The 144,179-nt window shown below is 38.6% G+C and overlaps 1 long non-coding RNA gene across 2 annotated transcripts; it reads right to left on the bottom strand.

Moving 5' to 3' along the window:
* Positions 1–805: 805 nt before the first annotated feature.
* On the bottom strand, positions 806–87,781 carry LOC122812175. 2 transcript variants are annotated; one of them, XR_006366349.1, is made up of 3 exons: positions 87,449–87,781; positions 14,097–14,221; positions 806–1,006 (listed from the first exon to the last, which is right to left on the bottom strand). It is a non-coding gene; the product is annotated as an uncharacterized LOC122812175 (long non-coding RNA). The 2 variants fall into 2 exon arrangements; XR_006366348.1 differs by having other exon boundaries at positions 806–3,262; positions 87,449–87,777.
* Between the last annotated feature and the right edge of the window lie 56,398 nt (positions 87,782–144,179).

A 144,179-nucleotide genomic window follows, 5' to 3' on the forward strand; every position in this document is an offset into this window, starting at 1 on the left:
CTTTCATGTCTTTTGTCTTGCCATAGTTTCATATGGTAGTTGCAATCAGCAAAGGTTGGCTTAGTGTTGCAAAGATTGTCAGAACTGTCATTATGAAACTGAAGTCTTAGCAGCAGGAATGTTTTCTTCCAAATACAATAAAAATGGTAATACAATAAAATATAAAGGGTGAAAGGGATTTCTTCCTGCATGAGGGATGTGGAAAGTAATAATATGTGAAGTACTCTAAAAAGCTTTGCAGATTGAAATATATGTCATTTCAACAAATCAGCTGTGATGAAATGCTACCTATCTAAAGTGTCGTCCGTTGGTCATACTATATTTGTTTCATATGTAATGGGTACCATTTTAGGTGGCTACATTTTAAAACCAACATGTTGTCTAATGTTAACAACAATGTTATAATCATGCTTTTTTACTATTTATTATAGTTTGATACACTACATATTTATTATTGCTTATACATTTAATTGCATAGTAACTATAAATACTGCTAATGTACTAGAAGCAGCCAGGAAACCAATTAAACCAACTGATGACCAGAGTCATCCAAGCTACAGAACTAAGCTCCATGGGTTATATTTAGCAAACCCATGGAATTCAGTTCTCAAAGCTGGGACAACACACTTCCTTTCAAAAATGCATGCAGTAATTTGGAATTATATGTATTTCTCTTCATCTTACTTTTATTTGGTGCTACTCACTGTTTACTATATACTGGAATTCAGAAAAAGGGAAAAAATATTCATCACTATATTTTCACTTCTGTTGATTAGAGGCAGATATATAATGTGTAAAAATATTTCCTTTAAGATGCAAAACAACATTTAGAACTGAACATAAAACACAAGAACTGTATCATTCATGACTCATTCATGAGGTGTTTTAAAGGAACAAATACCTGTACAGTAAAAATATTTTAAAAGTCCAGCAATTACAGTTTTACAACTCCAGTGCTTTTATTTTTCAGTTTTCTTTTAAGAAGAAAGTAAGTGCTGTTTTCTTCCTGTGAAACAAATAAACCATGCTATTATACTGAATTTGATAATAACAATATCCTTTCAGAATGAGAAAATATAGTTATTAAAGTTAAATGTCTTACATTTCACATTTTAAGATAATAATACAGTGACACTGAGCATGGAATGCAAATTAAAGAAACATGGATAAGGCAAGTTGTACCAATAAAGTCATTCACATTGCCCTGGAGTCCCATGAAAGTGGGGTGATAATCATCTCTGGTTTGCAAAATAAATTGTCAAACTGTACAGACTGTGGGATGGTTTGTTCATGTGGTTTACTGAAGTAATGTCTGCAGTGAAATGTAAAAACTAGAGATATAGTTGTGAAGTTTTATTGGCAAAATTAAATACAGTGTTCATCACTGTAATGGCTCAATTATTTTTGCTAAAATTTCTGTAAATATATTTATTGATCTACTTCACAAACATTGAATAAACATGTAATTTCATGCTTGTAAGATACATTTACTTGGTAAGTGTAAAATCTTGAGGTGCAAAAATGTATGAATTGGGAAAATAACATCACAATCAAATGCTACAGTACAAATACTGAAAATAACGTTATGGCACTGTTTCCTTGAAATAAGTGTAGGCACATGACTTTGGAGATTTAAAGATTTTTCTTTTAATTTTCACTGGACTATTCCTTGAGATTCTGCCTTAAAAATATGAATACTAAATGTTAGTGTACTACTAACTTAAAAGAGCAGTCCTAATTCAGTGAATATACCCAGCATAGTTTCTCCTAGCAGGCAGGAGGAGACTAACTCAGCCAGTACACATTACCAGAAGAAATAGTTTCTGCCAAAATATAATTTCAGAGTTATTTCCAAAGTTTCCGATGATTCTGTGACTAGTATCAGTTCTGTGCGATGGCTTGGGATAAAAATGAAAAGCCATTCTCTCTATCAGGAAAATAAGAAATTAGCTTAGTGACATGTTCATCTCATACTGATGTCTATCATGTAGTCTTTTGGAAGTAGCAGTACATCCACTACCTTGTTTGAGATGGCAAGCATGCTTTTATCTTAGCTTACTTTTCATTTTGATTTAACTTATTGTATTAATTGGGAAACTTCTGGGAAGCTCTGTTTTAAGAAAAGTCCTAGAAAGCCTTTAGAAAAGAAAAAATGCAGTTAATTACAGAACAAGTTATCAAACACAGATAAGCAGCAAAGAACATTTGATAAATTAGCAGATATTATAAACAAAAAAATGGTCAAAACAGAGTCAACAAGATCTCGATACTCTTGTGGTCATGAAATGGGTAGCTAAAGGAACATCAATTGTACTGAATCCAAACAGCAGAAACAATCAAAAGAAGATGGTCAGTAAAATGACAGAAACAAATAGATATGTATCTTGTCTGTGGCAAAGTATGCTGCCAGTTTTAAAGTCTATATAGTAAGTAGGGGATGATAGTAAGGTTAGGAAGCAATCTGAAGAGGTCAAATTGATTACAACAACCCTTTATATAATGCAGCAGTTAAAAATCCAGTTACGTCACAAGTGGTTTCTCAGTAATGATTTGAAGCAATTTTTATTGGTAATATATTAACAAATTATAGGAGAGTTTGTTCTATAATTTATACACAGCAACACCATACTTGGAGTCATCAAATTTGCTTTCAGATTCTGAAACAGCATCTGGTCTCCTGACAGCCAAAGTTCATGAGGACTCTTTATGATATAAGCTCCATATAAAGAGGGTTAGTTTGAAGACTGTAAAAGCCTACAGGATATAAGTCTTGGAATATATAAGATATGTATGCCTTCTACTACTTTTTAGTTTTCCCTAGAATATATAAGAAAGCATACATGTCATCTATTGCCATTTAGTTTTTTTATCTTTCTTTTAATTTGTGTCCTCTTCCCGTGCACTTGCACTCTGCTAACCACCATTAGCAGACAATATGTCATTATCCTTGTTTGCATAATCTTCAGATGTGTTTGGGCTATTGTAGTCTTTCTTATAGAAATGTTTTGTTTTATTTTTTGCAGATCCCTTGTATTGTAACACCCACGATGTTTCAATATTTTACATGTATGTTGGAACATTTCAGGAACGAGGCTATCAGTCTGAAATAATCAATGCACTTGAAACAGTACTGGATCTAAATAGTTTTACTGTTCCTTCTGGCAACAATAAAAGCTATGTGTATGTGTGCTTAGTCACAAGTCCCAGAGACCTTCACATGGATTGGAGTTTCCAAATGCTCCCAACATTCCAAATCTGTTACCTGAAAAAAAAAACTGGTAAAATGAATCTGTGGTTCATAGAACTGTTAATAGTAATATGTTTCAGAACCACAATGGTTAACTTATTGGGCATCCACTAAAACAGTGTTAAAATGCAAGTTTGATACATTGACTGTATGAAATGCACAGCATAAGACAAATTCATTCACCCACACACACAAATTATTAATATTTAAACAATAACCCATGCCTGGGTGTGGGTAATGCTGGATTTACCCATGATTGGTGTGGTTTGGTCACAAGGCGAAGCCCGAGTGACCAAACAAAGACAACCATGGGTAAATCCAACACTACCCACACCCAGAAGTGGGTTATTGCTATTATACAATGACATTATTTAAGGAAAAAAAACGTACTTTTCTTAAATAATGTCCTTGTATAATGGCGCCATGCTGTCCTTCCGCTGCTGGACAGCTCAGCTTTTCCATTGCTGATGTACTGTGCATGCATTTGGAACTTGCATTCCCACACATAGCCAGTACATCAGTGCTCGGGAAAGTAAGCAACGGAGAAAAGAAGATCTCTGTTGCTATGCTTTTTTTTTTTTTTTTTTTAAACCCTTAAAATTAAGGAATATATCAACGGAAAAAAGTCCGGGTGACCGGACCTTTTTCTGTTGTATATTCTCAACGGGCACACTGGTTGGGCTGGCCAATCAGCATATTCGTTTTACGATGTTACCGGCCAGTCGTATAATTGTAAATAAAACATGATTCTGAGTGTGATCTTTCTGAGGAGCAATAGAAGAGGGAAGTATTCATTTTAAATGATATGAGTGCTACTGCTTAATCAAATGAAATGTTAGAAATGCAATGTATACAGTACAAGAGAAAGTTAAAAGGAGAGGTAAGTGTTTTATAAGCTTGTTGGAGTAATGTTTGAAGACTCGAGTTTAATGTCTGTGTATCTCCACTCCATGAAAATTTAGAAAATAAATAGAAACTGCATTTGAGGGGGCATTGTATTTACGTCTGTTAAGGTTAAGAGTACAGTGGTAAGATGACCTCTTTGGATCTTGAAGTTATTCCCTTGGAAATTAACTGGACCAGGCAGAAGGATTTCCTGACTTTGGTAGAAGCACTACAATGAAATGAAAGAGAGTTGCTTGCATAATTAGCCAGGCTTCTTTTGACCAAATCTGTTTGAAAAGGAATGTCACTGATAAGATATGAGGTGGGAACAGCTTTTTTGCCAGTGCCACTGTGTTGCACTTTTTTGGTATTTAGTTTGAGACTGTTTTCAGTACACCGGTTATGTGCATATTACAGCCTCTTTTGGAGTCATTTCATGTCAGAGGAAAAACACATAACAGTGCCCAGCCTGCAGTCATCAACAAACTTGCTTAACCATACTTCAGTAATATTGGCCTTGGATGTCTGCAAAATAAATGCCAAACAGAAGAGGGCCCAGTACTGATTCCTGTGGTACCCTACTAGTTACAATTTCATGTTCAGAGAAGATACTAGCAACTGTCACTACTTAGCATCTGTTGGATAGTCAGTTTGAAATCCAGTGGACAGTGTAGGGCTTTACATTAAGTTTATCTGACTTTTCAATAATACCAGAATGGGGATAGTGTCAAAGGCTTTCCCAGGTCAAGATCATTAGTGCACACAGATTGACCAGTGTGCACAGTGCCTGTAACCTTTTCAGAGAAGTTTTCTTGGTATAGGAGACAGGACCTGTCCTTCACAAAACCAAATTAAGTGTGGTCTAAATCAGTTAAGTTGTCTATATCTGCACAGATGAGTTCTGTTTTTATACATTTCATTGCTTTGCACAGAAGGCTGGTAAAGCCAATGGGCCTAAAATTAGCTGGGTCTGTAGAAAGGCCATCTTGTGTAGAAAGTCACAGTGGCTGATCTCTAGAAATCAGGGACAGACCATATAGATAAGCTGAGGGTAAATAGTTTAAGCAGAAGCTCAAACTGTCCATACTTGGCATTGATGAAAATGCAACCTGTTATGTTATTTGGTCTTATAGAAATGTATTAGCCTTCCACAGGGATTATATGACTTGTTCCATGGTGACTATAGGGGAAACTAAATTTTCAGGGATAGTGGTCACAACAGTGTCGGTAGTTATCATAAAGTTAGCACTAATTTGTTTGCTAATATATTGGCTATATTCTTAGGACTGGAATGTGTGATATTATGGATGAGCTCAGTGCATTGTTGAACATTATTCCTTAATTTCCCAACATAACTGATGAAAGATTTGTAGCTTTCTTGGGTAGCTGTAGTGACCAGAGAATCATACTCTGCTTTACATTTTCTAATGGTGCTCTTAACTTTCTTGCCGACATGTCTCAATGTGGTCTTGAGGTAGGGGGATGATTTCTTATAACCTTTCAGTATTTTCCATCTTTCATTTTCATACAGTGATTTAAAATTGTTGTTCCACTATAGAGGTTTATTCCTGAATTTACCATTATATTTTGGGCTGACAAGTGCACACTTTTCTGTGAAGGCGTTTAGATGCTGGTAAAAACTGGAAGGGAATATGACAACTCTTGGGTCCATTTGTGGGAGATTGCTGGGGATTTTGAGTTGGTATTCTATAAGATGAAGTATGGTTGCACTGGTGAAGTCCCTAAAGATGATTTCATTGGGTGGTGGGGTGATACCATTAAGCCTGGCAGAGACAGTAACTGATGTAGAAATGCATGGTTGGGTACAGACAGAAGCTAAGTTGGTAAGGACCAGGTAAAGGATATAAGACTCTCTAGCAGGTAGTTTCTAGTTTTACAATGTGCTCCAGTGCATCAGTATTAACAAAGTTTAGGAAATGCTGAGCATATCCACTTTTAGAGGTGTGCCAGTCAATGCTTGGTAACTGAAGCCCCCTAGTAAGGTGTTTGGTTTGATATTTTACCCACTCCCCATGACATTAAAGTAATGTTATTATCTTTGGTGGACATTGAAATAATAGTTGGATTGGTTAAGGGGGATTTGCATCTCCAGGAGCTTCAAGTTAGGATTGTGGGTAATTTCATGTGATTGATAGTGTTTTTGACAGAGACACTCCCTCAAAATTACTCATGGGCTTGAAGGCATGGCAGGTGCTAAACCCTGGAAGTGCTATCATTGCACTGAAACCATGTATCTGTAAATACACAGATATAAATGTGTTTGAGTTGCATTTTTCTATTTAGACTCCTAACACAGAGCAGTGCCATCATGATGTTTTCCAAATTTGAGTTTGAATTTGCTGCATAGGAATGTCTAATAAGGAGACTTTGCCTAAAAAGGCACTGTAGGGGCAGCAAAGGCTTTAACTGGTATGTGGACGCCGCCTACCACTTAGCCAATTGTTACGGCCAATTATTTTGCCCTGGCATCTAGGCATCATACTTGGTGAAGGCCAGATACTACTCAAGACCAGTGTCTATCTTGCCTCTAACACATGCATAGTATGTTCCCTCATGTCTGTCAGAGCTAACGTATAGATTAGCATGATTAGTGCTACAGTAGTACATATGACCAACATGGTAGATATCACAGCTAAGACCTAGTCAATGCATGCTCACGCATTCTCACACATGTAGTGTAGTGATGTGCAACTGCAGCTCGCACCCAGCCAACACAAGTAGGGCAGCACAGCTGAGCAAAGTGGCCAAGAGAAAGACCACTGTAGGTGTGCAAAGCATGGTAACTTCCCCGATCAGCATATAGACGGGGAACAACTGGAGTAAATAGGAAAGAGGGAAAGGGAAAAAAGCAAGCCAGGTAAATACAGAAGCATGGACAAAATGTGTGAAAGGTGAGGAAAGAAGAGTCATTTCTGTGTCCGAAAACAGTCTGAGATGAAGGGTAGTTACAGATGTCTAAGGATGGGATAGAGGGAGAAGAGAAAGTATTGGGGACAGAGAAATAGAGGTGGTATATACACACAAAAAAGTGGGATCAAAGTAGATGGATGCTTACAGAATGAATATGAGTTGTGATGGGGTGGGACAGACAATGAACAAGCAATGGGGAATGACATATAAGGAAGGGAGAACAAAAGACTGGTGATGGGGGGGGGCTGGTATGGTTGGCTAGCAGGCCAGCCTAAAGGGAAATAAACATCCACAACACTCCTCTGGTATAGACCAGTTACTCTGCTGGAGGCCTAATAGCCAGGGACTGACAGTTGTGCTACTCAAATTGTCATGCCAGAAGATGTCTGATGCTTCTGATGCAGGTATATAGCTGCCAGTGCACCTCTGCAGCAACTAACTTCCACACTTCATGCTGAACAATCCCCCTGTCCACTTAAAGAAGAGCAGCCATGACTCTCATCCTGAGGCCCAGAAAAAGATGGCAGAAGTGACTCCTTAAGTTCACCTCCAGCTGAGAAGTCTTCACCACCATCTTAAGATCACTGTTTGACCCAGCACTTGACGGAATAGTTGGTGGAGACCAAGCTGGTCATAGCAATTCTTCCTCCTCTTCTTTCTCCTACACCACTGAGCATGTAGAATGATGACAGACTGGGAAAAGATAACTAGATACACTCATGAGAATAACACCAATGCAGATGTAAACTGAATGGCCACACAGCACATACAGACCCTACTGCCTGGAAAGGTGTTCCCATATTCTGCAGCAGCCAGCTATGTTCAGTTAACATTCATCCACAGCTGGAAAACAAAAGTACATATTGTTAAGTATATGTATGCAACAGTTAAGGTAGTAGAAGACAATAGTACTGAAAACATTGCTTATAGAGCATTTCTAGCTCCCTCTTCTGAACCTCTGCCCCCCACTGGTGAACAGATCAGGGTGACACCACTTCAGGTAAGTGTACTGATGCCGGCATTGCTCATTGGAATGGGGGATGCTACTGACATTGATTAGTGTGGATGCCATTACATGCCAGGCATCTACTTTCTCAGTGGGTCATCACAACTGCCAAGTGGCCAATATCTGATGTCCCTGTGCAAGAAGAACAGGAAAATCATGATGTCTGTGGCATGCGAAGTAAATAAAAGTTTAAGCTCCAATCACCACACTCCAGCAGTGTCAAAACGATCCTTTATTTCCAAGTTCCACACATAAGTAGTACTGAAAAGTACTTAAAAACATGAAGACAGGCAAATAGATGATACTTATAAATTGTGTTAAGCGCTTTTTGTCCGGATTTTATCCAGACGTCTTCAGACAATCAAAATACATTTGAATAACAGCTTAAGTACCTTCGTCATGTAGTGTAGACCTATCAGGTCCTTGCTGTTGTAACACTACAAGTTTAAAGGTATATTACCTTACCACTCATTTGAGCATAACTTAAAGTTAATATTGTCTTTGTTAAGATAAAAATAAAGATGAAAATACTAAAATGGATGTCAACCTTGAACCCCATACTGTTTCACTGGGTATATTGTTTAACATCTAGTACTATAATCTGTTTTTCTTTTTATTTTATGCTATGCATTTTCAGTTAGATCATGTGTTGTGTTTTGTTATACTATGTTATACAATTTGTGTTGTACTAAGGTCGATGCCACTGACCTAAATGTACTATGTACATCTAGACAAGTTTTTTAAACAAGTTTTTTGACTCTGTAACCAGTCTACCTCTCTTATAGTTAATATCAAATGGGTACATGAATAAAATACCATATGTCTTAAATATCTGACATAAGTGAACAATATACAGTAAATAAAACTTCTGTAGTTTGTCAATATTAATAACTATTTGCTATACATACATAAAATATTGCACAATGTTAAAAGCGATAAAAAACATACTACCAATTCTTAAAAAGTCATTAAATAATCATTTAAACTTTTATGGAGTTTTTTCTAAAATTTAAATACAAATTTAACATTCTTTAAATTTTTTTTAAATTTTATTAAATTTCTTATATGGTTTTTATTTAAAAAACGTGTTTTTAGTAATGTTTTAAAACTAATGTTTATTAATAAATGTTCTTTAAGTAGTGTTCTTTTACTGCATCCCTCAGCGTCTTTGAACCAATGTTTTTGTCTGTATATATAGTCTTGTTACTATTTCTAACTTAAAGGAGAACCTAGATGACAGACCTAGAAGTTGTCATTTTCACCTAAATAAACTCGAGTTTCAATATACACGAAATAGAATATGTTTCGTTGATTCCTGGTTCACTACAAGCATCTAGTCATAGTTTCCAGTTGAGTTCACTTCTTTTTAATAACAGTTTAATCAGGCTATCATCTATGTGTTTGTTGTTCACGTCTTGGGTTATGTGGGAAATAACTTTAAACTTAAAACTATGGTCAGTGTTAAAGTCACAATGTTTAGCTAGAGCATTATCTGACTTTTTTCTTTCTAATAGCATATATATGCTCGTAGATCCTGTCCCTCAATCGATGGTCAGTTTTACTGACATAGAACGCCGGACATTGTTGACACTGGGCTAAATACACAACAGATCTGGTGTTACAATTGTATTTATCTCTAATGTGGAAATTCTCCTTTCTAATGACAAAACACTTTTCACTGTCTATATATTTACAAAACTTACATGTACCACATCTGTGTGTACCCGCATTATTCCTGTTTGGTTTGTAAGGTGTTTCTAGTATATTTTTCAAATTGAAACCACGCCTAAAGGTAATAATAGGAAATTCACCTATTTTGTTAAACAAGTCTTTATCTATTGACAGGTAGTACCAGTATTTTCTTACTGTTCTTTGAATATCTAGAGCTACTGGACTGTAGGTTAGAATGAATGAAAGGGGAAAGCTTTTACTAGTATCTATAGATTAATCAAAAGCTACTTAAGTCTCCCTCACTTCTTGTACTGTATGTACTTCTACAGTTAAACTACTTGTTAGTGTGACAATATGGTTGTCCAGAATCGGTTTGTACACACCTATACTTCTTTTCACCTTTACTTCGTGAAAAATATTTGATAAAAACTGGTTCGGGTACCCTCTGTGTGAACATCTCATGTAGTAACCTACGTTCTTCACTAAAGTCCTCTTCCATGCTTATCATTGTAGCTGCACGTACCAGTTGCCCCTTTACAACTGAATTTTTCTGGTGTAGGGGATGTGAACTGGAAAAGTGCAGAAATGAGTTCGAGTAAGAACTTTTCCTGTACATTTTTGCAATGTATCTGCCTTCCTGTCTATTTTTGCACAGTTCCACATCTGAGAAGTGGATCTTGTGTTCTTGATAGTCTTTAGTGAACTTCAAGAAGGCCCCTGTTGTGTTGAAGAATTCCACTAAGTTGTCGGCTGTGGAACTATCCCCATTAATTATAAGAAAAATGTCATCCAGGAACCTTGTGTAAAAAAATATTCTTTCCTTCCATTGGCTTGTAAATACAAAGTTAGTTCCCCAGTATGCCATCACTAAATTGGAGAAGCTTGCCCCACATGGGGACCCCATAGTTACTCCAATTTTTTGAAGGAACAGGCTATTGTTAAATGAAATGTAGTTATTTTTCAAAATAATATCCAAAAGTTGTTCTGTCAATCTAAGGTCATTATCAGTTGCCCCTTTGTTCTTCATAAATTCAGTCACCCATTCTATGCCTAGATCTTAAGGTATGGATGAGTATAAGTCACATACATCAACTATAAGAACATTTAGTTCTTCTCTAAATACCAAGGTGTTTATTTGTTCCAAAAAGGACCAAGAGTCTTTACAAATCTGTTTTTCTTTACTCACATATCTCTTAGGTATTGTCCACAACTTTTGCACAAGGGTATGTAATGGACTATCTAGCATCCACTAGTGCTCTTAAAGGTGGATCAGTTAGTCCTTTGTGGATTTTAGGTATACCAAATACTTGTGGTAATTTAGGAGATAACATAGTTAAGTAGCGGCTTAAGTTACATCAATTAACCCATCAATAAATAGGTCATTAAACATTCTGATTCTATTATATGCTGTGTTTAGCTGGTTTATACTAACTTCCTCATAGGTTTCGTTTTCTAAATCTGAAACCATTTCCTATTGTAGTGTCTAACTACTAGGCCTCCTCCCTTATCTGGTTTCATAAATCTGATAGGAAGGCTCCGAATGTCCGGCGTTCTACGTCGGTAAAACTGACCGTCGATTGAGGGACAGGATCTACGAGCATATATATGCTATTAGAAAGAAAAAAATCAGATAATGCTCTAGCTAGACATTGTGACTTTAACACTGACCATAGTTTTAAGTTTAAAGTTATTTCCCATATAACCCAAGAAGTGAACAACAAACACATAGATGATAGCCTGATTAAACTGTTATTAGAAAGAAGTGAACTCAACTGGCAATTATGACTAGATGCTTGTAGCGAACCAGGACTCAACGAAACATATTCTATTTCATGTATATTGAAACTCAAGAGTTTATTTAGGTGAAAATGACAACTTCTAGGTCTGTCATCTAGGTTCTCATTTAAGTTAGAAATAGTAACAAGACTATATATATACAGACAAAAACATTGGTTCACAGACGCTGAGGGATGCAGTAAAAGAACACTACTTAAAGTTCATTTATTAATAAACATTAGTTTTAAAACATTACTAAAAACATGATTTTTAAATAAAAACCATATAAGAAATTTAATAAAATTTAAAAAAATGTTAAAGAATGTTAAATTTGTATTTAAATTTTAGAAAAAACTCCATAAGAGTTTAAACAATTATTTAATGACTTTTTAAGAATTGGTAGTATGTTTTTTATCGCTTTGAACATTGTGCAATATTTTATGTATGTATAGCAAATAGTTATTAATATTGACAAACTACAGAAGTTTTATTGACTGTATATTATTCACTTATGTAAGATATTTAAGATATTTAAGACATATGGTATTTTATTCATTTACCCATTTGATATTAACTCTAAGAGAGGTAGACTGGTTGCCGAGTCAAAAAACTTGTTTAAAAAACTTGTTTAGATGTACATAGTACATTTAGGTCAGTGGCATCGACCTTGGTACAACACAAATTGTATAACATAGTATAACAAAACACAACACATGTTCTAACTGAACATGCATAGTATAAAATAAAAAGAAAAACAGATTATAGTACTAGATGTTAAACAATATACCCAGTGAAACAGTACGAGGTTCAAGGTTGACATCCATTTTAGTATTTTTATCTTTATTTTTATCTTAACAAAGACAATATTAACTTTAAGTTACGCTCAAATGAGCGGTAAGGTAATATACCTTTAAACTTGTAGTGTTACAACAGCAAGGGACCTGATAGGTCTACACTACACGACAAAAGTACTTAAGCTGTTATTCAAATGTATTTTGATTGTCTGAAGAAGTCTGGATAAAATCCAGACGTAAAGCACTTAACACAATTTATAAGTATCATCTATTTGCCTGCCTTCGTGTTTTTAAGTACTTTTCAGTACTACTTATGTGTGGAACTTGGAAATAAAGGATTGTTTTAACACCGCTGGAGTGTGGTGAATGGTGCTTAAACTTTTATTTACTTTATCTGCAGTTGGCTTTTTGGTTTTGTCTGTGGCATGCAAAGCTAGGGCTCTACAGTCAACACTTCCTGAAGTATCCATGACCTCTCAATCAGGGCTGCTTCAGGAAGAAAATGGTAGCTGTGTGCACACGTTTCACAGTGTAGCTCTGGATTGTAGTGCCAGGACATGGGCATAGGGCATACACAAGTCATATGCATGAGCATACAGATCATATCTTCATGTTCACAGTGACCGAAGTTACATGTGCTGTTCATAGTGACACCTATGGATAGCACAATTTGCACCAGCAATGATTCACAGACAGTGACATTAATTGGCTTTATTAGCACAAGCACTGTACTAACTGGTTCTTGTTAACACAAAGAACTGCAACACAGACATGATGTAATAAAGCTACTGACTCCTGATAAAGGGCTCCTGCAAGTTTGAAAGCTTCAGTAATTACAAAATCTGTGTTGGGCCAGCTAAAGTTATTACATCTCATCTGTGTTTCAGCATCTCTGTGTTTCTGTTAGAAAACCAACACAGTGTTTCTTATTTTTTTCTGGCTCTTGTTAGTGTAATATAAAGCATCAACACCATTAAGTGCAATACATCATACAGCCCTAAAACTTCAAAATAGAATAATTTTAGTAAAGCTTTTGTAGACATGGCTCTTCCAAAGGTAAGGTAGGAATCATGCCTGATAAAGCACCTCAATTACAAAAAAAAACTATGGTGGATGCCAAGAATGAGGCAGATGTAAAGGTGTATCTGTAGCTATAACTCATGACACTGTCATGGTACTGTATTGTACTGTGTGCTTGAATACCCACAGTTGGAGAGAGGTTCAAAATATGAATATACGAAATAATGAGAATAGAATGCCATAAGGGGTGTGATGTTCCAGAACTATATGCTATTACAGTATGTAAATGGGGGTTGAAACTGTGCATAGCATGAATTGCAGCTAATAACTAGGTGACAAAGGGAGGAGACTGTGGCTACAGCTATGTGCATCTTGCAGTGTGTCACATACACCCACTGACTGACATGTTGAATACATGGCATACATCTCCTGCTCAAACATGCCACAAACCAGACTTATTGGGACCAAAGCTTGAAGGGAGTGGTGCATGATGTAAATGTTAAGGGTCACCATAATAGATTTCTACAAAGGATGCAACAAAGGCTTACTAATCTGAAACTGAATGCAAATGAAAAGGTATGGAACATTGTGACAATCACATTTACCACAGGAGGTGCACTGTCAACCCTTAAGTGGCTTAGTATGTTGAGGAGTTTTTGATGTCTCTTGTCAGTGGTGAAAAGTGACCTCTTATACCTGTAGCCAGTCCTTCACTTCAAACATGCAGTGGAGTGTTCTATAGTGCACATTATTGTACATTACTAACCTGGAGGTTCTTCTAATGACACATGTACATTTGATGCCAGCCTAGCTCCCACATCTGAGCCATCTACAGGTAGGAGAGGTCACTCTTCTGCTGTTCAGTTGTGTTGGGTCTTCCACCAGTGGAACCTGTGAAAACATGAACACACATGATACTATTTTCAATCCAAACATGTATAACTCTATAACCCCCTGTGACATGCATACTGATACACATGACTATACTGGTATAGCATATATTGATAGATATACCTTCTCATGCCAGTTGTTGTAACTGAAAACCAGGAGTGCCTGTAAAGACAGATATGGCTGGTTGGCCTTCAGCTAACACTAGCAGGGCACCCGTGTCTGACAATGATGGCAACATACACATAACATAGTTTGATGACACAGTGGTATAGTTTGCTGCCCTACAGGGGAGGTCTCACCACCATTCACAGCTATAGAAGCCCTGTAGAGGTACATGCTGCATACATAGCCTCATTAGTGCATGGCAGTCATCCTGAACCTGTGAATTCCTCATAGGCTCCACCTATATCACCAACCCATACAACATCTGACATAAACTTGGCTAATGAGGTAGACATACCTGCCATGGGAGTAGATGCAGGAGGTATAATGCTACCATGACTGTAGAAATGCACCTAATATGGCTATACCAATTAGAATTAATCACCAATTGTGCAGGTCAGTGATGCAGGCACAAATGACTGCTTTTAACTGCATTTTGGAGACAGTGAGTATGCTCTGTGACTTGTGAGACCATGTTCAACATCCGCACATTGATGTGGAGTATAGGAACAGGGAACACACTGAGCTGCAAAGGTTGCTGGTGGCAAATTCTGTCTCCATGTATCTTCTGTGAGACATATTGTGATTCCTTTCTGGTTTCTGATTTCACAGGTCATGCAGTCTATGGTTGGTGGAGTGTCAGATGCAAGGTAGTTGAGCACAGACCATCCTAAGTCAGACTACATAGGTCACTGGAAACGGCATCACTGTCACCTGTGGACACAGACTGAGTCACCCCTACTTATGAGTATCATCCAGCTCATGGGCAACAGTGCCTCTGCCTCAACAGTGAGGTGCCTCATTAGGCTGCACATGCATGGGCTGTTATTCTACTCTTTCCCTGCTTACACTGTCCATGATATGGGTGACACTTTATTTATTTATCTTGTGTTGACCGGGTTAGTCCACTAAGCTAGTGGCCTTTTTCAAGGGTGACCCAAGGTAGTTTTTATACTACTTGAGGACATTTTGGACAGGGCATTTGGGAACTTCCCCTACTGTTTGAAGATATTGGATGGTGTCAGGGGACTCCTACAGCAGCAAGGAAGAGACCTAAAGAGAAGCAGCATCAGCATAGAGGAGGAGAGAAAAGCTACGGAGAGGTTGGAGGTGGAATGTGAGAATCTGTAGAAAAATGTGTTTAATATGGAGCTTCAGAATGTAAACAAAGATTCCTGCGTGGTGAATGCTACAAATGAACAGAGTGGTGAAGGCAGTAAGTCAGTATGTTGAAGTGGTGCAGATAACAGAACTGACATCAGGAAGGCCTGCAGATGATGTTCTATTAAAAATAATCAAGCAGAATGATCCAGGTGACAGTTCTGCTGTTTCTTGGGGTTAAATGGCAGATAACATTTTCGGAAGTGTTGAGGATGGTAATGTGAAAAAGGAACCAGATGATGAGACAGCAGAGAATGCAGCAGTTAAAATTTATGCAGCAGTGACAAAAAGTAAGAGCAAAGCAGCAGCAAACAGAGAGGGTGTCTGATTTTGTGGCAGCAGATAAAGCAGTAATTAAAACATGCAGCACTGACAGCAGGCAAAAAAAGAAGAGCAGCGGCAAACTGAAAGTAAAACTGTTTTTTTTTTGAAGAAGAGAAAATTAGCAGTGAGAATAATAAGAAAAAAATAACACTTCAATAAAAAGATATGTATGGGATAATTTTGTAACTGTTCTAGGTTTAAAGCTGAAGAAATTCAGTCTTTTATACATACTGGGATAGTGACGTTTTGTGACTTTATATTTAAAACTGATGGACTGATAAAATTTCTGGAACTGTGTAACAAAAAGGAGGGCATCTATCTGTGGAACAATTATTTATTTTCTGGTAGAAACTTAAATGTTGAAAATGCTACTTTGCAGTTCAGAACTGATTAACTGGAAGATTATGTTAAAAATGTATTCGGGGACTGTGTGAATCTGTTGATAATACGTACAGTGAAGTTTAAAGATGAGAAAAACTTATGGATTGGAAGGTGGAGCATGGAAGCTGTTTTGAAATGTAAAAAAAGAAAACACAGTGAAACACTTGACAAGTGTTATTTTTGTGGCTGGTCATAGAGGGACACTGAGATACATTTTATTTTCAGTTTGTTGTCATCTTGCTCTTGGAGGTACAGGAAAATGTCAAGTGCTTTTGGCTGACCAAGTTAACAGATGACTGCAAATTGGGAGCTATCATATATTCCCTTTTGACACAAACATCTTACAAGAGGGTCTAACACAAACAAATGACTGGTGCCAAAATCACAGATTAAAACTCAATGCCAAGAAATTCATTATAGTACCTTTTGGGAAAACTGCCACCCATGGTATTTACCCCATCGATAAGACACCCGTATGATTTGACCGGGAAGACAGATATCTGGGAACATAGGTAGACAGTAAGGTGACCTTTACCAACATGTGGCCAAGGTAGTAAGAAATTGATTCTATTTTGCCCAACTTATAAGTAAGGGCATGGCATTCAGGTCCATGACGTCATAGTGTCACTTTACTCGGCCGGTATCAGACCCATCATTGAGTATAATGCCCCATTTGGCAGGCACCAGACCAAACATATGCAACAGTTATAATGCCCATAAAGTTTCCTTACCAGAAGAACACATAGTATAAATATATTGTCCTATATGGCTCACATTAAACCCCTATCTCTGTAGTCTGTCTCCTACAGGTTACTGAGAGGCACACTATACATGGGAGAATTTTGTTTTTTAAAGTGTGATGTAATTTTTCTGTAAACTAATTCTGAAGAAGTCCTTTGAAAAGACAGGATGAAAGCTAAGTTTATGTTCAATAAAGATCCAGGATTTAAGCTGGTGTTGTGTTTAATGCCATATCTTACACTGTTTGTTTTAGTCTTGCATTGGATGTGTTTTACATATCAACCCACTGCTTTATTACCTTCTCAAACATCACTGTTAAGACCCATACAAATATTGTAGTGCCTGCATTCCTAAACAGTGTTAGCTAAAATTAGCCATATCATGGATCCCCATTATTGTTTGGTAACCCAACCGCAGATGCCTCAGAAAGTGACTTTGGGAGGTCCCCACTGATGAGTCCTTCTTCAATCAGAAATTGCAAGACTGCACCATGTTCTAGCCCCACCATTTTATAAATATTATTATTAAACTTATCCAGCCCTGCAACTGTACCTTCTTGCACATATTAGATACCTTGTGCTGGCTTCTAAAATACTGACTTCCTTACCATACTTTGTCCCATACTTATTTTTAAATGGCATTCCATTCTAGCACCAGCAACCACCTACCAGCCACCTCTACTTTATACATTTCCTTTAAATGAAACTATGTAATAGTCACCTTTCATGTTAAACTATAAAGATAAGTTATAGTCCATATATACAGCTAACAGCTTTGATAGGAGATTAGTTCACAAAAAATATAAGGGATTAGACAATGTGTTTTAAGGAATTTGGGATTGTTATGGAATGTCTGTGGTACTAATAAATAGTTCTTATGGTCAGATGCTGTTACAATGGCAAGTAGAGGCAATGATATTTCTTTACAGGTCTCCCAGTCTTTCCATGAACATTGAGAACCCATCCCTTATTGAACCATTAATTTGCCTACTTCCTGCCATCAAAGATCAATGGACATAGGTGGTGGTAGTTGAGGATAATGGGTTGTCATTGTGCATTGAGCCAGAGGATTCTTCTCTGGCTCCTAATCTCTCCATCCTTGGCCTTGCAGGTGGGTTGCAATGCTTGCTATGCTAGGATCCATTCAGGTGTGTGTATGTGTGTGTGTGTGTGTGTGTGCGTGTGTGTGTGTGTGTGTGTGTGTGTGTGTGTATGCTTCCACACACCCTCTCTGCATATTTAGACAGCACACACCTACTATGCTTACTAAGAGAGTAATATTCTCCTTTACAGGTTCATGTTCTTGTCTTCTGCCCTTACTGCAAAATGTATAAGGCTGGTGTCTGATTTACAGTTGTTTCTCATGCAGATAGTTCCTAACCCTCCCTCCAGGATGGTGGGATATTATGAATGTTACCTCTCAGATGGATTTCATTGTACTTCAGTGGGAATGCAAACAGTTCTGCTTTATAGTATATCTTGTCAGTGAAAGTATTAGCTCCGTGAAGCTAATAATCCAGTTTGGTAGTAGTGCAAAACCAGGTGAATGGTACATGGTAAATCTGATGATTCGTAAAGGTGCAGCCTAACTTCTGCTTGCATTAAGTTGTGAAGGAAGTCCACCTCTGGAAATCCCGACAGCTCAAAGAAGGAATGCGTGGTGATAGGCATTGTGGGCTACCTTACATTTATCTGATACTATCTAATCTCACTATAATCTGGGGTTCAGCTTTCTAAAGTTTAATGTATTAGGCAATGCTCATAGTCTGTGTACATGCAGACATATATTACCAACTGATGGATTAGAAATGTTATACCACAAGGTGGAAACCCTCAGATTACAGATGAAGAACATCATCAGAGGCAAACAGACTGGCAATTGCATTAAGTACATTCATGAGAAATTGGCTCCATTGACCTGTGTGTGGCATTAATGAGTCTATGATGTTGTCTATAAATGTAGGCTGCGCTCTTTAGTGGAAACATTCAGACAAGAATCATATATCTGTCAGTGTTGTGCTACATTTTTTTAAATATGCGTTTTAGAGTGACATATAGTAGCCATTATTCTGTAAAATGTTTTCACCCAATTGGACTTTCCTAGTAAAAAAGGCAATTAGTAGATAAATAAATAAATAATGCATTAAATAAATAATGTATAGTGGAGCAGTCACTGTTTTCTGTGTAATGTTTATTGTAATGCAGAGCAGTGTAATGATTTTTTTCAGTACGGCGTTCATAGTAATGTGTAGGTGATTTCTCATTTTTTTCAGTATGATGTTTACAGTAACATGATGGAGTACTTTTTCAGTACGACGTTTATAGTAAAGTAAGGCAGAGTAGTCATGTATTTGTTTCAATATGATGTGTATAGTAACATGTAACAGGGTAGTCATTTTTTCAGGATTGTGTTGATGGTACTATATAACAGAGCCGTAATATTTTTCTTCTTTGCTAATATGATTGTATTAATACATAATGGAATAATCATGTTTTTTCAGTATGTATAGCAAAGGAGTAATGTAGCCATTTTTTTCAATATGTTTATACTAATGTTTTGTTTATCCTAACATAAACTGGGGTATTCTTTTTTCAGTATGATGTTTACAGTAAAGAAGTATTTTTATGGTATTATGTTTACATTAATGTACAGTGTAGTAGTATTTTTTTCAGTATGATGTTTACAATACTGTTCAGTGAACTAGTAATTTTTAGCATGATGTTTACAGTAGTCATTTTTTTTCGGTATAATGTTTTTCTTCAATTAGAAAAACAGCCTGATGGTCCTTCTACCTACACCTAATTGACTCATCCATTCTATGCGGTGAACCGGGCATGCCTTGGTTAGACGAGAGCTCTATAGCTAATTTGTTCCTGCCATGGTAGTCCATTTGGTCCCCCAAAGTCAAGAGTCAGGTGATAGGCATCAGGACAGCTTGCTGATTCTGTGGAGTGGCTTACCCCTTCCTAGTGTAGCACCTTCCTCCCTCACAGTGGTTATCTGAGCTCTTCTGCCTGCTGCAGGGAGCATGTCACTGCAGTCTCACTCAATAGATGTATGTGTTTGTGTGTGTGTGTGTGTGTGTGTGTGTGTGTGTGTGTGTGTGCGTGTGTGCGTGTGTGTGTGTGTGTGTATGTACAGTGGCAGCATATGCAAACAGCCTCAAGCAACACTGGTGCAACATCTAGTGCTCCCATGAGGTGTCACCAAGGTGGCAAGCCAAAGCCACCTCCCTTCCCCAAGATGGATGAGTCTGCAGCAGTCACATGCTCCCCAGCCATCTCTATCAGATGTCCAAACTACCAACTGAACTCAGTTCTCCTGGTCCATAATCAAGGCTGTGTCCCTTTACACCACCACAGTTGGCATTTTTCGAAGGATAGTCATAGTAAGGTATATAGCAGAGAACTCAATGTTTCTAGTATGATCTTTGCAGTAATGTATAGAGGAATAGTCCTGTTTTTTCTGTATGATAGTTATAGAAAAAGTATAGAGAGTAGCCATTTTAATATGACATTTTCAGCAATGTAATGCAGAGAAGTCAATTTTTTTCAGCATGATATTTGTTAGTGAAGTATAAAGGAGTAGTCATGTTTTATGATGTTTATTAATAAAGTACAGGTGAGTGGTCATTTTTTTAGCATGTTGATTACAGTATTAAAAAGCAGATTAGCCATGAACATCTGATCTGCTTAGTACAGCACAGCAAAGTAGGTGTTTCCATACTACTGATACAGTGATGCTGATGTCAATGGCACCTGTACATGGGACATGTGCCTCCTATAGGTAGCTTACATAAAAGAAAGTAGGACAAGGGATCCAATGTGGCTACTGCTCATAACTGACATCTTGTCTGTAGTGTCAAATAAGTTTGCATGTGCAGCTATGAGCCTTAGGCATGTGACATTTAGTAATGTTTTTCCTACGTATCACAAAACAGATTGAGTAGTCATACATCAGTAGCCAATGCGTATAATGGTTACTTGCTCATATTTTGAAGATAACTGCAACCCTTCGAAAAGTGAAATCGAAAGTGCAGAAATGGGGAAGTATATACTAAGTCTGACACTGCAGTATCTGACTATATATAAGTAGCATGGGGGGTTGTAGGAGGTACAACCTCCCATGTTGGGTGATGCATGGGAGGAAAGCACCCTGAAAACATGCTTTAAATCTATAGTAACAAGTTTGGAATCTGTTGCTATCTATTTGAAATGTGTTTTATTTTCCAAAGTGTCAGGACTCATAAAACTGGTCTTGCACTTCTGATAGAGAGCTATGTACAACACCATGTGCAGATGAACATGTTGTGCCATACTTCTATGGTCAGTGTCCAGAACTGAATGTGTTATTTATCATGAGTATTAAACGGAGCATCCATATGGCAGTGCTACTGCTACAGTTTTTATAGTTCAGTAGCAGGTCTGTATTTATTAACTGCAGTGTACATTTCATACATATGACGCACTAGCATTGTACTGTGTGTGTGTGTGTGTGTGTGTGTGTGTGTGTGTGTGTGTGTGTGTGTGCACGCACAAGCGTGCGTGCTTAAGAGAAGAAGACAGAGACAGTAAAAGGCAGACAGATCTATGACAGGGGACTTTTCTGTGCAATGCAAAAGAGCTACAGCTGCATATCAGGTTGGGACCTGTATATGTGCTCATCATGCAGTCCACTGTTGATGTCTCTTATAATGGCTGTGCGTTCAGGAAACAATACCTTTTTCCTGTGCATGTTGTGCACGCAGTAGTGTGGTGTAAAGTACTGAAACAGCTGATACATCAAGCACTACATTCGCCACCATCTCAGTGATTCTTGTCATAGTGTATTGTCACATGACCTACTCTCAACATGCTCTGGGCAGTGTTGTCTATTTCTACATCCTGAGTCATGAAATATGTCCATAGTGATCATTAAAAATATATTACAAGCAAGTCACATGTAAGAATGAGCTAGACAAATGTATTCTCATGCATACAAATATGGATTCCTGCATTCATCATGCACCATATCAGCTGATTATGAACTATGCAGTCTCAGTACCCTTTCTGTGTAGCACTTCCTTGTTGATCAGATACAGCAGCGGTAACCAGATCTGAATAGTACATGTACAACAATCTCTGTCTCATACATTCCTGCATTTTGACATTATCACTGGCTGTGTGTTACTGTACATATACATTACTGGTTTCTCTGACTCTTACAGTGATCAATCAGTCTGAATACACAATCATTGATCAGAGAAATGATGTAACTTGTGACCGATATCTCAATGTATTAAGATTTTTTCTTATTCACAGCTGTGTTTTTAATCATAATTAGTGGTTATTATAAAAGTGCCACCATATCCCCTCCATATCCGCTGTAGCCCACAAGGCATATCTAAACAATTTGATGTCCCTTCCTAGCGAACCTAACACTGTTCTCTTGGGAGACTTCAGTTATCCTTCCATTAACTGGAAAGCCTACATCACCACAAATACGTATGCACAAAGATTCCTGGACTTCAATCATTCCAACTCTTTAGCCCGACTAATTCAAGTCCCAGCTAAGGCTTCAAAATCTTTATTCTGGTTTTCACCACTATAGTTCTCTATGCCAGATCTGACCATCATTCAGTAACATTCAATTTGAGGGTAAAACCTGATTTACCACTTAACCTGTCTGCCCTTAAAGACTGTTTTAAGGGAAACCTACTCCTGCTAACTGATGACCTGATGAAATGTATGCACTCTCCTCACTTCAATAACCCCATCTCACAAGCAGACACATATGTGGATAATTTCTATGTCCACCTCAAAGTATGCATTGAAGTATTGATCCCCATAAGACACAAATACAATGCCAAGTTCAGGAATAATCCCAAATGGTGGAACATTATAGGTTCATAGGTTCATAGGTTCATAGGTAAGTACTAGACTATCTACCCAAGGGCATTTATAAGCCTAGCCAGAATGTAATGGCTTTCGCCACCCCCTTAGATTAGTTCCCTGTGCCTCTGTCCAGCAGAGCCATTAGTTCCCTGTGCCACTGTCCAGCAGAGCCACTGCAGTGATCCCGGGGTAAATTTTCTGTTTCCCATCCACCCGTCAAGGATTCTCTTGAAGAGTATTAGTGAGGGGCTCTGCCTGATGTATATTGGAATCCTGTTCCAAAGCATGGGGAGTCTCTGGGATAGGAATCTATCCCTCCAGCATGTCCTATTTATCATTGTGGAGAGGTTTATATCTCTAGAGCGTGTGGCTCTCCGGGATTTGTTTTTTTTTTTAGGTGGAGCATGTCCATCAATTCTGGTTTGGACATGGCCTTGTATGTCAGGCAGAGATCATCTCTGAGTAAGCAGTATGCAACCGAGTACAGCTGGAGTTTCTTGAGTCGGGCTGCATAGGGCATCTGTTTGCGGCCAGTAATCCTCTTGGTGAGGTACTTTTGTGGTCTTTCCAGCTGTTGCAGGTGTCTTGTAAGGTACATCCCAAATGGGGTGTTGTATTCTATGATGGGTCTAATGAGTGATGACTAGAGGGGCACAATAACCTCTTTTCTTCTAGATGCGAACCCTTTTGTGATTAGGTGGGCCACATAGAAGGATTTTCTAACCACCTTGGCAATATGATTATCAAAGGAGAGACTACTATCTACATGGGTCCCCAGATCCCTTATTACATTTTCTGTGTTTAGGGGATTACCACCTATGTGGTAGTTCACTGGTACTTTGTTTTTTCCAAAGGGGTGACTATGCACTTTTTGGCATTTAGCTTGAAGCCATGATTTTGACACCAGGTATCCATCTCAGTGAGACCCATCTGGAGGGTGTCTGTATCAGCAGGAGAATCAATTATGGCCCCTAGTTTGCAGTCGTCTGTGAACTTGGACAGCCAGAGTCCTCCTATGCTTGCCTGTACCTCTGAGAAGTATATACCGAACAGGAGGGGTCCCAGGACTGAGCCCTGGGGGATGCCACTTGTAACCAGTTTAGAGTCGGACATAGAGCCTGCAACTCTCACCATGTGGGTTCTATCCATGAGCCAGTTGGCAACCCATCTCGTGATGTAGGGGTTTATGTTCAAGCTGGTGAGCTTGTCTATAATACTAGAATGGGGAATGGTGTTGAAAGCCTTTGCAAGGTCTAGGTAGGCTGTGTGGACCACCTTTCCCTCATCTAATGCCTTGGTAACCATCTCAAAGAAGTCCAACAGGTTTAGGAGGCATGATCTGCCCTTAACAAAGCCAAAGTTTGGAGGTTCCCAATGTCTCTGTTAATGCATTCCATAGCCTTGCAGACCAGGCTAGTCAGGCTTATAGGGCAATAGTTCCCGGGTTCCGTTGTGGCTCCACCTTTGTGGAGTGGGATAACTGTTGCTGTGCACCACTCTGTGGGTACATAGCCTGTAGAGAGGCTGAGTTTGAACAGTGTGTTTAGGTGAGGAGTTAGTTTATTTTGGAGCTCTTGTAAGACACAGCCTGGGACACCGTCCGGTCCCATTGAAGCTGTGTTTTTGGCTTTGGATAGGGCTGTTTTAACATATGTGTCAGTGATTGACGGGGCTCTACATTCTTCTGGTATGGTTAAGGGGCCCTTTAGGGGATGAGAGGGGGGGTGAAGTTTGCACTAAACCTGTCTACCAGAATGTTGGCAATATCAGTCGGTGCAGTGTATTGTGTGCCATTCTGCATTAACTCAGAGCAGATCTGACAGTTTCCACTTAGGTTCTTGACATAGCTAAAGAACGCTTTCTGGTTATCTTTGGAGTCATTGGCAATTTTTCATTCTAAACTACCTTTGGATGATTTAATAAGGGATCGTAGTTTCTTGCTGATACTGATCAGGGATGTCTTTCCTTCTTGGGATTTTACTCTTTTAACAGTCCACAAAACAACAGAACAGGAAAGCGTATGCACAACAGCAACTACACCAGAATATCTCAACACGCTGGAAAGGAAGTACGGAGGCTGCTCTGCGGTTCCAACACTTTATTCACAAAATATCCAACACATTAAGTGCTTTCATCCACAGATAATGTGGACTTCCTCAGAATGTTAACAACATCTAATCCATACCCTTAAGTACTTAAAAAGGCACAAAAAAACACATTAAACAATTACTTAATTGGCATATCATCACTTATAACTGTAAAATCTGTTGTGAAACTATAAAAGTTATAGACAGTTGTAGAATTAAAAAGTTATACATAGTTAATAATATTAAACTTTGCATATTTGATATAATAACATGATATATTCCTATGTGTCTCTAATACATCTCATTTAGGGCTATTCCATTCACTTAAAGAGTACTCAATTAATGCATTTATCAAAATTAAACATTTGCATTTCATATATGTGGGTTAAAACAATCATTCAACTTGATAGTAAAACAGGTTTAATAGTAATATATTCATTTAAACCAGGCACATTGGATGCATCAGTGTACATTTGCCAGAACACTTCCCTTTTGCTTAGTAATACCTTTCTATTACCCCCTCGTGGACCTATTTCAACCTGTTCAATAATAGCAAATTTAAATACATGTGTCGCTCCACAATGGACAATGTTTCTATAAAGGGCATTATTATTGTCTTTTTTCCTTATATCATATATATGATTATATATTCGCTTTCTAAAACATCTCTCGGTTTTCCCGATGTAGAACCCTGGACATGTCATACATTTGGCCATGTATATGATGTATTTTGTGTTACAGCTACCATTGTGAACAGAACCAGAGTGTATTTTAAGAATGGTAGCTGTAACAAAATACATCATCATGTCCAGGGTTCTACATCGGGAAAACTGAGAGATGTTTTAGAAAGCAGATGGGACCTCAGTTTAATGTTTTATCTGAAGGATGACACAATTAGGAGTGCAGCACCCCCCCCCCATGCACACCACAGTGTCATTCGATCTTTACGGTGTAGGAAGAGAACCCACAGTCTTCTGCACCAAAGGCAAGTGTGCTGCCTGTTGCATTTTTGTAACTCGGATGCAGAGTGGAATTGTCAAATATGTAAAAACATGCTCCAACATGACTTGTAAAGACGGGTCATAACAAAATTGTACTGCACTCAGTAAATGTAACTATGCAAAACAAATAGGCATGTTGTAACCTTATATTTCTTTGTTACATCACCTGCTTAAAATATATTAATATCCAGATATGCTCAGTGATTCCTTCCTGCCCCACAGCATACATTTGGCTTCTATATCTATATCTATCTCTGTCTCTTTCTATCAATCTCTATAGATCAATAGAAAGAGATATAGATATATATTTTTGTTTGTTCTCAGAGGACAGACCGTCATTGCAGCTACTCACAACTGTATGAACATAACAAGCCTCTAATGGAACAATTTACTTATGTTAAGCACTTTCATTTCATTAAATTTTACATAATCTTCCAGAGAACATCATGTTCATTTCAGATCACATTTAACTTACTAACTTCTGCAATTTTCATGCAAATATCTTCCACTCACAGTATGGTAACATGTATTAATTTATCATTGACATAACATCACTTTCTCAGGAAATAAACTCGGGTGATTCATATTCAATAATAATTTGCTAATGCAGTTCACATCTCCATTAAAAATCATTCCTTCATGGTGTCCATGCTCACTTTTTCAAACATACAAAAATAGTTTTTTTTTACCTACTATAGGACACACTATTTTAAATAAAGCATTATGTATACCTGTTTGATTACATAATAGTAATCATGTATGTGCTGCAACAACTTCCACATGGTATTCATGTCTACACAGAAGTTAATACAGCCTGAGCACATAGTTGTGTAAGAAGACCTATAATATTGCAATTATAGTATCACAATTATAGGTTCATAGGTGTGTACTAGGCTAATGGCCCTGGAGCCTTTACAAGCCTAGCCCATGGGATTACCCTGGCATTGTGCCACCCAACCTTAGTTCCCAGTGCCTCTGTCGAGTAGAGCCACTAGAGTGATCACCGGGGTGAATTTTCTATTTCCCATCCACTCATCAAGATTTCTCTTGAAGAGGGCCAGTGAGATGCTCTGTTTGACATGTATGGGAAGTCTATTCCATAGCATGGGCAGTCTCTAGGTTATGAACCTGTCCTTCCAGCTTGTTCTGTTGATTGTGGTAATGAGGTTGAGGTCTCTGAAGTGTGTGGTGTGGAGGGACTGGGATTTCTTTAGATGTAGCATTTCTAACAGAACTGGGTCAGACATGGCTTTGTAAGTCAAGCAGAGATCACCTCTAAGTAGGCAATATGAGACAGAATAGTTGGAGTTTTTGAGTCTGTCCATATAGGACAAGTGTTTAAGGCCTAGGATCCTCTTTGTGAGGTACTTTTGTGGCCTCTCCAGTTGTTGCAGGTGTCTAGTGAGGTACATGCCAAATGGGGCATTGTACTCGATGATTGGCCTAATGAGGGAAGAGTAGAGAGACAATGACCTCTTTCTTCCTGGATACAAAACCCTTAGTAATAAGATGTGCCACATAGAAGGACTTTCTGACCCAGTGGCAATGTAGTGGTCAAAAGAGAGGTTGCTGTCAACCTGTGTTCCGAGATCTCTTATAATTCCTTCTGTGTTCAGTGGCCTACCATCAATGTGGTAATTCATGGGAACCAGGTTTTCCCCAAAGGGGATGAAGACACATTTTTTGGCATTGAGCTTAAGGCCATAGTTCTGACACCAGTCGTTGGTCTCAGTGAGGCCTTTCTGTTAGGATGTCAACATCACTTGGGGAGTTAATAATAGCTCCCAACTTGCAATCATCTGTGAACTTTGTCAGCCAGAGTCCCTTCGTGGACTTCAGAGAAGTAGATACCAAACAGGAGAGGACCCAAGACCTAACCCTGTGGGACTCCATTTGTGACAGGTAGGCAGTCTGACTCGGAGTCAGCTACTTTCACACTGTGGGTTCTATCTGTGAGCCAGTTTGCAACCCACCTAGTGATATAAGGGCTGATGCCTAGCTTAGTGAGTTTTTCTATGATTCCTGAGTGGGGAATTGTATCAAAGGCCTTGGCCAGATCAAGGTGGGCTGTATGAACCACCTTGCCTTCATCCACAGCTCTGGTGACTGACTGATAGAAGTCAACCAGGTTGAGCAGGCATGATCTACCCTTCACAAAACCAAACTGTGTGGGGTCCAGAGTTTGGAGATTCCCTATATCCTTGTTTATTAGGTCCATGATGATGCGTTCCATAGTTTTGCATATCAGACTCATCAGACTAATGGGGCAGTAGCTCCCAGGGTCTGTAGTCATTACTCCTTTGTGGAGAGGGATGACTGTAGCAGTGCGCCATTCGGTAGGGACAAAGCCTGAGGTGAGGCTGTGATTGAACAGGGCACACAGCTGTGGTACCAGTTCACTCTTTAGTTCATGTAGTACACACCCAGGGATATTGTCAGGCCCCATAGAAGCTGTATTCTTGGCCTTAGACAGTGCTGTTTTAACCTGTGCAGCAGTAATACTGGGTGCCTGGTAATCTACTGGTATTGTGATTGGTCCTTTAGTGGGTAGAGAGGGGTAAAATTGGCACTGAATCTGTCGGCCAGTATATTGTCAATATCTGTTGGCTTGGTATAGAGGTACCATTGTGCAGTAGTTCGGAGCAAATCTGGGTATTGCCGTGGAGATTATTTACATAACTATAGAAGGCCTTGTGGTTGTCTTTACTATCTGCTGCAATTCTGTTTTCATAGCTAGTTTTAGAGGATTTGATGAGGGATCTCAAATTTTGTTGAGGCTGATAAGGGAGTTTTCCAGTCTTGGGACTTCACCTTATTCCACATCAATTTCCTCCTTCTGTTGTAGAGTTTGTTTATGACAGGGGACTACCAGATTGGTTTCCTTTTTTGGAGGAGAGCATCTTGGCTGTATTGGGTATGGCAAGATCCATGCATTTGTGTACTTGTTCGTAAAGTGCATTGGTGTATGATTTGGCAGGCATGCAACTATTCTCCATTTGCATGGGTGCCGTGAAGTTAGCCACCTCTGTTTTTAGGAGCCCAAAGTTAGCTTTGGAGACGTTTTTCATGGTAGTTACCTTTGGGGGGTGTGTGTGGATTTCCAAGGTGATTAGTTTGTGGTCGGATCTAACCAGGGAGGAGTTGACTATTGCTGTAGAGCAACGGTCGCCCATGTTAGTAATGACCAGGTCAAGAATGTTGCCACCTCTAGTGGGGGTAAGAATGAGCTGGTCCAGGGCATTGGAATTAATGAATTCCAGGAAATGGGCAATTGTATTGGTACATAAGTATTTTCCCAGTTAATGGAGGGGTAGTTGAAGTTGCCCAGTATGAGAGCGTTAGGTTGGACCCTAATATTCTCCAGGGTGCTTAGGAATGTAGAGTGTGAGTCTTGGGACATGGTTGGGGACCTGTAGCAGGAAACGACCTGAATCGCTGTCTTACCCAATGTTAGCTGCACCTGAAGTATCTCTGATGTGTTATGTTGGGCTACCAGTCTAGAGGTGTGTGCATCCTTTATGAATATGGAAACACCACTGCCTTTGGAGCTTCGGTCCAAGTTCTGGGGCTGAAAGGTGTGGAATGAGTTATAGCCTGATAGTGCAGGGGTGCTTTCTGCTGCCTTGAACCAGGTCTCTGTTACAGCACAAATGTCGATGTTCTCCATTTTAAGGAGTGCATCGAGCAAGTGCATTTTGAGATTTAGACTTCTAGCATTGAGCAGCATGACCCTCAGACTGCATTTGTCTGTAGCAGTTACGGTGGTAATTTGGTCTTTGGAACACCACCTAAAAAAGGCAGTATAGGGGTGGCAAGAGCCTTGGCCAGTATCCAGAAGCCCAGGGGTGACAGATGCAGGCCATCTCTGGCAAAGCATCGAGGTCTGTCAATCATGTCATCCCAGGCAGACGGATACTGGATCCCCTTAGAATGACACCATAGACTTAGCCAATTGTTGAAATCAATTATTTTCTGCTTGTACTGTGGTATCGTTCTGGGTGATGGTAGGAGGCTGCTCAGGGTTAGGGTCATAGAACACTGTTCTTTTATTTCAGTGACCCTTGCTATATGTGCTAAAACATATGTCCCTTTACACTCAAACATGCAGTGGGAATAAATTCCATGCTTGTAGGTTCTTGTAGGTGTGCTTGTCTCTGCTTGGTCTTACTGACACTTTTGAGATCATGTTGTAAAATTGACTACAGATACATACATACATATATACAAATATTTCACGCATGAGCAATAATGCCCTCCTAAAACAGTTATTCACATAAGTGTCCATTTTGTTCTTAAAAATATCTGAACTAGTTGCTGTAATGTCATTTGCTAATCTATTCCATACATCATCTACACTTCTTATTCCTACATAATCTTCTGCACAGATTGTCAGATAATTGGCTGTCTCCCTGATGACCTTAGCGACCATCTACTAACCTGTATCATAAAACATAAGGCAGGAAACCCCCACCAGACCAAATATAAAACACTTAGAAACAGGAAAAACTTTAACGCTATTTTCCTAAACGAACTAAAAGCAGTTGACTGGTCAAATCCAAACACTCTACCATTAGAAGAGGCTACAGCTCACTTTAACAATAAATGCCTAAGTATCCTTGACTCCCATGCCCCAGCACGTACAATAAAATCTAGATCAAACACAGCACCATGGCTCACAAATGATACCAAATCAAAAATAAAAACTAGAAACAGAGCCTGGGCCAGCTGGAGATTGACCAAAGCCCCACTTGACAATTTAAAATATCGTCTACTCAGGAATGAAACAAAAAAATCTATTCTACTAGATAAAAAAGCTTCTACCAGAATCTCCTATAAAAATACCAAAACAACCCTCAAAAGTACTGGGCAGGCTTAAATCAACTTCTTCATCCAGGTCATTCTACCAGCCCAACCCTGGCTAACCACACCCATAGTTCCCCAGAGACCATAGCTGGCACTTATAATAACTTTTTCACTGAAACAATCCAATCCCCTAGCAAATCAACTAACCCCCACAAACTTAAACCCCACCCCTAATCTACCCACTAATCACCCCCAATTTACCTTCCAACCCATATCCACTAGTTTTATCAAAACACATATAAAAAACTGAAACTTACCACCCTCTCTGTGGACCACCTCACTGCAGAGTACCTACAAATAGCTGCAGATGCCATTGCATATCCCATATCTATCCTGGTCAACAGAACCTTATCCAAAAACACTATCCCCTCCCTCTGGAAAATATCCCACGTCATCCCACTCCATAGAGGATGAAGTTCTACAGAACTATCCATCTATAGACCCACTGCCATTCTTTCCCCACTAACCAAAATAATGGAGAAATGTGTACACAAGCAACTAATGTAATACCTTACACAGAATAACTTACTATCCAACTCCCAACATGGTTTTAGGCCACACCACAGCACCACCTCGGCCCTCCTTTAATTTACTAATGCCGCAAACCAAAACAGGAATGACAATAGGTTATCCTCCACCCTCTTTCTTGACCTATCAAAAGTCTTTGACATGGTCAACCATGAACTTCTCATTCTTTCTCTAAAGTCAATTTCCCTCAATAAGCACACAATCCAGTGGTTCCAGTCCTACCTGACTGGTAGACAACAGGCGGTACTATGGCAGGGCAAACTCTCCAGCCAGCTACCTCTCACACTTGGTGTCCCTCAAGGGTCCATACTACGTCCACTACTCTTTTTATCAGCATCCTTCACACTGCTATCCCTAAAGCTACCTGCATTCAATATGCAGATGATTCCACTCTGATCTGCTCAGCCACCTTCCCATCCGAATTGCAAATCTTAACCCAAAATACGTTTAATACTATTGAAAACTGGCTCACCAACCAACGCCTACTGCTGAACCCCAATAAAACTAAACTTCTACTCTTCACCCCCCCCACACTAGTAGATCCACCACACTTTCATTCTCTGTCACATCAAATAATGGTACCACTATCTCCCCAGATACCCACACCAAGCTTCTAGGGGTTATCATAGATAATAATCTTAAATTTGACCTACAGGTCAACAAAACCATACAGACCATCAATAAGAAGCTTCGATCACTGTATAGAAATAAGACATTTTTAACCCCACTGGCTAGAACTGCTATCGCCCGGTCACACCTACTCTCTACTCTTATATATAACTCGCCTGTACTCTCAAACCTCAACAAATCTGAACTAAGTAAACTCTCCCATAGCTACAACCATATTGCCAGATTCGCCACTGGCTCAACCTATAGAACCCATCACTGCCAGAACCTGAAACAACTAGAGTGGCTAGAACTGCCCAGCTTAATTCATTTCAATCAACTCTTAATAGCATACAAAATACTATACCACCCTGAGAATACCCCCTTGCTTATAAATATTATTAATCCATATAGCAACTTGAGACCCCTACGATCAGCCAACAAACTACTGGTCCAAACCTACAAAGCTAATAACTCTGCTGGTGAATCCCTGTTTGCCTACTTTGTTGGCAAAACCTGGAATTCATTGCCAAACTATATAACCCTACAATCCTCCATAAGTCTCTTCAAAAAAACCTCAAACAGTATTTCAAAGTGAACTGGCTTTGCTCATGTACCAACCCTGATTAAGTTATAAACTGAAAGCATAATCTGTAAATATCGTAATATGTAATTGCTTAACCAAGCTCTGCTTCCAATCTGATGTCTCTTGCTTTTAATTGTGTCTGACCATGAGAACTATGAGTCCCTATTTGGGAGCATTACTAAACCATTGTACAAAACACCTTGTCTTATATGTTCTAATGTTATCTAACTTCTTGTGTAAACCATGTAATGATATCAAACTTCTTGTGTAATCTATGTAATGTTTTCTACTAGAGCTTTATTCCCCGGGCCTCCCCTGAAAATGGATATGTATCCAGTCAGACTATCCCGGTAAACAAATGTAAAATAAATAAAATAAATAAATGAATAAATAATTCTCTATTACTTTTTGATAACCCCAAACATTTCCACAGATAGCTGTGTGTAAATGCCCACTATACCTGAATAAAATCTCCTTTTAGATATCTATATGCAACACTGTACACTTTCAGATATTTTAGTCTTTCGTAATAACTTAAATGTTTACATCCATAGATGCCCTTGGTATATTTTTGCGTACTTTTTCCAATTTATTTGTGCTTATTTCCTTATAAAGTTTCCATATTGTTATTCCATATTAAATATTGGGTCTAATGTAACTAGCAAACATTTATTTCAGCATTATTGATTTCCTAGATTTTATAAATCTTTTTATATAACCTATGGTTCTCTGGGTATCAATTAATTGGTTGATATAATTAAAAAACTCAAATCTAGAGCTGCCCATATACCCAGGTACTTACACAAATCTACAGTTTCAATTACTGTGAGGTGTATTAAATATTCACCTTTCAATCTATGTTTCCCAAACTTTATATTCATAGTTTTTGATGTATTTTTCAGCATATAATTCTCCTGTGCCGAAATGGTCAATTTAGTCAAGTTGTTTTGCTTGCATGCCTTGTTTGTAACACATGTAAGCAGCTTACCCATTTTCAAGTCCTATGTGTAGAGTGTAGAACACCTCAGATGAAAAAGTTAGATCTGAAAGATACAACCTAAACAAGTATGGGCCTAGGATAGAATCCTTGGGGACACCCTGACTGTAACCTAGAATTTCACCTGTTCAGTTACTGTATGATCCTTGCCATGTCTTATTTGTAGGCCATGCAGCTATCCATCTTATCAAGATTATATCAACACCTAGTTGTTATAATTTAATGATCACTGTTTTGTGTATGACCCTAGCAAATGCTGAAGTTAAGTCTATGTAAATTACATCACATCACAGTTATTCATTCATGACTGTAATTATAATGTTATGACACATTATGTTTCATGTGGTTATTGAGCTATTTTTAACATATGCATGCTGACATATAGTTCCAAGTCCCAACCTTTCCAGTTCTGACAACAATTTATCCAAAATAACTGAAAAAAGTGTCAAGTAGTAAAAATGTAAAACCCACACAGTGAACTGCATCAACCTGCTTTATTACTGAACCACACACAAAATAAAATGAAAAGTACTTAGCGCTTTCACCCAAACATCAGGGCATCATCAGAGTACAAGAAATTACCAACTGGCCATTCTTATATATACATACATAATTTCCTAATCACTCAATAACCCAATTAACATCATAAAATTAATTAATTAATTAATTAATTAATTAAACAATGTCACTATAGAAAAAAAATATATATTTTTACTTGACATCAATAGAAAACATATTTAAAATACACATTTAAAATACATATATAGTAAAATAAATATGTAATAAATATCCACAATAAAAAATTGAATACTTGTTAATATATAATATATGTAACAAAATTATATTAAATTAATTAAATTAGATATTTAAAAATTACTTTAAATATATATATATATATATATATATATATATATATATATATATAAATATGTAATTAAAATGAATTCAATAAATTATAAACTATACATAATAAAATACAATATTAAATATCAAATTAAAATATGGTCATATAAAATGTGACCTATATTTTAAAATACTTGAAATAGATATGTTTTCGTTGATGCCAGGTAACATACAGGCATTTAATCTTAATTGCCATAAACATTCCATAGCCTCAAGCATAACCTTGTCATCACCACCTTTGTGTATATTGTGTGGAATTCTACCTATCACAAAAAATATAAATCTTTTAAAACTTGGACATCTAGTGCTATGCATATATAGTGAGCTAGTGGTCTTGTGTTTCTTAATGTCCCTAACATGTTCGACTATTCGTTCCCTTAACTTCCTAATAGTCTTTCCGACATAAAATGCTGGGCAAGTAGAGCAAGTGGCCAGGTACGTCACCATCTTAGTGTTACGGTTACAGTAACCAGGACACCGAATAGTCTTATTAAAACCCTGTATTGCTACATAAGGGCCATCATTAATGTACTTACAGGTGTGACATGTACCACATTTACTCATTTTTGAAGCTTTATATAAATTCCTGTTACTGTTGGACTCATAAATGTCCTTTAGATTTCTGCCTCTACTAAAAGATATTTTTGGCTGACTTCCCAACAATTTAGATAGCTCAGCATTATTAACAAAAACACTTGTCCAAGTGTCTTTTATAATATCAGCTAAAAAAAATGATGTATCATTGTAGGGCAAAATAAAGGAATCATATCTAACCAAACTAGCACTATTATTGGACAGGTTATCGCATCCATATCTAATTATAGGTTTATAGCGTATATTCCTATTGATGTAAATATCATTTTTAATAGTGTCAATAAGATTCTTTGGGTATCCTCGATCCATAAACATTTTAGATAAATTCTCGATTTCATGTTTGAAAATACTATCATCACTAATAATTCTTGATAATCTGACCATTTGTCCTTTTATCAAATTTCTTTTTTGATACATAGGATGACAACTATCAAAATGTAAAAAACAATTAGAGTAGGTTTTCTTCCTAAAAATGTTTGAATGAAAACCATCACCATCAACGGACAAGGTAAGATCCAGAAATTCACATTGCTTCTCTTGAATGTTACTAGTGAATTTAAGAAAGTCAGATGTCGTCCCCAGATATTCAATAAACTCAATCAAAACAGCTCTTTCACCTTTCCAAAATACAATAATATCATCAAGGTAATGCAGATAAAGAGAAACATTCTGCCAATATATAGATGTAAACACTGAATCATTTTCCCATTTGGCTAACACCAAATTTGCGTATATAGGGGCACATCTGGCACTTATTGCAACACCAGTACTTTGTCTATAAAATTCACCATCAATGTAAATAAAATTATTATCTAACACAATTTCCATTAAATCGGTTAAAAGCCGGCATTTATTGGCATCCATATCACTATAATTTAGTAAACTTGCTTCAAACATTTCCAGACCCTGCTTATGAGGAATAACTGAAAATAAATTGACCACATCGATAGTAGCCATAATAAAATCAGAAGTGTTCATGACATTATTTTGTCTGATTAGATCCAGGCAATGCCAAGAATCTTTTAAAATATATGGTAATTTAACAAGAGTGTTTTTACAATTGACATCAATAAAGGATGCTAGGGCTTCAGTTTTAGACCCTTTTGCAGACACAATAGGCCTAAAAGGTGGATTTTGTATATTTTTGTGTATCTTAGGGATACCAAAAACGGTTGGTGTGATGGGGAATTCCACATTTAGATAGCAATATTCATCTTTTGTTATAATACCTTCCATCAAATATTCATATATTAACCAATCTACTTTCATATAGGCCCTTGTCATCTCATATTTTGTCACTTTTTCGTATGTAGTAGTGTCATTCAGCATAATTGTCATTTTATTATAGTAATCTGTGTTGGTCATAATAACCACTCCACCTCCCTTATCTGGCTTCATAATTCTGTAATTGTTAGAGGTAGCAATTTCTTTAAGACAAAATTTTTCAGCAGATGTAAGATTTTCAGTCATAACATTTTCTTTCTTTAAAGCCTTTCTAAATTGGATCTCACAAAGTTTTTCAAAAATCAGAATTGTGGGATTACTTGGTGGAATAAATGTACTGCTACGTTTTAATGTCAAATGTGCTGTACCACTATGACCAACCAAGTGATTGTTAACAAAAAATACTTTTAAGTTTAATAATCTAGCATACATTTTTAAATTAATTGAAATTTTACCAATGTCAAGTTTGAAAGAAGGAACAAATCTAAAACCTCTTTTAAAAAGAACTAAAAAATCATTTCCAAACTGTATGTCGGTGTAGTTATAAACACTAAAACCACCTTCGGTAATAATAAAAACTTCATTAATGTCAGAACGGTTCTCAACGGTCAAATTAAGTTCTCTGTCATCAAGTATATCAAAAGTAGACATGTTAGTAACATTGTTGAACAAATGGTTAACAGAAACATCACTATTAAAATCATAATTAAAATCATAACCACAACCAAGAGAGTCATGTAAACTGTTAACCTCTCTAGGACCTATTTGTACCATACATTGTTCTTGTGTGTTGTGTTCCTGTAATAACTGTTCTGTTGTACTGGGCCATACCTGTTGCGTAATCTCTCCGACCTTCTCAAAGTCGGTTCCTCTAAAAAATCCAGTTGCCCTTCAACATAGTTAGAATCACAATAATCAGGATTGTTACCATTTCTATAAATATCTGGTTGTACATTATTATTACCCGTGACCACCTGACCTCTATCATACACATCACTATCACCTCCATTACCATTGTGTTTCATACTTTTAAACTGTTTAAAATGAGAGAACACTTTTTTATTCTTATAATCAAAGGAGTCACGTTGTAATTTATCATTTTTAATATCTAAGCCTCTACTGGTAAACTTATCCAAATCTTTAAAAATCTGTTCCAAACGGAACTTGTGCTCAAAAAGCAAATCCTGTTTAATATTTTTATCCAGTAACACAAGTTGTTCTGATAAAACTGTTAACTTAGAATTATTATTATGAATAATAAGCTTAATCAAGTCCAACCCCGTTTTGTCAAATAGTTCTAGTAACTGTTCAAAAAACACAGTACCTTCAGTAAAGCCAAATGGCAATTTAAATACACGAAGTCCTTTGGGAACTTGTCCCAGTTCCAGCGACCTCTCCAGAAATACGTTGTCCATCTGTAGTGATTTGAAGCTTCTTAAAATCCTTTCAAACTCCTTGAATTGTTGATTAATACTGCCCATGTCTCTAACATAATAGTGTAGTCCGTTCGAAAACGTAGGTGCAGTCAAAAAAGCCTTTAAATCTGTATAGTTGCATTCAGAGTTAATAGCAGGACCAACAGCAATCTCGCCTCTCTCACCACGACCATCCCTAGCGTTCTGAGCCGTTCTGGGAGATGCTACAATAACCCTTGCACTTCCTGTATTGGTGTCACCTCCTCTCAGGCTCCCCGAACCATTACTAGCTGGTGGCTTGTGTACGCTGGTGTTAGGGGTAGAATGTAGCGTAAGTAAACGCTCCTGCGAGTCTGTAATCAAAGTGTCTGCATCACCACAATTTTTCTCTCCCCTTTCTTGTAAAACTTTCAAAAGGCGCTGTGCCAGTTCAAGGTGCTGTACTAATAACTGCTCCATATCTCCAAAGTTGTAATAGTAATCACGTAATAATGAAAATAACTTTGCAAAATAAAAAACCACGAACTAAATAGAACCAAAATAAAATTGAATGGCCAAGAAGGAATATATATATTAAAAATAAAATATATAGCTCAAAACAAAGCTAGTAGAGGCAGTCACTGAGTGGATAAAAAACCAAACAACTGAAAAAAATGTCAAGTAGTAAAAATGTAAAACGGCTTTTAACCGATTTAATGGAAATTGTATTAGATAATAATTTTATTTGCATTGATGGTGAATTTTACAGACAAAGTACTGGTGTTGCAATGGGTGCCAGATGTGCCCCTATATACGCAAATTTGGTGTTAGCCAAATGGGAAAATGATTCAGTGTTTACATCTATATATTGGCAGAATGTTTCTCTTTATCTGCGTTACCTTGATGATATTATTGTATTTTGGAAAGGTGAAAGAGCTGTTTTGATTGAGTTTATTGAATATCTGGGGACGACATCTGACTTTCTTAAATTCACTAGTAACATTCAAGAGAAGCAATGTGAATTTCTGGATCTTACCTTGTCCGTTGATGGTGATGGTTTTCATTCAAACATTTTTAGGAAGAAAACCTACTCTAATTGTTTTTTACATTTTGATAGTTGTCATCCTATGTATCAAAAAAGAAATTTGATAAAAGGACAAATGGTCAGATTATCAAGAATTATTAGTGATGATAGTATTTTCAAACATGAAATCGAGAATTTATCTAAAATGTTTATGGATCGAGGATACCCAAAGAATCTTATTGACACTATTAAAAATGATATTTACATCAATAGGAATATACGCTATAAACCTATAATTAGATATGGATGCGATAACCTGTCCAATAATAGTGCTAGTTTGGTTGGATATGATTCCTTTATTTTGCCCTACAATGATACATCATTTTTTTTAGCTGATATTATAAAAGACACTTGGACAAGTGTTTTTGTTAATAACGCTGAGCTATCTAAATTGTTGGGAAGTCAGCCAAAAATATCTTTTAGTAGAGGCAGAAATCTAAAGGACATTTATGAGTCCAACAGTAACAGGAATTTATATAAAGCTTCAAAAATGAGTAAATGTGGTACATGTCACACCTGTAAGTACATTAATGATGGCCCTTATGTAGCAATACAGGGTTTTAATAAGACTATTCGGTGTCCTGGTTACTGTAACCGTAACACTAAGATGGTGACGTACCTGGCCACTTGCTCTACTTGCCCAGCATTTTATGTCGGAAAGACTATTAGGAAGTTAAGGGAACGAATAGTCGAACATGTTAGGGACATTAAGAGACACAAGACCACTAGCTCACTATATATGCATAGCACTAGATGTCCAAGTTTTAAAAGATTTATATTTTTTGTGATAGGTAGAATTCCACACAATATACACAAAGGTGGTGATGACAAGGTTATGCTTGAGGCTATGGAATGTTTATGGCAATTAAGATTAAATGCCTGTATGTTACCTGACATCAACGAAAACATATCTATTTCAAGTATTTTAAAATATAGGTCACATTTTATATGACCATATTTTAATTTGATATTTAATATTGTATTTTATTATGTATAGTTTATAATTTATTGAATTCATTTTAATTACATATTTATATATATATATATTTAAAGTAATTTTTAAATATCTAATTTAATTAGTTTAATATAATTTTGTTACATATATTATATATTAACAAGTATTCAATTTTTTATTGTGGATATTTATTACATATTTATTTTACTATATATGTATTTTAAATGTGTATTTTAAATATGTTTTCTATTGATGTCAAGTAAAAATATATATATTTTTTCTATAGTGACATTGTTTAATTAATTAATTAATTAATTAATTAATTTTATGATGTTAATTGGGTTATTGAGTGATTAGGAAATTATGTATGTATATATAAGAATGGCCAGTTGGTAATTTCTTGTACTCTGATGATGCCCTGATGTTTGGGTGAAAGCGCTAAGTATTTTTCATTTTATTTTGTGTGTGGTTCAGTAATAAAGCAGGTTGATGCAGTTCACTGTGTGGGTTTTAAATTTATCCAAAATAACCTTCTTCATTAGTCTTACACAACTTGAAAGTAAGCTTGTGGGACTGTATGACAATGCATTTGTCATATTCCCTTTCCCTTAAAGATAGCTTTAACAAGTGTATGTCTTCAATTTTGAGGAATCTCCTCCTACTTAAATGACCTATTGAATACCAAATATATTTGTACCGTAAGTTCATGCTAGAGTGTTCCCAGATCATTATTACTGATTTTGTCTCCTGCTTTGTTTGGGTCTGGTTTATATAATTCTTTTTCAATATATTGTAATGTAATTTCAGTATCTCAAGCTAACTACAGATTACTAACAAAAATTATCACCCCCTTCATGAAGCCAAACTGTTTTGCATAATATTTTGTAAATATATCTATAATCTGTTGTTTTTAGAATAAGTGTTAGAATCTACACACAATTTATTGGGTCTAGTTCACGTTGTAAGCTGACAATACTGAATACGATATCGTCGGCACAACAATGTCGAAAGTTCAGAACATCGTGCAGGTAAACAGAAATCTCCGTAAGGGGGAATTTCCATTTACCTTAATGTAATGTGGTCTCGGAGTTGGTATATTTAAGTAGGGGGTGTGTGGGGGGGCAGGGGGGCTTGCCCCCTTGCCCACACTAGTTAGTTTTTTTTAAATTTATTTATTTAGTTTTTTATGTTATTCGATATTTTACTACTTTGATCAATAAAGTTCGACCTTTTAAATAAAAAACAACTGCTGTTTTGCCAAGTACAAATAAATCCAGGTCCCGAAATGTAAAGATGCTTTATTGGTCCAACCACCTCAATAGGAACACCACCAAATAAACTGCAAGCTGTTAGTGAAAAAACAATCCAAATAACGTATTCCACAAAACGTTTTCGTCGCCAACTTCTTCAGTTGTCTACTGTGCTTACCAACATTCTGAGAGAGCAAGAGAGAATCTGTTGTGAAGGATTGTGCCTGATCTGTCGGTCTCCTTTACTAGTAGGCTGGATTACATGTGCACTAGGCCTCGGAGGCCCTCCACTCCACTGAGATGAAGCCACAGACTAATAGGAATAGGAAAAGTTCGACCTTTATTGATTCGATGTAGTAAAATTTCGATAACGTGATATAGACGCAATTTATCATTGTATATGTCTTTACTCCTTGCATCTTGTATGTCTATAAACACTGTTAAAATGCCCTTGTCTGTTTGCTTATGGATAACAGAAAGGAAAAGCTTTCAGGCCAGATTCATAAAGGTTACCACAAGCATTGTAGCAGAGTGAGTTTTATTGAAGTTAGAAAACGTACGTAAAGTATTCACATAGTGTACCTTTTATGGCAACCTTTATAAGTCCAGCCTTTAGCATTTGTCCCCCACTGTTTTGTGGGCATATGTAAAAAGACAACATCCTAGGTTGCCTTTACTACACAAAGGACATTTTGTTCAACCAATGTGTCTTTATTAATAAGTCTGTCTCAACTTGATGTAAAATACCAACTACCACATGGTTAAATTTTGCATCCACACACATAGAAAGTAATTCTGTACTGATAATGCAGAAAAAGAATGACTTTAAAATTTCTTTGTGAATCCTCATAATGCCAGAAATAAATGCCTTATCAAAGTATATGCTTATATGTAATCACAATATCTCTGCTATACTTTCTGATAATCATATTTAATTTACAAGAGTTTAAACATGTTAACATTTTGTTGTTATAAAAATGTGAAACACTCGGTAGTGCGGGGTTGTCTTCCATGTAATATTATAGCAATAACCCACGCCTGGGTGTGGGTAATGCGGGATTTGACCACGGTTGGTGTGGTTTGGTCCCGAGGGACCAAACAAAGACAACCGTGGTTAAATCCCGCATTACCCACACCCAGAAGTGGGTTATTGCTATTATACAATGACATTATTTAAGAAAAGAAATAATTACTTTTCTTAAATAATGGCTGTATATGCCTCTTTGCTGCCCTTCTGCAGCTGTCTGGTATTCCGCGGCAGTTCTGATGTACTGCGCATGCCTACGCAGTATATCAGAGCTGTGGGCAAAAGCAACGGAGAACGCAAGATCTCCATTGCTTTTACTGTTTCGCTATGTTAAATGGGTTTAACATAGCGAGACAGGTTTAAAATAAGCAACGGAGATCTCCGTTACTTATTTTAAAGCTGTCTCGCTATGTTAAACCCATTTAATATAGCGAGACAAGTTTTAAAGCAACGGAGATCGCAAGATCTCCGTTGCTTTTATTATTGTGTCGCTATGTTAAAGGAGTTTAACATAGCGAGACAGCTTTAAAAAAAGCAACGGAGATCTGCGTTGCTTTTTTAAAACCTGTATCGCTATGTTAAACTCTTTTAACATAGCGAGACAGTGTTTTATACTAACGGAAAAAGTCCGGGCGACCGGACCTTTTTCCGTTAGTATATTGAGGGATTTACAATGGGCACACTGGTTGGGCTGGCCAATCAGCGTGCACGTTTTAGAGGAGGAATTGTATAATGCTGTATTCACCACAACCAGAAACTCCAGAATTCAATTATATCCTCTTTATTGCAAACTCGACATTTTTTAGGATCAACATGGTTTTAAATATTTTATTCAATATATCATTCACAGACATTCAGTATTTATGGAATATATATTTATAGACATATTTTTTATTGATGTGTATGTATACATCTATATATATATATATATATTATATCAAGTATTCACGAATATGAAATGTCCTTCAAGTTTCATTTTGTATGTACTATTGACAGCTAAAAATTTTTTATTATGTTTTTATTATATATTTTTTTATTATGTTTTATAGGTCTGCCACTTTATTGTTTAGAATCAATTAATTAACTTGATTGGGTTGAGTATGTATATAAGACAGGGTGGGTGTGTTGTTTAATTGATTCTGATGAGGTCTCCGGTTTGTGGAGATGAAAGCGCTAAATCTGTCTTTGTCGAGTTTACAATAAAGAGGATATAACTTGAATTCTGGAGTTTCTGGTTGTGGTGAATACAGCAATATTACATGGAAGACAGCCTTTATTGACCCGCACTACCGAGTGTTTCACATTTTTGTTGTCATTTCGTGAATGGTTATTTTGTTGTTATATATTTCTGTGTTAATTATCCCTTACTCATTCTATATATCTGCTTTCATGTAGCTTATATAAAAAGGTTTTAGCTCTTTCAGACGCAAGCTTTCATAGTAACACATTATAATCTTGCTTTACAGGTTTGGCTAATATAAACTTGATATCTAGTTCACATAGGTTCATAGGTTCATAGGTAGGTATTAGTCTATTGACCCTGGGGCCTATACAAGCCCAGCCAAAAAGGTACCCTGGCTTTTGCCACCCAAGAAAATTATTTTCCTGTGCCACTGTCGAGCAGAGCCACAGAGGTGATCCCTGGGGTGAATTTCCTATTTCCCATCCAATCATCAAGATTTTTCTTGAAAAGTGCTAATGAGGTGCTTTGTTTGATATAGAAAGGTAGTTTATTCCAGAGTATGGGAAGTCTCTTGGACAAGAATCTATCCCTCCGGCATGTTCTGTTTATTGTGGTGACAAGGTTTAGGTCCCTAGAGCGTGTAGCTCGGAGTGATTGGGATTTCTTTAAGTGGAGCATGTCCATCAGCTCTGGGTTTGACATAGCTTTGTATGTTAGGCAGAGATCACCTCTGAGTAGGCGATATGTGACGGAGTAAAGCTGGAGTTTTTTGAGATGGTCTGCATAGGGCATCTGTTTGAGGCTGGTAATCCTCTTTGTGAGGTATTTCTGTGGCCTTTCCAGTTGTTGTAGATGTCTTGTGAGGTATATACCAAAAGGAGCATTGTACTCTTATAATGGGTTTAATGAGTGATGAGTAGAGGGGAACAATGACCTCTTTTTTCTGGATGAGAAACCTTTTGTGATGAGGTGTGCCATGTAGAAGGATTTCCTGACTACTGTGGTGATGTGGTTATCAAAGGAGAGGCTACTGTCCACCTGTGTCCCAAGGTCTCTTATCACACGTTTGGTGTTAAGTATACTACCGCCTATGTTGTAGCTCATGGGTACAGAGTTTTTACCAAAGGGGATGACAATGCACTTTTTGGCACTGAGCTTGAGGCCATGGCTTTGACAGCAGGCATCTGTCTCAGTGAGGCCTTTTTGTAGGATGTCCACATCGTTAGAAGTTTCGATTATGGCTCCTAGTTTGCAGTCATCTGTGAACTTCGTTAGCCAAAGACCTTCTGTGTTAGCCTGTACTTCAGAGAAGTAGATACCAAACAGGAGAGGACCCAGGGCTGAACCCTGTGGTATTCCACTTGTCACTGGTCTGACGTCAGATTTGGAGTCTGCTAATTTCACAGTGTGGGTTCTGTCAGTGAGCCAGTTGGCAACCCATCTTGTGACATAGCGATTTATACCTAGTTTAGTGAGTTTATCTATAATTGCAGAGTGGGGGATGATGTCGAAAGCCTTGGCAAGATCTAGATAGGCTGTGTGAACCACCTTACCCTTGTCTACAGCTTTGGAGACTGCGTCAAAGAAGTCTATCAGGTTTAGGAGACATGATCTGCCTTTTACAAACCCGAACTGGGTGGAGTCCAGAGTTTGGAGATTACCAATGTCTTTGTTTATAAGTTCCATGATGATACGTTCCATGGCCTTGCAGACCAGGCTCGTCAGGCTAATGGGGCAGTAGTTCCCGGGGTCCGTGGTGGCTCCCCCTTGTGGAGTGGGATAACCATTGCTGTGCGCCATTCAGCAGGCACAAAGTCTGAGGTGAGGCTATGATTGAACATGGTACTTAGGTGGGGTGCCAGTTCGTTCTGTAGTTCGTGTAGAACACAGCCTGGGATGTTGTCTGGTCCCATGGATGCTGTGTTCTTGGCTTTGGAGAGTGTGGTTATTTACCTGTGCAGCCGTGATTACAGGAACTTTGCATTCTTCCAGTATACAGATGGGCTCTTTAGGGGGTGAGAGGGGGGTAAAGTTAGCACTGAACCTATCTGCCAGGATGTTGGCAATATCAGTTGGGTCTGTATATTTAGTGCCATTGTGCTGTAACTCAGAGCAGATCTGAGTGTTGCCATTGAGATTCTTGACATAGCCATAGAATGCTTTGTGGTTGTCTTTAGAATCAGTGGTGATTTTGTTTTCATAACTAGCTATGGAGGATTTTATCAGGGATCGCAGCTTCTAACTGAGGCTGAGCAGGGAGCTCCTCCACTCATGGAATTTTACTCTCTTTTGCAACAGTTTCTTCCTTCTGTTGTACAGTTTGTTTATGGCAGGGGACCACCAGATTGGCTTCCTTTTTTGGAGGATAGCGTCTTGGTTCTGTTTAGGATAGCACAATCCATGCACTCATTTAAGTGCTTATAAAGTGCAATTGTGTAGGATTCAGTAGCTGTAACTATATTGTCCATCTGCATGGGTGTCATGAAGTTCACCACTTCTGTCTTAAGAAGCATGAAGTTGGCTTTGGAGAATTTTTTTACCATGGTTTCCTTAATGGGGGGTGGGGGCAGGATGTGGATATCTAGGGTAATTAGCTTATGGTCGCATCGGACCAATGAGGCATTGACTTCAGGTGTGGAACACTGGTCACTCATGTTAGTAATGACTAGATTTAGGATACTGTTGGCTCTGGTGGGGGTGTGGATAAGTTGATCCAGGGCATTGGAATTTATGAATTCCAGAAAGCGTTGAGCAAAGGAGTTGGTACATGAGTAGTTTTCCCAGTTAATGGTGGGGTAGTTGAAATCGCCCATTATTAGGGTGTTTGGTTGAACCCTAATATTTTCCAGTACATCAAGAAAAGAGGAGTGGGAATCCTTGGGCATGGTGGGTGACCTGTAGCAAGCTACAATTTGGATTGCAGTTTTGCCCAGAGTTAGTTGCACTTGGATATCCTCGGCTGCATTATGCTGAGCAACTAGCCTGGAGGGGTGGATATCCTTAATGAATATGGACACACCTCCGCCTTTGGTGTTCCGGTCCAGGTTACATGGCCAAAAAGTGTGGTATGAGTTATAGCCTGGTAGTGCAGGGGTGCTCACTGGAGCCTTGAACCAGGTCTCAGTCACTGCACAGATATCGATATTCTCCATTTTAAGGAGTGCCTCGAGTGAGTGCATTTTGAGATTTAGACTTCTAGCATTGAGTAGCATCACCCTCAGTTTTTGCTTGCCTGTTCCTGTTACGGTGGTGAATTTATCATTTGAACCTTGCCTAAAAAAGGCACTATGCTCTTTCAAATGTACTTAAAGTACCTGAGGAGCTATGAAAGTACTTTTTTTTCTGCAATATGTAGGCTGTTATATGTGCAACTATGATCTCATCCTGCATCAAGTATTGCAAAATTCATCTCCGTTTATGAAGTTTCAAATATATGAGAATATGTTCCACCTCACCTTGGTGCATTAAACAAAAATCCTTTTGTTACGAAATACTGTATGCTCTTTCAACAAAGAATTAGTACTTAAAATATAAATTCTGATCTCATAACTACTTTAAGTGTTGTTTTTCATAGCAAGTGTTGTCAAACATAACTTCTTTTGCATCTTCAGTGTTCTTGGTGTCCTTTTCTGTTCAACACATCTTTTTGGTGCCAGAAGAAGCATCTGCTCTTCCTGCAGAGGCTCTGTTTAGTCCTTTCTCGTTAATAAACTTCACTGTACTATTACATTGTGTAGCCAATCAGAAGAATCGCCAAATAGGGATTAAGTTTGAATTTCAGATTTCTAAAAATGATTGCTACTTCATTCTGATTGACTTATTGTTGAATTAGCTGCTTGCAAGGATGTTTTTTTATTAGAGTTATGGCATTGCTTATTTTGTGCTAAATAAGTTTTGTCTTTCTCATATTCTCATTTTTATCTTAATAATGTTTGTTTTAATTTCTTGAATGTTGTTTCATGCAACTGAAGTCTATTGAATACCAAATCATAACCATTAGACACAATTTCAAATTCACCATGGTAACAATATTTTATTTAATCATTCAATTTATTTTTTGTAATTAAATAAAAATGATATGTCTGCCAAAATATTGATAGGACTGAGACCAAGGTTGCTGAAAAATCTATTAGTTCATAATAGAATTGGCTATACCAATAACATTTTGATGGTCTTAAACTTCTTGGAACATTTTTACCTTTTAGACATTTATCACAAAAAAAGTTTCACAATGGATTTACATTTGAAATTTTATGTCACTGCTTTAAAGGTTCAGTCACTTTATCAGAAACACAAAAAAGACTGCTCTCAGTGTACCCCTATTCTATACTGATAAGGTTTCTGCAAATTTGAAGGAATATGCAAAAGTGAATTGCACAGTACTGCTGTCTGTGGGCTGTTGTATCACAACAGAATGAGTTTTGGACGAATGTAGTGCTTGAATCTCAATATCGTCATATTCTATGTGTTTAGAAGCTCTGTTTGAATTATTGACTGCATGATGTTGGAAAGCTCATCTGTGAGCAAGTGCAGTGAGAGCTGTGATAAATGGAAAGGATTCTACCTTGTCTCAAGATTTTATTTCTACTTAAATCAAAGAACAGACAACCACAACAAAAGACAACCACAACAAAAACTAGGTACCACAGTAAATAGTGAATGAATCAAAATAAAAAAGCTCTGCTGAAGTAGTAGATAAAACAATTATAAGTTTATTTATGTTTAACACTGTTGTCTCATTATTTTCCACAGAGTTTTCCTCAGAACATTACGTTCATTTAATTTTGCATTTAAATAACTTGACATTCTGTTGTGTATGCACCATTGCATGGCAACATCTATTAATTTATCACTTGCAAAATCACTTTGTCAGGAGCTAAAAGGACTACATAATGTTTAAATGCTCTAGCAAAATAATGATTGAATTGTATTCGTTGTTAAATCTTGATTACATCAGAAATGACACTGTATGAATATAGTTCAATGGCATACTAGTGTAAGAATAAAAGTTATGTTTCATCTATAGGAAGTTGAACACATCTCCCCGCTGTTACACAAATCTTAGAACACATTTAGTGTCTGTGAAAGACTTGAAGGCAAATGAGGTTTGGTAACAAACCAGTTTGTCCAGGGACCTCTTCAGAAGGGGGTTAGATAAATATATTAGTGGGAATTAATAGGGTGGGGGATGAAAGGGTTAAATGGGAAGGAGGGATGAGTGGGAGGAAATGAGGTAAAGGGGAGGGGCTTAAGGGAATGTAGCTGGGTAAGGGATCACATTTTGGCGTGAACTTGCTAGATAGCAGTTTATGTCCGAGACAACTTAGGTTACTATACTGGTGACAGGCAGGCCTTGCTTTAATAATTGTGGGCAGGTGGTGGAGGTGAGTAATGGTTATATATGTGTATTCATTTTTTTTTTAAGCAGGGCACATTGTAGCAGGGTCAATAGGGAGTATACACATTTTAATATTGTAGCAGGAGCCAGCTTTGTGGTAATTTAGTCCATTTTTCTGTGGTTGTAGTTGTTGGGGCTTGGGCTGCAGCATACCTCTCAGTTGCATTCGGTTCAGGTCCAGATTTTGCCTTATAATTCTAGTCTGTCTTCATAATATTGTGATCTCTGGCACCATACTTATTAATCAGTCTAGCTTTTAATACTGCCAGGCCTGAAATTCACGATGATATGGAATTCATTATTTTAGTTACCTCACTAGTTGGTAGTATGCTATTTAAATTGGGTTGGGAGGTGCAGAGCCTTTCTTAACCGTTATCCATAGCTTTGTCCAGATTTCTAGCCCTTAAGAGGTCGAAAAGTATGGGCATGTGGGGTAACGTAATCTGTGGGTTGCAGGGCAGGAATACAGAGTTCATTAGCAGGAGGAGTGTAGCTTATTAGCGGGTTCTTGATGTTGTGAGGTTTTCAACTTTGCATTTCATTGTATGGGTGTTTATGGGGAGATATGGGTCTCATTGGTAGGGATTTGTACCTTCCTGTCCCTTCAGTGGGCATTTGGTCATTTTCGCATGCATTTTGCAGGCCAAGATGTGAGGCCAGCAAGGGTTGGTTACCGTGCGTGCGTGTTAAGCAGTAACGGCTATGAGGGGGGAGGTTTGGAATTATCTTGCTGTCGTCCATAGTTTCCACGGTTTGGATTTCACAGCATCTCAGCTGTACGAATTTCACAGGGTGTCCAGATTTTGCCTTGCAGTTTTGGTCTGATTCGCATGGAATTGTGGTTTTCTGTTAGGTCATCAGCAAGGCACTGAGGGTTGAAGTTAAGCCAATAAACAATTAAAAAAAAAAAAAAAAAAAAAGAAACAAATACACTCATACACAAGTGGTGAGGCAGTGTGACACTCGTACATTTTGTGATCACTTATACACTTTGTGATGCAAGTGGTGAGGTAGTGTGACACTCGTATGCTTTGTGATAGAACTGTTGCGGCAGTGTGACACATATACAGGTATGTCGGGGTGGAGGTGTGATGGCTGCATGTTTACAGCATATGTATGTCAAGGTGCAACTGCATCAGGGAGTAGGGAAGACAGTCTGCGCATGCCCAAAGCACAGGCTTCCTCTGTAATGGATGGCCAAATAGTGGGTACCTTATTACAGTATATCATTAGCAGTCAATATAAATGAGGAAATGAAAAATGTATATTGTTAGACTTTGTTTTATTTACTAAAGCGTGATAAAAAAGTGATTTCAGTGTAAAATATATTACTTTTGTATGCCTGGTGATAACAGCGGTTACTTTAGGATGATTATAGAAATAGCAGTGGGAATGTGTGACAATGAGGAGGATTGGGAAACTTATCAAAGATGAGTCCTTACGACGTTTTATGTAAGCCAGTTGTTAAGATTAAAATTTGTTATTGGCCTGATAAAGGTGAATATATAGTGATGTATGATGTCCGCATGTGACAGCTGGTAATTTAGTTAACTTAAGTTAGTTAGCAACAACTGCGTCAAACATATGTGGTGCTGCAAGTAATGAAATGAAGTTGGCTGAGCTTCAGAGGGATAGTAGGTGGCAGCCATGTTAAGAGGTGAGTTAGAGGCAGATGGTATAGAGTTTTAAAGCTAGTAAAGTTGTATGCTGTGAGGTGAAGGGGTTTAAGAAAAGTCATGTGAGAGTTAAGCTAAGGAAAACAGGGAGGCAAAGGGTGTGAAGGAGAAAGGGACAGCCAGGGTGAGGAGAAAGAATAGGAAAGAGGTATTAAAGAGGCAGAGTAGGAGTGATATAAGTCATAAAACTAAAGGTTTATGGGTTAAGGAACAGTGCTGATGCTGACAAGATCTTACTTTCAAGCAGGTTTGATGGGGAGCAAACGGAAACCGGGGGGAGGTTAGAATTTGGAGAAGGGTGCTGTTGTGAAGGGATGGTGAGCTCGTAATATGAAGTATCTGGTTCAGTTTAAGTTCTGTTTGACAGTTTTGTTTCTATATCATTCGAAGTGTTTACACTTAGTAGGGTTTCTACTGCTTAATTTTGGATCCCGAAGCTTTACATTTGGTGGTGCCTGATACTGTCTTTCTAGGGAGAAGGAGCTTCAGCACCAATAGGAACATCTTTATTGATGGTACCTGATGCTGTGTGTAAGGAGTTGATAGGCTTAGGAGCAGCAGGTGTGCCATCAGTTATTACTCTTCAGCTACTGATTATTGCAAAGGGGAGAACTGAGAGTGGCCAGTTAAGGATACAGGATACCTAGCAACTGTCCCGGAGTTTCAGGAACATTGAGCTTCTATCAAAGGTTGATTTTGTACCTCTTAATCTTTGCCTTAAACTTGCGGTGGGGGGAAAAAGAAAAGAAAATTGGGAAATAAACTTGTTAGATAATGGTAGTGGTGAGGATTATGGCAACTTACTTCAGAGCACGTATAAAATATCATTCACTTATTCTATCAAGGTCTCAAGTGAATAATAGTAATAGCTGGAATGTGTCCATTCTTATGGTGTCAGGGATTACTCCTGATTGCTTGGGAATGATGATGCAGTTTCCATTGGAGGTCTAGAATTTTGCTAGGGGGGAGGCATATTGTGGTCCAATTTTCAAGGCAAATCACTACAGGGATCGGATAAGCATAGCCTCTACATAATGTAATTTCAGATTGTATATCTGCATGCCAGCAGCTTCTCAGTTTCACTGAGCTATATTTTAAAGGGGGAGTTTTATTTAGGGGTAGCTGCTCTTGTATAAGTATGTGTATTGATAGGTATATATGTGTGTATATGTTCATATATATGGATATATATGCGTGTATACATGTGTATATAGGTACAATAAATAAATAAATGTGGGCTGGGAGACACCCCAAAACAATGACGGCTCAATGTGCCAGGGCGGCAAAGCAGTAACAGGTGTTTGCCAATACTAATAGTAAATATAAACAAATTGGAATAATTTAACAAATGGGGAAGGGATAGCTGAATGAAAGGGGGAAGCAACAAGGTGGCTGAAGTGAGATCACAGGGTAACATGTGAACCTGACATTGCATTTTCTTAGAGGAGGGTAACACTATCAGCAGTAATTCACATGTATGGACTGCTTTAATTTTCTTTACCCGGAATGTTGGCTAATAGATTTATTGAGGAAGCTCATGAGATGGTTGGAATGTAACACTCTGTTTATAGACTAGGCCTTTTCATGGAATGATTCTGTTTGTTACCACTGATATTGGTTATATTGTTAACATGGGATGTGGGAAAAAATCTTGTGTTGAACTTTGCTAAAGCCTGTTAAGCTTCATTGTGGTTGCATATAAAGCGTGAGTGCATTCATGCAGCCAATGAACAAGATGCACCCTTGGCGATGCGTAATGTCATTAAGTTTTGGTTTGTGTGTGTAGAGGGTTTACAGTATTCCTTTCTTTTGCAGATCACAACAAGGTCAGTTTAGTCACAGATTGTGGAGGTGCAGAATTGAGTGGCCTGCAATTGGTAACCTGAAGGAAGAGGATATGGAAGTGATGGAGCCTGTTTCAATGGATGTCCAGGTTGCTTGGGTGGTGCACAATGATGTCAGATGGGTATGCGTTGAGTGAGCAGTGGTCAGTGCCCTGATGAAATGACTTTGGAAGGTAATGGATTCTTCTTGTGTGGATTTTGATTGTTGGAGTCGTGCACAATTGGGTTGCAGAGGGAGGAATGTTTGGGTCAAGGTAATGCAGGGCTGGGGATGGTGTATAGGGAGTCTGGGATTTACAGGTGGGGTAGAATTACAACAATCATAGCATGGGAAGCTATGACGTTAGTGGTTTTAGGGCCCTTGTATGCTAGCCAAGTTCAATTTCTTTTCCACATACAACTTCTTTTGTCCTTCAAGGGACATGGGTGGAACCCTGGGGTGAATTTATAGTCACCCATCCAGTTGTTTTGTAGAGAGATAGATATATGAGGTGGGTTTATTGTTCAAATGTGGCTTTTTTGGGAAGTTATGTGTTACTTAGGTTGCGTGTCGGTCAGTTTAAGTGGGTTGCTTGGGTAGGGGTTAATAAGTTGGTGTAGTTTACCATTGTGTTGCCTTTGGGTTACTTTACTGGGATAGCCCTTGGGGCAGAAGGATATGGTTGGTTATGGGGATTTGTATCTTATTTACACATTTTTGAGGAGATGTTGGGTTTGGGGGGCATAATTTTGGGGTTGTAACATCGAGTAGGCTTAGCGGATGTTGGAGATTAGGGTTCACTTCAATGGTGTAAGATGGTAGTAGAATGGATTGTGTTGTCTGTTTGTGAAAGTGTATCATGTTGCATTAAGGTTAAAGGCTTGCTGCAGGAGTTTGGGGCACCTCTCTATAAGTAAAACATATGGCAGGGTGAGGCTATCTCACTTAGGTGTGGGTTACAGCAGTTGGTGGAAGAATTTTGATGGAAAGAATTAGCTCTTTGTCAGGTTTGGGAGCAAGGTAAGGCAATTCATTTGGTAAGGGGGAGGTAGCTACTACTACAGTTGCATGAATGACAAGGTTCTGTGAATTAATTTGGTTAGTGGTCAATGGTTTCAAGGATCAGGGTAGGTTGAGAGGGAAGAAGGACGGACTTTGACTATTGTCAGGATGGGGTTTGTTGCAGGGATAGGTGTTGGGATATGGAGTTCAAAGGGTTACATTTTTATGGCATTTATGTTATGGCTGTATTTAGTCATTCTGAAAGTATTTGGGGGTCAACAAAGACTAGGATGGTCATTCTGTGTTACGCTTGTACTGGATAGTTGGAGGGATGGCAGGATTGATTTTGGACTTTATGATATAGGGCTGCCATTAGGATGATGGTAGGCAATTGCCCTTGCGTGGTTTCACATGACAGTGGGTTTAATGTTTTGGTGTTGCCTAGGGCAGGTAATGTCCCGGGGCACATTGTGAGGTTAATATTGGTAGTTGGAATGAGTGAGAAGTCTGTTATTATGAAAAAGTTATGCAAATGCTATGGTTATTATTTCAGCATTGGGAAAGGGATCATCGGTTTTATTTGTTAGTCAAATGCGGCTTTCAGTCCTCATATGACAGGGCTTTTGGGTTGCTAATAGGAATCTGGTTGGGTTTAGATAAGATGGGTATACTGAATGATGTTTGGCCGAATCACCCCTCCCCTTTGGTGTGGGTGGTTAGGTTGTTGAAATTTTGGTAGGTGAGAGGGGGAACAGCCTGTTCAGGCTGATGGGTGGAGAAGAGGGACAGGCTTGCCCTCTTCTGTTCCCCCACTGGTGTTGGATGTTTTAGTTGTAAATATAAGTGAACAGAGGTAAGGATGCTTCTTATTTGGTTGGAGGTGTAATTCAATAAATGGTATTTAAAGTGAGTTGTTGGACGTTGCTTCATAAGTAAAGCAAGTGAGTAGAGGTATGGACGCTGCTTACTGGGTCAGGATGAGTAAGGTCATGCTGTGCTGTCTTATTTGGCTGAATGTATAATTCAATAAATGGTATATGAACTTAGTGATGGGATGCTGCTTCATAAGTAAAGTAAGTGAGTGGAGGTATGAATGCTGCTTACTGCGTCAGGATGAGTGAGGTCATGCTGTCCTGATTAACACTACATGGATGTTTATGCTGTGATTAAATCGGCTATACTATGTTTGGTTGTAATTAATAAATATTTATTTATTTATTTATTTATTTGCAGTTGGTTTACCAGGATAGTCCATTGGGCCAAAAAGAACCCATTTTCAATGGAGTCCTGGGGAGAAAAGCTCCAAAACAAAGATTACAAAAAGATTACATTAGTTTACAATTTCAATCATTTGTAGATTAGAGACAAATCTTTAAACAGTAGTAACAAAAAGATTACAGCAGTTTAAAATTTCAGTCATTTGTGGGTTCCAGAAAAAAAACAAAAACAAAGGTTAAGCAGTTACAATGATAATTTTTGGGTTTCATTTTGTAGAAAACTAAGATATGAGCAGATGCAATAAAGATTTTAGGTTAAGTTTTGTATAAAAGCAAACATTGCTGTGGAGTTGTAGGATTTGTGAAATTATAAGATATTGTTACAGTTGGCTTATTATTTGGTGTCTAGTAATGTATGATATAGTTGTTTGTAGGAGGTGGGGAATAGGCTATGAGGGGTGGGAGCAGGAGCATTCCCATGAGGATGTTAAATGTGAGTGCAGTGATTTTTTAAAGGCAGGGAGGTTGGTGGTGATACGGATAGAGGGAGGAAGTGAGTTCCATAGGCGTGCCAGGGCATAGGACATGAGGTTTTGTCCTGGAGAGTGAAGGGGTTTGTACAGCTCTATTAGGTTTTGGTTATTAGATCTTAGGAGTCTTTGTGGCATGTGCATTTTAAAGGTAGAGTTGAGAGAGGTACAGAGGGAGGAGTGAAAAATTAGTTTCTGAGCAAAAGTGAGCTGAGTATATAAGAGATAGTGAGGAAGCTCTAGCCAATTGAGTTTGTGAAGAGATGCACAGTGATGGGTAGATGATTTGTGGCTGGTGGCAAATTTGGCAATTTTATTATAACAGGAGGACAGTTTAGTTTTGAGAGATGATTGTAGGTTTGTTAGGAGAGGGGCACCATAAAAGAGAGAGGGGATGAGAAATGTAGTAGCGAGAGTGATCTTTGTAGATGTAGTGAGGAATTGATTGTTTCGGTAGAGCATGCCGAGTTTTTGGTGTTTTTTTATGTTTAGTTGTAGGTGGCTATTGAATTTAAGCTGGTCATCAATCTGGACTCCTAGTAGTTTGGTTTCAGATACCAGTTCAAGAGGTGTGTTATTCTGGCTAGTGATGAGGAATAGTTTACTATCAAAGGTGTTGGTTTTTGAGGGGGTAAATACCATAAGTTTGGTTTTTGATGCATTGAGTGCTAGATGATTGTCCTTCATCCACTGTTCTGTGGTAGAGAAGGCGTCTTGAGTTAGTTTTAAGAGAGTGGGGATGGATCTGGCTGAACAGATAATTGTAAAATCATCTGCATATTGAATAAGTTTAGCATGAGGGAATTGAGTGGAAGAAATCATTTATGAATATATTGAAAAGGAGAGGGCACAAGATGGTACCTTGGGGAACACCAGTGGGTGTGTTAAGGAAAGAGGAGATGGCTTTTTTCCACTTGACAGCTTGTTGTCTGTTAGAGAGATAGCTGGTGAACCAATTGAGAGAGGAAGGGGATAGGTTTAGGTTAGATAGCTTAGTTAGGAGAAGGTTGTGAGAGATAGTATCAAAGGCCTTAGAGAGGTCAAGAAAGAGGGTAGATACAGTGGAGCCAGAATCTCTGGCTTTATTTACAGTTTCCAGGAAGGAAAGAAGGGCAGTCATGGTGCTGTGACCTGGTCTGAATCCATGTTGTGTGGAAGTTAGTAAGTTATTATCTAAGAGATAGGGAAGGAGTTGAAGATGGATACATTTCTCTAGAACTTTTGATATAGGAGAGAGGATGGCGATGGGACGAAAGTTAGTAATATTGTTATTATTGCCTCCTTTGTGCAGGGGAATGATGAAAGCCCTTTTCCAGAGTTTTGGTACAAGACCTTCTTGGATAGAGCGATTGATTAGAATGCTGATGGGGAAGGCAATGGCTTCGGCAGCTATACTGAGGAAGGATGATGGAATGTTATCAGGGCCATTGGAGCATGGTTTTAGCTTTTGAAGGAGTTTTCTTATGGTAGAAGTAGGAATAGGTTTTAGGGAGAATGGTGGGAGTTGGGAGGCTGGAGATGAAGGGGGTGATGATAGGGAAGATGCAGAAGTAGGAGGTGAGTTGTTATTAGAGAAGGATGAGGTTAGTTTGGAAATAGAGTCTATAAAAAATGAGTTGAATTGGGTAGCCAGATCTATATCTTGTGCATTTGGGTCTGGGCTTGGGTTTTCTGTTGAGCCAGGTTTTAGGAGGGTAGTGATGTCTTTCCAGAATTTTTGTGGATTGGTTTTGTGGTTGTTTTGGAGTAAGGAGAAGTAATTCTGTCTATCAGTTGTGATAAGCTTTTTAACTCTATAGCGAAGTGTTTTGAATTCATTAAGGGTGGTGGGAATTTTGTTTCTTTGGTAACGTGCCCATGTTTTGTCTCTGAGTCGCATAGCAGCTAGTGTGTTTTTTGTTAGCCAGGGGGTGGTTTTGTTTCTTATTCTTTTGGTTTTTATGGGGGCAAAACTATCCAGCAGTTTTAGGAAAGTTGTATTGAAGTGTGCAACAGCATTATCTAGGGGTAGAGTTTTTAGGGGGTTCCAGTTTATTGATTTTTGGGAGTCTGAGAAGGTTATTGGGTTGAAGTTTTTTAGGTAGCGAGTGCTGATGTAATTATGGGTTACTTGTAATAGAGATGGAAGACGTCTGGTGAAAATGGGAAGGTGGTCACTGAGGGAATTAGGAAGAGTTTCACTATCATTGTAGTAGTGAGGGTGAGAGACTAAGATCCAGTCTAGGGTACTTCCAGTGGAGAAGTCTTTAGAGGGCCTAGTAGGGAGGTTGATGAGCTGAGAGTACTTATAAAGGTTGATGTTTAGGCGGTGTGTAGGTAAATGAATGGAAGACCAATTAATATTTGTGTCGCCCATGATAATAGTTTCATTACTGATATTGGTAGAAAGCCAGGATAGGATATCCTCAAGTACTGAGATATTGTCTCCAGTGTTTCCAGGGGGGATGTAAAGGGATGCTATGCAAATGTGTTTGTGTTTATTTAAAGAAAATAGAGCTAGAACTAATTCTGCATTGGAGAAATGAGGAATGGGTTTGTTATAGGGAGTAATGGATAGGGTGGATGAGTAGAGTAGAGCTACTCCTCCACCCTTTTTTGTACCCTGTCTTTTCTGATGATAGAGTAGTTTGATGGTACTATTTCAGCATCTTTTATATGAGGTTTTAACCAGGTTTCCAAAATAGCTAGGATGTCAGGCTTATTGTGGTGAATCCAGGCATGAAGATTGGGATTGGGGATTTTGTTAGCTATGCTTTGGGCATTTAGAGTAGCTAATATGATGGATTTAGATGTAGGGTAAGTGGAGTTTGGGCCTGGGTTAGGGTGTATATCTCCTGATAGAAGTATGGTTGATAGGAGTTGGATAATGTTGGTGGGGTGTTTGGATTGTCTTGTTTGTATCTTGTATGTTGTTGGGTTTGTGTGGATATTGGAGGTTAGAAAGGGGCTATAGGGTTTATAAGTAGAGCTTAGTTTGTAGTTAAAAAATAGATGGGTCTTTATGGGATACAGTCCAGGGGAGATTGAGACAAATGAGTTTGAGTGTGTTGAAGGGAGTGAGCTGGTTGAGTGAAGTAATGGTGTGTGATTTATGGAGTTGGGCTGGGTGAGGTAGTGGATATAAATAACATTTAATATTAGTAGTAGTTGGATTGAGAATGATATTAGTTTTGCAAGCATGTTGAGGCTAATAAAGTAGAATATGTAGTTTAGGTAGGAGGCTTAGAAATAGATATTGTGTTGTTCAGTATGAAGGGGGTATGAGGAGATGGATTATAGGGGAGGGGGAAGAAGATGTTGGTGAAAGGGGAGGAGTGTAATAGGTAGAGAGGAAGTAGGAGTGGTCTGGAGAGCATAAGTGTAGATGCACTGGGGGTGGGTGGGAATTGGGGGTAGGGTAGCGGAGTGAGCCCACAGGGTGAACGGAGCGGGTAGAAACTGGCAATGGAGCAGCTGGAAGAGAAACAATCAGTCAATAGAGCTGATTACTGAAGGTAAGTTAAGCAAGTCTAAAGTGGAAGGAACACAGATAGGTAGGGAGTCTGTTATAGAACAGGAGAGTATAATAAGTAAGAAAAAGGGTACAGTGTGAAGTTGTAGAGTAGTTCAGGTTAATAGAAGTATAGAGTAATAATGGCAGAATATGAAATAGATAAGCAGGAGAAATATTAGATGGGATAGGGGTGCCACCTATTGGGCAAAGCTGGTATTACAAGCAAATATAGTAGGGAGGGTAGGCTCTTGACAAATTAGGGAAGTGAGAAAAATTAGTAAGAGGGGCACTAAGAGGTGGTGTAGGAGATTTGTTTACAAAGGTAGCTAGTTTGGGGGGGGTAAGAGGCTGCTGGCTGACCGGGCTCAGGGCGAGCTTTAGAACCCCTGAAATAACAGTGGACGGTAGTAAGTTTTACAGGTAGGACATAGATAACATACTTTTATTTTCTTTTCCTTGAGAGAGGGAGCAGGGAGTAGAGGCTGAGAGATGACACCACAGTTTATTTGTTGAACGGTTCCTTTGTTTCCAGGTAGGTAGGTTCTCGGAAAATATAGGCTGGAAGGTAGGTTCTCAGAAAATTATAGGCTGGAACAGCACAGTGTAGAGCAGGGTACTTGTGGGAGAGAGAGAGAGAGACAACAGTGGTGGTGAGTAGCAAGAAGCTAGCATTAACATAAGTATTTTAGTTAGGACAAAGTTGAGAGAATAAACAGTTAGACAATGTACAGTCACTTTTATGTACTATGTTACTAGTATCCTGAGAGAGCTTATAATTCTGTTATATCAATTTACAAGCAGGCTATATTTTGTAGGCTCAGTAGGGCAATATATAACTCATGAGCTTAAGGACATACGCAGTCAAAAATGCATGTGAAAAACAGTACAGCCAAAATCAGAAACAATGCATAGAAAATATCAGGATTGCTATATATTATCACTTGGTGAGAGTTAGGGCTGGTAGCAGGCTCATAATTTACACTAGACTTTGGACTAGGAGTCAGCACATTAATTATTACAAAATATGACATAAGCTTCCTCGTGGTTAGCAAGATGCTAGAGGCATTACCCAGCCACTTAAATAAGTAATTAGCTATGTATTTATTGTAGTTCTTATTAAAAAACTTAGTATAGGTAGATGTAGTTTCCAATATTCCTGCTGGGCGTGCTATAGCTTCAACTTGGTCATTTTAAATTAAGTAAATGTGTATAGTTGATAATACTTCCAGTTTACAAAATGAAAGTTGGTAAGTTTCCAAAAAGTCCTAAAAGCCGAGGCACCAGCAGCGGTTGCATCAACTATGGCGTTTGATCACACACATAGAAACCTCCACTTGGGCTTCGGACTGCTGATAGTCATACAGTGCAATTTGGATATAGAGACTAGAAACTGAGCTCTAAATTAGTGATCTAGTCTATTTTGAATATAGGAACTAGAAATTAGGCTGTAACCTCCTATTTGCAATATAGCAGATTCTGGCTAGAAAAACAACTCAAGAAAGTATATTCAACTCCCGACTTGCAATCCAGCTGTTATATGCTATGAAGTGTGGCTCAAAAAAGACCTACATCAGTATTTATAAGTCCTCGAGAAAAGCTAGCTTCAAATTGTTACCAGTTATGGCTTCCAACTTGCAAATCCGCAGTTACAGCTACACAATATTGTTCAAAAAGACCTACAGTAGTTTTTGAAAGCCCTCAAGTAAAGCTAGTTGTAATTATAATAGCATAGCAATTATAGGCTATATAAACCTGAGAAAACATGAATCAGGGCAGGTAAAAAGAGTCCGTTTAAGCTGCCGACTCAGCTAGCTCTCAATATATAAAACAGCTGTTGCAGGCTAAAGCTAGAAACCAAACAGTGGTTATTAAAGTTACGTTATGGAAGTTTAATAAAGGTCATCGAACGTCATTTAGTGTGATGTGTGTTTATTGAAGGGGACCAGGACAAATGAGGTTTGGTAACAAACCAATTTGTTCAGGGACATCTTCAGAAGGGGGTTAAATAAATATATTAGTGGGAATTAATAGGGTGGGAGGGGGGTGAAAGGGTTAAATGAGAAGGAGGGATGAGTGGGAGAAAATTAGGTAAAGGGGAGGGGCTTAAGGGATTTAGGCTAGTGTAGCTGGGTAAGGGATCACATTTTGACATGAATTTGCTACCCACCCTCCCTCCCTTTTTTGGGGATTGTGTTTATTTTATCTGTCTGAGTAGGGGAAAAAGAGGGACAGGCTTGCCCTCTTCTGTTCCCCCTCTGCTGCTGGATGTTTTAGTGGTAAATGTAAGCAAGCAGAGGTAAGGACACTGCTTATTGGGTTGGATGGTAATTCCATAAATGCTATATGAAGTGAGTTGTTGGACGCTGCTCCATAAGTAAAGTAAGTGAGTGGAGGTATGGACGCTGCTTACTGGGTCGGAATGATTAAGGTCACGCTGTCCTGACTTATTTGATTGGAAGTGTAACTCAATAAATGGTAAATGAAGTGAGTGGTGGGATGCTGCTTCATAAATAAAGTAAGTGAGTGGAGGTATAGACGCTGCTTTCTGGGTCAGGATGAGTGAGGTCATGCTGTCCTGATTAACACTACATGGATGTTTATCCTGTGATTAAAATCAGCTATACTATGTTTGGTTGTAATTAATAAATATTGGTTATTAAAGTTATGTTATGGAAGTTTAATAAATGTCATAAAATGTCATTTGGTGTGATGTGTGTTTATTGAAGGGGACTGGGACAAAAGTATCAGCTGTCCAGACTTTTGCAGAATGTCCAAATTATTGCCTCATATTTTTTGGACTGTTTCTCCTGAAATTTGCAGTTTTCTGACAAATCATTGAAGACTGAAGTCAATAAATAATGGCATAAATTTGAGTTTCATACTTAATGTCCTTCAGAAAATGCATGCTAAAGCAAAGTTTTTATTCTAGCATGTTTTTAGGTTTATAAGAGCAATATTTAAAATGTGTCTTTGAGTTTTGGCCCTTGCCCCACTCCATTATTTTTGGATTGTCCTGATTTCTTGTGCTAAGAGGTTGAGAGGTATGCTTGGAGTGATTTAGACTTAATAAGCTTCCCCTAAGACTAGTTAAGTTGTAACTTGGTGAGTGGTTAAGCATTCAACACAAAGAAAAAATAAGTATACACATTTTTTTTGTGCTGAGCAAGTCCTTCTGCATGACCAATGTAGGCAGTAAGTTCATTACACCCCCCTCCCTCGCATATATAACAACTCCATGGTAATAACAACAGGAAAAAAGAGAAATCTGTGAAAACAAATGTATAATAAAAACTGCAAGAAAGACCCAAGTTAGAATCTTCACTGTGTAATACCTTAAACCTCCTATAGGGAAGGCTCATGGGATATATGCAAATGACCTCTTAAGGACATACCAGTGTTTCAGTTACAAGGTTTCTGAATGCACATGACTTTTTACTTTTTTAAGTATTTACTGCTGTCTTCAAGGCAATAAAGCCAAACCTCGCTAACTGTAGACATGTTATGTTTCTCCCTGGGGGCCTTTCTTATAGTTTTTTTACTAAATAGTTTGTCTGTGCAACCTTTTTACCCTTTGGTCTGGATGTTATTTGGGATATTTTGCAGTCTCTAATGTTTATGGACATCAGGCTTATTTTTAAACTCTGTATTTCCAAACTATTGTCGCCTCATAGTAAGACGCTGTCCAGTTCGATTCTCAGCTAGAGTGTCTTCTGCGTGGAGACGTGCGTGAATGGGTGTACCTTCGTTGAAGGTTGTGCATCAGGGCTGGTAACTCGGCACGTAAAAATCAACTACCAATCATTAGCAGACCGGAGTTCCGCTGTGGCGACCCCTAACCGGGAAAAGCCGAAAGACACAAAAACATTTCCAAACTATGACCTAACAATCCACTTACACTGTGAAAACAAATGAATAATTTCAGATGCATACTTAAAAACCAAAATACTGGTGATTTCCTGTAGAAAACAGTGATCAAGAAGTTCAAAATATGTGAGTTGAACTTGACTAAAGGGTTCCTGCTCCAGTTTGCCCTTGATAAGGAGAAGGAAAACAATTCAATAATAATTGTTAATGCCGTTCTCATCTCTCTAGAATGCTATTAAAATCACCCTCACTGGTGTTGCTGTTCACTTTTTACCCCGTGGAAAGTGCATTAACTATATCTAGTTCAGGCCATACCATTTTAAGTATGACATTATTTGAGTTATATAGCTTAACATGGATTTGAAAAACAGTCTGAATAAAGATTTTGATGTACAGTAATAAATTGATCATGCTAAGATTCTGAACATGCCTAAAAGAAAATCAATAATCAGGATACAAAGATCTGTGCATGCCCATGCATGCGTGTGCATGTGAGCACACACACACACACACACACACACACACACACACACACACACACACACACACACACACACACACACACACACAAACATTTCTACTAAGAAAGATTATAACTAGAGTTGTCATCTCACATTCCTGATCCTAATATCTCAGAAGTTACCTGCTATATGTAGTACAATGAAGCAGCTAAAAATAAGTGTTACTCCTGGGTAAAAGTCCCCTGATCCCTTTTCCGCACCTCCTGAATTTATAGATGCTAACTCCACAGTCACACAGCATGAGGTAATGAAGGAATTCCATAAAGCAGCACACAGCCATCTTAGACAATCACTTGCTTTCCTTTAACATGAGTGAGCAAGTGGTTTCTGAGATATTAACTATAAAAATATATGGGAAGCCCAAACAAGCATTTGCAAGCAGGTTGTCAGTACAAGGCAAATAAATATACTTGGTGTGTTTACTGACGCATTGCTAAATTCAATGAAGTGAACTATGCATCTCCCCAAAAAATAATATTTTATTTGCAAAACAGTATTCTAAACAGATGAAGAAAAATCAGAAAAACACATCATCTGATTTTTTTGTAATACTAATTTCTCACAACTATTGGGCAAACTTGTTAAATATTAGTTGTGTGCCTTGAATTAGATTGTCTTTATGCACCGCATCATGTTCTTTAGGCTGCTTAATTTTGTTTCCAAAATGAAATAAAGTAAAAGCTTGAGCTTCCAAGCAAGATAATTGAAGGGATGCAGAAGTTTGGTGACAAATAACCCCGTAACAATTTATTTCTGATCCCAGTGGTATATATAGTGACAGGCTGAGTTGATGCAGACATGTTGTTTCTTTCTAAGAGCCATTCTGCTACTTAGTGCCCGATTAATCAATGACTGTCACTGAAACACTGACACTGGCCTACAGAAGATCTGAGTGGACAAAGCATAAGTCACTGATATTGATAGAAGGCTGAACAGTCACCTTGTAATTTTATTGGGTTGCTGGTTTTTAGAGTCTTGAGTATTAATAAGGTAGGACTGGGGCCCTTCTCATATAATATAATATGTATGTGTTAGTGTAATACTGTGTATGTGTGTTGATGTATATGCATGTGCTGTGTATGTGGGTGAACTGTTAATATGGTGCACTATCAATGCATGTAGGTTTAAGGAATTGGAGAAGTAGGACATTTCATGACCACAAAGTCAACATGGTCTTCAGCGTCAGATGACATATGTCATCTGGGATTTAACAATGTAGACAGCTGTGTAGTTCACTAGATATGTAGTACGTAGGATTGTTTTATTTTACTTATATGAAATTGTTTATGGTTGTTTATTCACTGCTTCCTTCAGAAGCTGCATTACATTATCATGGAACAGAACTGTTTGAGCATCACACAGCTTAATTCAAAAGGAAAGACAGATTATGTTTGTTTTTGAAATATCAGTTACCTCTGGGAAATGTATGGCATCACAACCACTGCTAGCTTTTTTTTTATTTGGACTTTATAAATCTGTCCAACCACCAGAACTACTGCTGATATATTATTCAGTCTGTCTTGAACTATTATCTGGACTTTGGGAGTTAAAAAGGTAAGAAGAAACTACACCGGGATGTCTGGGTTATAGACTTGTTGTTTAGACTGTTGAACTTTATTTACTTCCTGAAGTTTCAATCCCCAACCAAAAGTAAATGAAAATAGCATCTACAGATGCAGTTCCATTTTTTTCAGCCAATAGGCTGTTTATATTAAGCATTTTGTTTGCCCTTCTTTGTACACCTGCAGTCCTGTTTGTATGTGAAATTAGGTCTTTCAAAAGTAAATGGCGTTTATTTGTTCATTTGCCAATGACTGTCTCTAATGTCTTATTTTTCTAGTGAGGGGCATCTTCACAACATTGGTGTGAGAACTGCTGTCCACTCTTCTGAAGAGAAACACTGGCCATCAGCTATCATAACACAGTTTTGGTAAGCTCATTAAAAAAGTAATCAGTAATGAAAGTCTTGGTATTAGATTAGCAGTCTGAGTCTTATCAGCTGACTATGAATCTAGGTGAAGAAAAACGTCAGTGGAGAGGTATCAGTAACCCCACCTGGGAAACATTGTGTGTGTGTGTGTGTGTGTGTGTGTGTGTGTGTGTGTGTGTGTGTGTGTGTGTGTGAGTGTGTGTGGGTGAGTGTGTGTGTGTATGTGTGTGTGTGTGTGTGTGTGTGTGTGTGTGTGTGTGTGTGTGTGTGTGTGTGTGTGTGTGTGTGTGTGTGTGTGTGTGTGTCTCTGTGTGTGAGTCTGTGTGTGTGTGTGTGTGTGTGTCTCTGTGTGTGAGTCTGTGTGTGTGTGTGTGTGTGTGTGTGTGTCTCTCTGTGTTGGTGTGTGTGAAAAAGAATGTTGTTAAATCTCCGCACTAGGAGACATTGCATTCAGACTGAGATGGATGAAATCCTGAAGTTCTGAAGATGACAGTGTACTATATATTTGAATGTTGTTCATAAACCAAAACAGTAGTGGGCATTTGTTGTAGGATCTTAAGATCAGTCACTTCCTTACATAATAAATCCTTGTGGTCTTTCTGGTAAAGGAGGTATACCAAATGCCAAAAAAACATTGAATAATGAAAAAAGACATTTTAATAAAAGAAAATAATAAAAAGATAAGCACTTTTGTTTCCATAATTAAGAAACTTCATCTGATAAAGCCAGCATCAAATTTGCTCAATTTATAGCAAAGTTAAAATTACATCATCAAACCGCTGTTTAGACATACCCTCAGCACAACCAATCAAAACGCGTAATTAAGTATAAACCCACTTCTGATCGTAGTATTAAAAATACATGATAAAATAAAACACCTCATAATACTATTCAGTTTTAAAAGCTTAAAAACAATGAAATAATAAATATACATTATATCGCTAGGTTGTTCAAACCAGGCCAATGGGTTGCATTTAATCAAATTTGTCGCACCACCTCAAGTCTTTCTAAAAATAATGTCTATGCCCCTTCCCTTTCATTCATCACTAGGGTTTCAAGTACAAAAAACTTGAAATAATGCCCCTGTTTCTCCATACGTTTAGAGAGTGTGTTTCTTTCCTTAATTTAATATCCATAATGTGCTTGTATGTCCTGTTTCTTAGTTTCCTCTTGGTCTTACCAATGTAGAAACAGGAATAACCTGAGCATACAGCACAATAAACAACTTTTTCTGAATTACATGAGAATTTTATTTTTATTTATTTATTTGCAGTTTGTTTGCCAGGATGGTCCATTGGGCCACGAGGAGCCCATTTTCAATGGAGTCCTGGGGAGAAAAGCTCCAGAATAATGCAAAAAAATACTAAATACAAAACACAAATACAATGATAGAGGTAACAAGATTATAAATTAGAAAATTACAAAATATGAGAGTATTTGGAAAGTATATAGTAATAAGTTTCAGTCTAATGGCATTAGAAGGAGCAATTAGTACGATGCAAGATAAATTCATTATAAGCAAATACAGTTCTTGTACAATCTGATAGTTACTACAAGAATTTACCTTGTAGTCCGACTTTCAACCCAATAATATTAATTTCATTAACTTCCAGAACATGTATACAATAAGAAAAAGAATCACATTTTCTCATGCAACCCTCTTTTTGGGGCTTATTTGGTATCTCAAAAATATAAAAAATATTTTTTTAGATTCTTCCTTTTTCTATATAGAATACATGGCTTGTCACTACATAATCTCTCGTGTCCTTATTATTATTTAGAATTTCCCAATTTTTAAATGAGATATTTCTAACTAAATGACTATCTGTACCAAAGGTGGGTAATGGGCAGACTTTTAAATATCCTATTACTTTCATTATTATTAGGTGTGTTCCACAAACATAGCTCACTTGATTCTTCAACCAAAGATGTTGCTACTTTAGTGGCCTCTGTGGATGTTTCAACACAAAGTTTGTCCAAACTGGTACAAAGTATCCCCTCTCTCATTTATCATAGGAAGTTACTAGGCTATTGGCCCTGAGGCCCTTGCAAGCCTAGCTAAGAATTTAGTCCATGTTCCAACACATCAGCACTGTATACTACTCTCCAGCAGGGACACAGGTGGAATCCCAGGGGTGTATTTTCTGTTCCCCATCCAGTTATCCAGGTTGCGCTTAAAAAGGGTTAATGAGGTACTCTGCTTGACGTGGAGATGGAGTCTGTTCTGCAAAAGGGGGAGTCTCTGGGACACAAATCTGTCCTGCCGACAAGTCCTGTTGATGTCACAGACCAGGTTGAGGTCGCGTGTGTGGGTTACACAAATGGAGCTTGACTTGTGGATATGCAGCAGTCCCATCAGGGCGGGGTCTGAGATTACTTTGTATGCCAGACGGATATCACCGCTGAGGAGTTTGTAGGAGACTGAGTAGAGGGACAGGGTCTTTAGCCTATCTGTGTAGGGTAGATGTTTGAGGCCCTGGATTCTCCTGATGAGGAACCTATGTGGTCTCTCCAGCTGCTGCATGTACATTTATGAGGTACATGCTGAAAGGGGGCATTGTACTCAATAATGGGTCTTATAAGGGAAGAATACAGTAATGCTATGACCACCTTTTCCCTGGATGAGATACTCTTACTAATGAGGTGGGCCATGTAGAAAGCACAATGGAGGTAATATGGTGGTCAAAAGTCAGTTTGCTATCAACCTGGGTGCCCAAGTCCCTCGTGACTGATTGCATGCTTAGGATCTTATTATCAATCCAAAAGAGGATGATGATGCATTTTTTGGCATTCAGTTTCAGGCCATGTTTCTGGCCCCATTAATTTGTTTGGGTGAGACCCTCTTGGAGGATTTCCACATCACTAGGGGAATTGATGACAGCACCCAGCTTGCAGTCTTCTGCAAATGTGATCAGCCATATCTCAATGGTTTTGGCCTGCACCTCAGAAAAGTATATCCCAAACAGCAGAGACCTCAAGACCAGTTCCTGGGGTACACTTCTTGCTATGGGTCTGCTGCTTGAGGTGGCTTTCCCTATTTTGATTAGGTGGGTTCTATCAGTGATCTAGTTTGCGACCCATCTGGTAGCATATGGACTGATGAAAATACACCAAAAATTCAAAGGAGTCAAGTAGTAGGATGAAAGAGACTGTTTTTTTCTGAGCGTGGATGTATTTCTAAAGTTGAAACAGAGAGTGATATTCAGCCAGAGGATGACTTATTGAATTTAAGCATTTATGACTATGATGACAGTTTTCTTAATGAAAATGTAACTGATGATATTGTTGGTGATGATGTCAATGCAAGTGTGGATGAAGGTTATGGAGGGGGTTATGGGCGTATTGATGTACCCAGCTTTTTGAGTGACAGCACATTCATTCCTCCCAAATGTTGTGCGGCTATAAATGTGTTCGAACATGTAGCTTGTTCCAGTATTGAAAAAGCATTTAAAGTTTTTTGTAGACAAAATAGGACATTTAATCTTAATAAATGTGCATGGATAGCTTTAAAAGAACTGAGAACTAAGTTAGATAGGATTACGGTAAAGCCAGCAGACAAAGGGGGCAATTGGGTGATTATGGATACTGATAAATATGACAATATTATCGGTACCTTGCTGGGAGAAGATACATATGTTAATCTGGATAGTAACCCCCTACAATTGCATTCAGATGAACTCTGTGAACTATTGGAAAAAGGTGAAAGGTTAGGGTTTTTTACTAGCCAGGATGTCAGAAAGTTAATAGTTAAACAACCTTGTCACCCATATATTTATATTATCCCCAAAATACATAAAAGCATGACGGATCCGCCAGGAAGACCCATTATTTCTTGGTATAGGTTCCTTTGTTGAAAGAGTGAATAAGTTTTTGGATTTTCATTTTAAAAAATATCTTTCTAGAGTTTGTTCTCATGTTAAAAACACTGAAGAGGTATGTCATGCATTACGTGGGGTAGAGTGGAAAGAGGACTTCTATTGGGCGACTGTTGATGTATCATCTTTGTACACTAATATCAATAAAAGATGGGGCATGGAGGTCATGAGTAAAATGATGGGTGAAGGACCATGCACCATGTTTTTGATGTGTTTATTGGAGTTTAGCTTGACACATAATTATTTTATGTGGAAGAAGGACTTCTTTCTACAAGTTAAGGGTACTGCTATGGGGGCAGCTTTTGCCCCTACTTATGCAGTAATTTATATGGGTGAATTTGAAAAAGAATTTATGTTTCAAAATAGGTTTTTTGTGAATAATGTTGTTTTTTACAGACGTTATATTGATGATTTGATTTTTGTTTGTAGGGGAGACATTATTTTGTTTGACATGTTCATGGAAGATCTGAATGGTAACACTCATGGGTTGAAATTTATTGCACAGAATTCTCAAAACAACATACCATTTTTGGATGTAGAGTTTTATATAGGAAAGGATAATTTGCTTCAACACAAACCCTTTAGGAAACCAACAGCGGTTAACAACTTTTTGCATGCAAGTAGTATGCACCCTCCCCATCTAGTAAAGGCTCTACCGGAAGGGGAATTTAAGAGAATTTTAAGGAACACCTCGGATCCGGATTTATGGGATGAAGCTTGTGATGAAGTTTTCACTAGGCTTTCATCCAGAGTATATGAAAAGGCTGTACTTTCTAAGATTAAAAATAGGTTATGTGGAGCTACAGTTTCAAAATGGGGAGGTTGTAAGTATCATTGCAGTCAGTCATCTATTATATCTGTGCAGGCATATTTTTTGTATCTAGATGTTCTAATTTTTCAGTCGTAGTTGAAAATATTCTTAGGGATTTGTGGCATGTTGTCTGCGATGATATACATTTTGGACATTTGTTCCCTAAGCGTATTATTTTTTCATATGGTAGGTATAATAACTTGAAAGAACTACTGAATAGAAAATTGGAATTGGAATATCCAACTGACAGTAATGTTGGCATGCGAAAGTTGTGGCCGCTGTTTAGTTTGTCATAAAGTTAAGAACTTGCATGGAATGAGAATAAATGGTAAAAGGTATATAGCCTTTGAGAAGTTTGATTGTTTGTCATCTGGGGTCATTTATATTTTGGGATGTGACTGCGTCATACCCCGATGGTACATTGGACAAACCACCAGGAAGGTTAAGGTGCACATTCTGGAATATTTGGGGGACATTAGGAGGGGCAATATGGATAGTCCTGTAGCATCTCATTTTGTTAACATACATAATGGTAACACAGTTGTTTTTTTTTATAGTGTATTGGCGAGACCACATTTTTGTGCAGGTAGCTTTAAGACTGAATTAAGTAGGTTAGAACATAAAATGATTTTAGGGTACCATACTCTATACCCCAGAGGAATGAATCTAGATAGTGGTTTGATAGTATGAGCTCAGTGTCATTTATACTCTCTCAATTTTGCTAAGCACTTTAGTCTAATTTAAATTTTGAACTAATTTATGTTTCATACAGTTTAGCTTTTTTGTATTAATAAATGTATACAGTTAATATTTTTGTAATGAATGTATTTAACTTATATTTATTGGTTAGTAAAAGTGTATTTTGTGCATATTAGGATGGTTGGAACTTTAAGGGTTAATGAATAATGAGGAATTAATTGATGTGTGTGTATATAATAGGATGAGTTTGTATGGTTATTTGTTCCACTGAAGGTGAATTGCTGAGGTACCAGAACGGATGTATTAAATGAATATTTTCTTTCATCCTACTACTTGACTCCTTTGAATTTTTGGTGTATTTTCAGCTGTTGGTATTGGAGTTGGATTTTATGTTTTTGCTATGGAGCATATGGATTGATGCCTAGTTGAGAGAGTGGATCTATTATACCTGAGTGGGGAATAGTTTTGAAGGCTTTGGCCAGGTCAAAGTAGGTGGTGTGCACCATCTTCCCCTTGTCCATGGCCTTGGTGACTGTCTCAAAGAAGTCGACCAGATTTAACAAGCATGACCTCACCTTGAAGATACCAAACTGTGTGGGATCGAGTGTCTGCAGGTTGCCAATGTCCTTTTTAATGAGGTCCATGATAATCCACTCCATGGCCTTGCAGATCAGGCTAGTTAGGCTGATAGGTCTATAATTTCCTGGATTGGTGGATGCTCCACCTTTGTGCAAAGGGATGGCAGTGGCTGTCCTCCCCTCAGCTGAGACAAAACCAGTACTCAGGCTTTGGTTGAATAGGGTGTCTAATAGTGCTGCCCCCATACGCCGACCCAATGGCGACACCTTCAATCTGCACAAAAATGTTTTTTCTTCATAAATTATTCATTAAAACCATATCAATAAGTTGCTCATAAGTGTTAATTTGCATTTGTGGAACACCTTTTTCATATAAATATTCACAGAACCATTCCACACCAAGCTTGTGTGGAATTACTGTGTATAAGTCCTTGATGCCTATTGTTATAAGCACAAATATTTTGTCATACATTTATTTATTTATTTATTGACATTTGTTAACCGGGTTTGTCCAACTGGGCTTGTGGCCCATTTTCAGTGGAGACCCGAGGAGAAAAGCTCCAGTAATATATTTTAAAACAAGTACAATTTTAAACAATATTGATATAATAGCAGTTATAGCAAAATGATTCACATATGTTGGGTTACATGCAGCACTAATTAACAACTGTGTTGGGTGTTAGTTCTTAACTTCCTGACATAGTTAAAGAAAGATTTTCAGCTATTTTTGGTTTTAGTGGGTATTTTAAGTTTGTACCCACTTTGAGCTTCCTAATGGTCCCCGTAAGCTGGTTGTTAATCTGATTAAGTGTGCTTTGTCAGAGAAGACAAGGGGATGCTACTTTCTTTTCATCTGGTAGAGAAATCAATGTATAATATGGTTGTGGCTGAAATCTGCACGCTGCATCAACTATATGCAAATTAACATACAGTTATTTATAAACTGCATAAAACTCATTAGGCACACATGATTATTATAGCCAAACAGCAAAGATTCTATTATCTAGGTAGCTACAGAGGAATTATGTGCAGGTGTCATAATGCTATACAACAAGTAAATGGACCAATGCTATGGTTAACCTTCATTGAAAAGCTATAGCACAAATCCAAAGAAAAACACTTCAGTGATAGGAACCGCTTAGGACCACAGACCTTTGAGAACTTTAATAAAACAATAACTTAATAAGTCACAAATGTTTTGGGTGAATGCCCTTCTTCAGTGTGTAGTAAAATCATTCAGCCAACTTCTCAACTTATGTAATACAGGTGTAGAATCATGTGGCACAGCCTAAATTAAAATCAGTTATCCAACATATATAGTATATTCAGTTAAAATCATTATAAAACATTTTCTCATTTTAGAATTGATTGTTTCTTCTTTAAAACAGGTGTAATATTGATAATTGTATTAATACCTGGAACAACAGCTGCCTGTAGTGTAAGAGACCATTTATATTCAATTCTAGTCTGTTATTTAAATCTCCACCCCTTCTACTTTTATATACTAAGTTAATCACCTGAAGTGAAATTCATGTTCCAAACCTGCTTCTCCTATATGCTTGGTTAGTGCATTGGTATTAATATTTCTTCTTATCTCTGATATATGCTCAATTATTTGATCTTTAAGTCTAAGTGTGGACTTACCAATGTAGAAAGCAAAGCATTTTGAGCAAGTAGCAAGATATATAACATTATAACTTTTACAGGTAGCAGAACATCTAAACATATATTTTTCTTTAGTTACAAGATGTATAAAGTCATTACTTCTTTGTATGTCCTTACAACATACACAGTTATAACAAGGGAAAGTGCCAAGTTTATGCATTTCTTTATTTATGGGTGACTTCATGTTGTCCGCATGTATGATTTGGCAAAATTTTACGCTGGATGCCCTTCCTGACGCAACCCTCTCCATATATCCGGGCTTGGGACCGGCACAAAGAAATGCACTGGCTTGTGCATCCCCAGTGGCTGGGTTGGATGTGGTAGAGTTAAAGATGTTAAGATTTACACTGGGTGTGACGAGGGTGGACAGGATTAGGAATAAGTATATTAGAGGGTCAGTTCAGGTTGGAAGGTTTGGAGACAAAGCCAGAGAGGCAAGATTATGTTGGTTTGGACATGTGCTGAGGAGGGATGCAGAGTATATTGGGAAAAAGATGCTAAGGATGAAGCTGCCAGGCAACAGTTAAAGAAGAAGGCCTAAGATAAGGTTCATGGATGTGGTGAGAGAGGACATGCAGGTGGTTGGTGTGACAGAGCAAGATGCAGAGGGCAGAAAGAAATGGAAACAGATGATCCGCTGTGGCGACCCCTAATGGGAGCAGCTGAAAGAATAAGAAGATGGGTGACTTCATGTCTTTATAGCATAAACGTCTTTTGGAATTAGAACTATTCTTATAAGCAAAACTCGCTTTATCTTATCAACTGCTTGATCTCTGGCATTGTGACTAAAATATTCCAGTTTTTTGTAATAATTTGTTTAATTTCATCAGTCCTTCTATTATATTTAGTAATGTATTGTAACTGTACAGATTTATCCTGACAATTAATCTTTTGTAGACAGTCCTTATCTGAAAAATAAGGCCTACTATTGTTCTTTCTGTCATTTACTATATATTTCTTCAGATTTTCTAGTGAATCATTATTGTATCCTCTTTCTCTAAATTCATTCATCATAACTTCCATCTGCAATACATTTAGCATCATCTGTATTCAACCAGCTAGCATGCATTAGCTGACTTTTCACTGTGGTTAAATACATGGGAAGCATGCACGCTGGCTCTATGTGTGTACTTATTTACTTGTACTTCCTTCTTAAATATAGAAGTTCTAATACTATTGTTAACTATCTCCAGTTTAACATCTAAATAATTTACTTCATTAGAAGAAAAATATAAAGTAAATTTTAGAAACTGGGTAGTCTCATTCAGGTATTCAACAAATTATAGTAATTCAGAACATTCACCTTTCCATATCATACAAACATTGTCCAGAAGACACTTATAAAAAGTCAATTTATGTGCAAAAATTGATGGACATTTATATACAAACTGCTCCTCCCGAGAATCTTCAACAATATTAGCACAGGTGTTTGCTATGGGAGTACCCATAGCAGCACTTGCTTTTTGATGTAATACAAAGTCCTGAAACATAAACACATTGTTATTTAGTGCTAAATCCAAGAGCTCATATATAGTATTAACATCTCTTGTAGACATATTGCCATGTTCACATAAAAATTCTTGAAAAAAGGCATCCAAGCCATAATCATTGGGAATCACTGTGAACAAAGATTTGCTATGTAAAGTTGCAAACGTGAAACTAGTACCTTCATTATATTTATGCCACTCATATAGTTGGATTAAAAAAATCACCAGTATCTTTAACATAGCTATTAACCTTTGATAGTAGACCACTAAGAACTGATTGCAAATAAACTGAAGTTGGTTCCATTATCCACCCACCTCCAGCTACTATTGGTCTCATCAATGGGTGTTCCAAACTTTATGTACCTCAGGTAATCCATACACTACTGGTGTAATGGGACGAGGAACATTAACAAAGTGAAATAAATCAATCAAAATGTCACCATTCAATTGCATATCATAGATGCATGTATTAACTTTCATAATAAGCATTTTTATATCAGCAGTTATACAAGTAAAGGTAGCATCATCATTCAAGAACTCAAGCATATAGGCATCACAATCACATTTGTTTAGTATCACCATAGCCCCTCCCTTGTCAAATGTTTGATGACAATATTCTCATTACTTTGTAATTTAACAAGTGTTTCATGCTCTTTATAAGTTAAATTATAATCCTTCTTAGCATTCTTCTTAGCATACGCTTCACAAATTTATTTCTTACATACATTATTAAATGCATTAAGTATAGGACAATTTACAGGTATAAAAGTATTTGCTTCCTTACAAGCATTAGAAGCATTTGATAATGAGTTTTTTTAAAGTAAGTTATAAGCTTAGATTTTTAATAAACAACTTTAGGTCAGTTATAGCATCAACAACAGTGTCTGTACTAGATAGAATAAAGTTCAAACTTTAGATAATAGCAAAATATCTTCACTTATAAGAATAGTTCTAATCTCAAAAGACGTTTATGCTTTAAAGACATGAAGTCACTAATAAATAAAGAAATGCATAGACTTGGCACCTTCTCGTGTTATAACTGTGTATGTTGTAAGGACATACAAAGAAGTAATGAATTTATAAATCCTGTAACTAAAGAAAAATATACTTTTAGATGTTCTGCTACCTGTAAGCTACCTGTAATAGTTATAATGTCATATATCTTGCTACTTTCTCAAAATGCTCTGCTTTCTACATTGGTAAGTCCACACGTAGACATAAAGATCGAATAACTGAGCATAGATCAGAGATAAGATGAAATATTATTACCAATGCACTAGCCAAGCATATAGGAGAAACAGGTTTGGAACATGAATTTCAGCTTAGGGTGATTAACTTAGTATATTTATTATTTTATTTTACATTTGTTTACTGGGAAAGTCTGACTGGGCAGAGCCCATTTTCAGTGGAGGCCTGGGAAGAAAAGCTCCACAAAAAGTGACAGTACATACAACATTTGTAACAGTAAATACAGCATGACAAACAATATACACAACATAGGTTACAGTAGATGCAAGTCTAACAGCAGATACAACATCAGATATGGAACTTGACACAGTGATATTAACATAGAACCTAGGACCATTAATTTACATTTGTAAAGGGAAATAATTCTAGATTTATCACACATTTAAGAATAAAAATAATCATAATACAAATAAGATCACTGTCCAAGAGACAGGCTGAATAATTAATGGAAAGTGTACTTATGATAACAGGAGATCAGCCAGGGGTGTTGCATGAGCAGAGCCAAGCGTCAACTAAATCATTTGAGTCATTTTTTAAACTGGTGTGTGTTGTCAGTGGTTCTAATATTATGGGAGAGGGAGAGAGTTCCAGGTGTTTGAGATATATGAAGAGTATAAGGAGTCTCCTGCAGTGTTTTTAGTTTTAGAGACTTGTAGTAAAGATTTATTTGATAATCATAGTGTTCGAGTGTTAGAGTAAGGTTGTAGTAAGCTTTGGAAAGCTGGAGTTTTTTCATGGTTATAGAGTAATTTGTGGGCCATGATTAATTAGTTGTATGCAAGTAGCTGATGTAGTTCAAGCCAGGAGAGTTTTTTGAGGGCTAGACTGATATGACCAGTGTAATGATCCAGCAGCAAACTTAGCTATTTTGTTATAGTATGTATTCAATTTATCTAAATCTGTTTTTTTTTTGAGGATGATAAGGATGGATGAAGCATATAATAGAGTTAGTAGGTGGGCTCTGGCTAGGGCAGCTCTTGAGGAGTCTGTTAAAAATTTTTTGTTTCTGTAAAGGGTGCCCATTTTTTGTGGACTTTTTAAATTGTTTGCAAGTCAAATCTTAGCTTATCAACTACAGTGACTCCTAGTAGTTTGGTGGATGGTTTAGGTGTAATTTTTGCGTTGTTATTAGCTGTGATGTGCAACTGTGGGGGAAATCTGGTGGTCTGGTAGGTTAAAGATCATAAGTTTTGTAATTTTGGGGGGTTAAGAATAAGTTGGGAGTTAGCCAGCCATGTTTCAATTTCTGTAACGGCCTGCTGTGTTTTGTCCTGAAGTTGTTGCATGGTAGGGACTGCACATATTAATGATGAATCATCTGCATATTGGGTAATGGTGACAAATGAGGTGGCTGTGTTGAGGTTCATAGGTTCATAGATTAGTACTAAGCTAACTGCCCTTGCAAGCCATTTTAAGCTTAGCCAATTATCCCTTGTGAGACTCAAACCCTGCACCTTGTGTTTGTAAGGCAAACACCTTAACCATTAGGCCACCCTCCTGTATTGGTGAAAGTACTGAAGCGAATAGGGCCAAGTATGGATCCCTGTGGGACCCCAAAGGTAATAGGGAAGAGAGCATTTTGCTTTTTAACTGCCTGCAGATGACCCGTTAAGTAACTATGGAACATACTTCCCAACCATCCCGAATAACTCGGTTTTTACCGAGTTTTGGGGTCCAAATATTGGGGTGCCACAATTCCCGAGTGGCACCCTTCTGTTTCCGACTTTTACCAGCTTTAGTTTTCATTTTATTTTTCAATTTTCCCCCATTTCGTATTTTAAGCTGACGACATCATGTGAGTGATGACGTCAGCTCCGTCAGGGCTTTCAGCCTGTCGGAATTGAACTCAAGGGTTCATTTCCGGCTTCCTCCATGATGTGCGAGTGATTCATTCAAATGAGCGCTGAAACGCTCTGCCGGTTTGTAATGTTTTTAGAAACATTTGTTTCAGCTTGCCGGTCATAATGTTGGAACTGTTGCTTCAGCTCGTAATGTTTTCAGAAACAGGTGGAAGTTCTGAACTGCTTCTTAAGCTCTTTTCTCAAACGAGCACACTTTGTGGCTTCTTTCAGCCAGTTTGCTTTTGGAGGTGTTCAGAAATGTTTTGGAAGGAAGGAATAGGATTTCACAGGTAGGATTATGTCTGGCAGTAGGGTGTGTGTGTGTGTGTGTGTGTGTGTGTGTGTGTGTGTGTGTGTGTAAGTTTTGCAGAGTCTGTTGAGTCACTCCGCTCACATGTCCCAGGCTGGTAAGAAAAACTAACTTGTGGGCTCGTATGCTGCTTAGTGGCATATGGTACTTTTTTTTCTGCTGTGCTGCAAGTCCGAGCGAGAGAACTGTTGCGAAAGTCTGATTTTATCTGCTGTGCCATATGTATTTTATCTGCTGTTGCTGTAAGTCCGAGTCTCTGAGAACTTATTTGCTTAGCCGATTATATTTGCTGTGCCATGCTGTGAAAGTTTGTTGCTGGGGCCCAATCGCTAATGTGTGTGTGTTTGTTTGTATTTTATTTTACAGTTTAATTAAGCAAGGTATGTGTAATGTGTGTGTGCCAGCCAGTGTATTGCTGTCGCTATAAGTACGAGAGAACATATTTAACAGTACGGTTGAGAGAACGTATTTATTTCTGCTGTGAAAAGTAAGCTGCAAGTCCAAGAACTATGAAGTATCTGCTGTGCCAGTGTATCTTCTCTACTCTCTCTATAAGTCAGAGCCCAATTAACCAATTTTCTGCATTATTTTATTATGCCGATTTTCTGCATTTATTCAACCAATTAGTCTGCATTTGTGTGTATTGCTCTGCATTTTATTTTACAAGCAAGCTGGATTTGTGTGTATTGCTCTGCATTTTATTTTACAAGCAAGCTGGATTTGTGTGTATTGCACTGCATTTTCATTTTACAAGCAAGCTGGATTTGTGTGTGTTGCTCTGCATTTTATTTTACAAGCAAGCTGGTATTTGTGTGTATTGCTCTGCATTTTATTTTACAAACAAGGTGGGATTTGTGTGTATTGCTCTGCATTTTATTTTACAAGCAAGCTGGGATTTGTGTGTGTTGCTCTGCATTTTATTTTACAAGCAAGCTGGGATTTATGTGTTGCTCTGCATTTTATTTTACAAGCAAGCAGGGATTTGTGTGTATTGCTCTGCATTTTATTTTACAAGTAAGCTGGGATTTGTGTGTATTGCTCTGCATTTTTTTTACAAGCAAGCTGGATTTGTGTATTGCTCTGCATGTGTGTGTGTTTGTGTAAATGCCCCAGTTAGGTATAACTGATAGAATTACACATACTCAAACCCTGTATCTTTCGTACAAGGAGCAAGAGGCTAAAGTCTCTCCCTATTCTACCACCACTTGGGGCCATATTTTGGTTGTCTGTTCGTCAGTTTGCGTTTGAAAGTTGGCATCCCACAATTCCTTCGAAGTGGGCGTGGTTACATAATTATGCATGCAAATTTTATGTTAATCAGCATGCCAATTTGTACCTATTTTCCATGGGCCTTTGTCCAGATTTTTGATGTTTCCAGGTTGAGAGGTATGCTATGGAACCATGAGACACATGAAGGATGTATCTTTAGGTCTGAGAAAGCAGTGAGAAGTTTGTTGTGGGAGAGTGTGTCAAAGGCTTTGGACATATCCAAGAAAACTGATGGGACTATGTTTTCCTCATTCCTGTATTGGTTTATGGTGTTGGAAAAGCTAAGTAGAGCAGTTGTTGTACTATGGGATGGTCTAAATCCATGTTGGGAGATGGCAAGTAAGTTAATAGATGTGAGATATCTCATAAGTTGGGAATGTATACATTTCTCCAGGAGTTTTGAAAGCGGGGATAGGATAGCTATGGAGCGATAATTGGTTAGTTCAGTTGATTTACTAGCTTTATGTAGGGGGATAATATAATACATTTTCCAGATGGTAAGGACGTAGTTTTCAGAAATTGAGCAGTTAATCAGTATTGATATGGAATAAGATATAGCCTCAGCTGCAATTTTTAGGATCTCTGCTAGTAAGTTATCAGCTGCAGTTGTAGTTGGTTTATTTTTTTAGGAGATTTTCTATGGTTTTAGTGGGGATGGTTGAAATGAGAAGGAAGTATTATTGTTATTTAGATTGTTAGTTGTTGGAAGGTTTGGAGACAAAGCCAGAGAGGCAAGATTACGTTGGTTTGGACATGTGCTGAGGAGGGATGCAGAGTATATTGGGAAAAAGATGCTAAGGATGAAGCTGCCAGGTAACAGGAAAAGAGGAAGGCCTAAGATAAGGTTTATGGATGTGGTGAGAGAGGACATGCAGGTGGTTGGTGTGACAGAGCAAGATGCAGAGGACAGGAAGAAATGGAAACAGTTGATCTGCTGTGGTGACCCCTGACGGGAGCAGCCAAAAGAAGAAGAAGATTGTTAGTTGTTTGTAGGTTATTTGAGTTATCGCTGGCTAGTGCAAGAATGCTTTCTGTAAAGTATTTGTTAAACTGTTCAGCAGTGGTTTCTGAGTTATTTGGTAAGGTAGGCAGGGGGTTGTGGTTTGTCTGGGACTGAGTATGTTTTTGATTGTAGCCCAGAACTTTTATGGGTTATTTTGATACTTCATTTGCATGTTAGTGTAATAGTTTTTTTTTGTCTAGCTTGATTTGATGTTTAACTTTGTTCCTGAGTTGTTGAGAAGTTGTATGATCAGGTAGAGTTTTGCTAGTATGCCGAGAGATTCAAGCCTTGTCCCTTTGCTTAAGGAGGGTTTTTGTTTCAGTAGTAAGCCATAGGGCAGAATTTGTTTTGACACAAAGTGTTCTTGGGGTGCCATACTGTTGAGTATATTGGGGAAAGTATTATTAAAATGCTCAACTGCTGCATCTAAGGTTAAAGTCTTCAGTGGCCTCCAGTTACAGTGTTTTAGAGTGTATATTAGTTTCTGTGGTTTAAAATGTTTCTTATTATGGATCTGACAACATATACTGAACAAGTAGGGACAATGTGTTGCCTAAGTAGGTAGGTAGGTATGTGATCACTGATGTTGTCTGATAAACAGCATTTTGATAATGGGTGGGTTTGTTTGTTAAGGCCTAGTCAAGAATGGAGTGCTTGTTATATTTTTTGCCTAATCTGGTAGGGAACTGGATAATTTGTGAGAAACCATAGGTATTAATGTAGTTGTTAGGATTGTTAATTACAAGTAAACCAGTAAGTATTATGATCACCCCTGATAATAGTTTATTGGGTGATGTTATTAGAGATACATTGAATGATGTGTTCAATGGTGGAAATATTATTGCCTGGTGGGATATAAATGGCTACTATAGTTACATGCTTGTTAGCCTTAATTTGTAATTTGGCAAGAAGTAGGTCAGTATTAGTAGGGGTAGATATTTGTAGATTTAGAGGTGCCACAGTTAAGATGTTTTTGAAGAGTATAGCTACTCCACCTCCTCTTTTGTCATTTCTGTCTGCTCAAAGTATATTATACCCTGAATGTGTAATTTTGTTGTCTGAGATAGGGGTTTAAGCCAGATCTCTGGTGGGATGGCTGTTTCTGGCTATTTAAAAAGTAGAAGGGGTGGAGATTTAAATAATAGACTGGAATTAGTTGAACATGAATGGATTCTTAGACTACAAGCAGATGTTGTTCCAGGTATTAATACAACTATCAGTATTAAACTTGTTTTAAAGAAGAAACAGTCAATTCTAAAATGAGAAAATGTTTTATAATGATGTTAACTGAATATGCTATATAATTATGTAATAAGTTGGATAATTCGTTTTAATTAAGGCTGTGTCACATGATTCTACACCTGTATTATATAGGTTGAGAAGTTGGCTAAATTATTTTACTACACACTGAAAAAGGGCATTGGCCTGAAAGCTTTGTGACTTGTTGATTTGTTGTTTTATTAAAGTTCTTAAAGTTCTTTGGTCCTAAGCATTTCCTATCACTGAAGTGTTTTCTTTGGATATTGGTATACAACCCCATGGAAGTTGTGATGGTGACATTACCCGTGCAAAATTTGTACAGTTCTCTCTCTGTTCATTGTCGTTACAGTATTTGTCATTTAGCATATGTACAGCCTGACATAGTTCCTGTGCTGCTGGCAATTCTTGCAATGTCACCAATCCACCAGGATAACAATGTGTCCAGCTGCTCCGTCCCTCCAAGATGGGTGAGTCAGAATCAGTCACTCAGACCCACCCTCTTAGTTTGTCTCCTCCAGCATCTGGGTCGTTAATGTCAGGTCATCTGATACTGGACTGTGTAGGGCTAGCAAGCCTTTGACATTTGTTAACTTTTGTCTGGTCCCAGAGTGCAGTATTACACTTGCTTTATGCAGTCATCTTTGGGATAGGGAGACGTCTTGAACTCTAGGTTGATACTGTGGGAATATTCTTCATATGTAATATGCAAATGATCTAAAATATCTAGGGCTGGTATACAAACTTTTTTTTCATAAAACATTGTTTTAGTGTTCAGTTCCTTCATTTAGGAATATATTAAATTGGACTGAACACCTATCAGTGTATGTAAGATGAAGAGTTATACTGAGGGACAGTCCACTGCTGTCTCACTGGATGGGGTTACATGTGAGTGGAGAACACAGATCGCATAAACAATGTAGTGATTTAATATTTTCTCTCTTGTACTATCTACACTTAAAAGGTAGTACCCATATTATTCAAAATTCCCCTCTACGGAGTGATACAATGGGGGGGGGGGGTCGTAGCCACCATCCCACCATCTACTGGTTCTACCAGTTTCTTTTCTGTAGAACACATTGGTCATTAACAGACAACAATCAGCAAAAAATACTCACTAATAAAGCACCATCTGAATCTTTTTTGCAGAAAATAATAGTGGAAAAACACATGACAGGGCATTGTTATTAAGTATATTTTCCATTGTTGAGTTGAAACTGATTTTTTTTCCTTTCAGCAGCCACAGATGCTGAACTACTATGCAACTGCCATCCACAGAGTTTACTAGGCAAGGGGAGATTGGAAATATATTTCTACGGGGAGACTGGAAATATATTTCCATGGTTTTATTACACACACACACACACACACACACACACACACACACACACACACCTGGGGACAATTAAGAAGTCACCACTCTGCCAACCACATGTCTTTGAAATGTGGCGGAAATCACAGTATCTGAACAAAACTCACATGAACACAAGGAGGACATGCAGACTGTACACAGAAGGCACCCCAACTTTACCAGAGGACTTTTTGCTGTGAGGCAACAAAGCTACACACTGTGCCATATTCCCAATACTGTTGAAATGATAATAACAGTACTGTTATTTTTTTGTGTTGTCAAGTTGCTACTGTTTTTAAATTCTATCCCTAGGTGCTACCTTAAGTAGTCACTCAAACATCTTTTGTTTTCACTGCTACTGCACAGTAAACATTAACACTTTAAAGAAAATGCTTGCATTGTTTTATATGTAAATAACAAGTGCTACATAAGTATCAACTTTAAAAATATCTTAAAAAGATAGAGCGTGAGGGGTTGTGTAAATTGTAATTAGTACTGAAAGAAGAACAATTTTACTGTACAGTCTCCATATCTATATATTCCACAGCTTTGACTTAATCTGTGCAGTTGCAAACTACTTAAATATTTTTGTACTACTCATTGTCGAAGGACTTGCAAACATTTAACTTTTAATGATCATTCCATTTGGTTGCATATATCTAGTTACATTTACATTTTGAGTTGTCCTGAAAGTTGAATTCAACTCTGATATCTTCCAAGTAAAAAAAGAAATAAAATGTAAATAAAAACAGTAGTAGATCTATTTTAACTATTTTCCAAATGTCTTACTTTAGCCAGTTGTTTCTGTCTACAGGGTTTCAAAGGATCCTGGAAGGCCTGAAATATTTATTGAGAATATTTGAGGGAAGGCGTCTAATGTTTTGTGCAAATGCAAATTGATTTTCTGTGTATTTATATTATGAAGCTATTTGCCTAAAAGGTTTAAATACATTGCCAGATGTACATTTTATATGCTGTATTATCAGTCAAAATAATATTTTTGTATGTTGGATCAATAATTTGCAAATCATCTTTTAGTGAACTTGCTTCACCGGGCATACTGACACATATAAATATTGGTACCAAGTTTTGGGAACATGTTAATTGCATTTTTGGAGTTTATTTATCATTAATATGAATCTGGTGTACCATAGCTGTATTACATAACCTGTACAGAATGTTCAAAAAAGTTATTTTATGTTTTAAACCACCATTATTTGTAGAATGAATACATTTTACCTCTATGTTACAACCACTTTTTATTGATAAAATTCATCAAATTGTGCCACAAAAAAGCAATTGTATATTTATCATTTTTAAAAACTAAATGAAAACTCCAGCCAAGCTAGAACTTCCAATGAGTGACCTCCCACACCTCCTGTAACAGAGGCACATGGGATATATGCAAATGACCCTTATGAACATCAGGTGTTTCAGCTATATGGCGATTCTGATTGCCCATGACTTTTACGTTTGAAGTCGTTTTAATGGACAACAATTTCAGGCCAATAAAGCCAAACCCCACTAGCTATGGATATGCATACTTCGGCCTTGTTATGACCTCGTCAGCATAGCATAAGCAGAGTGTTTGACTAAGCATAAGAAACACAAGGTTGTTATACCCAGCTGATGTCCATTATCATTAGGGTGACTGCAAAATATCCCAACTAATAAATTAAAACAAAGAGTAAAAAGGTCACACTGAAAAACCAATCAGTAAAAACTAAATGAAAACTCCAGCTAAGCTAGAACTTCCACGAGGTCATAACAAGGCCGAAATATGCATATCCATAGCTAGTGGGGTTTGGATTTTTTGGCCTGAAATTGTCCATTAAAATGACTTCAAGCATAAAAGTCATGGGCAATCAGAATCGCCATATAGCTGAAACATCTGATGTTCATAAGGGTCATTTGCATATATCCCATGTGTCTCTGTTACAGGAGGTTTGGGAAGTCACTCATTGGAAGTTCTACCTTGGCTGGAGTTTTCATTTAGTTTTTACTGATTGGTTTTTCAGTGTGACCTTCTCACTCTTTGTTTTATATTTATCATTTTTGGAAAATTGAACTGTCTGGGCAATGTTTCGTTTTTTTTTTTTTTTTATTTACATGCATATTTTCTGGCTTGTCTATGGATGATCACATTGTGAGTCATCAGTATGCTATTTATCGTTATGTACTGATCAAATTATGAGCAATCTCAAAACATTACTTGTAGGATCACAATACAGCATGATAAGGAATGGTTTATTTTCCCTACTGCTGTGCAGTCTCAAAGTTAATTTATTTAGGGTTTTGAGGGGAAGAATTCAAGGGGCTTGCCCCTTGGAAAAACACTGGACCAAATTCCAAAACAGCTGCTCTCAGTTCAAGTCTGTCCTGATTCTGAAAGACTTGGACTCGGTGTAATTGACTTATTTTGATGTAAGGCCTATCTATAAACAGGCTTAACTGGGGCCCAAGTTCCAAAGCACTTGTTTTCAGCCTGCTCTCAGTTTAAGTAGTAAGTTACACTGAAAGCAAGCCTGTTGTAATTGGGCCCATTATGTATTAGTATGTGCAATGTTTTTCAGCAGGTCTGTGCTTAATTTGTTATGTGCAATTATTGGAGCCCTGACTAGCGGTATTCTGCATTGATGCATACAGACTTATTTTCCTATACATATTATAAAATTAATTATCAGAAAGATTGTAAGCCTATGATTTTTTTTTTCATAAAAATGTTACATTTCCACTACCTTAATTAAATACTTTTAACAAAATACACTGCATATACTATCACATTTGTAATGCACAATACAAAATGTTTAACAGAGTAAATTTTATTTAGATATTTTTGCTAATGAAATTAAAGATTCTCACTTAAAAATAATTAGCCACTGCTCATTCTTTCTCTGATCATTTCCATTTCCTTAGATTTGTTTAAAAAGGTTGGCTGTATTCTTAGTTGTTTTTACTTTCAAATCATTAGTGTTCTGAACATTTATTGTATGTTTCCAATTAAATTACACAGCAAGAAAGTCTCTAATTGTTTTATTACGCTAAAGTGTTTGAATGTATATTTTTGTAAGCAAGGATACATGCACATAAATGAAACATGCACATGTATGTGTGTGTGTGTGTGTGTGTGTGTGTGCACATGCATGGAAATGTATATATTTGTGCCCTATGTGAATTTGTGTTCATTCTTTTAAAATGCTTTGACATTCTATGCTATATTTCATTTTGAGAGTCATCCTAAGTTGCCAAATTATAATAAAAACAGCAACATATCACAGCATATTACAGTTTAAAATATGCAATTAAAATTGTTATATATATATATATATATTTTATATATAAATATATATATATATATATATATATATATATATATATATATATATATATATATATAATATGTGTGTCTGTGTGTGTGTGTGTGTGTGTGTGCGCGTGAGTGTGTGTGTTATTTATATATATATATATATATATATGGAGGGAGAGACAGGGAGAGGTAGTCATGCATATAAGTACTTGTGCACAACTAAATACAGAAACAACAGCAACAAGAAACAACTGTCATAGCATTAAAATTCAGCTGTCTAGTTTAAATAAAGACATTGGAAGACAAGCAGCTGGCAAAACAAATATAACATTTACTGTGCGGTGAAAAATATAGGTAAAGAACTGGTTTCTGCAGGGACTGGGCTTTGAAATGCCAAACTGGAGGGACAGACAGAGACAATGCTTAAAGAATACTTAGAAACAAAACTGGTAAAGGTATAAATTTACAATGATGAAAACATTTAATTGCTAGTAAAACTGTTATATACTTCAAATATACTAAATACTGCTTCTTTATGGAAAGCAAAATAAAAAAAAAGTTGTACAGCAGATATCTCATTTCAGTGTCATAAACAGAAAATCATTTTATAAATCTATGCAGATATTTCTCCTGCTTTACATTACATCTATGAAATGATGGGTTGAAAATATAGTTATACACATTATATATTATACATGTTTGCTATTATTTCTCAGTTTCTAGAATCATACACCTTATGTACTAACCAGATGAAGTCTCAGCTGTTTCTAGATTAATTTATTTCTTTTGTTACATTTTATCAATCCAAATGTCTGAGTAATAAAACAATTAGAAAACATGCATGGGAATTCTAATTGCATCTTTAAAGGAAAAAAATGGCCTAGTTAGAGTCAAAATAAACTCTGAGGTGCTTGGCAAATGTTTTACCTTTCCCCACAAAATAAACTTTACTGATAAATTAACTTTACTGATATGGTAATATATTGCAGTTTTGTTATTTTTGTGTATAAAATAAATGCACTACCATAAAACATTTTGGGATAATGACATGAGAGAATCTGGCAACCAGCCACATCTAATGATAACCTGCAAAATTTCTGTTTGATTATATCCACTGTGCAGTTCTGAAGTTTTTATTTGATTTTTCACTTCAGCAGCCATAGATGACATATTGTTCATGGAGTAGAATAGTTAAATTGTGAAAGGAAGTGTGGCATATTTATTGGTAATCTACAAAGGGTATACTGTGTAAGTAAAAAATAAAATAGAAGCAAACAAATGCCCTACACTGACCGCCTCAAAAAATTCCAGCTTTACTCCGTAGCATATCGCCTATTCCGAGGTGATCTCTGCCTAACATATAAAGCTATGTCAAACCCAGAGCTGTTGGACATGCTACACCTAAAGAAATCCCAATCCCTCCGAGCTACACACTCTAGGGACCTAAACCTTGTCACCACAATAAACAGGACATGCTGGAGGGATAGATTTCTGTCCCAGAGACTTTCCATACTCTGGAACAGGCTACTCATCTATGTCAAGCAAAGTTCTTCATTAGCACTCTTTAAGAAAAATCTTGATGAGTGGATGGGAAATAAGAAATACACCCCGGGATCACTTCTGTGTCTCTGCTCGACAGTGGCACAGGAAAATAACTTTCTTGGGTGGCATAAGCCAGGGAACCTTGTTGGCTAGGCTTACTTAGGCCCTTGGGCTGATAGCCTAGTACCTACCTATGAACCTATAAACCTATGACAGTACAGGATACATGCATACTACTTTTGAATTCTCAGTGTGTTTAATACAGATTCCACAGATGAATATAGGAATGTAACCTTGTATTTTTATTTATACCTTTTTATCCAGGTAAGATTATATTACGAGCTGCATCTATGGCATTTTCATCTATTGAAGCTTGTAAACTGTGCCACATGAAAATTATCTGCAAGCATTGCCATTCTGTCAAAACCTATTGTTAAGTTGTCTCATGTAACTGCTGCGTTCAGAACAAGATGAAGGCAAATATTGCAATTCATTTTAAAAAAAGTTATGCAAACATCTTTCAAATATTAATTGTTTCACAACTAAATTATCATATATGCAGTACAGTATATCTGTTACTTCTACATACACTCAACAACACCTACCAGAAACCAATTCTTGTTGCAGAGATCATGTAAAATGTTAAAGTTCTCATAGAAGAATCCTTTAATTTCAGTTTGGCTCATCTTTTCTTCAGGTTTTCTTTCATTTTCCATTTTTTCTCCTTCAGATAGATTACTTTTTCATTTTCAGTTTTAGCTTACAACATGTTATTGCTCATTTGAAACAAGATGCATCACAAGTGAAACACACCCACTCACACACAGAAAATGACCCACTTCACACTCAGGCGCTTAAACATATAAAGGAAAAGGTCAATGCTCATTTGCATAGGCGTATATTCCATTCGTACACCCAGCACATGTTCAAGTCTGGAAAGCCCCCTTTTTGTCCCATCTTGGTAGAGTACCTCTGTGCCAGCTTTTGCAGTCAGTATTTAATTCAGGGCTCATCTATCCGGAATGGTAACACAAAATTCCATAACAAGTACATTTTTAAAACTGACTGCTTATTGACTTTTTTGTATTATGGCAGACTTCCAGGACAGAAGGAGAAATAATGTCTCAAATTGAAATTCTAAGAAAACCCAAAGCTTGTGCAGCAGGAGGAAGTTGCTGGTTAGGTACTTGACACTTCAGTTTCCTGTCTGTACTCCCCGTGGTGAAAGATGGGGAAATCCTGAAAGCATAACCAAAGGCCTGATAAGCTCTTTGGCTTTCAAGCACACTCAACTTCAGTTTCGGCTGAAACCTTAAAAAAATGAATACTAAAGCTGAACTTAAAAGATGATACATGAACAGTTGCAAATCTACAGTTATCTGCAACACAGCTAACACTACCAGTAAGCATTAACACATGGTGGCTTATTTTTTTTTAATTAATTGCTTTTTGCTTTATCATTAACAGAGTTTTAAAACATTGCAGCATTAGCTACAGGCTTAAAGAAACATATTAAAATATCATATTTAATTGATGGCAGTGCATAGCTATTACAGTTTACCTTGTGAGATGTAAAATAAAACTTAATTTCCTGAAAACATTGATTGATTCATTCTTTGTTTCATAAACATGTCACTTACAAGTACTGAATCATTCTTGACAGTGGGATATTTGATTCCACACTCATGCAAGCAGGCATCTTTACTGACATTTTGACATTTTGAATATGGAAGATCATTAAGGATATTGTGAGACTCATTTTCAGCATATGCTCATATGAGCAAATGAAACCAATGGAATTAACCAGAAAAATGTCTATAATGTCACTGCAGAAACACAGTCCTCAGTGATATTAAAATCTATGTGCCTTCAACAGGAAGGCAAAACTCACCCACACTTCATGTGAATTATCCTGATTCTCTAGACTATAGTCATACACTGTCATGTGGCTTCCTTTGTAGCAATGAATCTCACTAAACATCACTCTCCAGCCTTTGAACTAAATGAGTCACGTACTGCTGCTCTGGCAAGAATAGTCACATGGCAGATGTGTGATTATCAGAAACAGCCGTGAAATTATGTATATTCCATCTACATATTCTGTAAATGATAGTGTTGCTCGTGGAATATCTAACATTTCACATTTCACCACTTCCTAGAATATTTATAACTGCTCTGTCTGTCTATTGCAAACTAATATTGAATAACGCAGATGCCCACAGTGTGTACTATCAATAATGTAATCAACTTTATCCATTTATAAGCAAAATTATTATTTTTTAATAAATAGGTGGACTGTAAAGTGTTGTCTTCCATTTCATATATTGCCAGACAATATGCTCATTTATTTTGCATTAAAGACAAGAAATCTTGTAGATGTTAAATGAATGTAACAGTAGCTCCAAAGCACTACTTACGTAAAGGAAAGCTGTCTTTGGAATATGAATGCTCTGTAGAAAACTTGCATTTCCAACTACCATTTAAACAGCTATTTGCTTTTTATTGCTTATTTTAATGTTGTACAGTATTTGTTAATTTTAAGTTATAAAGTTAATGTGTCACAATTAATACAGAGTGCATGGGAAGAAATAACATCTGCTCTCCTTTTTGGGCACTACTCAAGCAACTATGAAGTCACTTTTTTAGTTGTAGGTGTATTTTCATCATCCATTCCTCCATATCTACATTCATATGGACCATCAACATAACTAGTGGTCCTTGGACATGTCAACTCTGCTCAGGCAAGAAGAAAATTCAGACTTGTGATTCTTATTGCATTCTATCTGAGGAGGGCGTTTTGTTCAACTTGTCTTCATAAATGGTATATCTTGAAGGTTTGTGCTTCATCTGCCTAAATTAGTTTTTAAAGAATATGCTTTGGTTTGAATTTCTGATTGACTTCTGTATACTGATCCATAAAGTTGCATATTTATCTGATTATTTAGATTTCCTGACTAGCATCAGGAATCCTGGAGTGGGGGATATCAGACATCTGAAAAACAGCAGACTGCAGGTTTTCAGTTTTGTATTCATGTATTCATGTCTTCCCGTCGTCTGTACTGATGTTTGACAGCTCCGGTGATGAGATACCTTACAACATTCTTAAGTGTACGGCTCATTTCTGATGGTAAGGGGCACAAGCAGTCCCTATAATATAAATATAGTGATACGTTTCATAGATAACATTTACTTTCCAACCTAATAAAGATACATATTCTGGTAATTAACTTACAAGTAAAGAATAATATTTGATTCTAGTACATACACATAGAGCATGTGTCTGAAACAGTTTAGAATGAATTTACTTGCCTTAGAGGATGTAGTATTTTGCTTAATTTGTACACATATTTTCTTGCTTAATACTAAAGAATAAAAATCATTTGAAGTAGTTTTATGTGTATACTTTTCTCACAAATTTTCCTTGGAAAAGGGTTAGCCAGAATTCTGCTGTCTAAGCATTCATGAAGAGTAATAAAATGAGGCAGTGCTTGCATTCGTCTTGCTTGACCCCCTCCCCCCCCACTACACATACACCACTATACTATGTTCATCATTTATTCTGCAGGTCTTTCCTTTTGTATGCATCAACATTCCTGCCACAAAATGTACCACAGATTTCCACTATATATAGATATATATATATATATATATATATATACACACACACACACACACACACACACACGCACACACATGTATTTATTTATATATATATATATATATATATATATATATATATATATATATATATATATATATATATATATATATATATATATATAGATATATAGATATATAATATATATATATATATATATATATATATATATATATATATATATATATATATATCTATATATATATATATATATATATACATATATTAAATTCTGCAGATTTACTTTCAGAGCTGTGGAGGTCTGGGCTATTCAATATGTTTTTTTTATCACTCCACATGGTGGTCTTCATGCCAGTTGCCTTGGTAACACATGGAAATCTTCAGCCAAGATGGTGGGTGTATCCCATCATTTTAATGACCATGCAGCTTGTGACTTTCAAAAATGGGCAATGGACTCCTATTTAATACTGAATTCAGCAAAAGTGTTATCTCCCTTTACTGCATAATGCTTTACATTTTAGTTTCAAACATAATACTCCACAGCTAAGTCTATGTTATACAAAATTAAATACAAAGAAATGAAACAGCTAAAGAGAGGAGAAGCCAGTATATACACCAATATACACACTTCAGCTGCAGCATAATATAAAAAAAGTATTCCTTTTTCTACTGCGATCAGTAGAGTGAAAATGTATCACTTAAGTGACATACTTCAAACTTTGCCACAGAAAAACAAGTTCAGTCACATATTAGCAAGCCTTTAAAAAAATGGAAATGCAGTGAGATCATAACCCAAATACTATGCAATGGATGTCCATTGTAGATCCCATTAGATTTATTCAGTCTTCAGAAGTTATCATAGGGATAATAGGATCATAGGAGGTTACTAGGCCATTGGCCCCGGGGCCCTTATAAGCCTAGCCAAGAGTTTAGCCCATGTTTAGGTAAGTCATCACCCAGACCCCCTGTCTAGCAGGAACACAGGTGGAATCCCAGGAGTGTAATTTCTGTTTCCCATCTAGTTATCCAGGTTGTGCTTAAAAAGGGATAATGGGGTACTCTGCTTGACGTGAAGAGGGAGTCTATTCCACAGATAGGGGAGTCTCTGGGACACAAATCTGTCCCGCCAACAAGTCCTACTGATACAAGTCTTTTTATGCTTGATTCTACCACTTCACCAATTCAGCCATTCATTAACCTTTTCCTCCAGTCTTTATTTATTTATTTCAGTTTGATAACAATTAACTGGACTGATCAACAAACCCTTTTCATTCATGACCTGGGCACTATGATGCAAGATACAAACCAAAAATTATACACAGAATAAATAATACAGAGCTGTACATAGTACACTAATAGAAACACAACATTTGCATGTTCTTAACAATTATAAATGCAAGTGATAATATTCATAGTATGTTCAATTAAAGTAGATATTCAGCCATTAGTCACTTGTTAAAAGCCTGTCTTTACAAGAAAGATGTGACTATATCATGAGCTGCATGGACTAACCTTTGTCATAGAAGCAAGATTATTTGGTGTCCTTATGCAGTTGTTCTTTTAATGTTTTTCTAAATAATTGATGTTGCTCTTGCTGACTCAGTTCTGCAGGTAGCTGATTCCAAACAGATGGGCCTAGCCTAGTGAAATATTTTTCTCCTGTGGCATTTTAAAACAAGGACTAATGAGGGCAATGCTATCTAGTTGGCTGTCTCTAAGTGTATATTTAGGCTGCTTGATTTATAATTTTGTTTTCGGAGGGTACAGTGTCCCATTTTTAATAGCTTGCAGATCTGACAGCTAATTAGAAATGTAGCTTTGCCATTTACAGGAAGCCACTTGCACTGCTGCAGAAGTTAGCTGTGTTTGACTTTGGGGTTCTGAAAAAAATATTCCCGTACTAGATCCCTCTTAGATCATGAGGCCATTAACCCCCATACTGGAGGAGGAGACCTATTCAACCATACAAGTGTTTCCTATAAGGAAAGCCCACAGCTCTAATGGCATGTTGCACTTCTCATAAAGAAAGCTCCTGGCACTGAAGGCATATCAGAAGTGTGTATACAAAGTTGTCCAAATCATTTGCCCCACTCTAAATGTTTTATTTTAATTATGTAGACATTAGTGCCAATGTGTACCTGTCAGTGGAACAATGTAATCATCTTAGTCCACAAACATGATAAATCTTAACTGAAGTTATCAGTTAAAAAAAAAATTCAGTTATTATTTGTGAAGCAAAGATGCATGCCAAAACCTGGGAATCCAAAAGAAGGTCCCTCATCCCAATAGTAATCCTACTTAGTCATCACAACGCTGGCTTTGTGTACATGAGGTTCAGATTAGACTGTCCATGGGCAATACACCAATATCCCGTTTGCTTGTTCTTTCATTGACTCTCATGCAGCATTGTCATTTGGTTGTGGAAATGTTTTAGCTCAGTTTTCTGGAATTTTCTTTAGCAAAACCTTAAATGCCTTAGGTTCCCCAACCAAGTGTCCTTAGGAACCAAAGTCCTATGTAATGCTTCCCCAGGCCAGTGATCTAATGATTTCAACAGTGTTTTTCTCCATGTGTCCTTTAGTGAAATAGTAGATTCTCCTATTTCTAATACAATTATTTCTGGGTTATTCAAAAGAAAAGAGTCAATTTATTTGTGACTGCAGGCAATTGCATGTTCTTTTGCATTATATTTGCATAGACCTGTCAGTGTCAGTTCATTAGTAAGTATTAGAATAGTTGCCCCTATGGGCCATTTTAAGCCTAACCAATTTCCCTTTCAAAGGTGAGAATCAAACTCGGTACCTTATGTCTGTGAGGTAAACACTTTAATCATTATGCCAGCCCCAACCCCTTTTCTCATTTGTCCAGCTCTCTTGTCTCTCTTGTAATACCATTAAAACTGAAATAATTCCAAACAGTGGAGAAGCCTTTGATCTTAAGGCTTCAGGCATTCCATCCCATGTGGTTGGACATCTGCTTCCCCAAAAAGACTTGAGGATCGATTTGCATATGGAAGTCATTACTGTGTTAACTTCAAATTTAAAACCTGTATAGGAAACGTTCTTTGTCACAATGCATAGCAGGACAAATGATTTCTGGGTTTCCAGTTAGTATAGAATTTTGCTGCCTGGCTGTTATCTGGTTCATCTCATCACTGAGTTATTACATCAGTACATCAGAGCCTTCATTGGCTGCCTATTTAATCCCATTTCATTAACAATGTTTGTGTGCTAGCTTATTTAGCCTTACACAGTGTAGGTCTCATATGCCTTAAGGAACTGCTTATCCTAACCATCCAGCATAATTTTGTCACTCCGGGGATGCTAAAATTTCCTAGCTTGTATCATCTGGAATCAATTCATTTTCACATGAGGTACCATACCTTTGGAAAGTATTACCCCAATGTTTAAAGGATTTTCTCACATGGGGTGACTTTAAAAGATATCAGAAAAAACACCTAATTAATTTAGTCTATTAATTGCAGGAGCATTTATTTATTATGTTTTAATGTAATTTTAAGCCAGTCATTTCTGTTTTATTCTTTGTGTATATTTTAATTGCCATCTTCTTTGTCATAAGCACAATGATAAACCTGAATTTGAAACTCAGCTGAAATGTGTTATACATTCTACATCTAGACTACATGACTGTGACTACCTGAAAACCATATGCTCACCAACTCCACAAGAGCAGCATTCAGTGCCACTAATTTTTAAATTTCTAAACTTTCATTAAAAAGTGGCACACATATCCGCACTTTCTTTATGTTATATACCCAACAAGAAACTTCTAATAAATACAAATAATTGGACTGAGCAGTCAACACATTATAGTACCTTTAGAAATGTCATATTTGGAAATCATACTAGCAGTAATTGGGAAAAGTCTGCATTTATCTGAGTGTTACCAGCATTCAGCAATTCAGGCATTCTCACCTTGTGTCTCAAAATGGATTTGCATACAATAATAACTGTATCCCAACTACCCTCATCAATAGGGATATTGAATACAGCAGCCACAAATTACTGATTACTCTAAATTAAAACCATCTGCGTTAATAAAGGATATTATAATTTCCCATGGTATACTTTACAGGCTTAATTGTCACAGCTGTAGTCATAGATATACACACAGATATTTGTAAATATACTAGCCTCTGTCCAATGAATAGTATATTTGCATAATTTGCATTTATAAAACATCTGATTCCAGTCTGTATCAGGCTGAAGCTTTTCTCCCTGTGTTTTGAAAAACAGTTGACAAAACTTATAGTCATACGACAATAGCCAAATTAATAGGTAGATCAAAATGCTTACAATTAATTATTTCATTGCTGTAAATGATTGCAGGTAAATGCGTATGAGAGCATTACTTAAACTTTAACTTTTTACTTCATTGTGTGCTTCACAGAACATCTTTACCAGTAAATCTCTTGCATGTTATGACTAAGTTATTGCAGAAGAATACAGTACAAAACTCCTCACTTTTTATATGAACTGATTGCTTCAACAAATTAGCACAAGCTAATTTTTGCCATTTGTTTAATACGCATAACTGTTTTGTTTTAAGCTTGCAAAGACACTTTTTAATGGGTTGCATTACCAACTCCAGTGGTATCTCTAATTTGAAAAGGGGTGGGGTACTTACATTATTTACTAGACTAACCAGCTCATGAGATGTGAGTTCAGTTAGTGCCTGGGGGTACTTGTTGGAGTTGGTGGGGAGGAAGAGCAGAGTAATGCAGTAAAGTTTTCTCATCCTTCTTTAGGGGAGGGTGTGAAGGTACATATTTAGGTTGCAGGGTCCCATCATACAATCCCAGGTGGAGACTGGAATCCACAAGGGACCAATGTTTTGTGGGGGACAGAGCAGTCATGAGAGTTTTTATCAATTTTGGAAGTGGGTGACACACCATCACTGATGTCCAATGATTGATTAACTCTGCAGCTTGTTACTAGACATGGACTGAAGTCTTAGGAACAAAGAGAAAAAAACTCAGTGTGGGTGCCTAGATGACATCCCCTCTCAGTCAGCTCTCCTACCCAATAAATGGAGAACAAATGGGCTACTTAGCTAACAGAAGGTCTTATGGCTAGCAGGCAGCATGAGTAGTAATATAAGTCATAGTGTTTTATGTCAAAGAAATGAAGGGAAGAGAAGGAATCATTTTAACCTCCTTTAATAGCCTACAATGGTATATAACTTTTACAGGGGAACAATACATTCTGCATTTAGTTTACAAATCTTGTACAAAATTAAAATAAACACCAATGAAAGAGAATAAATAATATATTGGTAACCAAACCAGGTGGCTAAAAAGTTATTAGCTGAACTAAAACAAGTATTGGATAGTGTTGGAAGAATTGGTCTCCAGGTATACAAGTCACAAAAAAGGAATTTTGTAGAAAAATGTTGTTTATTGAGAGCTTTTGTCCTTTGCAAGGACTTCATCATAATAAAGTCACCCTATCCTTTCAGTTCCTTTTAAATATAATTTTAGCTTGTAATAATATATTGGTCTCAGTGAAATGAAAGTCAGGTCTACAGGGTAATGCTGGGCCACATTGAGAGAGGAATATGCATTAGAGAAAGAGGGAAAGAGAGAGAGAGACATCTCAGACAGCAGTGAAATGTATATTTACTTTGTAACTACAATCTTCTTCTTCTTTCGGCTTTTCCCGGTTAGGGGTCGCCACAGCGGATCACCTCATGATTGGCAGTGGAGTTTTACAGTGTCAAGTTGCCAGCCTTGGCGCCCAACCTTCCACAGAAGGCACACACACACATGCACTCATGCCTAGGGCCAATTTAGAGTGTCCAATCCACCTACAGCATGTCTTTGGGATGTGGGAGGAAACCGGAGCACCCGGAGGAAACCCACGAGACCACAGGGAGGACATGCAGACTCCACACAGAAGGCACCCCAGCCGAGAATTGAACCGGAGAACCTCTTGCTGTGAGGCGTACTTTAGAACTACAATAATTATGTAAAATCAGTAGGTTACTCCTGTAAACATTTATTAGAACTGAATAAGAGACCATTGGCTGGGTTTCGTGAAGTAGCTACAACCAGATAAAGTCAAATGATATAACCCTAAAAACTGAAACCATAACAAATAAAATCCATCGTGAAACCACTTTAGAAAGACTTCATAAAAATCAAATCAGCTATTGGACTGGACAATAAAACTATTTATGGCATTTTCTTTTTCTTTTTCTGACCTTACATTCCTTGGTTGTCACAAATCTGGAGTTACTAGGCATTTTGTGTTTCAGTATTTTGGTTTCATGGCAAAGACATATTATTCTAGATCTCTCTTGTCAGTTAATTTATTAAAAAATATCAATTTATAAATCATAATAGTACTTTTATTTTCTGTTTCCTTAACAACATGTTGTTTATAAAGTGACAACATCCTCTTCTACAGGTGGTCGAGGTGAAATTCCACCAGCATCAGTAGCCCAAAGAAAAAAAAAAACAAAAGAATGTAATGCTAATCACGGTTTTCCACAGAAAATCAGTGCTATTGGAATTTCTATATGTCTGATAGCAATGATTCACTACTTTTAAAAGATTTCTCCCTCCTTTGAGTTGGTGCAGCTCTGAAGCTGGTATATATATATATATATATATATATATATATATATATATATATATATATATATAGGTTTACTATCAAAATGTCGATTGCCCATCGTTAAATGTACATACTGTCGACTCCTTTATGCGAAAGCCGTAATGCCGATTCCTCGAGATATCGACAAAAAACACTGAACATTAACATTTCCGACCACTACACCACAAACAAGTGCTACCATGGGTCAAAAGGGGGGGTGAGATTATGCATTTCAGAATATCGGTGTTCGACATTATCAACAATCGCAGTTCGGAGTTTGCATTAGTGGTGTTGGCAAGGGGTGATCGACATTCGACATTTTGATAGTAAACCATATATATATTTATATATGTATATGTGTGTGTATATATATATATATATATATATATATATATATATATATATATCTATATATATATCTATATGGGTCTACTACCGGAGATCGAAATTACACTATTTTGAAATCCATTAGTAGATGCACTTTCACGAACACCACTTGAGCGAATGGTTGCAGACCTTAGGGTTAGGGCTTGGGTTAAGGATAGTGGATAGCTAGTAGGGCTATCTATTATCCTTGACCCAAGCCCTAACCCTAAGGTTCATGACTACCGCACCACAGTGGAGGGTATCCTTGACCCAAGCCCTAACCCTAAGGTCCATGACTACCGCACCACAGTGAAGGAAATTATATGTCCTCCACAGTGCAGTAGTCACATACCTATGTCCTCCACTGTGGTGCGGTAGTCATGGACCTTAGGGTTAGGGCTTGGGTTAAGGATAGTGGATACCTAGTAGGGCTATCCACTATCCTTAACCCAAGCCCTAACCCTAAGGTCCGTGACTACTGCACCACAGTGGAGGACATTGCCCATTTATTCTAGTGGTGTTCGTGAAAGTGCACTTTCGGTGAAGTGCACTTTCGCGTTAGTGGGCATCTACTACTGGATTTCGAAATAGTGTAATTTCGATCTCCAGTAGTAGACCCATATATATATATATATATATATATATATATATATATATATGTATGTAAGTTTGAGGGAGGTGAGGAATATATCCCCATATAGGGAGAATGCACCCCCTGCAAAAAATGCTTAAAGGGATTTTTTTTCGCCTTTCTGTATTAATATGTTTTAGTGTTTCAGATGCTTTGCATTGTGGAGATCAGCATTTCATAGATGAACTCTTTTTGCAGTTTCTTAAAAGCTGACATTACATACTTTGCCTGTGAATAAACAGTAGAGTGTGACATTGCTGTGTTGAAAATGATTCTAAATAGGAATCTTTTTTCTAGTCTTTAAAAATCAGGTAGCCATCATTAACTTGCAAGACATTCCCCAGGATTCACGAAGCCTCCGTGTAAGAGTTATAACTCTTACACTGAGGCTGCAGTTAAACGGAGTGATGTCAGCATGCTTTGCATTTTCATGAGAGCATGCTGAATCACACCTAAGTCTAACACGGTCCGTGTAAGACAGTAGGGGGCGTGTCCGTAGGCTGAGCCCTGCAAGCGGACACGCCCCCAGAAGTGTAAAAGTGCCCAAAGTAAACACCCACAACAGAGTCCACGGAAATGTGAATAAACACAACACAACACATGCCCCCACAGACTATGAACATAAAATATATATAAATGAACATGTTATATATTTTTTTTAAATTGTAAAGATGTTTAACTGTGAGTGCGCTCGTTTGCACGGGCGTGCCCATAGCGCAGCTACAGTTAGCAGTCAGTGGGAAAGCATATAAGAACTAAATATGCAAAATAAACCAGGAAGCAATAGTGTAGCGGTAGAGATGTTGGCTGAAGAGCAGGCATTCATGGTTCGAGCCCCCACAACACCAATTTTTTTTTTTTTCAAAATAAGCAGGAAACAAGTCCCTGACAAATATGTACACATAAAACCCCAATATATGTAAAATGTAATGAAATAGCCCATTTATATTGAAGACATGTGAGGTAACAAAAGAAGAAAAAATGCCAGATGTGCTCATAGCTGAGCTACAGTTTAACAGAGTGAGTGCATGTGCCCGTAGATGAGCAGTGGTTTAACTAGTGCAAAATGAGTGCCCGTAGCTGAGCAGTGGTCTAACACGCTAAATCTATGTGCCCCTAACTGAGCTGAGCGTAATATGTGTGCCGATAGCCAAATGAGGCTTAAACCAGCGTACCCCGTTTGCGCGGAGCTGCGCACCGCGCAAACAAGCTAACCGACGGGCAACGTTGAGCAAGCCGTATCAAAACTGCCTTTACACAGACACACCCCTCAGCATGTCTAGACAGTCATGAAAAATAAAAAGCAGTGGCCAGGTTCAAACCCAGGATACTATACACCATAGTCAAGGTACAGAACCACTAAGCCATGACAGCAGTACCTGTAAACGCAATAATAGCTAATATATAGGAATGAATACAAACTAGAGCATGACAATGCAGGTTTACTGAAGTTGATACAATTCCAAAATGGCCAATCACAGATATGTGCGGGAAAAACGGACTATATAAGCCCCATAGGCAGGAATACACAGCATAAACGATTGTAGAACTGACCTGCAGGCAGAATGACAGGAGTAGGAGAGGGTAGTCGCTTTCGAGCACAGAGGTGGGGTGTTGAGGAGTCCAGGTACATGGTCTGGCTCCTAGTCCATAATCATGAGGCCCAACTCATGCAGGGCCAGGTCCTCTGGGGAGCATACAGGACTGAGGCGTGGGACCGGTTGGCTCATGATCTCACCAGTGCCACAGGGATTCCAAGGACTGGTGAGCAGGTCCGTCACCACCATGCGGACCTGAAGAGACGCAAGCAGGACCAACTGAACCTTTGGATCCAGGAGGCCCGTCAAACACCCAATGCCCCACTACTGAGTAAGTAACATTTAATTATGTATGTAAGAAATTAAACTAGCTGATATTATGGAGATGTGTATTCCAATATTACTTCATTTATATTACAGCTGCAGGTGTCCATTCTGCGAACCGCAGAGCCTATGGCGATAGGCTGGTGCGGTTGCACCACCAGGCAGGTCAGTAATCCACTACCAGTAACTGTAAAGAAATATAAAAGTATGACAGTCAGCAAAAGAGTGCAGTGTAGTCAGTAAGGAATAAAATCTGCAAGTAACAGTGTGAAAGTGTATGCAAGTATTGCTTGATTACAAAAGTGTGTTTCAGCCTGTAAGTTTAACCTAAACATGAAACTGTCCAACATATATTCTGAAATAAAAATGCCCTGCCTGTAAGAAAATAGTACACTACCTGCAGCAGGCTGAAAAGTATAGCTGCAGAAGATGATGAAATCACATGTGTGAAATATATCCCTGTGGAAATACTGAAACATGACAGAAGTGAGACTGCTGGAAAGGATTGTAATAACTACTGGTAAAACATGTCAATAAAGCCTAGAAGTACCATCCTGAATAGTAAAATGAAAGCAAGTGAGAGAGTGTGAGAAAGTGTCATGAATCCAGCAATACAGTAGTAATAACCCCTGAATAAAGTATACTGCAGTCAAGACAGAATGAAATGCATGTGAGATTCAAAACCAAACAGCAAAATCTGTTCAAAGTGTTGCTGCATCTGGAATGTGTATCCCAAAATCTGGATATGTTGCTCTCAGTCTGCAATATGCAGATAGGATGTTTGTCTGATATACCAAACATCCACACTTGTCTACAGCTAGATAAAGCAAATGTAGCAGGATGATGTAGCTGAACAAAGCTAGATATGAATGTGTATGAAGAACCATAAAATGTATATTGATGTTGCAGTAACAGTCCTATCACCAAGTTGAAATAGTTATCCTATAGGAAACTGTAGTTAGAACAGTAGTGTGTATATAACTGTAGCTATTAGAAATGTACAGCATATGTATTGTTATTCGAAGGTGTTAATATTACTTTCTTCACCCCACCCTATAACCACATATAACCCATTCCACGTGAAAATGGTATGTGCAATCACAATTAACATCCCTGGACGTTTGTCCTGTTGGGTCATATATATTTGCATGTCTGTTGATGCATCTGCCCTGTTCATACATCCACACCTGATGGCCTGTTGCCATCAATTAACCCTGCATGTTGTTGGACTGTGTATTTCTGTTCAAATTATGCATGTGTTATGCACGCTGTTCAATGGTGTGAATATCTGGGTGTTTGGTTAATGGGAATACTAATGCATGCTGTTACAACTAATTGTGAATGGTATTATATGTCACTAACCCAAACTGTCATGACATAATGCAAAACATAGTACGACAGGGAAGGCGGGTTCCAGCGGACCCACCTCTCCCACCTCAGCTGGCGAGTGCACCTGGCACTAGTGCCGAGTCTGGACCCTCCTCCGGTGGCCCTGTGCCACCTGCGGGTGGAAGCGCTGCAGGGGATGGGGCTCGCCCCCCCTCTGCAAGTGTGGCCGGAGGAGGACCACCACTCACCCTCCGTAGTGTCCGGACTGTGGTACATAGGGAGATTCGGGACTCTGTTCTTGAGCCCCTACGCCAGCTCGAGGCACGGGTGGCGCAACTAACGGGCATGCCTGTTGCCCCGTCTACACAGCCCCCAGCACAGCCTCGTCCTGGGCAGTGAAGGAACAGTGGCAACTGCCTATGGGTGGGGATATCAGTTCCACTGTTGCCATCTGTGGGCTCATGGGCACTGGATATCCAAACCTCCATAGCCGTCAATTGCGTAACCCCCCCACACGTGTCATACACCGCCCCTGTATGCGTCTTGTTTGTCTTGTCTGTTTACCTACCCAACCTACCTCCCCAGCTGTACCGACTTCCTTCACCTGACATACCACTCTCACCTGAAAAAAAAAAGGGCACTCTGTACCCACAAAAAAATTACGCCCCATACATAGCTGCCCATTCCGCACACATGTCTACTGGACATGGAACCTATCAATTACAATTGGCTGTACAACAAGTATTATTGTTGTCCTGACACCTCTCTCAGGGGTGGAAGGTTTCAAATGTCACACCAAATTACATACATATGCACAGCTGTTGCTGATGAAGAAATGGGCAGCTATGGGCCTTACCTACATCCCTCCTGCACATCCCAAGCTTGTTTCCCTACTGTCTTACCCTCTTTGTGACCCCTTTTTCACCACTTTCCTGTCTCCCCATTTTCTTTTCTTTCAAAGAAAATAGCGCGGGTGTGCGCAAGAGTAAGCATGTTTAAGTGGTTGTAAGCGGGTGTGCGCGGAGCTAACCGCCAGTGCGCATGCGTGAGCTCCGCACAAACCAGTGCTAACCCAGTTACAACTGCTTAAAAGTGCCTTAGTCACTTTGATTGACAGGCCCTGTACTCAGCTCAAAAGCAAAATAAAATCCCACTGTGAGTCCCGAACCCAGGACCATGGAAACAGTAGTCTGCATGACTTACCACTAAGCCATGACTCTTATACAAGAACATTGTGCTAAAATAAATATATCATGTAATAGTAGGAATGAATGTAAAGGGAATATAGATGTGTAGTACACAAAGCATGCCATTTAAAATTACTATAAAAACTAGTGGATTTCCATAATAGTAGTGTGTGAACAGAAACAGCCATGCTAGTTGGAAGCTAGTAGGTAATAATGTCACTATAGCACCTTGCAAGCCACACACATACTCACAGCAGGATAAGCACTGCCCATACCCCACAACCTCTTACAGGAACACATCTGGACCAAGTAATAAAATATGTGGAGCAAAGGCCCAAAACCAGGGACACATTACAAATAATGTTACAACAAACGCAGACAGTTCAGAGAGTAACAGGGTCTGCACTTTGTGGGATGTTTGGAAGGGTATGCAGTCTGAAACTTGAATGTTTGTCACCATATTCTGACTTGAGCCCAGAGTGACTTGCCAGAAAAAGGTGTGCATGAGATATTGACCAAAATATGAGGCAGAAATGTGGACAACCTGCAAATATCTGTACACATGACGGGTCTGACATCACCATATTTGAATAGTTAAGAGCCTAGACATAGCAACAGTGAATGACTTATAGGGATGCCCCACAAACCCCATGTGAAATGTACAAACAGTAGGCAGAAAGGTGTAACACATGCAATGGTAACTATGGAGTCCTGAAAGTATTCATCACTTGCATGGCAGAAAAAGTGTAGTAATACATATGCTCATGCTAACCCACAGTCACAAATGCAGCATACCAGACATTTTAATGGGTGTACCCCACTGATATGTACCATTCCATGAGGCACATAACAGATGAACCTGAAAGTCTCTGGGGCCTGCTCAGCAGCATACTCAAATACCCTAATAGATGTCAAGGCCCACACCATGGCCAGACCACACTGCATGCTGTAACACCCTAGCAGATATAGCAAGCATTCCAATGTGTGAATGTACATGGAAAATAGGAAAGCTACAGCAGCACACTTCAGTCAAGACACCTAGCAGGCATACAAGTAGTGACTGTAAAGGGCAACTATTGAAGCCTTAGCAACAAAGTGCAAGCAAAAGTGAAAGGAAAGCACACACACACATTAACAGTAGTAGTAGTTGTAGGTGTCATTGTGCATACACAGTTAGTACAGGAAACTGGAGAAATGAATGGAGGAATGTTAATCTACAACACACCTGGAAATATGAGAGAGATACCAACCTTTACACTCACAGAACATTGTCCACAGCATAACAGCATGGTCCCTGCCCTTAAAATCTGAAAGGGCTACGCCTATCTCACATACCTTTTTATAGCACTGTTCTGAAATCACAGTGAGAACTGCAATCAGTACACAACTGGCTGCATGCAATTAGCAAATGCTGGCTAACAATTGGTGCAGAGGTCATCACATGGGCATATGCAGATACCTACAAAAGTATGCTGTACTCCCAGTCCACACATGCAATACTTTCATTGCACCCTGAGAAGGACGTGAGAGACAGAGAGAGAGAGAGAGAGAGAGAGACAGAGACAGAAAAAACTGCAATTAAGCAGACACAAACAAATTGTTCAGCAACAGCTACCTGAAAGCTGACAACTGGGAAGTGGAGCAGCAGGACAGAGAACCAGATGGCAACACAAGCAGCTGTGACAAACACAGGTAATGTAAAGTAATACTATAAAGGTCTACATACTGTGAACCCTCCATATGTGTCATTGGTCTGTATCCATATGTATATGAAGATGTGTAAAGGGCAGGGGACATACAGAAACTATCAGTGAAGGCTGTACATACATTTGTATGTAAGAGCATCTATGTGCACATATCAATGTTGGTTAATTGTAGGTTGTAGTGCGATGTACAAAGTAGGTTTCACAGTTATGTATGTTTAGCAGTATGTTAGTGTGTGTATACAGTATGGTAGACAAATATGTTGATATACCTGTCTAACATATGGATACATATGCATGTCAACATATGTATGTGTATATATATATATATATATATATATATATATATATATATATGCATATATGTATACATACATAGAGAGAGAGATGTAGGAATACATAGACAGATGTAGATAGAATATTGTACAAACATATCTATGTAATGCACACATACAGATATAGATATATGTAGATACATATACATAGACAGACTGATCTGACTATCTACAGGTATGACTGTATATGACGACCTGCAACACAGCCTGTCCCACCCCTCTGTCACTCACACCCCTCTGTGTCCCCCTCCACATCTATAGCAATATATGTACATCAATATATATATGTGTATATGTATGACATATATATATATATATATATATATATATATATATATATATATATATATATATATATATATAGAGATATATATATATATATATATATATATATAGAGAGAGAGAGAGAGAGATGTATATAAATTCTGAGTGAGGCACATGTGTACAGATGTATTGCAACAGGTGCCTGGTGACAAAGGCATGGAGTGAACACCAGTGTCAAAACTGGAGTACCATACCACATTCCAGATCACCTACACCAGTAACCACCAGATATGTGATTGGCTGCCCACCACTGCATGTGTCAGGGGTGAACAGGGTCATAAATGTGTACAATAGTGGCCCCAATGATATTCACAGTGGCACACTATCCCTGGAATACCTGCACATGGTATGTGTCAGCGGACATGGTGTGTCAGCTATGGACATGTAGGTCGGTGTACCCCTCCACACCACATAATGGATGCCATAGTATGGACCTCACATGACAGCTACAGATATGGAGAAGGACACAGTGACATGTACATCACTGTGACAATGCACTCAAACACATTACCAATGCACAGTGACTGACAACACCACAGAGTACACATATGCTACCCACATAGAGGTTACCACTCCTGGATTTACATATGTAAGTCACACTCATGACAGATGTCCAACAACCATAGTGACACCTCACACCATCCACAACCTAAATGTCTGCTGTGTGTCGTCCGTGCCACTGCAATAGAGTGCACATGTGGAGGTAAGAGTTCCTACCCACAGATAAGACATACCCTGCAATATTAAGAAGCAAGACTCCCCATGAGTACATGTCACACATACCCCTGCTGAATGTTAGTCAGATAGGTAATATGCCATATGAGTCACCCTGTGTAACTGTGTGACAGCAGCAGGTACCATCACACCACATGTGTCACAATGGTCAGGGTAGCAGAACAGTACGCTGCTGTAGTCCCAGGGCAATAGCATATTGTATAGTATTGTATTGTTATGTAATGTATTGTGTTGTATTGTATTGGTATGTTGAGGTGCCTCCTTCGTGGAGTGGAACCACTGCTGCTGTGCGCCAGTGTACAGGTACATATCCTGTAGTCAGGCTAGTGTTACATAACACTTCTATATGTGTGTTTAGCTCCTGTCAGAGTTTATGTAGCATGCAACTGGGGATACCATCAGGTCCCATTCATGTTGTGTATTCTGCTGTCCTGAGGGTGGCTCTCACCTGGACATCTGTAATGACAGGGAGGTTACAGTCAGCTGGGATAACTATGTCTTATTTTGGGGGAGAGGGTGGGGTGACACCTGCACTGAACCTGTCTGCCACAATGTTGTCGATATCTGTGGTGTCAGTGAAATATTTGTTGTTGTGTACTAGCTATGGGCATAGAGGATGGATCCTGACCAGGTTGCTAACATAACTGAAGAAGGCCTTCTGATTATCTGTAGTGTCCCTCTTGATTTCCCTCTCAAAGTTGCCCATGGATTTTGTATGATGGAAAATAGATCCTTACTAGTGCTGCTCAGACATGCCCTCCCTTTATGGAATTATGTTCTGTCTTGCAGTAGCTTCCATCTTCTGTAATACAATCTGTCTATGGCTGGGGTCCACTAGACAGGATGCTGTCCCTTTGTGGAGAGTGTCTTGGTCATTTATGGGATTGCATGATCCATGCATTCTCGGAGATGTCTGTAGAAAGCAATTGTGTAGGGGTCAGCATTGTGGGTTGTATCTGCCACTGGCCCAGTGGGCTGAAAGGATACCATGTCACTGTTACAAAGTGTAAAGTTTGTATCTGTAATGTTATGCACTATAGTCGTTTGTGCTGGTGGTGGAGGTGGGATATGTATATCCAGGGCAATCAGTGTGTGGTCAGCTCACAGTAGTTGATGATGTAGGCCATACAGTACCTAGATACAAATCCCCAGAGTGAGGAGGTGCTCTTGACCTGAATCAGTGTTCTGACTGCTGGGGTTTGGTAGTATGTCAAATGGAGTGTGCCAGGTACTGTTGCACAGTTGCTGGCTGAGCACTGATACCTGGCCATCTACATGTGTATCCACCAATAGACAGACAGATGCTACATATGTGAGATATGTTGTATCATAACAGTCGAGTAGTATGTGTAGTATGTGTGCCAAATTCTGCTGACATATTCTGCTGACATATATTACCGATACCAGGTTATTTTCTTTCTCAGGTACATGGCTCACCAGCGGAATCCCACCTACTCCACAGCTGAGGATGAGGAAATACACCAGAGCCTGGTGCGGGATTATGCAATACTCTTTTCCCGCACCAGCCAGAATCAGCAGGAGAGGGCTGCACTGTGGCAAGACCTTGTCTGTTGGGTAAATGACATAGGCACGCATAATAGGACATATGAGCAGGTACGACATCACTGCAGTGATTTAATCAGACATGTCCGTCAGCGTGCGTCGGATATCCACAGGCAACAGGTCGCCACAGGTGGTGGGGTGGCTACACATCCCCCACTCACCAGACTGGAGGGATTACTCATGAGTGTAGTGGTTCCAGTCCGCCAGCAACAACAACAGCAGCAGACATGCATTATGATGGAGGCTGGAGCCACGCAGCAGCAAGACAGTGAGCGTGCAGGTAATATGCCATATGTATAGTTGACTGTTGTGTACACTGGTAGTTAATGCATGTGTGAGGTGTGTCCTTGGTTTGTAGCTGTCACCATAGTATTTAATGTGCAAGTGTGATATCCTCAATATTAGCAGCTGACCTGTGAAAGGCGACTGTTGTACTACTGACCTGTATCATACTCAGTAACAATGGCACAGTTGTGCCCACTGACATTAGTTTATTCACGTCTGCAGGACCCTCTGGTATAACAGCAATGCAGCCTATCCATGCTGGTGAGTGTGTATTAACAATTCCTGTAATAGTGTTGATAGTAATAGTACTATTTGGCTCACTTAGTAGTGCTCTTTGTATGCATGTAGGTGTGTCTGTGTCTGTGTGTTGATATCATGCATACTGAGTACTGTACAATTGTGTGAAACTGTGTGCATGTGTGCATGTGTGCATGTGTGCACCTGTGCATGTGTGCATGTGTGCATGTGTGCACCTGTGCATGTGTGCACATGTGGATGTGTGCATGTGTGCACCTGTGCATGTGTGCATGTGTGCATCACTGGTAATGTGTAGACATTGTAAACTGTGTTTCCTGTTTCCCTCCCACAGGTTCTGTTGCTGCTCTGGTGTCATGTAGCAGGGAACCTGAATCAGGTGCCGTGGGTACTGATAATGATGACATCTGTGTAATGGCACAGGAAAGTATGCCAGGGTCCGACATTGGTCAGCCGATTGACAGTATAAAGCTGTCAACCCCATCAATGCGCACAGTTATCCTGCCAATACACCCTTTGTCACCAATGTCCCTAGGTGATGGACAGCATACAGTGGGCATTGACCAGGGTAATGTGGTATCTGTGGCACATGCCTCCCCACACAGCAGCCATGGGCATGGCCCAGAGATGGTACCACACAGACAGATGTCCAGGGCTTCTCGTGGGAGCATCCGTGAGCGTACTGCCCCTGTCAGACGTGCCCACAGAGGTCTTACAACCTCAGCTATGTTTCGGGCTGTCATGCAGGCACAGTCACGTATGGAACGGTACACCAGACAGGGTCTGAGGGAGCTGACAGCATGTCGCACAGCCATGACTGACAGTATGAGTGACATTGCGGCTGCCATCCGTGATTTCACCAATGTAATAGACAGACATTGTGGGGACATATTAGACCGGTTCCACAACTACATGTCCATGAGCCAGGGCGATGGTGGGCGGTTGAGGCGCCGATGTGGCTGTATGCCAGCAACAGCAGCAGCTGGCAGTCGTCGTGGATGACAGCAGGGCTGCGGCTGCCCCCGTAGTGCCAGTAGCAGCCCCAGCAATGCTGGGTCTGTGCTGTCATCAGACCGCCCCAGGAGACCACGTGCATGTGGCTCTGGCCAGGCCCGACAGGGATTTGTGTCCAGTCAATGAACACCTGCTTCTGATGACAGTACCCAGTCTGGATTGGTACTGGATACGATCCGTAGCACCCCTGCAAGGCACAGGTACCATGTCCGTGGCCAGAGACACTGATCTATATGACCTGGCAGGTACAGTCTGTGGCTGTCCACAAACACCAGTATATGGCAGCCATGAGGTGAAACTGTGTGCATCCATACACACATGTGAATTGACAACACCTAGGGCTACCGCATACACGCACACACTGCATCAACATTGCCCCACCTTCTACTGCTGTCCCTCACCAACACACATACACATACATGTCAATTGGTGGTATCAGTGGCTGACTCAGGCATACCAAGTTCACACCCTGTGCATATGATGAAACTGTGCCACCTCCTGCAATCTGTAACAACTGTGCAGGTACAGGTTAACATGTTGCTGATGCACAGGGTGACCACATAGATGTGTAGTAATAGTATCATGTTGTTAACAGTACTGTGTGCTGAATTAATTGTGGGGTATATCATAGCATGCCTGATGCAGTAAGTGTGTGATTGTCATGTCCTGTTGTCTACACCCATGGTAAGTACCATAGTGTATCATCTGCACATGTTGGCATACTGGTGGTAATGATGTCAACAGAAGGCTACATACATAGGTAGCACAGGGGATAAGGTAATGAATGTAGTAATACACAATGATGGACATGTAAATTGCAAGTGGCATGTTGCCCACACTGGACTCTGCAATGCAGATGTTTGAGGATGTTGATATGTATCAAAACCAACCTGGCAAAAGCAGCAATCAGAGGCGAACTGAAATGAATGGAAACAAAATAGCGTAAACAAATTTTAATTCCCCGCTTTCGTCCGAAGACTTCATCAGAATAAAAAAATGTCAATGAAACCAGTTTAAATACACTCAAGTTAATTGAATAATTAAAAGCCTAATGGCAATCAGTGTAAATTACTATTTTAATTAAAAAAAGAGTTAACACCATCATTCCTTTTATGGAGATGTAACTTCCTGTTTTTCAAAAAGCATTTGATGTTGACTGCTTCATTTATACCTGGAGGTTTGTCAGCTTTTAATTTCATCTGCCAAAAGGTTTCTCTTTGTAATATATAATTTTTAAAATCTCCCCCTCTCATGTCATTCTGACAAACTTCTAATATAGAAAATATAATTTTTTTTAAATTGTGACAAATGGTGGAGTGCTTGTATAAAGCGTTAGTTAGATCTTTCTTTTTGATGTCATAAAGATGTTCTTTGTCAGTTTTCAAACTCCTACTAGTCATTCCCACATAAAAAGCAGAGCAAGTGCTACATAAACTGATGTATATTAAGCCACTAGTGTCACAGTTGACGTTGTTGGGAACAGTTAAAATTCTGTTGTGAGACTCTATGCTAATGTAGGGTCCCACAGAAATGTATCTGCATATTTTGCAGTTATGACAACATTGCATGCCTTTTTTAATAGTAGTAGCCTTCCTGTCATTGTAACTATTCTTATACTCTAATATTCTTTTTTACGGGTGTTCCTAGATACAACAGCACCATCATAGGTAACAACATCATTAACAAGGGCAAGTTAAACACAAATTTAACTTGTTCTATTGAAATGAGTAATGACCTTACACATATACAGAAGCTAGTTAGAAAGAACTGGTCAGTGATCAGGGGTAATCTGGATTTATCTAGGGTGGTTGGTGACCAACCCGTTTTTGTATCTAGGAACACCCGTAATTTAAAAAGAATATTAGAGTATAAGAATAGTTACAATGACAGGAAGGCTACTACTATTAAAAAAGGCATGCAATGTTGTCATAACTGCAAAATATGCAGATACATTTCTGTGGGACCCTACATTAGCATAGAGTCTCACAACAGAATTTTAACTGTTCCCAACAACGTCAACTGTGACACTAGTGGCTTAATATACATCAGTTTATGTAGCACTTGCTCTGCTTTTATGTGGAATGACTAGTAGGTTTGAAAACTCGTATTAAAGAACATCTTTATGACATCAAAAAGAAAGATCTAACTAACGCTTTATACAAGCACTCCACCATTTGTCACAATTTTAAAAAATTTATATTTTCTATATTAGAAGTTTGTCAGAATGACATGAGAGGGGGAGATTTTAAAAATTATATATTACAAAGAGAAACCTTTGGCAGATGAAATTAAAGCTAACAAACCTCCGGTATAAATGAAGCAGTCAACATCAAATGCTTTTTGAAAAACAGGAAGTTACATCTCCATAAAAGGAATGATGGTGTTAACTCTTTTTTTTAATTAAAATAGTAATTTACACTGATTGCCATTAGGCTTTTAATTGTTCAATTAACTTGAGTGTATTTAAACTGGTTTCATTGACATTTTTTTATTCTGATGAAGTCTTCGGACGAAAGCGGGGAATTAAAATTTGTTTACGCTATTTTGTTTCCATTCATTTCAGTTCGCCTCTGATTGCTGCTTTTGCCAGGTTGGTTTTGGTGTTGTGTCAAAAACAGGCTTTTTTCGTGGATTATCTGTTTGTTCTTGCCTTTTGATGGCTGAAGCAGCGGAGGATTCTTTATTGAATATGACTTTACATCCGACGCCTAGTACTGACGGATGTAACATCAACAGTCTGTTGGTTACCACCTTAATAGACATACAAAACTCGCTCAAGTTTCTGGTGGAAAGAGCGTCTGATAAAGAAAGCTTGACTCATGCCTCTAGTCCGGTTGGACCATTTTGTGAACTGGAAACTGTTATAGATCTTCAAAACATTGCTGTTTCCGGTGAACCGGTCAGGGTGAGGAAATCTACAAATGGACCTAGTCGAGGTTCATCAGGTTTACCAACTTACAAGAACACTAAACATTTCTTTGAACCTGTAAATAACCCTTTTTGTCATTTTGATCAACCGGGTCAAGGATTTAATAGTGAGGAATACAATCGCAAACGTGACGGCTTGCTGAAATTACTAAAAAGGTACCGGTCTTTACAGCTTGAAAACTGTTACTTTAAGAAGTGTATGGAATTGAACATAGTGCCCAAAGGACTCCGTTTTTTTAAATGTCCTAACGGAGTGTCCATTGGGCAACCATTTTTTGACAAGTTAGTTGTTTTTTTCAATGATGCTGGTAAGAAATTCTTGGAACTTTTAGTGGACAATAATATTGGTAAAATGAGTTGTCTTAAAGACGAGATCACAGCCTTGGAATCTTACTTTAGGGAGAAATTAACTGAGTTTTCTTTTGATGATTTATTTCACAAGTTATCTCACGAAGTTGAACAACACTGCACTGATGTTATTAACAGGAAGCAGGTGAAACTAGTGAGGGACATTTCTTCATATGAAAATAAAACTGCTTACAACGATTTTGTCGGTTCCTTTAAAAGGAACCATTTTCAACATCAGATTTCCACTTCAAAAAGTAAGCACGTTTTTAAAACTGGTGCTTTTTTTGAAGCCAGTAATGTGAAAGAAACTACACATCACGACAAAATTACCTTGGACTCCATCCCACCCACCAGTATTTCTCCTCCTCCCAATGCAGACGTCAGAGCCACGGTCACAGAGTCTATCAAACTTGACAGTAACAACCAGACTGATAGTTCTGCTTCTGACAAAGACAGTTTCACCATGGCTACTAAGACTACATCACACCCTCATGTGAATCCTTTTTTTCAAAGGAAGAATTACGCCAACAAGACAAGCATTCTTACCAGAAGTCGCACCTTCTTGGGGTCGAACTCCTCGGGCGACGAGACTTGAACAAAGATCACGAACATTTTAGTGTAATAAATTTAAGTGGACATTTGTTTACTGACTGTGAGTTGAAAGTTTTACAGTATGGCTTAAATTACGTTCCAAGTAACAAAGCAAACATTGGTAACACTATATTAGACATTAAGAAATATACCAGGAAATTAAATCTAGCATATATTATGCAAGATATTTCAACTACTGATAAAGTTCTTTTTAAGCCCTCATTTTTTACACCCAAATTACAACACACACTAAGAGTGTTTGAGGATGCCTGTATACAGGACGTTACCAAGTCACTGGAACATAATCACAGACGTAGAAGTAATTTAAATAAAGACGAAAGGAAAGCCTTACACAATTTACAGATTTTGAATAAGGAATTAAGATACATGAAAAGTGACAAAGGGGGTAACATTGTAGTAATGAGACAGGATTCTTACAACACTAAAATGTTAGACATTTTGAACAATTGTGATGAATACGAGGTCATTCCTTTATTTGAAATTTTAAAGAGACAGCGGTTTATTCATTCTTTACTTTACGACGCATTTATGTCTGGTGACATCAGTACTGATGTCTATGACTTCTGTGTGGTGGAAAATCCCAGGATTGGGGTGATATTTGGAATACCGAAGACCCATAAAAATTTTGAAAACCCGCCATTCCGACCTATTGTGTCTTCGCCCCATTCTATTACAGAAGGAATTGCTATCACCATTGACGGCGCCCTCGGATCAATATTACACCACCACGATTCCTTTATTAAGGATTCCTGGGATTTTTTGATCAAATTGAACAAGTACTTCCAGGCAAATCCTTTTAATCCTGACAGGCACATTGTTTTTACAATTGATGTCATATCACTGTATACTTGCATCCCCCATTACGAGGGAATCGAGGCAGTTAGAAGTTTTTTACATCATCATAACACTGGATTTACCATTAACGCCATTGCCACTATTTGTAATTTTTTGGAGATCATATTAGACAACAATTTTTTCCTTTTTGGGAAAACATACTACAGGCAAAAGCGGGGCGTGGCCATGGGCTCCCCAGCTGCTCCGGCTTATGCCAATATTGTTATGGCACAATGGGAGCAAGAGTTCATTCCACCCCTTAATCAAAAATACAACATCTTATTTTACTGTAGGTTTATTGATGATTTGTTTTTCATCATTGATGGTAATGATGACACAGTTGATGCTTTTGTCACAGAGGTTAACACTTTTTCTAGTTATTTGAAGTTTGTAAAAGGAGTTGTTGGGCTCAAAGTTAATTTTTTAGATGTTTGCTTAAAGTGGGATGAGGTTGAAAATCGATTCCACAGTACTATTTTTCGAAAGGAGACCTTCACAAATGGATATCTTCACTTTTCTAGCAACCACCCTAGACATATAATCAACAACATTCCCAGAGGGCAGTTGATTAGAGCTTGTCGAATGACCTCTAAACTAACAGACTTAATTGACGAGTTTGATTTTATCATCTCTCTGTTCAAGGATAGAGGATATCATGAATCAACACTGGTCAATACTAGCAAAGACATCATGAATAGACGGGCAACCCAGTATCCAGCTTTGTTAGATTATTCAAGTAGACTGGGACCTGACAACAGCACCGTCATAGGTAACAACATCATTAACAAGGGCAAGTTAAACACAAATTTAACTTGTTCTATTGAAATGAGTAATGACCTTACACATATACAGAAGCTAGTTAGAAAGAACTGGTCAGTGATCAGGGGTAATCTGGATTTATCTAGGGTGGTTGGTGACCAACCCGTTTTTGTATCAAGGAACACCCGTAATTTAAAAAGAATATTAGAGTATAAGAATAGTTACAATGACAGGAAGGCTACTACTATTAAAAAAGGCATGCAATGTTGTCATAACTGCAAAATATGCAGATACATTTCTGTGGGACCCTACATTAGCATAGAGTCTCACAACAGAATTTTAACTGTTCCCAACAACGTCAACTGTGACACTAGTGGCTTAATATACATCAGTTTATGTAGCACTTGCTCTGCTTTTTATGTGGGAATGACTAGTAGGAGTTTGAAAACTCGTATTAAAGAACATCTTTATGACATCAAAAAGAAAGATCTAACTAACGCTTTATACAAGCACTCCACCATTTGTCACAATTTTAAAAAATTTATATTTTCTATATTAGAAGTTTGTCAGAATGACATGAGAGGGGGAGATTTTAAAAATTATATATTACAAAGAGAAACCTTTTGGCAGATGAAATTAAAAGCTGACAAACCTCCAGGTATAAATGAAGCAGTCAACATCAAATGCTTTTTGAAAAACAGGAAGTTACATCTCCATAAAAGGAATGATGGTGTTAACTCTTTTTTTAATTAAAATAGTAATTTACACTGATTGCCATTAGGCTTTTAATTGTTCAATTAACTTGAGTGTATTTAAACTGGTTTCATTGACATTTTTTTATTCTGATGAAGTCTTCGGACGAAAGCGGGGAATTAAAATTTGTTTACGCTATTTTGTTTCCATTCATTTCAGTTCGCCTCTGATTGCTGCTTTTGCCAGGTTGGTTTTGGTGTTGTGTCAAAAACAGGCTTTTTTCGTGGATTATATGTTGATATGTATGCAGTACTACACGACTGGTACAGGACACACAGGAGCACCCTAGCACTGCATGCTCACATCTCATACCATGATAGACAGCCCCAACACACATAACTAACTGTCACAGGAGGGAGAGTCCCCATATATGTCAGGGATACTGTGGTGGCAGGCCAGGTAGCATACATCCTACTAAGTATGGAACCACTGAGTGAAGGCTCAGTGTCTGTTATTTGACATGTGTATTACTGCAGGTATGAGCACATGGGTTTCCATCCAGTTATTGTACATCCTGACAGTACATGGTCTGTACACTTGTGTGCACTGAGACTGGACCCTAGCCATCTGACCCATGTATTTCCATGTACATGTGCATAGTGCCTGCATATTTGCAGTGTTACCTGCTGGAACTGGTACAGCTTGTTTGTTGTACAATGGACTACATGCAGCCCTGTTTACTGTAGCTTTGTTTGCATGCATGTTTGCTTGCAATTACCCTGGAATACTGATCACACCTGCAATGCATAGTTATAGAGCTTCTGTGGACTCCTAGTGCCATCTGCATAGCTTACTATATGTATGTCCATGTCCCACTTGACAGGATGTCACTGTTTGTCCTGTTCACATGTACATTGCCTGTGACACAGTGCATATGACTTACCTGGCATGTGTCCACGTGAGCAGTCATATATGCTACTGCTAACTAATCACAGGCACTACACCTTCACATATTCATCTTCTGTTGAACTACCTGCTTCGCTAGGGACGGCCTGCACCTGTCACCCCTGGGCTTTCAGATATTGGCAAAGGCTCTTGCTACCCTCATAGTGCCTATGTTAGGCAAGGCTCAAATGACAAACCCACCTTCATAGGTATCACAAGGGATAAGAAACTAAGAGTAATGCTACCCAACACCAGAAGTCTAAACCTCCAGATACATGCACCCAAAACACTCCTTGGCATGGAGAACATCGATATATGTGCAGTAACAGATGCCTGGTTCAGGGCTACTGAGAGCACACCAGCACTACCAGGTTTAACCTGGTTGATTTCTTTGAAACAGTCACCAAGGCCATTGATGAGGGGAAGGTGGTTCACACAGCCTACCTGGACCTTGCAAAAGCCTTCACAACAATACCCCACTTGGGCATTCTAGAGAAGCTCACCAGCTTAAATATAAGCCCCTATGTCACTAGATGGATTGCACAGTGGCTCAAGGACAGAACCCACATGGTTAGAATTGCTGGAGCCATGCCAGACTCCAAACCAGTTACTGGTTGTGTCCCACAAGGCTCAGTCCTGGGACCTCTCTTGTTTGGTATATATTTATTGGAGGTACAGGCCAACACGGACGGACTATGGCTGACCAAATATGCAGATGACTGCGAACTGGCCACCATAATCGACTCTCCAGCCGACACAAGCATCTGCCAAAGGGGCATCATAGAAACAGACAACTTGTGCCAGAGCCATGGCCTTCAGCTGAACAGTGTTTAGAAAGGGGAATGTGCATCCTGTAGTCTGTTCACCTAGTTGCCAAAAGGGACATTGTCCTCACACACACTAACCCCCCTCAGCCAAAAACACACACTTGCCATTTGCAGGATTCAAATCCCTATCTGACTATGTTATGACACTCGAGACAGACACATTAGCAGAGTGTGCTATTCGCATTACTGGGAGGTTTATTTCTCTTGCTGTACTTATAGGGTGCTGACATCATCAGTGTTTAGAAAGGGAAATGTGCATCCTGTAGTCTGTTCACCTAGTTGCCAAAAGGGACATTGTCCTCACACACACTAACCCCCCTCAGCCAAAAACACACACTTGCCATTTGCAGGATTCAAACCGCTATCTGACTATGTTATGACACTCGAGACGGACACATTAGCAGAGTGTGCTATTCGCATTACTGGGAAGTTTCCTTTCTCTTGCTGTACTTATAGGGTGCTGACATCATCAGTGTTTAGAAAGGGAAATGTGCATCCTGTAGTCTGTTCACCTAGTTGCCAAAAGGGACATTGTCCTCACACACACTAACCCCACTCAGTCAAACACACACACTTGCCATTTGCAGGATTCAAGTTCCTACCTAACTGTGTTATGACACTTGAGATGGACGCATTAGCGGAGTGCGCTATTCACATTACTGGAAGGTTTCCCTTCTCCTGCTATACTTATAGAGTGCTGACATCATCAGTGTTTACAAAGGGGAATGTGCATCCTGTAGTCTGTTCTCCTAGTTGCCAAAAGGGGACATTTCCCTCACACACACTAACCCCCCTCAGACAAACACACACACTTGCCATTCGCAGGATTCAAACCCCTACCTAACTATGCTATAACAGTTGAGACGGACGCATTAGCGGAGTGCGCTATTCACATTACTGGGAGGCTTCTCTTCCCCTGCTGTACTTATAGAGTGCTGACATCATTGGTGTTTAGAAAGGGGAATGTGCATCCTGTAGTGTGTTTTCCCAGTTGCCAAAAGGGACATTTCTCTCCCACAGACTTACACACACACCAACCCCACTCACACAGAGCATTTGCAGGATTCAAACCCCTACCAAACTATGTTATGATACTTGTGACGGACGCATTAGCGGAGGGCGCTATTCACATTACTGGGAGGCCTTCTACAACAGGCATGCAATGCCTCTGTGTAGGCAGTATGTGACTGCATTCAGCTGGGGTGTCTACAGCCAGGCAGCATATGACATATATCTGAGACCCTTTATCCTCTTGGTGAGGTACCTTTGAGGTCTTTCTAACTGCTGCAGATGTCAGGTAAGGTACATCCCATATGAGGCATTGTACTAGATTATGGGTGTGATTAGAGAACAGTATAGGGGCACAATGACCTCTGTTGATGTAGATGTGAATCCTTTCCTAATACGGTGTCAAATGTAGACAGTCTTCCTAGCCACATTGGCAATGTGGGTGTCACATAACAGATTACTGTCCACTTGTGTCCCTAGGTCCCTGGTTACTCCTTCCATACATAATGGTTTACCACCTATGTGGTAATTTGTGGTACCTTGTTTGGTATTTGGTGGGACATTCATACTGTCCAGTGTCTTTAGGACGGCTGGGTGAGGTTCCTGTGTGTGAGAGTGTGGTCTGTAGCATGCTACAGACTGTACAGCAGTCTTGCCTACAGTTAGTTGCACATGGGTGGACTCCAATGCCTTGTGCATTGTCAGTTACCTGGACGTATGGGTGTCTGTGCTGAATATGGATACTCACCCTCCTTTTATGTTTTGTTCCAGGTTTTGGGGCCATGACACATGATACGTGGTATAACCTGGTAGTGCTGGTGTGCTGTCAGGAGGCTTGCAGCAGGTTTCTGTCACTGCACAGACATCGATGTTCTCCATACTGGGGATGGCCTTGGGAGCATGTATATTGGGGTTTACACATCTGGCATTGGTCAGCATTACCCTTATGTTTCTTTCCACTTATGTTTTCTATGGTGGTGGGTCAGTCTTTTCAGCCTTGCCTACAAAGGCTCTATGGAGGTGGCAAAGGCCTTATCCAATATTCAGACGCCCAGGGGTAACAGGTGCAAGCCATCCCAAGAACAGCTGTGTGGCTTGTCAAGCATGACATCCCAAGCAGACAGACATTGGATCCCCTTGGAATGACACCAGTAAGTGTGCCACTTGCTATGACTGATTATTCCGTGTTTGTACTGTGGCATTATTCTTGGTAAGGGTAGGATGCTGCAAACGGTGAGTGTCATACCGGCCTGGACTACATAATCAGAAAGCTCATCTATGTCTCTTTTCATGTAGTCTAGGGAGGTACATCTCAGGTCATTCACACCAGCATGGACTATGACTGCATCATATTTCTACTTGCTTTGGAGTGACCTGCATACTTCTGTTATGTGGCGTATTGTGGCAGCCTACAGGCAGCTTACTGTACCCTTTCCCTTGTTCAAGTCTGGTGTGCGGGACAGCAGTGTGTCTGACTATGGAGTCACCTATTACAACTGTATCAGGCATGTTGTTTCTCCTTCTGGCCTGTGACTGTTTGGCACACCAGCTTTGTGTACTATGTGTTGCATGTGCTATGTTTGGAGGTTGTTTGATTGGGTGTCTGCTTTAGAGGCCTCTGTTGCTGTGCTGTGTTTGTAATTTGTGCCTCCGGGAATCTTTTTCTGTGTTTATGTGTTTCGTTTGCAGTTGTGATAGGTCTATGTGGGACTATGTTTGTGGTGTGTGTGGTTACCTTCTCCTCCTGACTAGTTTTGGGAGTACTGAGTTGAGGGAGCTCAGCCTCCAGTTTGGATAGATGGTTGCATCTCTCACATATATTTGTATTTCTTGGGTGGAGTTGGGGGTTGTCTGTGTACTTGGGGCAGGTGTAACATTGCCTCAGGATTCACAGATTCAACTTGTTGTGGCTGGCCTTAGTGGATTGTATGTGTGGACAGACTTTATTGCCATACTACTGATCAGTGATTACTTCATTGTTTATGTTTGCTCTATCATGTAGTAGCTTCCTCATTCTCTTGCATGGTTTGGTTATGGCTGGTGTCCACCATGCCAGATTCCCGTGTATGGCATTGTGTCTTGTTTTAATTTAGGATTGCATAATCCAAGCATTCCTGGCAGTGTTCATGGAATGGCTGTATTACAGGTTCTGAGGTGTGGCCCATATTTTGCACCTGCACAGGACCTTTAATGGATTCCACATCAATTTGGAGGAGTGCAAATATTGCTTAACACATGTTTTCCACTGTGGTTTTCTGGCCAGGGACTGTGGTCAGGATTTGTATATCCAGTGTGATTACTCTATGGTCTGGTTTTACCAGTGAGCAATACACTTCTCATCTTGCCATCCAGTACCCATGTTGCTGATTATAACATCCAGTATGCTTACCCCTCTTGTGGGAGTGGTACGTTGTTCCTGGGCCTTTTGGTTTATGGATTCTATGAACTTTTGTCCTACACTGTTGGAGCTAGTATAATGCTCCCAGTCTGTGTCTGGGTATTTTCAGTCACCCAATATAATGTGGTTTGGAGGACTTGATATATTCATGTATTCCAGCATAGGCCAGGTACAGTTCCTGGTGTTGGGACAGTAGTCTGTAGCAGGCTATAAACTGGGGGGCAGTTTTAGCCACTGTTACTTGACCATGGCTAGTCCATGCTGATTTTTGTTGTGGTACCAACATGGGGGTGTGGTTATCCTTGACAATTCTTGCTAGTCACCCTCCTTTTGTAGCTTGTTCCATGTTTTGAGGCTGTACAGCACAGTATGAGGTGTAACCTGGTAGTGTTAGGGTGCTGTTGTGAGCCTTGGCTCAGTTTTCTGTTACAGCGCATATATCAACATTCTCCATACTGGGTGAGTTTAGACTGCATGCATCTTGCTGTTTCGACTTATCCCTTATCTTATTCTTATCCCTTCTGATACCTATGGAGATAGGTTTGTGTTTTGAGCCTTACGTATTCAGGGCACACTGTGGGTAACAACAGCCTTTGCCAGTATCCATATGGCCTGCACTGATAGGTGCACGCCAGTCCTAGCAGGTGGTGCATCATGTCATGCTCAGCATGTCATCCCAGACTGGCACACATTGGATCCCCTTTGACTAACTGCGATACTTCCATCAATTATTGCACTTGATCATCTCATTGTCATGTTGTGGCATGATGCTTGGTGAGGGTAGGATGTTAGTCAGGGTCCTCAGGTGTGCATATAGTACATGGTGTTACATTACTTAACACATAGCATTCATGCCTCAGGTGGTGCTGCAGGGCTGCCTCTGTCGGATGCGCATATTACACTTCCCTGTACATGTTTGAGAGCAGGTTGTGTCATGTTAGGCATCCCTGTTACTATATGAGTGAGTCAGAGAAGGGTATCATTCCCAGGGTTCCTACTGAGCCAGTGTATGTGCTATGTGTTGCCTCTTTGCCAAGGCCAGGGCATACTGGGCATGCCTCCTTCTGCCTACTGGGGCAGGCTCAGGTTGTTCCTCCTCCGAGTCACGCTCTGCCTGTGATGGCCTTGGCAATGGTGGGGGGTTGTTTGGCCCGGCCCTATGCTGGTCCTGCTGCAGCTGTTTTCGCAAGATCATATTATGTAGCATAGCACATACCATGACAATTTGGGTACATGTAGTTGGTGTGTACTGCAAGGCTCCACCAGATGTGTCCAGACACTGGAACTGTGACTTGAGCAGCCCAAACACATGCTCTATTACATTACGTGTTTGTGTGTGTGACTCATTATGGCATTCCTGTTCAGGTGTGTGTGCGTTTTTGATGGGTGTCATCAGCCACGGCTCCAGTGCATAACCTGCATCCCCCACTAGGTGTCCATGCGGGATGTCCCCATTGGCAAATGTCTGGTACAGCTGCGTCAAATGCCAGATGTGGGAATCATGGTAGCTCCCAGGACAGCCAGCACACACATTCATTATTATGCCCTGAGCATCACACACGACCTGGCAGTTGATGGAGGGGAAGCCCTTGCGGTTGATGTATGCCCTACCCCGCTCACCGGCTGGTGCTTTGATGCGTATGTGCGTGCAGTCTATTGCACCCACTACCTCAGGGTATTCCACTATTTGCTGGAAGAGACGCATATTGCTGGCCAATACCTCATGGGCATTGGGGAAATATACATGATCACCGACATGTGCTGACATGGCATCCAGGAACTGGTGCAGTACCCTGGAGGCTGATGCCTGTGATATCCCCATCATATCACCAGTTGGTCTCTGGAAGGTACCTGTTGCTAGTATTCTTAGGCCAACACATACCTTGGTTTCCACTGTGATGGGTTCCTCTCTGTTGGTTCCGTGTGTGAGGCGTGGCCTGCATAGCTCCACTATTTGCTGCAGGAGGTCTCTGTCCACTCTATAGCGCTCTACTATCTCCAGCTCATGTAACCCATGGTAGGTGATCCTGGGCCTGTACACTCTTCTCCGTCTCCTCACTGTGGGTTGTCTGGCACCATCTGCATTGTCACCACCCTCAGCAAGTCACCTATGTCTCATTATGACAGCTTTTTAAGTTTTCACTTCTGATAACTTAACTCCTGTCTTGCAGTGTCTCTTGAGAGAAACATCCTGCACTGCTGTTTGCAGAGTTTTAAGTGCTGGGCTGGGCTACTATTCTGCCTGTGTAATTGCCTGCATCTAATTGTTTTCACCTGCTAGCTCCAGCAGTATTCCCTGCTAGCTTCCTACTAAATCTGTTGCTTCCTTTTTCCTTTCTGTTTCCTCAGGGTGGAGCCGTGTGTAAACCAGCAGAAACACGCTCACAGTGGCTTACACGCTCGCACACATACTTACACGGTTCAGAATCTGCTTATTTGGATTAAAATGCGTGCACGCGCAAAACAGTGTTAAACATCTCCCAACACGCTCCCACATGCTCACTCTGTTTTACGTCGCACACTGCCTTACTCGCTTCATGGCGCACGCGTCTTATACACATCCAGCAAGAAACTTTGGTGTAGGCAACAGTGTACACCTTCCATTTCTTGACTTTCTCATGCTTAGTTAGTGGCACACCTCTTTCCATGATATCTGTCTGACATCTGTCATGTAACTCTGACCTCCAATGAACTGCATTTTTTTCTACCATTCCCCCCTGTGATGTCACCTATCTCCTACTCTGTTCCTCCCCCTTTTGTAACTCTTACACTACTCAGTCTGTGCTCATTTGCTATGTGACAGTTGAATTCTGTATCGTTACACTCATTTGCATCAGATTGCCTACTAATGCTTAGTTACATGTCTTAGACTCAGCTTCCCCCCTTAGCAACCACTACACGGTGGTCATGTTGGTTTTGGTCTGCTGGTCCCTGCATTGACATTCCATGTATTGCATAAAACATACATTTGTAGGTTTAAAACCTTCGTTTTTATGTTTTATACAGCACAGCCCGTTTGCGCGGGGCTGCGCTGGGTTTAAACATCGGCAATCGCCGAAAAAAAAAATTATATTTTTAATATATTTGCATCAGGTTACTTTGTCAATGGCCACATATTTGGCCATTGGCATGCTGCCTGACACATATGCACCCTTTATTTGGAGCTGACATGGCTCCATTGCAGTTTTTGCAGAAACGTACTCAGTTGTCAACTGAATACATTTCTGCAGCTAAAACGGCTCTTACACGGGCTGTTCTGGGCTTCCTGGATCGCTAATCATCCTCATTTGCATGCTATTCAGCTGCAAGTGAGGTGATTAGCTTATCCACACCCACTCCGTGTAAGAGCCGTTTTAGCTTGTCTCTTACACGGACTTTGGGCTGTTCCTGGATCGCGAAGGCTTCATGGAGTCTTACACTACTCTTAGACTCCATGCAAGCCTTCGTGAATCCGGCCCATTGTCTTGTAAGATTAATCAGTGTCAGTGCAGAAAACTGAAAATATCTTGTTTCCGTGTTAGTATTCTATTTTACTAGTTTGTTTTTAGTGACAATTTTTAAGTGACTATTTTTTATTATTAATTCTTATTAACAGTCTCATGCTATCGTACATTTTTCAACAAAAAAGTTTTTGTAACAATATACTTTTTATAATTACTATTTATTATTGGAATTACGTGATTAATATGCATGTTTTGTTGGAATTGGGTGGACATGACTGATTTAAGTCATAGAACTGGAAGTATCTGAAGTGATGGACTGATGAAGTAGGTCTGATGAAATTCATATCTAGGAACTTTAACCTTTATTTTTTTATTAAATAAAAGTGTCAAAATGTTTGGTGTGTCTTCCAGCAAATAAAACCCATTTGTTAACCAGGCAGACCCCATTAGACACACACTCCATTTTCAAGGGTGATCAGAGAGCATTATCTGGTGAAGTGACTTGTTCCAGGTCTCAGGGTAGTCAGAGGAGGACTGAGGGAATCATCTCTTTACCACAGGAGCTACAGCACACAGCCGGGTAGTATTAAGTAAATATCGGTAACTGTCATTAAACACTGCTATGTTCCAAAAATTGTGCTGCTTTTTCCTACATAATTCCATGCTGACTCATGCAACCCAACTAAAACAGTGTAAGAAGTTTCCATGGTCTGATGTGACTCAGAAATGGTAACTTTTCCAGAAGTGGTGAAAACTACTTTCAAAAATACAACTATTAAAGCACAGCACTTAAGATGCACATAGTAAGTAACAATGCAACTTTGTGCAAATGCTAATTGTTCTTGCAAAGCACAGAACTAAAAATATGTTTAAAAGATCACCTTCTTCATAAATAGCCATTAATGCTCTTGTCAGCTCTGCCTTGAGGCTGCTCTATATAAGATGTGGATAAGCAGAAATGTAATGACCTCCACTTCCTGTTACCCCACCTCCACCCCAGCTGTCACCAGCTGAAGAGGCTAAGTTTGAGGGGGCTTGATGTAGTGATGAAATCCAGAGTGTGTGTGTGTGTGTGTGTGTGTGTGTGTGTGTGTGTGTGTGTGTGTGTGTGTGTGTGTGTGAAAGAATAACAGTGAGTCACCTTCCTTCCCCTGTCACTGCTACAATCCATCAGCCACCCTGTTCATATGGCCTTTCTTCTCATTTAATAGCATATTTTGTTTTATTGATCAAAAGGCTCTTCTAAGGAATGCATAGCCATCAGATCTCCTCAAATGATTCTGGCAGGAAACTTCAGGAAACGGGCCCATAATATCAGGAATTCCAGGTTATTTACTAGGTAATGTAATGAAACAATGATTTCTGCAATCCCAACAACAGACCTCTCAACTTCCTTGCACAAGAAATCTACACAAAGTTAAAATGAATGTGTGTGTGTGTGTGTGGGGGCAAATGCCCAAAAATAGGGACAGATTTTAAATATTACTCTTATAAACTTAGAAAGTTGTTAGAATGCCAGGATTTCTATTAGCATGCATTTTTCTGAAGGATATGAAGTCTGAAACTCAAATGCATGTCATTATTTAATAACTTCAAACCTCAGTGATTTGCTAGAAAACCACAAATTTTATAAGGAACAGAACAAAAATAAGGGGCAAAAATCTGCACATTCTGTGAAAATCTGGACAGTTAAAAGGTTTGCCCAATAATTAGAAAAGGTGAAAACTAAGGCCTGAAACACAGAAGGACAAAGAAATTACCTTTAATTGTTTTTTGTATGTGGGCTTGCCCCCCCCCCCACTCTCCAAACTTATTTATATCAACTCCACAGTCACATCAGTTGGAAAAGGGAAAAAATCTCCCAACAGAAGAGAATCCTTGCAAGTGCACAAATAGAAATCTCACTGGCAATGATTTCCTATGAAAAACGTAGATCAAGGTTATGTTCCTCTGCATTTTTTTTCCTTCAGGATTCTGATGCTCAAGGAATTTCACCTCTATCATCTGTAGAGCAGCCTAGTCATTATTACTATTATTAAACAGACAAAAACATTGACCTCATTATAATGCCAACAGGACACAATTTAATGTAAAAAAACATTAAAACCAAGGTAATGGTATATATGATTGTAATACTAAGAGTGTAGTTTATGTAGCTATTTATGTATCCTGCCCTGCATTTTACAAGGGTAAAACTAAACATCATCTTTGCAATAGGATTTTATAGCATTTTACTTGTATCCTATTAAAAAACGGGACTCTATAAATGCTCTTTATAGGCATGATCAGTTACGCAAGAACTACCAAATGTCTGTGTTTTATATTTTGAAAAAAGTGACACCTAGTGCTAGTGATGGAACTGGTCTTCTCCTTTAGAATACAAGGAATTACACTGGCAACTTTTACTTAGTACAGCTCATTTACCAGGTATTAACAGCAAGGTCTCTTTAAGTAGTGCCCTAGGTTTAAGGGCCAATAAAATATAAATGTTTATATAAAAATGCTGTTTTATGTGGTTAGGAACCTTGGAGTAGGTTTAACAAGTTTGTATTCCTTTTGTCATGTGATTTTAATAGGTATGTACTTTATTTTTTTTAAATAAAGTGTTTTTTAATTAATCAAAAAGGGGTATTACAGGGTTGATAGGAATGTTGAAGTATCTGATGAAGTTCCATTGTAATAAGGAACAAAATGTATTGATAGTAAGTTGTATCTTGTTGGCATTATACTCATGTCAACATTTTTCTGTTTATTGGTGTTGATTTACATTGTGAAGTGTTTCAAGGTTTTTATTATTAGTATTATTGTTATTTATGTTTAATTAATCAAAAAGGGGCATTACAGGGTTGATAGGAATGTTGAAGTATCTGATGAAGTTCCATTGTAATAAGGAACAAGTATTGATAGTAAGTTGTATCTTGTTGGCATTATACTCATGTCAACATTTTTCTGTTTATTGGTGTTGATTTACATTGTGAAGTGTTTCAAGGTTTTTTATTATTAGTATTATTGTTATTTATGTATTTAAAATTTGTTGAAATAACCAAGAAGTCCACTTTCTTTTTGAATTGAAGAAACCGTAAGTGGAGGATGTGAACTGGCATCTCTACAAAATCTTATTTCCCTTGACATTGATCACTCAATTAAGGCTCGGCTGGTGATTATCAAATGTGATCTGCTTTATAATGATGATCTATCATCACCTAACAGCATGGTTCAGGAAGAAACTGCAGTATCTAACTATTTGCAGGTTGAATCTCTGAATAGAGGAAATTCTACTTTTGAAGAGTAATCTTCTGATTGTGGAGAGCAGGGCTGTCTTCTCCTTGCTTCTCAATGAAGAAGATTAGCACCTACTATACGCATTGACTACAGCCAGCTTCATCACTAAGCTGCATTTTTTTCTTATTTTTATTTGGGTGGAGAGTAGCAGCAGTAAAGTTGGAGGAAAGGAATCACAAATGGCAGTGAGTTGGAGTACTGTCTTTGGCACTTGTCTGTCATCCAATTGGCCTCATTACTGAGCTGCAGGGATAGTTAAAGATCCTCTCAGTGTCTCGCACCAGGTATGTGTTTTGCTGAACATCAGTGGTGAAGTGGTGAAGTCACTCCTGACCGTTTCACTTAAGAAAAGGACTCGGTGTGCTACTTAAGAAGAAAAATTGCCATTCCCGTCAGCTGTTGCTTCTTGTTCAAGAAGATTTTCAGAGTTCATTGTTTGTTGTAGTTACCTTGAACTGTGGAGAATCATCTTTCAGCTTTTGTGAACAACAGCTTGAAAGGGATTATATGTTAAACAGGCTTTAAAAAACTTGTCAGATGATTGGAGTCTACTAGATATGATTGAATGTGTTCATTTTAAAGTTCTTATCAAACAAATGTGTTTCACTAGGAGTTACAGAGCAACACGACCAAACTACTCATCTTCATTAGTTGGTTTTATTAGCTCTCAGTCACTCACCTGATAACTCTTGGCAACTGTAATTTTTAACTTAAGGTGCTTTGGTTTGCTGTTGAAGGTGGAGAGAGGGTTTTCTGACACTTGAAAAACAAGTTGCTTGTATTTGAATCAAGTGTCAGTTAAGGTGGTAATGCTGGAACAGGCACCTTGCATGCTGTTGGTGGTCTGCCATTGGAGATTGTTGGCTGGGCTTTGCCTGATTGGATTGTTTTGTGTGTTTTGAGTTTGCCCTGATTCCGTGAAGACTGATTTGTGTTGGTGGAGAGTTTAAAATTATATAAAGGAGCAGGAAGATGCCAGAGAGCGGAGAAATGTATTTTATGATTTGAAGGCTAGTTTGGTGGATTTAGCAGTTTTATGAACGATGGACTGTGTGGGGACTTGTGTTCTAGCACTGGTCATAGTGACTTTTCCATCCCCTAGAGACTGTATTTATAATTCAATTTATTAATTTATTTATTAATATAATTTAAATTGTATTTTTATTAAAAACAGAAAAGACTGTATTTATCTGGTGACCTAAGTGGTTGGTCTGACAGTAAAATAGAATTCACTCATTATTTAAAATTGTTTAAAATGTTTCTCTTCCATATTTGTCTCATATGTCTTCTTTGTCTGACCTCTATTGAACATCTTACCAACAACACCTATTTCTACACCAGGGTCTATGACATTTCGTCGAATCAGAAAGTAGCGACACCTCTTTGTCGAGCACCTATTTTCAGCAAAATATTTTCCCAGGGGAAGGCAATGGTTGGCTGCCATGCAGAATTTGCCTTTTTCCCAATGTAGTGTGATCTTGGAGTTGATATATTTAGTTAAGAGGAGTGTGGGGAGCACATCTCCCCCCCACCTTGTGTAGGTGTTTAGTTTTATTATTTGGTTTTTGATCACTAGGGTAGCCTATTGTTGGTTTGCTCTCGACAACTTTCACTGAAAAGTCCATTCATCAATTTGCAGCTTCGATAAATAGTTTTTTGATGAATAGGGGTTAAACAATAAGCAATTCGATGAACTGATATGGACCCCTACACTACCCCTTCCCTACAAACTCTTATCCTTCACCACTCCATGTCAACGTTATTCATTTTCATATAGCATCTAACCTTTTTTAACTCCACCAAAGTAGTATTTTTCATGTATAAATATACATACCTACATACTATACCTTCTCTGCTCCTTATATATACTAAACTTATATTCAAGCACCCTATCCAAGTAATGTAGATAAAATTAAACATTAAACTTAACGGTGACATCCATCCTAATCCAGGCCTCAGAAATAATCCACAACACCCAAATACACCACTACTTCAACATGCTCACATTACTACTAACCCTACCCACAGAAAATCAGACCTCTTTCTTCTAAATGTGAATCTCAGGAGCATAGTGAACAAAACATATGAATTTCATGCATTTCTCTTACTCTACTCCCCTGATATAGTAACTGTTACTGAAACCTGGCTTAAGCCCGAGATAAGTCACAATGAAATTCCAACTCAAGGCTGCAACATCCATAGACTGGACAGATTAAATAAATTTTGTGGAGGTACAGCTATTATTTACAAAAACACACAAACTTCAACTTCTAGAACCTAACCCTCCTAAATTCAGGTTCTGTAATGTTGAAATGGTATTTACTAGACTTGAAATAAACTCACAAAAAACATAACTATTATAGCAATTTACATCCCTCCTCGTAACAACCCCACCTTAACTGAGGATTTCCTCAACTGATTGTCCTTAATATTCTCTCAAGAAACTATAGTTATTGGTGATTTTAATACAAACTGGCTTTCCTGCACCTCAGACAATCTTACTAATTTCATAAATTTATATGGATTCTCCCAGTTAATTCAATCCCCAACTAGAATTGACAAAAATACTAAAAGACAGTCACTAATCACAACTAGACTGGATTTTAAACAATAAACCTTCACTTTCCTCCCAGTCAGGTTGTCTGTCAGATACTATTAGCGACCAGCTACCCACCTACCCTGTCAGGCAATATCTACACTCCCCTAAAAATGCTACATATTGACAAACTCGCAACAGAAAAACTTTCTCACCACAAACAGTTGTGTCAGTCTTACGGCAATATGACTGGACCCCCCCCCTCTAATATCACTTCCACTAGATAATGCTGTATCATATTTTAATAATACATTTTTAGACATACTTAACAGCCAAGCACCTTCTAGAACCATTAGAATTAAGGCAAACTATGTTCCCTGACTAACTAAGGAAACCAAGCTATTACTTAAAACCAGAGATAAAGCTTGAGCACAGTACCAGACCAACAAAAAACAGACCACTCTAGATAATTACCGGCAACTAAGAAATAGCCAAGAAACAGATCAAAGATGATACAAAACCCTATTACATTGTGACACAACATAAATATAAAAACAACGCAAAAAAAATTTGGGCTACCATAAATGAACTACTAAAGCCAGGTCAATCCATAACTCCAACACCTAACACTACAACCAGCGTTAACTAAATACATATTTTACTAATTCCATATTAACTTTGACCAACACTAACAACAACACCCCTCTAACCATTTCCAAAGCTCCAAAAGACTCATCCACTGCCTTCTCCTGCAACCTCAATACACACTAGCTCCATTAAGAAATTGCTCAACAAACTTAGACCTACTTCTCTTGCTGCTGATAATCTACCTTCTGAATATCTCAAGATAGCTGCCAATGCTATCTCCTACCCAGCCTCCATTTTGATCAATCACTCCAAAATTGAACAGTGTGTTCCGAAAATCTAGAAAATAGCTTATATCCCACCACTTCATAAAGAAGGGACCAGTACAGGACTTTCAAATTTTAGGCCAACAACAATCTCATCTCCGCTATCAAAAATTTTAGAAATTTGCATCCATTCCCAGTTCCTTAAGTATTTACTATCAAACAACCTTCTGTCTAATTACCAACATGGCGTCCGACCCCACCACAGTACCACTACAGCTCTTACAAACATCATTAACCAATATAGAAATAATGGTCATCTTGTCTCCTCCACATTCCTAGACATGTTCAAAGCATTCAGTACTGTCTCCCACCAAAAACTATTTTATGAACCCTCATGCATTAATTTAAGCCATACAGCCCTCACACAGTTCTATAATTATCTATCTGGCAGACAACAAACTGTAAAATGGCAACATGATTTATCCTGTTTGCTACCTGTTTTAACTGGTCTTCCACAAGGGTCTATCTTGAGTCCATTCCTATTTTGCATCTTCATCAACAAGCTTCACACTATCACCCACCTAGCTACAATCTTACAGTATGCAGATGATTCCACTATCATCTGAACTGCCCCCTCACTCTCTAAACTCATAGAAACAACCCATCTTTCCTTCGCAGCAATTGAATCATGGCTCTCTGTCTCTCACTTAATTCTCATTACCAACAAAACTAAACTTTTTTTTCTAGTAACAAAACCTCAAACCTGCACTCCTCTTTTTAGATATATTGTTCTAACAATTCCAAGATTGAACCTGTACCGCACACTAAGCTACTTGGGGTTTCAATCAGTGATAACATGATATTTGATATATACTTGTCTCTAATCATAAAAAGTCCATATTAAAGTAGGATCACTTTATAGAATTAAACCCTTCCTTACTGACTCCACAAGATAATCTATTGCAAGGACTCATTTACTATCTGTTCTTCTTTATGCCTCTCCTATTTTTACTAGCCTGAAGAAAAAGATCTAACAAAATTAGGTGCTTGTTACAATAAGATTGCAACATTTGCTATCAACTCATCATATAGATCCCATCACTGCACTGCCTTATGTCAACTAAATTATCTTGAGTTACGTAATTACCTAACTTTCACCCAATTTATAATGACCCATGGCATAATATATCAGCCTGACAAGTGTCCTGTGCTCCATAATCTACTTCAGCTGCAGTCTAACAGAAGACACCTGAGATCTTCTGACAAACTCCTATTACAAGTTACAAAAGCTAATAATCACTATGGAGATGCTCTCTACTCTAATCGAATCTCCATGATTTGGAATTTAACCCCCAGCACATCATAACCACTACCAGTCCATCACAGTTTGAAATACTTCTGAAGTCTCACCTACTGTATCTAATTCTTGGCTGTTCCTGTCTAACTCCAGGCTGATTATCATTTTCTTCTTGTTTAACTTCTGGCTGTTATTCAGTTGTATTAGTTTTTCTCATACATACTTCGTCTGTCTTTCTCTGCAGATTTTGTTTCTGTCTACTTGATATATGATTAATTTATCTCACCTATAATCTCATCACAAGTTTTTTTTTTTTATCTTACTTTCTTTTTCTAGAACCTCTGTCCATGTTTTTCACTCTCACTGTAATTACCTCATTGCTCCCATACTACTCACCAACACCTTGTACAGTGCTTGGCTTATTAGTATTTGTTGATATAGTCACATCTACCTTAATTCATGATTCGATAATGTTTTGCACATTAAACTATTGTTTATTCTATTTTATGCACTAGTTATGCTCCTTTATATATGTTTTTTATGTATAACTTTGTATATGTATTATGTATAATTTGTTTTCTTCTGTTTATGCTACCACTAATTAAGTTTATAGCTCACGTTTGTAAATTGTATCATTTGAGACTTTTCTCTCTGGACCTCCGCTGAAAATGGGCTTATGCCCAGTTGGACTATCCTGGTAAACAAACGTCAGATAAATAAATATTACTCATATTCTACATTTTTTAACAAGGGTTGCAAACTAACAGCCTTTCAGTATGGCCCCTGATCAGACTAGGATTACAGCTTTCTGATGTATGACTCTGAGGACCTAGACACCACACACCCAATGCTGGACTAAAGTCATACATACTGTAGATATCACCTAAGAAAATGAATGGAAATTCTACTGATAAGTACTCCCAGTCTGTCTCCTGCACGCACACCAACAGACTCACTAAGGGCAAGGTCTTGGTGGATAAAATAGCTGAAGATATAAACAAAATTTTCAGCATACTGCTCATCTTCAGTTAAACAATTGGAACTATATGACAAATATAACTGTAGTAGTTAAATATTACCATTCAATAAAAATATTCATTCTGAGTTTAAAGAGTCAGCCATTACTGAACTCTTGACCCAAACTGTTTAGGGAGGCAGAAAATGCAACTGTGCTCAAAACAAATACTTGTGGACCTTTAGATCTTGAGAATAAGTAAATGAATAAATTACCAAGAACATAAGTAAAAGACAGCACATTCAGAACAGTGGCTGGAATGAGCTGTAATATATGTTTTAGTTCAAATTAACCGTTCCCTGTAAAATACAATAAGACCACCAGTAAAGGGTAAGCATTTGTCTGTTATAAAGTTCTGTAATCTTAAAGGAGAATTCCACCCATGTCAATTTTTTATTCACAAAAAAGTGATTTTCCTTCCCTTGTAATCCAAAGCTAAACGCACCGCATACAGAAAAAAAAGTATCACTAACACTTGGGCTCCAAACCAGTCATTTCACATTAAGAGGGTTAAAGTCTGCACTCCTGTGGCAGGATAGGAATGATTGGAATTGCTGATGGAAAGCTTATTGTGTACTTATCTGATTGGCTTGTTGGCATACCTAGTTTAATAATTGTTTATCTCTTCTTTTATATAAGCCTCGCGTTTGCATGAATCTTGGCTCAGTTATACAGCTACTCTTTGGTGACAATATCAGAGAGTTTGAGATAGATTTTTCTTGCATCTGAAGCTATCCTTGGCAAGAAAAATGAATTGTTTGAACTGAGGTGGGCTACCAGCCACAACTCTGAGCTGAGATACCAGACAACTAGAGATTTCTGATCTCTCCAATAACCATAAGTTGCCTGTTTTTTTTTTTTGCTTAATTATACTATTTACTGCACTTTTTATTGTGTTCTGCTTATTTAATACAGTATTTGCATACTGTAAACTAAACTGCACTGTTTGTACTGCATTTGTCTGCCTTACTGTGCCTGTTAAATCATATTTTGTTGCTGTTTTCACTGTTGCAAACCTTTTTTTTTGCTATTTTCACTGTTTGCAAAATAATTGTTGCTACTTTTCACAGTTTGCAAAGCATCTGTTCTGCTTGTTCTGTTTTCCCACCAAGCAGTGTTTCTAAATATCTGATTTGTTTGCTGCTTAAAGCATTCTTTACTGTCTCCTTGCTGTTTTTCTGCTGTTTAAAATATTTTTTTAATGTCTCACTGCTGTTTTTCTGCTCTTTAAAACATTTTTAGTGTTTCCTACCTAAATTAGTGCAGCTAGTAGCTGTAGCATAGTCCAGATACAAGTTTGCTGCATCTGGCTCTGTTTTTAGTGGCTGTTGTATTCTGAGCACATTTTCCAAGCCATCTTTGATTGGAAGGGGCGCTTCTGTACCCTTGTGAGGGAAGTGTGATTATTGGAATCTGTCTAGTGAAGGGTGATTGGTCTAGGGATTGTAGTAAGTAAGTACCCTCATTGTTTTTTTTAAGTTTTTTTTTAAGTTTTTAGCTTCTGGTACTTAAGGCCCTCATTTGAGCAGGTTTCTGCTTGTTTGTACATTGCGTAGCACCGCATACTGCCTCTTAATTGTCTGCTATAGCTGGAAGATAATCTGAACTATTTTTCCTTTAGATACAGCTGTAGTACGTTAGTGTAGTCCTCATCTTTAGTACATCTCTGGTCTAAGAAGTACTGATAGTGAGCTGTGACCTAAACCACAAGCCATACCCCCATCAGAAATTCCTATCTACAGACTAGACTACCACTAGTCATACACATAGTAGGCAAACACAATCAACATATGTGGAGGTTCTCCCAAAAAAGTTACCGAAACACCATAGACCTCCAAAACAAAAGACTGCGACAACTAATGCATTTCATAGTTCCCACAGCACCCAAAATACATAGCAGCACCAGTATCTCACCTACCAAGCCCTTAAGGAGTAATACTTAAAAACCAAATTTTCTTGTCATTGGAGACTCCATAGTGAGGCACATGGATGTCCCACTCACCAGGTTAGATAAGGAGAAAATCACGGTCAGCTGCCCATCCGGTGCCAGGATTCATCATATCACACATGCACTCAGGTCTCTTGGCAACAAGTACCATTATGACTGTGTCATAGTTCATGGTGGAGTGAACGACCAGAGACCTACCTCAGTGGACTATATGAAGAGAGACATGATTGAGCTCTCCAAGTATGTGTCCCAGGTAGGTATGTCCCTAGCCTTGAGCAGCATATCATCCTCACCTAGAATGATGCCATAGTATAAACAAAAATTATTAGTTTTTGGGTCATTCAAAGGGGATCCAGTTTCTGACAACCTGGGATGACATGGTTGACAAACCTCACTGCTTTGCCAGAGACATTTTTCACCTGGCACCACTAAGCTTTCAGCTTCTGGCCAAGGCTCTTGCCTCATCCATAGTGCCGTTATTAGTCAAGGTCTCAAAAACAAAATTGCCAAAGTGAAAATTGTCAACCATAACAAAAAAGGGTTATGATGCTAAATGCTAGAAGATTAAACCAAAAACTGCACACTGTGGAAGCACTTCTATCATGGGAGGATGTAGATGTCTGTGCAGTCACAGATACCTGGTTCAAGGCCTCAGAGAGTACCCCAGCCTTGCAAGGCTCAATGCCTTCCACACCTTTATACTGCAAAACGAATATGTGAGAACCAAAGGAGGAGGTGTTTCTATCTATATTAGAGATAAATTCACCTCTTAACTAGTTAGACTGGACAACTCCATGGAATTACTCAATGATCAGATTACAGTGGATAAGAGCCCCATTCAAATCATAGATAGTTATAGATCCCCTTCCATGGATCATGATGCACATGAGGCCTACTTGACCAAACTGGAGTCAATCCAAATATTGCAAAGCACTCTGTCATGGAACATTTCAATTATCCCACCATCAACTGGGAAATCTACTCTACTCCCTAATTCACTAGTGCAAACGTTTCTTGACTTTGTTAACTCAAATGCCCTGGAACAAATTGTTCAAACCTCAACAGAAGGAACAAGCATAAAGACAGTGGTGGCTGGTGACTTCAAATTAAAGCAGGGCTGCAGGAGACAGTTGAATGGGTGGGGCCAATGGATAGGGGCGTGGCCAACTAGAAGGGGGTGGAGCTATGCTCAAAACCACAACAACTGGAACTTTAATTAAATACGCTGCCCTGGGTGCCAAACAGTCATTACGAGAGTCCAATTAAGACAAAATGAAGTGTAGAAGAAAAGAATATTTCAATGCATTGGCTACATGACAACTTACTTAATATCCAGATGGAAACAGGTTGTGAGGCATGAAAAAATAAATTACTTTTTAAATACATTACTGGAATGCCAGTCAAAATCAAGTATAAAAAACAAGCAGCACTCAACTCAAACCACTGTTCCTTGCACTGCAGTTCTAATTATAATTTATATTCAGCTTTATAAAATTACCAAGTAACATGCTGAAAGTAGCAATCTCTGTGATACCCCCACTTGTAAAAATGTTTCTTATCCAAAAAAGACCTGCTGCCTGACACAGCTATCTACTTGTTTCATGGGGAAGACATGATCAAAGTAAAAAATGAACAGCAAACAAGAAACAAGCTCAAGATAAATTGCTTAAAGAATTCCTGCACAAGTTATGGACCACACATGCTAGATTGGCATTCTGTTTAGTTTAAGGGTAAGCCTGCAAAGATGACTGCAAGTCTCCAACAAAAGATGACTGCAAGTCTCCAACAAATATAATGAGCTTCTGAAAATACTTTAATCCTGTCCTTTTATTACAAATACTGTCATATGTATTTTAATACCCAAGGCTTATACATTATCTAGTTATGTAAATAGTCTCTGCATGGCAACAACGAAAAGGCTTTCAATGTTGGTAATACTTATTAAAGCTTACTTGCATCTTACAATCTCAGACAAGCTTACCTGATGGTCATTAAATCATTGCTACTTAAACAGAGCAACAGGGCACTGTGACAGCATGTATTTCCTGAATAATAAGAAGCATAAATCAACAGTATAAAATTCATGACAGAAAACCAGAACATTCTGCAAAATCAAGGACAGATGAAAGCCACGGTCGTACTTGTGGTCTACCTTTGATGGGGGAATACTCTGCACACTTACACTGCATAACTGCTCCTTGCCTTCCTTGGACACATCCAGAGCCACTACAATGGGGAGTGGGGTGCAACAAGTATGTCACAATTTGAAATGTCTCTGGCTGACAGTGATGGCTCTGACACTCATACCTCTCAACTTCAGAGCAAGAAATCTGGACAAAGCCATACATAGAACTAGAAGTGGGACACAGGCCCAAAAATAAGGACAATTTTTAAATATTGCTCTTATTAACTTAGATAATAGAACAGTAGTAGGTCTTGCATTAGTACAAATTTTCTGAAGGGTATGAAATCTGAAACTCAATTGTCTGTCATTATTTTCTAACTTCAATCTTTAATGACTTGCCACTAATTTGCCAGAAAACCACAATTTTACAGACCAAAATGTGATGCAAAAATATAAAGTTGCCACACAATACAGCTGAGAACCTGTCAAAAAAGGGACACCTTTTTAATATTAACACTGTTAACTTGAGCAGCTAACAAAATAAGAGCATCTACATGCATTTCTGAAATAAAAGTAATCTATAACTCTGATCATTATAGTTATATAATTGTAAACCCCCCATGTTTTCTTCCACAATTGCCATTTTGAGGAGGGATTATTAGGGGAAAGCAACATTTTGAGCCCAAATTGGGGACAATGGAGATGTTTGGATATTCCTAATTCTACAAAGCAATTTGCACATACCTTTCAACCTCTTAATGAGGGAAATCTGGACAAGGCCAAATATATTGGGGGAACATACAAACACTACTAAAAATTGCTCTTGTATAAACTTAAGACAGTTGATAGAATAACAGGTCTTGCATTAGCATGCATTTTTCTGAAGGTTATGACGTCTGAAACTCAATGTCTGTCATTTAGTGACTTCATTCCTAAATGATTTGCTAGAAAACCACAAATTTTATGAGGAACAAACCAAAAATAAGAAGCAAATATCTATTCATTCTGCAAACATATGGACAACTGAGAGGTATAGTTCAACCGGGGCTGTCTGAGTTTGCTACCCCCCCCTCACAAAATCATGGTCGAATGGAGCCTCCCCCCTGCAGCCATTCCAATGTCCCATTCCTTGGTTATTTTTCCCCATTTACCATAAACACTGTAATGTGCATACTGCTTTACTTCTGCAATGATTTAGATTTCATTTGAAAGTTTTATTTTGCATTTTACAGCACAAACCATAATAGATATCTGTTAAACAAAGCAATGCAGTCTCACAATGAAAATAGACTTAACATTAAAACTTCTCTGTCCTTGAAACTCACATGCATTGAAACAGCATTAAAACCCACATTCAAAGAAAATACATTTTGCCAGTGGCAGATAAAGATTAACTCTGGGCTGTTTTCAAAATCATAGTCCCCTTGAACATGAAACATACACATGCTCTTTGATACACCTTCATGACTGTATTACATTATATTCCTTGTACAATACAGTACAGTTGTTAAGAGGGCATTTTAAATTTATTGTTTCGAACATTTTTCCAGTAAACAATGAAACAAAATGCATACACCAATGACAAAACTGCCCAATTCAGAACATTTCCATCATAAAAAGTCTACTCAACTTTCTATAGTTCACCAGTATCAGTAAATATGCACAATCTCTGAAGTAGTAAAATCCACATTAAAGAAATCTGTAACTAATAAAGAGGTTGCTGCTAGCAAACAACTTTATATGTCATTGTTTCATCTACAAATAAAGTGCCTCTTGCCCTTGAAGAGTAAATTGCCTATGTTGCATGCATTAAAAAAATGATAAGCTAGTAATACCGCAATAGGGAATGGATAGCAAACTGATAACAGGTTCATAGTTACTAGGTATCTTTGCCAAAAAGGACTGTAGCATCCACCCCCTTTACAACACAGTACAGTATCAGCAATGCATCTACCTACTGTGGGAGTAGAACCCACAGCCTTCTGCATCAAAAGTGAGTACACTACCTGTTGTGCTATTAACAGTGCAAGCAGACTTAGCATAAGCAGCACTAAACTTTTGTTCCCCTGCAGCTCTCAGCTCCTTGTAAAATCTACTCGACACTCAGTTGTAATATCTGAACTTTGCAGTACAAGAAATCTGGAAAAAGCCAAAATTTATTGGGGGGGGGAACAAAAGGTCAAAAACCAGGGACATATTTTAAACATTGCTTGTATAATGTTGGAAAGTTGCTAGAATAAAATGCTGTGTTACCACCATACATTTCACTGCCACGTCTTGAACCCAGGGGACCCTGTGCAAAGCAGTCAGAGCAACATACCACTATGCCAAATCAGCTGTTTTGTGAAAGAGGAAGACGGAAACTTAAATGGCTACCATTTAGTGAATTCAGTTCTCACCATAGCACAGCTGTCAACCTCTTAGCACAAAACACCTGAACAAAGCCAACAATGGGTGAATATAGCCCCCAAACATTCAGTGAATTCAGTTCTCACCATAGCTCTCAACCTATTAGCAAAAAACACCTGGACAAAGCCAGTAATGGGGGAATATAGCTCCCAAACATATTCAGTGAATTCAGTTCTTACCATAGCTCTCAACCTTAGCACAAAAGCTGGATGAAGCCAATAATGGGGTAATACAGTCCCAAAAATAGGCACAAATTTCAAATATCCATCTTATACACTTAGAAAATTGCTAGAATAAAAGCTTTTGTGTTACCATGCACTTTCTGAAAAATATGAAGTCTGATATTAAAATGTGCATCATTTTTAACATTTGTTAACCAGGAAAGTCTGACTTGGAAAAAAAGCTAATTTTTAGCAGAGGCCCAGGGAGAAACACTCCAGACAGACATATGTCTTTGTAAGATGGGAGAACACTAGAGGAAACAAAAACAGGGAGGGCATACAGACTCCACACAGAAGGTAAGGCACCCCAGCCACGAATCAAACCAGAGAACATGTAGCTGTTAGGCAACAATGCCACCACTGCACCAATGCACTACTGGCTTTGCAAGGACACAAAAATACAGAAACTACAGATTTTATGAGGAACAGTCAGAACAAGTATGAGGGAAAAATCTGCAACATTTTTACAAATGGTGGTGGGTAGGGAATTCAGGCTCTTCCCACCTGGGCCCAAGGTGCAGGGTTCAAGCTTTATTCTCTACCCACCACCATGTAGTACCGGGGGCATTTCACACGCACACACACACACACACACACACACACACACACACACACACACACACACACACACACACACACACACACACACACACAAAACCTGGATAGATGTAGTAGATCCCTTTGTTGCAGCATTGCATTAAATCCACAGCTGTTGCACTACAAGCCTACCTGCGCCCATGTCTGTTGGAGCATTACAGCCCATGAGATGTTCTTCCCCTGATGAGACTCCAGCCTGCTGACATTGCAGTCTGAGTTTGATCCCTTCCCAGTGACAGTCTATGCAGTTACAACTGCATAGACTTCTGGGATCTCTGCTCTTGAATGTTTCCTAATACGGACTGCTGCTGAGACAGTCTGCACATGCTCCAGACTGTCTCAGCAGCAGTCTGGATATCGGAAATGCTGCTAGTGCGCATGCACGGGTCTGCTATTTGCGGTCATTTTTTTATTTTATTTTCTTCTTTTCTATTTTCTTTTCTTTTTTTACAGCTGGGGGGGGGGGCTGCAGTCCGGCAGTCCAATAGCATGGGCCACCCCTGCATAAAGATCTGGTCCTCACTAACATGACAAACAGATGTGCCACTGCAATTGTTGGACCCACATTAGTTAAATCTGATCACAAATCAGTCACCTTCGAAATGACACCAACACCGGCACTCAACAAGGGTGAAGTTAAACTAAAAAGTTTCACCAAAGCAAACTATACCCTCCTAGGGGAAAGTATAAATGCATTCCAACCCCACCCCCAGCTGGAAGTGATAACTACACTAAAGCCCTGTACAATCATTTTTGTAAATGCATAGACTCAGGTGTTCCAGAGAGAATCAAAGCCAAGTAAAAAAAAGCCACCCTGGTGGACATCCAACATCAACAAACTTTACTACAAATAAAAAAAGTTTCTGACTAAGAAAACTAATGCGAGGCTACAACAATGGAAAAGCACCCTCATCAGCCTCAACATGTAAATAAGACAACAGGTCAAATCCACTAAGGGTAACTTTGAGAAAAACTTAGCAATCACAGCCAAGGATAATCATAAGGCCTTTTACAGCTATGCACATACCTTAAAAGGTATGACCTAAGCAAGTACCGAACTAGTGACTAGTAATATCACACACACTGATCCCACATAGACAGCACACCTGCTAGAGTACAGATGTGGTGAAAATTTCACTCCCTTATCCCCTCTAAATGTATCACAAACCTTGCCCTCAACTTCCTCAACACCCTACCTGTCCAAAGAGCTGGTCATTAAAGCCTTGTCTAAGGCAAAAAACACAGCCTCTGTAGGACCAGACAGCATCCCAGGCTGCCTTCTAAACAAATTAAAACATGAACTAGCATTACCATTAAGTACCCTATTCAATCACAGCCTAACCACTGGCTTTGTTCTTGTAGAATGGAGAACAGCAATAGTTATTCCCCTCCACAAAGATTGCTTAGCAACAGACCAAGGGAATTAATGACCCATAAGTCTGACCAGCCTCATCTATAAAGCCATAGGATGTATCATCATGGACCTCATAAATAAAGACATAGGTGACCTGCAAATCCTGGATCCAACCCAATTCAGCTTCGTCAATGGCAGATCCTGCCACAAGGGTCAGTGCTGGGACTCCTACTGTTTGGTATATACTTCTCAGAAGTTCAGACTAAAACTAAGGTGCTGTGGCTGATAAAGTTTGTAAATGACTGCAAACTCGGTGCAATTATTGAATCCACAAATTATGTCAGTATACTTCAGGAGGGTCTTACACAGACCAACAACTGGTGTTTTAGTCACAGTCTCAAACTGAATGCAAACAAGTGCATCATCATTCCCTCCAGTAAAAACAATGTCCCTTCAAACTATCAAATTAACAACAATACTCTGTGTACCTACAAAGTGGTAAGAGATCTGGGATCACAAGTAGACTGCAACCTTAACTTTGACCACCATATGTCTACTGAAGTAAGGAAGGCTTTATACTTAGCACACTTGATTAGCAAAGCTATCACCTTTAGAGAAAAGGAGGTTATAACCCATCTATAATCGTCACAAATCAGGCCCATAATTGAGTATAACGCCCCTTTTTGCGTGTACCTTACAAAGCACCTGCAGCAATTGGAGAGACCATAGAGGTTTCTAACTAAGATCAAAGGACTCCAACACATGCTTTACACAGACTGACTAAAGTCCCTGTCACTCTACACAGTATTGTATAGACTTCTTAGGTGAGACTTATGCCTGGCTTACAGAGCAATCTCTGATCCAAACCTAATGAATCTGCTGCACATCCGTAAATCAAACGGGACTAGAGCTACCCATTCCAGGGACCTAAATATAGCCTGTGACTTGAATAGGATGTGCTGGAGGGAGAGATTTGTCTCCCAGTTACTGCTGTGTCTTTGGAATAGGCTGCCAATTCATGTGAAGCAGAGCACCTCTATGACACCGTTCAGAAGGAACCTGGACAAGTGGATAGGGCACCGTAAATTCTTACCGGGGATAGTGCCCACAACCTTCCCAGACATGGGTAGTCACTAATAAATACAGTCCTAGGTAGTGAATAGAGTATCTAGGGTATTATATTGGGATGAAATGGCTAGGCTTGAAATCAACTCTGGGTAGATAGCCTAGTAACCTTCTACAGAGGTATGATCAAAACCATCTTGATGAACAACCTCATAGTATGGTATGAAAACTGCTCGACCTCTGAGCACAAATTCCTCCAGAGAGTGGTGAAGACAGCTGAAAGGATCATTAAGACCACCTTACCACCTGTCCATGACTTGTACTTATCCAGATGTCTCAGCAGGGCCAGAAGAATAATTAGAGACTGCACTCATCCTGCTTACAGACCGTTCCTGCATCTGTCATCCAGTAAGCACTTCTGAAGCATACAGTGCAGAACTAGAAGATTCGGTAACAGCTTCTTCTCTGATGTCATCTCTAGTAACCACTACACTCCATGATGTTCAGCTAGGTCAGTACAAACTGTCTCAAGTTGTGCATTAACCTGGTTACCAGTCTCATCTAATACTTAGTGCAATGTTCACCATGACTGTAACTTATAGGCCATCTAGGGCAGTAGCAATGCAGTAAAATATCTCTTCTTTCAGTGCAATACATGTTGCAAATTCATAAATTAACCATAGTACAATACTCTAAGGTCCATGGTGCAAAATGTCCATAGTGCAATATTCAAATGTCACTTTCTGTGCAAGGATCAATGTAATGTCTTAACCAAGTACCTGTACAATACTAAAGTCTCATGCAAGTAAGTGTTCAGTGCAAAAAGTGTTAAAATGTGTTTCTAATTATGTGCAATATTACTCTGCCTACCTGCACGTCCGTGTTGTAATAGCTAGGTGTTATATGTGAATATGTCTATGAAAGTTGTCTATATGTTGTCTGCACATTGAGTCCAGAGACACGGAATTTTGTTCAGTTTTTGCACTTGTGTGATTTCTGAAAGACAATAAGGTTTATTTTGACTTTAACTTTTAGTAGCCTCCTATGATCCTATGATTATGTATTATTTTGCACTTGTATTATTTGTTCTCATTGCATTCTTGAAGATTTCTGTGCTATTTATTGTATTCCTGTACTTGCTTAGAGTTTGAAGTTGCATTTTCCACTGCTGTAATGACTGCTGCTCTGCAGTTGTAGTACTCTGAATACATTGACTCTGCTGTTTTCAGTGCTTTTAGGCCTCTATTTTATGGTTCCTTAACACTTGGGCTCCAAACTAGTCTTTTTATTTAAGAGGGTTAAACTACACACTCATGCCTGGAGAGGGCTGATTTCACCTATCTGAGTTGGGAATTGCTCGTGGAAAGTTTAGGATCATAGGAAGTTACTAGGCTATTGGCCCTGAGGCCCTTATAAGCCTAGCCAAGAGTTTAGCCCATGTATGTACAAATCAGCACCCAATGTCTCTGTCCAGCAGGGACACGGGTGGAATCCCAGGGATGTAGTTTCTATTTCCCATCCAGTTGTCCAGGTTGCACTTAAAAAGGGGTAAAGAGGTACTCTGCTTGATGTGGAGAGGGAGTTTTAGTGTGTTCTTATCTGATTTGCCTGTGGGCATACCTAGTTTAAAACTTGCATTTTTCTACTCCTATATAAGCTTTGTTTTTGCGTGGTGCCCTGTATATATACAATCACTAGAAGATGTACCTTTCCCAATAAGAACTACCTCTGAAACTTTCAGTCTCAAGCTACCCTAGGAGCAACTGATTTGCACCATTGCCACATTTAGTTATCTTTAGATTACATTACTGCAGCACTCATGCAGCACTCAGCACTATCAATGCTCAAAGAGCAACTGGTTTGCGTGCTGGGCAGCATCACCACATAGGTTAGTTGCAGAATATACTATGTAAGCATCCATTCCTCATCCCACTGCAAACATCCCCCATTATATTCCCTTGTAAAACACATATTAAGGATCTCCAAACATGGATAAGCACTTTCCTGCTCTCTCTG

Source organism: Protopterus annectens, chromosome 9.part0, assembly GCF_019279795.1.
Source record: "Protopterus annectens isolate FY-2018-M chromosome 9.part0, PAN1.0, whole genome shotgun sequence".
Lineage (NCBI taxonomy): Eukaryota > Metazoa > Chordata > Ceratodontiformes > Protopteridae > Protopterus > Protopterus annectens.